The 144,179-nt window shown below is 45.4% G+C and overlaps 2 protein-coding genes and 1 non-coding gene across 8 annotated transcripts; all 3 read right to left on the reverse strand.

Moving 5' to 3' along the window:
* Nucleotides 1-989: 989 nt before the first annotated feature.
* Nucleotides 990-104,556, reverse strand: ARHGEF6 (Rac/Cdc42 guanine nucleotide exchange factor 6). 5 transcript variants are annotated; one of them, XM_058713825.1, is made up of 22 exons: nucleotides 104,136-104,556; nucleotides 103,138-103,221; nucleotides 74,231-74,315; nucleotides 71,503-71,624; nucleotides 69,942-70,143; nucleotides 59,598-59,668; nucleotides 45,671-45,765; nucleotides 42,315-42,410; nucleotides 40,564-40,686; nucleotides 22,547-22,685; nucleotides 19,810-19,869; nucleotides 17,533-17,679; nucleotides 14,677-14,763; nucleotides 13,928-14,006; nucleotides 13,164-13,309; nucleotides 11,915-12,040; nucleotides 10,424-10,444; nucleotides 9,223-9,316; nucleotides 7,867-7,956; nucleotides 5,815-5,914; nucleotides 4,069-4,123; nucleotides 990-3,464 (listed from the first exon to the last, which is right to left on the reverse strand). In XM_058713825.1, exons 1-22 carry the CDS (start codon nucleotides 104,298-104,300, stop codon nucleotides 3,324-3,326), a joined length of 2,328 nt encoding a protein of 775 aa, XP_058569808.1. In that variant the 5' UTR covers nucleotides 104,301-104,556; the 3' UTR covers nucleotides 990-3,323. The 5 variants fall into 5 exon arrangements, with proteins under 5 accessions (XP_058569808.1, XP_058569807.1, XP_058569811.1 ...); XM_058713824.1 differs by lacking the exon at nucleotides 10,424-10,444 and having other exon boundaries at nucleotides 104,136-104,348; XM_058713828.1 differs by lacking the exons at nucleotides 103,138-103,221; nucleotides 104,136-104,556 and adding an exon at nucleotides 95,919-96,130.
* A 28,902-nt stretch (nucleotides 104,557-133,458) lies between these two features.
* RBMX (RNA binding motif protein X-linked) lies at nucleotides 133,459-142,468 on the reverse strand. Of its 2 annotated transcripts, XM_058712388.1 has the most exons (10): nucleotides 142,311-142,468; nucleotides 141,092-141,220; nucleotides 140,793-140,899; nucleotides 140,143-140,314; nucleotides 139,387-139,539; nucleotides 138,933-139,047; nucleotides 138,712-138,837; nucleotides 138,542-138,624; nucleotides 135,666-135,748; nucleotides 133,459-134,739 (listed from the first exon to the last, which is right to left on the reverse strand). In XM_058712388.1, exons 2-9 carry the CDS (start codon nucleotides 141,198-141,200, stop codon nucleotides 135,744-135,746), a joined length of 870 nt encoding a protein of 289 aa, XP_058568371.1. In that variant the 5' UTR covers nucleotides 141,201-141,220; nucleotides 142,311-142,468; the 3' UTR covers nucleotides 133,459-134,739; nucleotides 135,666-135,743. The 2 variants fall into 2 exon arrangements, with proteins under 2 accessions (XP_058568371.1, XP_058568370.1); XM_058712387.1 differs by lacking the exons at nucleotides 133,459-134,739; nucleotides 135,666-135,748 and adding an exon at nucleotides 136,863-137,875.
* LOC131503329 (small nucleolar RNA SNORD61) lies at nucleotides 140,974-141,042 on the reverse strand. Its single transcript, XR_009257419.1, has one exon. It is a non-coding gene; the product is annotated as a small nucleolar RNA SNORD61 (small nucleolar RNA).
* Nucleotides 142,469-144,179: the final 1,711 nt, after the last annotated feature.

Consider the following 144,179-nt stretch of genomic DNA (forward strand, 5'->3'; position numbering starts at 1 on the left):
TCGTGCGCTGCTGGTGGGAATGCAAACGGGTGCAGCCGCTCTGGAAAACGGTAGGGAGGCTCCTCAAAAAATTAAAAATAGAACTGCCTCCGACCCAGCAGTCGCACCACTAGGTATTTCACCAAAGGATACAAAAATGATGATTCAGAGGGGGCACAGGCGCCCCAATGTTTATAGCAGCGCTATTGACAACAGCCAGATGTCCACCAACTGACGAATAGATGAAGAAGATGTGGTATGTATACACGGTGGAATATTACTTGGCGAGCAAAAAGAACGACCGCTTGCCATGTGCAACAACGTGGATGGAACTAGAGGGTATTCTGCAAAGTGAAATTAAGTCCGTCAGAGGAAGACCAGTACCATATGATTTCACTCATATGTGGAATTTGAGAAACACAACAGATGAACATAGGGGAAGGGAAGGAAAAATAAGATAAAAACGGGAAGGGAGGCAAGCCATAAGAGACTCTTAAATACAGAGAAGAAACTGAGGGTTGCTGGAGGGGTATTGGGTGGGGAGATGGGCATGAAGGAGGGCACTTGTCGGAATGAGCACTGGGCGTTACACGTAAGCGATGAATCCCTGGGTTTTACTCCTGAAACCAATGCCACGCCGTATGTTCACTAACTTGGACTTAAATAAAATGAAAAAAAAATTTTTTTAAGGGGGCAGGAACAGATGCATCTGTCTCGAGGGGGAGCAAATATTTTCATCGTGACTGCTGACACCAGCATTCCAACTGTGGGCAAGATAGAGGCTACCACTGGTTGACCAAAGCCCGACACCGGGCGGAAAATGGTGTAGACAGGTCGTAGGCTGGGGCCAGAAGGAGAGGGGCGGAGAGGTTAAGGAAGGTCCCGTCTCATGGCACGAAGTATCTCTGTAAAGTGGGGAGCAAACGTCCCCTGCCCTGAGTGAAGACACGCGGGAGGAAACTGCCACCAGCTGGTGGGGGCGGGGGGAGAAAAGGAAAGAAACACAGGACTTAGTTTATAAAGCACTGTTATTCTTGTTTATTGAAAATGTCCGTTTGAAAAGTCTTCAAAATAAAAACAAGTTAGAAAATCTGAGCTTGTGTCAGAAGGGACGCGACGGAAGAGGAGCTACAAAGCCTCTAAGGGCAGCGGTTTAATTACAGGGTGACAGGAACCCACTTATAGAGTATTGTAAACAACACAACTACGGAGACACTGCTCTCGGGCTAACATGGCTTCGTTTCCTTTATATTATTGTTTAACGTGCGAGTGCGGACATCACTCGGCGTAAGCTTCAGTACCCAGCGTACCGAGGGCCTCTCCTGAGAAGGGCCGGGTTCCAGACACATGCATATGTACACGTCACTTTAAAATAAAGACCTTTCACTATGCTAAGCAATCCTACACCTTATCAACTAAAGGATTTCGCAATCGCAACAATGTTCCCTAGGGGTATAGTTTGTGCCATTCACTGCAAGCCATTGGTTAACCCCAGACGGGGCGGACGCTAAGATCTGTGTGGCTGTTGTTAAGTTTTAGGTGAGGGACGGCACATCTAGACTGCTGGGCTTCCACACAGCTTCCAAAGACGGCCGCCTGGGGTTGGCTGATGGTGGGCGGCGGGAATAGTCCATTTCCCGTGGATGGTGTCATTTCTGCCAGGCGGCAAGCAGTCAACAGCCCCGTACCGTGTAGCTGTGGGAACTTGAGACCCCCCGGTACCAAAAAAGGAAAACGGGCTTAGCAGGCTGGGGGTGTTCAAGCTTCAAGTTTGGTTTCTAGACAACACTTGCAAAACCCACATTTATAGGCACCCGTCAAACGTATCTGGAAGACAACCTTGACCGGTCCATTGGCCCTTTGCCTCTCTTTCCAGTGATTGTCCCCGCCTGCCCAATGGCACCTGTCTTTGGGAGAGAGAGGGGCGGGTTGTGCTGCTCTGTCCCGGAGCCTCATGCCAACGTTCGACTGTGTCGAATTCGGATGGATGCTGCTCTTCTGTGACCCTCTTCTAAACCGGGTTTACGTGGTGCTCATTTTTGAGACACTTACAGAGGCGATCACTTGATTCAAAGGGCAACTTTGGCAAACCGGTTCCAAATACTCAGCTTCACTAGTAACCAGCGCACGACCACTGGAGGGGTCCTTTCTTTCTGGATATACAAACCGGACCAATAGCACATCTCTGCAAATGATGCTTCGAGCCCTACTCGAAGAGGCTGATGAACATACAGCTTCTCACAGCGTATCTGGAGAGCAATACGGGGAATTAAAGCTGTCTACTAGGGCACAATATCTCCTCGATGCAGATCGTTTTGAAGGATGAGAAGTCGCGAGGCGAATACGCAGTGTGGATGAAGGAGCGGCTCACAGTCCGTATTTTTTAAAAGTAAGCAAAGCGCACACTTACTGGTTTACGCACCAGTGGGTATGGTTGGCTTAAAGCACTGGGGAGACATAAACCTTACGCGGGAGGCAGAAGGTTAGGGGAGGAAACCTATCATGCGCTGGGGAAAGATGGCCAGCTCTGCTGCTGAAGGGGAAGATTGTCTAGTGCAATTTGCTAATGGGTCTGGTGCTGGCATGGATGCGTGGGGCTTCTGCCCCGTAGAGTGAAAATGTCAACCCGCACAAAAGAAATAAGGGTGCTACTGTCTTCTTGGCCCTACAGACAACACAGGGCGGTAACAACAACAATAATAATAATAACAATAAAAAGTGTGCATTGAGGGGTGGCACATGATCACCCGGGGAAGGGTGGCTGGGTCATTGGGCAAATGTGCTAGTCTTCCACTCACCCTACCCTAGTCACAGCTCGGGGAGCTTCGCCTTCATTAAATTGGGTACTGAGGGGCTTCCAGATACAAGAAAGCGTTCGAGAAAAAGTCAAGTTCACATTTACTAAGCCACGGCCAGCCACTTTGCTCTGGTAGCCAGCCGCAAAAGAGTGACCCAGGGGTAATGGCTGGTAAAGAGGCACTATGAATTGAAGGCCATCTGAAGACCATTTAAGTCACTTGCCTACACTAGGTTTCCCTTTTCTCATCGGATGGAAAAGACTCTGGGGAGATTTCTACCACCTGTCAGAAGGATCTGTCAGAAGGAAAACAACCAACCAGTAACCAACCAACAAACACTCAAGCAAACAGGGAGACAGAGAGAGAAAGCGAAGGAGAGAGAGAGAGAGAGAGAGAGAGAGAGAGGGAGAGAGAGAGAGAGAGAGGGAGAGAGAGAGACTGACTCCGATACAAAATGAAAACCGAAGAAGTGAGCAAACAGAGCATTTGAAGCTGGACATTTCAAGATGTCCCGAAGGCAACATCTGCCCAGCTGCACAGTGATGGTTATGGAAGGATGGAGATCTTGCTACTGGACTCGGCCCGAATACACTCATCAGTTTGCTTCAACAGCCTCCGGACCAGCTTTTCTAGGTCCCTCCTTGATTTCAATTCTTCTTCCAGGCATTGCTTCATTCTTTTATTTTCCTGTGATGGGAAAAGACTTGTCAATTCCCAAACCAAGTGGCCCCTTCTCAGGGCTCCTCCTGCTTATCCTGTTAGCAGCTTTCACCACTGACTGTACTTTCCTTTCTCGTGCTCCTCTGTCTCACCCTGAGTTTTGTGACAACTTCCCGAGTGTTCTTCCAGTCTCCGTTCTCCCCCCTCCAGTCCATCCTTTACCCCGTCACCAGGCACAGCCAGTCCCCAAACACTGGGAAGAGTGTGCATCATGAAACAGCGGATCACATCTCTAGAGGAGCCCACAACTCAAGATTTATGGTTCTCTTTACACTTATCCACTCACGGATGACTTAGCTTTGTAAAAAAAAGTTCTGTTTACAAATGTCCGAGAGCATGAAAGTTATAACTAAGTTGGGGACCCTTTTGGAAACTGCTAAATAGGTATATGAGCAATCCTGAGAAATTTAAACCCAAGACCACATGGGAAAACCAACAAGACCCACCTTGAAGACACAAGGAAAATAAAAATCCCCACCTCATCACCTTGTCCCTGGACCTCTCCTGAGAACACCTACCAGTGCGTGGTCCTGTTCTATGAGCTGAGAAAATGACTTTTATATTTCATTACCTGTTTCAGTTCTTTGACCTCATCCTTCAAGGCATAAACAGTATCGACAAGACTCCTAGAACATAAAGTTCAGAGTTTAACAGCTGGCACTGAAATACTGTTAAGCAAAACGTAACAATAAAAGCAGCTTTCTAGAAATACAGATCCTGAAAAGCAGTGGACTTTCCAGCTGGTCGGGAGACATAACCGCCAAGAACGGTCCTCGTGGGGCCCTATTTTTGTGGGTGAACAACCATCAGCGCACGTGGTCATTCAAACACGATGTCATTACACCTTTTCTACACTGCCCTCCTCCTTGGCCACTTGCTTCCCAGCTGGGTGAACACAAAAGAAGAGACTAGGGCTCATCAAAAGGTTTCGATTCTTTCTCTGGGGCAGGAATGAACATCACCTAACATACAATGAGGGCCGTCATGAGGTCCTGCCTATCCTACAAGATCTGTGCCATGGCATTGCACTTTTCATCTCTCTGACCCTACATGACCCTACATGACACAAAGTCAGAGGCATTATTTCTGGAGGATTCCGTCTATTCCAAAAGAGAATTAAAGTGCCCTGGCTGAGTCAGAACAGTCACTTCCCGGCTGGCTCTGCTCCTGGACAAGAACTTTGGAGATCCGGGTTCCAGTTCTGATCCTACCACCTACCAGTCCTCCAACCTTGGGTAACCTTGGGTACCTTGGGTAGTTTCTTTCTCCTCCTCTCCTTGTCTTAACTTTCTTCACAGACAGAATGGGGATAATAGTACCTTCCCCAAAAACCTCACAAAGTTATCGTGGGGATTAATACAGCTACAATAATTATAATGACAATGATTATCATCTATTAAGTGATTACCATGTGCTAGCCTTTGTATTTATTTTTCCATTTAACCTCACAACAAACCTTAAAGTAGTACTATCATACCCATTTACACATGAGGAAACTGAGGCACAGAGAGGTAAAGAGGTTTGCACCTAGGCCATACAGCTAACGTGATGCAGAATTTGGACTTGAACCAGGGCTGTCCCCTTGAGCCCAAGTGCTTTACCATTTTGCCACATCACTTCACGTACCAGATGGAAAAACACATCGACAATGTCAAGCACTTTGAAATATGCTGTCCTAGGCAAATTTAGGCCTGACTTCAGAAATGACTCAAGTTTAAACAAACCATTTGGCTGGCCACTTTGTGTTTATTTTATGAGCCCATGGGTACTTAACCTGATTCTCGCCCGTTAGGTCACCCTCACTGCCGTGCAAAGGTAGACCAGGGACATCATCTCCCTGAACCCCAGCTTCCGCGCCTATAGAAGTAGTGAACATAAAGCTTATCTCACTGGGTTTCTGTAGGATTCTAAATAGGTCAAGTGTGTGAAAGTCCAGTGTTTGACTCAGTATGCATGAGAAGCATCCATCTGGGCAGGGAAATTGGTGCTGTGGCCTTCCCCAGCGCCATCTAGATTCATCTAGAGTGCTATTCTTGTGTGCCCTGAAGCACCGTGCCGTATGAGGGAGCTGATCCCAGGGGCAGCCACCAAGCAGAGAGTTCTGCCCGCTTGGCCTCCCTTTCCCCCTTCCCTTTGTTGGCGGGGAGGGGGGGGGAAGCCCTCCCACCGCTCCCAACTGCATGAGAGCAAAGAGGGCTATATTCCCGGAGAAGGACGGACTATCCTTCGGTGCAGGCTTTGCAAGAGACCCACTGCCCTGCCAGAACCTTCTCTCCGGCCCCCAGACAGATCAGAAACAGCAGCCTGCTCTACTCACTTCTCTTCAATGATGGTCTGGCCATTGCTCCTGGTTTCTTCAATGATGAGCTTTTCTTCCTCGGGGAGTAAGACCTGTGGAAGCGAATCTTTGCGAGCACCTACAAACAAGGATTCAGAGAGGGCAGAAAGGGGACAGTTACTGGAGACTATTCTAGGTGTCGGCCCCTTCCACTGTTGTCATCGAGGGGTCTTTGTGGATGGCATGCTGCTGCCTTGCACCCCAGAGAGCAGTCACCCAACATTTGGTGACTACACCTTCCCGACTGAGGAAACGGCCAAATACACCGATTCAGTCTCGAAGCGGGGGGCCGGGGTGGGGAGCGTTCAGTCAGTCAAGGCCATTTTGGTCAAGGGTAGAGCGGGGGTTGGGGATTATCACATCATCTCAAAGATGTGGGCATCCTTAGGGCTCTGCTCAGACTGCCTCGAGGCTCTGGGACAGAAGAGGTGACGGAACAGACAAGGGACCTGGCCAAACAGCTCTCCTGTATGTCCAACCTCCCCCTCACTTCCGGATCCTTCCTTTCAGAGCTCAAGCCCTTAAACTTCAGTCTCCCTGAGCCACTGGCGTCCTCTCTTCAAAGCCTAATTCCTTCAAGTCATGAGTGCTCACTGCCTCCCCTTTGCTGAGGTGGCCCTGTGTCTGCCTTCCACAGGGCCCAGCACTTGGTAGGTGCCTAATAAGGAGACAGCGGACCGACTGACTGATCAGTTAAATGCAGCAGGAAACAACAGCAGTCGTTTCCAAGGAAGCACGACTTCTGGCCGGAGAGGGACAGAGGATGGGAGGTCACCATGATGCTAGACGCTTGCCACGTGTCAGGGGAGGCTGGGCAGGAGGGGCAGAAACGTGACTCTTTAGGCCACAACACCTGCCTGCCCCTGTGACACATCTACAGACACTGTCGACATGAAGAGAGCGGGTTCAGGGAGCAGGTGAGGTCAGGTTTTGCACAAGGGAGGCTTCTTCTGGGGCCTCCCTGTCCCCCTCGCTTTCCTAGTTTTCACGACACACATTGCTTTCCCTTTCCTTTCCTGCCTCCTCGAAACTTGTTCTCAGAGCTGGGCATGCCCAAGGCCACAGCCAGGATTTGTCTGTGAACTAGATGGTGTGACAGTCCTCCCTTCACCGTCAAACGTGTCAAGTTCGACATCAAACGTCTTCCTCCCGCCAGCCTTAGGGACAAGTTACTCCGAAGGCATCGGTCAAGGCAACCCACCAAAGTGATCCCCTCCCCCCCCACACCCAAGTGATTGGGCAGTGGCTGTGTTACGGAGCACTCGTGTCTTAAGCAAATGCAGACAGCAGACACCTCACTTGTGGTCCCCTGAACGCCTATAGTCACGGAAGACTCGTGTCTATGTGACTTGGTTTGGAAAAAAAAAAAAAAAAAAAGCTCAAGGATCAATCAGAAAACATCCGCTTGCTTTCCTTTGGTGCCTGAAAGTTGCTGGGGGGAGGGGTGCGGGGAGGGGGGGATTACCCTCCCCCATTAGCTCCCTGTAAACTGCACACATTCCAAACAGCCCCGGCTAAGCAGCTACATTTCCAGAATTTCAGAGCAACTTTGAAACTTGAGCTTGGTGAAGCACTGTTCGCTTAAATATGCAGCTGATCGGAGATAGTATTGTGACTTCCTTTCCAAATCTGCCCATGAGAAGAGATTAGCATCAGTTCACAGACACAGGAACTCTCTGGGTTCTTTAATTCCTAACTAGTGCTGGTGAAGGCATCTGCGTACTTCAAAGGAGAATGACTTTTTAAAAAACTTCTTTTGTTTTCATTTCTATCACCTCCAGCTTTTTTACTCTTGCGTGTCTCTTTCTCTCCGGGTGAAAAGAAAACACTGCATAAACAAACCGCCGGGCAGCTAAAAGCCCCTTATCGGAAAGATGCAGTTCTGCTCTTCTGCTCGCTGCTCCTCGGCACAAAGTCACCTGCTCTCCACACCCTGCAACCCAGCTGGGCTGCTTTTCTCTTCTTCAAAGAGGTGCCGAGCAGTAAAGAAGAAACAGGGCTCATTAGAGAAAGTGGTTTGGGGGAACCTACTTGAGCCATGGCCTTGTTGAAAGTTTGCGCTGGTGCAGTAGGCTTCGATCACTTTCAGGATCTGAGCATCTTCTTCCAGAGCAGCCGTACCTGTGAGATTTAATTACCAATGAGTTTGCAGAGACATCTACGCCCCTGGACCCTCAGAATCATGCACTGCACTCAACTGCTAGGGACTGGCCTCCCTGACCGGAAAGCTTCCTCCCCCAGTGGCTTTCTTTCCAGAGTTCTTTCCTGAAGAAATGTCCTCATCACTTTGGGGCTTTTGGTTTTAAGTTTATTTTGAGAGAGAGAGAGAGAGAGTGTGTGTGTGTGAGAGAGAGAGAGAGAGAGAGAGAGAGCGAGAGCCGGGAAGGGGCAGAGAGAGAGAGGGGAAGACAGAGTCCTCTCCACGTTGTCAGCACAGAGTCCGACGCGGGGCTCGAACTCATGAACCTCAAGATCACAACCTGAGCTGAAGTCGGACGCTTAACCGACTGAGCCACCCAGGCAGCCCTGGGGCTTTTACTAGACTCTTAGAGGCCGCAAGGACAGCACTAGCCTCAGTTCTCATCCGATATATACCACAACCTGCCTCTCCCTCAAACTTCAAGACTTCCCTTCTCTAGGAAGCTTTCCCCCATAGACCTCACCCGTTTTTCCAACCAGCCAGCAGAGTCATTGATTCCCCCTCCTGCCTCTCCTCCTCCAACTCATTCTTGAAATGACTGGAGGGCGAAACCCTGCTAGCTAGCGGGCGGATGCGCACATCCCGGTGGGGGGTGGGGTGGGGTAGATGCAGAAGCTGGAGTCCAGCAGATCTTTCCAGACTGTATTTTTGGCCAGGACGCACAGATCCGTCACCCCTTGGTGATACATCACTTACTCCTTCATGTGTGTCCCAAAGGACCTCGTTCCCAGCCATGGAGGCAAATACATACATATCCACTGGCTGACCGACTCTGCAGCCTGACTCTGAATCCAGCTGCTTCTATGCAGCAGCTGCCCGATTCCTCGGCTAACTCAGAGAACGTCACTGAGCATTAACCTTCCAGAAGGATTTCAGCCTTCAGGTCTATTTAGTGTATCCTGGTAGAGGAAAATATCTTGGGCATCAGAAACTAAGGGAAAAAATGTATCCGTAGCAAACAGGTCCCTTTAGTGGTTCTCAACCAGGCAGGGCAAAATATTCAAAACGAAATCATACAGGCGGCAGCTGACTCAAAAATCTTAGAGGTGACCAAACCCTTGAATGCATGCATTTTTTCTTCATGAAACAGGGGGTATGGAGGACAAACTGCTCTAATCATCTGCTTTCAAAAAAATCCTTCTGCTAGTTCATCCATAACCGACCTTCCAAAAGTACAAAACACATACTTTTCCGAATCACATACTCCTCCTCCGATGGCTTTCTTTCCGTCTTTCTTTTATGAAGAAACTTCTTCATCGTTTTGGGGCTTTTACTAGACTCCTGTAAGGACAGAGGTTTGTTTAGGAATTAAAATTCTCCCCCCAAGACAAATTAAAAAGAGCAAATGAAATGAAACCGAATGGCTCTCTCTTATTTTGACAGTCCCAAAAGGGCATCAAAGTTTAATAATGTACACAATAAAAAATGGCTCCAAGAAACTCTAAAAGCTTCCATAAAACAGAGGCAGTGACACTGGCCTCTCAATCGCCATAGGGACAGGTGCCGTGTACAGAGAAAATAGTGGGTGTAGATCCTAGGGAAACAACCGCATTCCTAACTTGGTTTATAGTCCTCGCTGATACAGTTTCCAGGGAATCAAGTAACAGTTGTAAATACTAATATGGTACATACTGCTTTTCAAGGAGCTTCAAAGCTTTTAAAATACATTTTCCTTAGTGACAGTCCCACAAAGAAGAATATTAATTTCCATTTGTCAGATGGGAAAATTAAGGGACCAAAAAATTTCCCTGAACTCAGAGAGAAGAGCCAAATGAGGGATGTCCTGATAAATAATTTGGCGTCAGGAGCAATGGGTGTAGACCGAAGCTTAAATATACATACAGAAAGCTGTATTTTTAATTAGCAGATAAAAGAGCCATGGATTACTGAATTTGCTTTTGCCGGATAAGTAACCGGTGCTCATTATCAGGTATCCAAACAAAGAGATGAGAATCTCAGACCCTAGTGACCGTCTTATCCCAATGTTCCATGCAAGGTATATACGTGATGTGTGGGTCATAATTAGTACCTTAAAATATACGGGACAAAACAATTTAATTTCTTCCACTTAGCCACAGCGACCCACTTAGACTTGAAAACGGACATGGAAAACTCACATGTGACAAAAAGGATCGGAAAAAGAGCGTTTACCAAAAAGACACAAGGAAAACAGGCATTTTCAAGGCGTCTAAGACAACATTTTCATGTGGATTTCACAAGAGGCTGCTTTCTGAAGAAAGTACTTACATGTCAGAACTGCATCTTCGTACTTTAGCCACCAATGAGAACAAGGGACAAAACAAGCATAAAGGAAAAGCTTCACTCATCAGAGGTGACAGCACAGCATTATGAGGCCACTGTAAGCCAAAGATATTGTTCTACCCTTACCTTTAAGATATAAGACATCCTCTAAAGTGAATATGTAAAGAAAGAGAAAATGAGCGTGAGAGGTCGATGGTTATAATGATCAAATCCATTTATCAGTAATTCTAAAACAACAGTCAAATGTTAGTGTCATCATCAATTACACAGAACATCATCATGTTTCCCGCATTAGTCTCAGATGCAAAATTGTCATGCGAAAGCCCAAGGAATACAGTTCTGTGCAGAATAACAAATACTGAAAATAACTGAAATACACACTATACGCTAAGAGTATATTAATAGCTCTCTTCTCCCAGCAGAAACAACGTGATCATGCCTTAGTTTTAATGGATTAGTTCTGCGAAGGATTAAGTTAACTGGACCCTTCAAGGCTCACCTGAATTCGAACTTAGGAACTGACAATTACAAAATAGCGATCGTTAAAAAGGGGACCCAGATAACTATGATTTTCCCGGGTCGATTTCCACAGCAAACCTGTGGGACTGTTTCCTGGCCCAATTCTGAACAGAGGTACATAATAAGGATTCAGCTCAAGCATTATTTCTCCTGTCATGCCCAGTTGAAACGATCAAAAATTCCTCCGGTGTCAATACCGCTCTATTTTTACCGCACTCGGAGGCAACAATTAATCGAGACAGTAGCACAGTGTTTGAAATCAAAACAAACTTGAGATTGAGCTAAATCTGTGTTGCGCATCAAAACACACAGTCGATATGGCAATATACGCTGTCTTTGCTCCCTAATTCTAAGATGCGTCTCATAACCACCACGATCTTAAACCTTCAGTCAGGAAGACCTAGTTAAAGAACAGTTACTTATAAATGAGGCTCTTTACTGAAAGCTGAAATGATGATTAACATCTTAGGGAAGCAAAACAAAACAAAACAAAACACCGTTTGGATGGAAAAACTAACACTCCACACAGTTACAGAAGCCAGTGACTGACATTTCCTGACTGTGACTTTCAGGAAAAAAACAGAAAGAACCTTGAAGTCCCCATACTATCCAAATATCCAATGTTGCTTAGAAGCCTCACTTGAAAAGACATTCTTTTCACTAAATTCTTTTCCCTTTCCAACTGCAGCAGAAGGTCCAGACTCTCATAGTTCAGACTTATGGCTTGGTCCCATAAGACTTTCCTGATTTGGCTTTAATAGATCAAAATGATCCAAAATGCAGAACTGGGTCTGCTTGGTCGCAAACTGAACTCCAAGGAAGTGGCTTCTGTTTAAGATGTGTGGACATTATATACAATTATCAGGAAGGGACCGGGGAACCCAGGCAGTGCACATAAACCCTTCTGGATAAATATTTGCACAGGGACAATGGGGAAATGGAAAATTAAGAAATAACAACATCCCCGAGTCTAACGATTCACGACTGACTGACATGTATCACCTAGCATAAATTCTAGCACATCCCCACAGAACTCTTCGGAATAAGCTGTGACATTAGCTTGACAGACACATTTTATACCATATGTAGCAAAATTACCTCTTTATAACCTAGTGCTGCTGATGGTCTAAGTGGAGGTGCGGGTCGTAGACAACTTAAACTCCACGGTTTTATAATCTGAGGAGGCTCCAAGGGTCCTCGGGGCTGTCCGGTAGAGCTAAAAGACTGGGAAAATGTCTGATGAGATGCTGGCGATCTGCCACCTGAACCCGACCTTGTGCCGCACGGCAAGAGAACAATAGTTTCATTGGATCAGCAAAGCCAACCACAGGAAAGGAAAGGTGGGAAAACAAAAGTCCAGATGATGGGGTCTCTAAGGAACAGCACAAAATCGACTCAACATCCTACGGGCCTGTCTTCCCTCTCTCTTCTGGAATTTGATTCACTAAAGTCAGGGGTGGCTTTCCTTCATAAGAGAGGAGAGTGGAGTCAGCACTGGATGGCTTCAGTCGGGTGCTTGGCACTCTATCTGGTGCTGAAATAGGTTATCTCAGCAGAACTGCCTACGACAAACCTTAGCGAAGTGAAGTAACTAACTAGCTAGCAATTGACAAAGCCAAGATTTGACCTCAGATCTGATGCCGGAGCCCTTGTTCTTCCCACCACATCGCACAGTGCCTGAGACTGGAATTTTGGCATCACCGGTTGGAGTGTTAACAGCACTGCAATCTTCGCTCTCACTCAACAAGTACAGTAAAACCTCATCAATTCCAAGTCCAGGAATTCCAAATTCGTGATGACTTGGAAGAAGGCAGCGGCTGCAAGTTTACCCTTGAAGGTTGCCCGGTGAATGTGGTAGCCTAAATGAGATTACGTGGAGATGGTGAAGTACTTGGGCAGGTAAACTATCTGTTTTTTGACTCAGCACACAACGAATAGGAGAATAACGGCTGCTAATTAACCCGTTGGGATGAGCACTGGGTGCTGTATGGAAACCGATCTGACAATAAACTATATGTAATAAAAAAAAGTGAAAAGAAAATAAATCTCGTTTACCGCTAGAACATCTCAGTGGGACTTCTGATTAGACAAAACTTTGCGGGCAGTTGGCGGGAGCTCCTCAACGCCGTCCGACAAAGCCGCACACCTCTACGTAAAACCTTTCATTAATTTGGATGGACCTCCCTCCACAAGTAGTCAGAATTAGTGAGGTTTAACTGTACTTCAAGACCTACGAATATAGACAACCCAAAGACTAAGGGCACGCTCACTGCTTCTTGTAAGTCCTCTGCAGGCAGGTGTGACGAGAGACTCAGTAGTCCCCGGACCGCACAAGTGGACAACTTACGGAATGAGCACCAGAAGAGGACGACGATGTTTTGGATAATGAGCTGCAAGAGGCAGGTCCCCTGATCAGTCTGCACAGCTGCTCCAGCCATTCCTGGAAGTCCTGGCTGTTGTTGCAATGGACCACAGTCCTCTCTACTAGGTTACCTGCATTGCCCCATTGGGAGCATTTGGAGACAAAAGACACGGGGGGCCTTGAGTTCACCTCATTCATAAACACACGTCGAGCAACTAAGGCTGGGGTGTCTGTTTCCATGAGTGTCCACAGCGATGAGATAACCCCTGTTGAAACCCCTGCTGAAGCAAGGCCAACATCCGATCTCGGGCTCCCTACCGGGGAACGAAGGGGGTAAGGCCCGGGGCCACCATCCCAGCGTGAGCTGCTATGCCCTCTCGGTGCAGAGTGGAAATCACGTCACGTGGAAATCACACGGGCCTGGCAAAAGGGACCGTAGGCCAAAAGGTCAGGCCTGGTATTTTGCTCAATTTGTGCCTCTACGTCAGTCCATTCTGTTAGTTCTAACAAGTAGCTCCGATGCAAGAAAAGATTGAAACCAATGGCCACGCCGAGGCTTTTGAGTGGCCAGGAGACTTGGTTCTGTCGCCGGGCCCTAATTATCCCAGAAAATGGAAGACACCTTGCTGTGGCCAGGTAAAACTTGCTCACGGACTTAGAGCAGAAAATAATAGCTTTTACTTACTCGAATCCCACTTCATTCCAAAAAGGATTTCAGGTGGCTACTTGAAAAAGACAAGAGTGCCTACCTGTGATTTCAAATGTGTAGTCATTTCCTTCGATTTCATCTAATCTGGTCACCACGATTCCCGCGACTGGTATTTTTCCCTATCAGAAAAGGAACATTCCCATCAGTTCTGTGGTTGGATGTGCCCCGGCTTATGTCTATTAGATTTTCTGACCCTCTCGGAAATCACTGCTGATTCAGGGCTCGACATATTTCTCTGGCCTGCATGCTTCCCTGCTTTCAAATGTGATCAGACGAGAAAGCCAGGGGGCAATGTGGCTTGTGTTTTGCTAACACATCCTAAACCATACGGTCAGGATTTACAAACAGGCTTACTTGTTTTCTAACACATTTTCCGGAGAATCAGTCAACAGAGTAAAGATTCAAAAAAAATTTTTTTTTCCAGTTTCATGAACATTAGTCATTGCTAGGCCAGCTATAATAGGCAACAGTAACTTATAGCACTCCATATTTGGGGAGCGGACTGAAGGAAGTTTAATTTCCCAACGAGTGGAAGGACTTCTATCGGAACATTCGTAACCTAGCTCACAGCCAGCGCGATGGACGTTCAAGTTAAACTCATTACAGCAATACAAAGGTTTTCCATCTAAGGAACATCTGCTCTTATAAGCTGTATAATTACAACAAAGGGTCAGAACATTCTGCATTTTCTGGCTGGAGCTTTTAGGGCCATAGAACAGATATTGCAACTGGATGAAAACCTGTTTTCATTCTGGGTCCTGCTGTTTGTTTTATATGAAATCTACTGACCTGATAGATAAAGCCACTCATCCGAGGACTTGCGGATAACATTATCAAGACACTTGAAAACAACATGAGGTACCGCTCCTCTTTTTCCTAAAGTGAAATGGAAAATATTAAGTGGAGGACAGAAAGTGGACATTTTGTTTGTTAAGAATTTCTGGAGTCACTGTTGTACATCACAGGGCTTATATAAGGCAACGAAACATGAACAGTGACCTTTTAAAAAAGATACCCAACTTAAAAGCACAAGACTAGTTGAATTCGACTTCGAAGTGAATACAAAGCCACAGTTTATCCCTCTTTTTCCTATACATAACGGTTAAATACAAATAACGTGCCTGTTTCCCAAGTATGTATGCCTGAGCAGTCACACAGTTAATGCCTTCCTACGCAAGCTGTAGGCAAAGCACAAGTCTCTAGGTTCGCAAAATGAAAATGATTTTACTCTGAAAAGTAGCAAAACAGAAGGGGCTTTCGGGTAGGAAAGCCTGAAATAGGAAATGTATTATGCTCTGGCATGTGTGTTAAGATCTTATTCATAAAATTACTTTTAATCAGTAAGAACATGAAAACCATCGTACTCATGTGAAACAAAGAAATAAATACCTTTTGAAAATGGCACCAAGGGAGATTTTACACGCGAGGGCTTCTCTGAACTCTACAAACAGATGCACACGTAGGAGATGCGAAAAAAATTACATCCAGGGGTGCCTGGGTGGCTCAGGTCACGATCTCACGGTTCGTGAGTTCGAGCCCCGCATCGGACTCTGTGCTGACAGCTCAGAGCCTGGAGCCTCCTTCGGATTCTGTGTCTCCCCGTATCTGTCTCCCTGTCTCTGTCTCTGTCTCTCTCTCTCTCTCTTTCAAAAATAAATAAACATTAAAAAAATTTTTTTTAATTACATTCGGCTTACATGTCCAGCCATGTTAGCTCCAATTATCTCCACGCCCTTCTACAGACACTTAATCTCTTCTTCCTCCTTCCAGCAGCGTCGCCTGCTTAATGAGCTTTTCCTCTTTTGCCTTTAACATACGCACATCTCCTGTCCTAACAGGCCTCCCCGGGCCCCTGTGGCACCTTCGATATAATACAGGCCTGCCTTGTTTCCTTGCGGTTCACTTCATTGCGCGTCACAGGTAGTCGTGTTCTTTAACAGACTGAAGGCCTGTGGCATCCCTGCGTGGAGCAGGTCTGTAAGTGCCATGCTTCCAGCAGCATTTGCTTGCTTCATGTCTGTCGCGTCAGGGTAATTGTTGCCATATTTCAAGCTTTTTCATTATTACTGTATTTGTTATGGGGATCTGCGATCAGTGGTTATGACTCACGGAGAGCTCAGACGATGGTTAGCATTTTGTAGCAATAAAGGAATTTTTTACGTTTTGTAGACTACATGGCACTGCACACTTAATAAACCACTGCGCAGCGTAGAGATAGCTTTTATACACACCGAGAGACCGCTCTGGAACCAAACCCCCAGGATCTCCCGAGGTATGTCAGTACCCTGTTTCTCGGTATTTTATGGCCAAATGACTTGCCGCCTTCATTTTTCTCCTCATCGATTCCTCCCTAACTGCAGCCCCACCGCTGTCTCCGAGCCATCAATAACTGCCTTCTAGCAAAATCCGATGGCTTCTTCTTGGTCTCCATACTGCTTGACCTTTGAACCTTCTGCAGCACCCACCAACCTTCCCCAGGGTATCTGCGTCTTAAATGAGATTGCTTATTAACCCAAAGTAATGAATCTCTGACAGAGACCTGCCAGGGAGTATAGGAAGATGTCTGGGGACGGGGAAGGCAATTCTAACAGCCGATAAATCAGGCCAGGTGACATAACCAACCTTCCCCCCTCGCTGGACTGCCCCCTTCCTAAAAGACCTATTCCATCTCAGCCCTCCGTGCTTCTCTCTGGATACTTACTTCCTAGGAAGGCACATCTGTCAGGGACATCTAAATCCCTGCCTCTAACTCTGACCTCCCGCCCACGTTTCTCTACTGTTTTAATGGCCGCCCACAAGACATCTCCCCCTGGAGACCCACGGTCACTTGGACGTTAACAGGTCCAAGATGGTGGCCATCATCTCCTCCAACCCATAGGTCACTGCTTCCTATCGGCTTTCCCTCCTAAATGGGGCTCAGATTTGGCCCTGAAGTTCCATTTTCTGCCCCCACCAGCTTCGTGGGGAAGGGGGGCGGGGTACTGCTCACTTGCCAACCCAGCCGGTCCTTCTGTTTACCTGACGTACGTGGTAGTCAGGTTAAGTATCATAAACACCCCTTTGCTCCCGTTTCCCTACTACTCGAGCCTCTAACAGTTCCCTGTTGCCTGCTGGGTGGATCTGAACGACTCTTGCCTGACGCCCAGCGTTCTCATAACCTGACTCTGTCTCGCTCCACGGCTTTCCCTCTCCCAACACACTTCCTCTGCTCCCGACAGCCCGGCTTCCTCGCCTTCCTGCAGCAAAAGGCCACGCTCCTGTTCTCTCCTGAGAGAAGAATGACCTCTACCTTACGAAATGCTCGCCTTTTCCCTTCGTGGCCCTCCTCCTCGAGTCCCCTCTCCACAGCCTCCTTGCTCTCTCCCTTCTCTGAGCTTCCGTGCAACCCACTGTTGAGGCGCACCATCTACACTGACTACCTGGGTTCGTTTTCTGGCCGCAGCCTGTGTTTTCATCTGTGTTTAAGGCACGGCTCATCGCGTGGTCTCTCCTCCTCTCTCCCACAGCACCTGGCAGAGTGTGGGGCAAAGAAGAGGCGCTCGGTTTCCCGGCACGTTCGAGCCACCTGGCCTGGACGGACGAACGAATCAAAGAAGAACAAGAAGAAAGATGGCAGCAATGGCGTTGAGCTGTGAAACCTCTTACCTCACATGTTCCATACTGCACCATTACTTGTGACATAAACAGAACATTCCCCAAGGTTTTAATACTCTCTCCTTCCCACGCCTGAATAGGTTCAGAAAGTATCTGCAACTCCAGCTGTTTTCTCTTCCTTAGATCTTGGCACTGCCCCTATGGAACCAAAGCAGAACATACTGGAAGGGGAATTCTTGCGAAACAAGAGCAGAGTTAGAGGAAGCTTTGGGCTCTCAGATTTCCACAGCGTCCTGATTCCTCACCACGAATCCCATCACCAGATCCGTTCCTCACAGACAGAGAGACCCACGGCCCTGAAGCTCTAGCCTGGGGCCCCCAGAGGTTTTGCGAAGCAGAGCTACCTTTCGCTGTGCCAAAACGGCGAGACAAAATGGCAGAACGGGCTTGCTTCCCCATCACCGCAGGTATGTGAGGAGACGAGTGGCTGCCTGGGGTCCCTGCTCTAGCTCCTTTCCAGCTCGTCACCAAGCCGTTTTATTTTACTAACACATGCTCAGTTTCCAACCAAGCGACAGCTTAGTAAAGCAAACAAACACAAAATGACTCCAGGGGCTCTGGAAAAAGGGAAAACTAAATTTCTCCTGCTGCAGTGAATCAAATAGACCTTACAACGAAACAGAGGCACTGCCTATACTTTGTTTAGGGACTGGGAGTAGGTTGGTATGGAGAAAAAAATACTACATTAATTCTGTTCCTAAAAGAATTGTAAGAAAGAGATACAACTGAATTTTATGAATGCAAAGTGAAAATACAAACCAGGAAACAAAATGTGGGGTATGAATATTATATCTATCTATCTATCTATCTATCTACATATAGATAGATATAGATCACTGTTTCAGAAAATGTGAAGTCATCTTAGAATGATTTTTAACAGTATTTACACATTTGTTAAAAAATGTAACAGTATTTACTCCAAATTGAATATGAAAATAAGCATATGGTTAGTTATGTTACTGTTTCCAAATAAATGTCACAGTTCCTCGGGGGCTGTGTTTTCTATAAAATCTCTGCTGCCCCTTTCAGCTAAATGGAAACTTGAAGAAATCAGTTCACTGGACACATGTTTCTGAAGCATCTAAAGTGGGAATAAATATACTAGAACCATCAAAGCAAGCTTCACAACATGTACTATGGTCAGAAAGAAATATTGTTGTCAAAAGGAATTTTATATTCAATTTACGTAGGACAAAATAAAAAGGACGCAAATAGTAATAAATGCCATGTAAAACTGCCAAGATTAAACTGTGACCTATGACAACAAAAGGTATTTAATGTAATACCTTACTCTGGACTTCAACTTGCTGTTTACCTGTGGACACATCACGTACTGATCTTTCAACAGCAATAAAAATGAGGTGATGGCGAATGTTGCATCACAACCTTATAGCAAGAACCGACAACTAACCATGGATCCCAATCCCTTGGAATGCTACATTAATGTCTAGAATGGGGGCACCTGGGTGGCTCACTAGGGTAAGCGTCTGACTCTTGGTTTCAGTTCAGGTCATGATCTCACCGTTTGTGGGTTCGAGCCCACACTGACAGCCTGCTTGAGATTCTCTCTCTCTCTCTCTCTCTCTCTCTCTCTCTCTCTCTCTCTCCCTCTCTCTGCACCTCCCCTGCTTGCTTGCTCTCTCTCTCAAAATAAATACATAGACATTAAAAAAAAAAAAAGAAATGTCTAGAATGAAGCTAAACTTAATCAATCACCCAAAGTGATGCTTTGTTTTCTCCTAAAAGGCCACCAAGTGCTTTTACATCAGTGGGTTCAAGAAGACATTAACAATCATGCTCAAGATACAAGATTACAAAACAATTGCATTTTAGTAGGTTTTTTTCCTTTTAGATTTGATGAAGGATTTCTTTTTCATACGCAAAGAGTAAAACTCACGCCCTTTGGCATAAATAGATGAATCCAGCATCGATGGCAATCAGTGAGTGACAAGTTGCACAGACACAAGGTGAACGACACGGGGGTAAAGACAAAGAGACAAAAGGAAACCCCCCACCTACACAACAATGCTTAATGTGGCAGAGACTTCAAATGTGAGTGCTTTATACCCTCAGCCTGGCAACCTTTCATAGGTAAGCATGATTTTTGGAAGACAAAATTAAATGAAACAATCACTGCGATACTGTCGCTAAAGCTTATTGTTTCCACTCTAAAGACCTTTGCATTGGGAAAGAGACGTTACACACAAATCACTCTTTTAGGAACAACGCATACACAACGGAGAATTATAATTTGAGAGCATCACCTACCATGAGAGTTTTGAATGCTACGATTGCTTTCAGAATATCCTGATGATCTGGATGCGTATCCTAGTAAAGGAATACATTGTAAAACAATGTTAAAGGAGAACAGATCAGCGGTCGCCAGGGGTTAGGGGTGGGAGGAGGGTTGCGGCTGCAAAGAGACAGGAAATCCGAGGGGATGATGGAACCGTTCTGTATCCCCGTTGTGGCGGTGGTAACACAAATTTAAAGATTACATCATACAACAGCACTTGAGCCTTTGGAATCTCAGCACCTCCGATTATCAGGCGAGCAAGAAATTAAGACAGCCGGTAACACATCATGGGTTTGGCAACAACATACTAGGTGCGGTTATTGGGGCAAGAGCTCTCGTTTCCCCTTTTGCTGCTATACTTGAGATAAGAAATAACCATTAGTTGGCGGGGGGCATCGTCAGGCCATGTTGTTAATAAGTGACCAGAGGTAGGGAGTTGTGGAAACAGAGGAGCGGTCGGAGAAAAATCAATCCAATCTCATTTCCTAAAATGCCTCCATTTTCTTTCGGCGGGTTCAACATGGCAGACGGGGAAAACAATTCCAAGCTTCATACCGTGTGTTCTTTTGCAAGCGAGGTTCTTACGTATGGTCTGCAATTCCATGGTACTTACAACCCCGAAGAGTGGACAGCTTCAAAAGCTACTTGCAGGGATCCACATCTCCGTAACTGTCCACGAAGGGGAAGGGGTGATGCTTGGGGAAGCTGTATACCTAACATGGGGGGCACATGGGGTGCAGCTGCGTACCTAACCTTGGGGGTATATGTACACCTAACCTTTGGAATTCAGCTGGAATAAATGGAAGGAGAAAATCCGCTGTTCGGCCAGCCTCGGGTCACAAAACGCAGCTGAACAGACCAGGGGTCTGCCCCAAGCCAAGAACTGTACCGCGTGTGTGGAGAAAGGTTGTATTCCATCATAGTTAGATGTATCCTTAGCCAGACTAGCGGAGAGCTGACAAGTTCAGGTTCTATTCTACCATTAGCCAGCAGCCAGGCTAAATGATGAGAAAGCTGGAGAAGGAGTCTCACCGGATGGGGAACTCGGGTGCGTGTTATCTGATGGTGGGAAATGGAAGGCAGCCAAAGGCAGGGAAGCAACAGAAAAGGGAGACAGGAGGGAACACGGGTTCCACTTCAAGGAAGGTCAAGAGAGAGGATCCCGGCAGTGGGGGCATCTGGGGAGTCTTCTCCTCAAACGGAGCGCATATTAGTACCTCAGCCCTGAGCAGTAACAGAAACTGATGCCGCTGCTTTCTGGATTTTTGAGATAAGCCAGGAGGGGCAAACCTCAAACGGTTCGGCAAACTGGTTGAGCTTTTGGAAAGGCATCCAGAGGTCAACACCTTCCCAAGCCCTAACTGAAATTTCACTCCGGCAGGCTTTACTCACTCACGGGCTCCCCGCTGCCTCCAGCTTTCCGGCAGGTCAAATAACCTGAGAATGTGGTTTTGCTCAGAGTACATGCTTTCAATCCTTACAAATGCTGACGAGACCGGCAGTGTGCAACCTTTTTCTTTAAAGATAATCAAGCCCTTTAAAACCTCAAAACCTTTCCCCAGACACAGGAAGAGCCAACTAGGGTAAACGCAGCCTCCCCCAGAGGGCCCTCCTCTCCCACCCACACCACCTCCGGCGCCCATGCTCGATGGCTCAAGGACAATTCTAGAAGCTATCCCTGTTGATTGGTTTTTAAGAAAAGGATTGGGCCTCTCGATGAAATAATATTCAGTTATCAGGCCTCGGTGCAAACCTTAATATTCAAAGAAGATTGTAGCTATGCCACGGCTGGGGCAAGCCAACTACAAGTTTATAAACAAAAATGTGAGGGAACTTTGGTGTAGATCTACGATGCGTAGACAGATAAACTAATATTGGACCCGTCTATGAATCTTTAAGGAAATGCCAGAATCTTCCAGTGTCATCCAGGGTCACAAAGCTGAGTGATCACAGGGCTGTAGAGATATCGACCCCTGTCTAGAGTGAAAGCGGTATTTCTATTTTCTGACGTTTTGCTCTGTGTGTCTCCCACAGTCAGGTTGGTTCATATACCGGAACAACGGAAGATCTTGGTCGATTTTGATTGAACTGCCGTCTACAGATGAAGAAAACCTAAGTCAACCAGTTAGCATGGGCTTGAGAGAAGCGGCTGGACCGAGAAGGGGAACGATCATGAATATTGAGTAGTAAAGGAGGTGGGACCTTTGGTTATAAGATGAATAAATTCTGGGGATCTAATGTGCAGCGTGGTGGTCACAGTTTATACCACTGTGTTGTATACTTGAAATTTACTGAGAGTCTATCCTGAGTGTTCTCATCTTCTCTGTGAGGTGATGGAATTCACTTGCTCTGGGAATCATTTTACAATGTATACATATATTAAACCATCATACTGTAACACTTTAAAACTCACAATGTACAACCTAAATATACACAATTTTTATTTGTCAATCAGACCCCAGTAAAAGTGGGAAGATTAAATAAACTAAGTAAAACTTTAAAAAAAATCTCCAGAAGGGGGAAATAAAGGAATGCTCCCCCCCCTTATTTTGCTGCATAATGAGGAAAACTAGAAGCCCAGGGAAGCGGGAAGATTGAATGAGGTAAAATTTGAAACCCAGGCCTTTTCTGAATTCCTCGGCAAGCTTAGTCTGGAAGGAGACTGGCTGCTTCTTCCAGAGCACAGGCCCATGCGTGGCCTTCCCTTACCTCCATATGGCGTTCCAGCTCTTGCAAGAGAGTAACATACTTTTCCAGTCGCATGAACGGTTTGCTGAGGCTGGTTGTTAAAATGAGGATACCTGGGCTGGACGCACCTTGACTTTCCATAAATTGTTCCAGATCATCGCTAGAAAAAGAACGAACATGGCTTTGCTATTGCTTCATGTTCTATGCAAAGAATTATCAGCCAAGCATCATTTTCCTATATTTTGTACAATATAAAACCAAATAGAAGTTAGTCGCGCTAATCCAAATGCTGTCCCATTCACGTCAGTGCAAGCGGCGGAGGGGCGGACAGAGGGAGACACAGAGTCCAAAGCAGGCTCCAGGCTCGGAGCCGTCAGCACAGAGCCCGACGCGGGGCTCGAACTCACGGACCGTGAGATCATGACCTGAGCCGAAGTTGGACACTCAACCGACTGAGCCACCCAGGCGCCCCAACATACGGTTTTAAAAAGTATTTTCTCAGTCGCCGCAAACATTCAAGTTATCGGCTGGTCAAAGGCGCAGGGTAGCGACTCACCACATGCTCCCTATCACCGGGCACCCACTCATAATGTTCAGAATCAAGTTGAAAATTTGGATAGCTGCGTGTTTGTGTGACTAACCACAAAGTCACGGAGCCTAGGATCTGAAACCAGTGCAGCAGGCGACACAGACAATTCCCATAAGGCAACAACTCGGTTAAAAGAAAAAGGCTATTCATATGTTGTGAACTGTGCCCAGGAAGCTCGTGCTTCTTCTGCTTTTTGCACCGTCTGGATTGTCTCCTTTCTCCCGGCGTGATATTGAGGCCTGGGGCTGAAAGATCATTTTAATATTCATTTATGCAAAATGAAATTAAAGAAGGACACCCACTGCCTACCTGCCAGCCTATTCTGAAACTTCTGCTTATTACTTGGCCCCTTTTACCTCTTTGCTTGCCCGGGCGTAGCCAATCAGTCTCGCGTTTATTCCTTTGCATTCCTGCTGCCACTGTCTTGCTTCGGACCTTTCTTTCATCCCATCTGGTTCACTCCAAGAGCCCAACTGGTCTCCTGGCTTCCGGGCCTTTTTGCTTCCAAGTCGTCCTGCAGACCACGGCTCTAAGCCTCTTCCTTTCTCACTCAAGAACCTCTGCTTGCCTCCAAAACCAAGCCTTAACTTTGTAGACTCCTACTGGTCCCACCAATCTTTCTCATCACCCTCGATCACGAACCTTCTCCTACAAAATGACCTACTTCCTTGTGTTCAAGGAAACTTGGGGAGGGGATGCATGGCAGGTCACCCCTATTAATAGACACCGTCCCTCCTTGGGCTTTTGTGAGTGAGAGAGAAAAGGATGGCGTTTCAGCTGACGTCCCAGGAACATGCCGTGCAGGGAAAACGGGCTGGGAGTCACTGCCTTAACGGAAGCTGGATCGCATGGGAGAGGTCACACCTGACAATCCACACCGAGTACTGTCATCGGTTGTTGCAGTCTGGCCCCCGAAGCCCCTGAGAGGAGAGAAGTACCCTGACCTGCAGTCATAAAACAGGTCTGGTCACCCTGGATCGCTTACCTAGCCTCAGCTGACTCATCTGTACAACAGAGATAAAACCCACTTCCTAGGGGCGCCTGGATGGCTCAGGCGGTTAAGCGCCCGACTTAGGCTCAGGTCATGATCTCATGGTTTGGTTCGTGAGTAACGGTTCGGTTTATGAGTTGGAGCCCCGCATCAGGCTCGCTGCTGTCAGCACAGAGCCCCCTTTGGATCCTCTGTGCCCCCTCTCTCTCTGCTCCTCCCCCGCTAGCCCACGCTCTCTCACTCTCTCTCTCTCTCTCTCTCTCTCTCTCTCTCTCAAAAATAAATAGGGGCGCCTGGGTGGCACAGTCGGTTAAGCGTCCGACTTCAGCCAGGTCACAATCTCGCGGTCCGTGAGTTCGAGCCCCACGTCAGGCTCTGGGCTGATGGCTCGGAGCCTGGAGCCTGTTTCCGATTCTGTGTCTCCCTCTCTCTCTGCCCCTCCCCCGTTCATGCTCTGTCTCTCTCTGTCCCAAAAATAAATAAAAAACGTTGAAAAAAAATTTAAAAAAAAATAAAAATAAATAAACATTTTCAACAAAAAACCAAGGGGGCCTGGGTGGCTCAGTCAGTTCAGCGTCCAACTTTCGGTGTCAGCTCAGGTCATGATCGCACAGTTCGTGAGTTTGAGCTCCGTAGTCGGGCTCTGCGCTGGCAGTGAGGAACGGGCTTGGGATTCTCTCTCGCCCTCTCTCCCTCCGCCCCTCCCCAACTCCCGCTCACGCTCTCTCTCAAAATAAAGAAATAAACTTAAAAAAAAGATAAAAACAAACAAAAAAAACCCTACTTCCTACTAAAATTCTGAAGATTCGGTATTGGGGTTTAGAAGGCTACTGTTTCATGCTAAGATCTTTGCACACATTCATTCTTATTTAATATGGATGCCAACACTTCAAAACAGATGTTATCCTCATTTTACGGATGAGAAACCTGAGATTCAGGAAGAGAGAGTACTCCTAAGTAAGTAGCTAAGTTGGGGTTCATGCCCAGGTCTGAGGTCAAAGCCTCAAGTCTTTCCATGATGCCACACTGCCTCTGTACAGAAAAGTAGTTTGTAAACTTCAGCCTGAAAATGCATCTTTATTACTATTATTACTATGCCAAGGCAAATACCTTGCTAAAATCACATCTTTAAAAACTACCATTAAGCTGTGATTTACAGCTTAATGGAAACTCAATTGATGTGAAGTTTCCAACCAAGAGCACAAAGTGCACAAGGAGGTTTAAAAATTCATTACATAAAAAATATAATTAGGAAAATAACTTGAATTTGGAGAATGCATCTGAGAAGAAATGTAATTTAGAGAAAATCACTTTCCTAATTTCTTTTCAATTTGGTAAACAAGTCTTTCTGTGACTACAGAATTGCCCGCATCCTCAATATTCTAACTCTAATTGATACAGGGGTTACAACAATTAAAAGCAAATGCTAGCATGTACTTTGTTATTACTTTCCGTGCAGCATTCCAACTTCTAGGCTTGCTTAATATTATAAGAGAATTAAATTTTTTTTTCCATTTAACATGAGATCATCGGCTATCAGGAAGAAATGAACATTTGACGAGTGCAACGGAAGAACAAAATGGTCTTAATAAAGCCACTGCCCATTACAATTAATAGGTCCTAAAAGACACATTTTACTTAGCCCGATAAATTTAATGCACAAATTAATATCATTATACAAAAATGAAACACTCAAATATATATTGTGATACCAAAGAACAAGCTGTCTTGAAAATGCAGTTTTTAACTTTATGCAGCCTATTGGAAATGTCAATGGGTTGACTTGTTTTTCAAGCTTAACATGTTCTGTACACGTGATACTATAAAACACAAGCAGTTGTCAAGGTATGGATGCTGTTTTAGACTCAACATATAGTGTACCTCACAGAATGCATGGTGGATGGGGCTCTGGGACATTCTGGGTTGGGCTGGAAAGCTCCAGAAAACTATCTTACCTTATAGTACCTATACAGAGCTTAACCACATCATATAAGAGCGTTTCTACGGAATCTTTGCAGAGATTTCTACTTTGTTTTTTTTTTTTTTAATTTTTTAACGTTTATTTATTTTTGAGACAGGGACAGAGTGTGAGCAGGGGAGGGGCAGAGATAGAGAGGGAGACACAGAATGGAAGCAGGCTCCAGGCTCTCAGCTGTCAGCACAGAGCCCGACGTGGGGCTCGAACCCATGAACCGTGAGAACGTGACCTGAGCCGAAGTCGGATGCTTCACCGACTGAGCCACCCAGGCGCCCCAGAGATTTCTACTTTGAATGATGAGAGGTCTACCTACAGCAGCTGGAAAAGGATCGGAGATCTCCCCTCCACAGCCCCCTCCTTCCCACTCCCCTTTCGTGGAAATCACTCTGTTGGAGGCCCCGGGGTGGGGGTGGGGAGTCTGGCCAGTGAAAGATCCCAGGGATGCCACTCAACTGGGCTGGGTGGATCCCTATTATTCCTTTTTCATTCACCTCATCTCACAGACCAGGCTGTCCGCTTCTTTTTTGTTCCCACCACTTTTTTTTTTCTGACCAGTCTCACTTCACCCCTTCCCCGGTTCCTCAAAGACACAAACAGAACAGAAGCTACTTTCAGAATGTTCCCAACGCTCCTTGTCCCGAAGCAAATACACAACACAGTTCTTTGGGTTTTTCTCAAAGTCTTCTATTGCTGACAACATGGTAAACAGAGGGTGAAAACTCACAAGAGGGAAAGGGCCCAGCGGTGTTTGTCGCTGCAATGGAGACAGAGGTAGGTAGGGTTCAGACCTGTCTTAGCGCTCATTCTCCCATCTCTTTGCTCTCTCTTTAAATCCGGGCCCCTCTCTCTCGTCAAAAGGATGGGAGCCACACCAGAGCGCGGGAGAGAAGTGGGTATTTTTGTAAGGGAGAGGCTAATCCCAGGAAGAAGGAAGAGCTTCAGTAATAAGCCTGAAGGGGAGAGAGAGGGGAAATCCCAAAAGACCTCAACCAGGGGATAACAAAAGACTGGGGCAGCCATTCAAATATATGTAAATATGGGGACACATCAAGGTGGGGGTCTGCCTCTATATCCAAATTCAGATAATACATTACTGCATTTTTCACCAGGTGCTAACACGCCATGAATTTTAAAGCCTTAGACCTCATGGCCCATTGTCAGGCGCATTTCTGGTACGATACTGCCACCTGCAGGCTAAAAGGGAGAAGTTCGACTGACTGGCCTGCCCAGGCTCCAGGGATTTTCCAGCGTCTGACCATCCACAGATTCGGCAGGCAAAGAACAGAAACCCACCAGAGTCCTTATTTCAGCTGACAGCTTCGTCTAAAACAGGATTTTAGACTGAAATTTCTGGAAATTTCATTCAACTACGCCTCGCCTTTACTGTGTCAGCATAAATCGCCACAAAATGCATGTAAAACAGCTGAGATTATGTTAGAACCATGTCTGGGGAAACCCCCCAAGTATTTCAATTTAATTTTCACTCCTTACATGCAAATCAAAGGTTCGATAAAAATTCCGTTCTATGGGACTCCAATGAGTCCTCCATCATTTCAAGGGATAGTATAAAATTCTCAAAAAACATCACCAACCCAAAGGAAGCAAACCGGATATAATCCCCCCCCAAAAGTTGAGAACCTCTAAATTAACTATGTGACAAACTTTAAATCATAATGTTTGAAGGAGTTTCTACGGTTATTCATAAAACTGAATTCCTAATATGGGGAAATGCAGTCAGTAACGTTTTAACACACAGTTACAACAGAAACTTCTCTGAACACTACAGAAGTCTGCTACTTGAGGCACACTGTTTCTGGAATTGCTACTCTCAGGTTAAAAGGAAAAGAATATGTGCTCATAAAAATGGTAAGCTAACATGAGGGGGATCTCTTTTTTCCATGTTTAGTTTATATTTGAGAGAGAGAGAGAGAGAGAGAAAGCAAGCAGGTAGGGGGCAGAGAGAGAGGAAGATACAGAATACGAACCAGGCTCCAGGCTCCAAGCTGCCAGCACAGAGCCTGACACGGGGCTCGAACTCACAAAATGTGAGATCATGACCTGAGCCGAAGTCAGACGCTTAACCAACTGAGCCACCCAGGCGCCCCAGAGGGATCTCTTTTTATTGGTATTAAAAAAAATTGCCCTTTGGGCACCTGGGTGGCTCAGCTGGTTAAGCGTCCAATTCTTGGTTTGGGCTCAGGTCATGATCTCACAGTTCGTGAGTTCAAGCCCAACGTTGGGCTCTCTGCTGTCAGCGCAGAGCCTGCTTTGGATCCTCTGCCCCCCTTTCTCTGCCCCTACCTTGCTCGCACTCTCCCTCTCTCTCTCTCTCAAAAATAAACAAACATATAAAATTTAAAAAAAAAAAAAGAAATTTGCCCTTTTACACACAGGATGTTTATGTATCTGCCACAAGAAAAATGTCTCTGAACCATTTTTTTTTTCTTTATTGAAGATGGGTGGTAAAGTATGAGAGCGTTCCTGGAAATGACAGAAACAAATCCAGGACTGAGGTCCCCTCCAGTGAGGGAGGGAGAAGCAGGAAATACGAGGGAGCACACACACAGAACTCCAGCTGCAGCTATATTTTGTTTTATAAGCTGAATGGTGGCTACCTGGATGGGATTTATTTTATCTCTGGTTTTTGTGTGCTGGAAATATTACACACCTTTTTTCTAAAAAGGAACTAGCAGCAGATGAATAAAGTCGAAATAAGGGGTGGTGACAACTACCTTGGTTTTGCTTTAAATTTGTTTATTTTGAGACAGAGAGAGGTGGGAGGCAGAGAAAGCGGGGGGTGGGGGCGAGAGAATCCCAAACAGGCTCTGTGCAGTCAGCACAGAGCCCAATGTGGGACTCGATCCCATGAACCATATCATGACCTGAGCCGAAATCAAGAGTCGGATGCTCGATGGACTGGGCCAGCCAGGGGGGGCCCGAAGCCAGAGACTTTGGTATACATTACTTCACTTAACCCACAAACCTGCAAGCTGGTGGAAACTATAAAAGCAACCATTTAAGGTCTCTAGAAACTGTCCTAATGGCATAATGATAAGTGAAAAAATATGTATTCGAGAAAACATTCTTATACTCACACAGAACGGGGAGAGTTCATGGCCTCTGAGCCAGGACCTGCTCCCCTCACCTCTCCTTCCTTCCCAACTCAGCCTGACAGAGACCGTAGTGGCCAAGAAGACAGGTGTCCCTCTCCTCTTCGCTTCCAATCCAAGGACACCATATCTCACTAGCATATCTCATGTGCTTCAAAGTTGAACTGAAAAAGCCAATTCCTGGCAAGGGTGGCTGAGAGGCCGGAGGCTTCCTTCTGTGCTCAGCACCCCCACAGACATAGGGAGGGGGCTCTACCCCAGGAGTGGCAGGCTGAAAATACCGGGGCCCCGCACCCTCACCCCCACTCACTGTTGGGCACAAGTTCTGTGCGGGGTGAGGCAAGCAGAGAAGGGCAGAGGCTAGTGCCCTGCCCAGACCACTGGCACAAAGATTATGCCAGGGGAGGAGGGCAGCCTACAAGAACAGAGGGCTCTGGAGCTCTCCCCAAAGGAACTGGTTTTAGTTGAAAAAGAGCGTGGGGAGGGGAGCGGGGCTGGCTCTTGATCTCTGGGTCATGAGTTTGAGCCCCACATTGGACACAGAGCCTACTTTAAAAAGAAGAAAGAAAGAAAGAAAGAAAGAAAGAAAGAAAGAAAGAAAGAAAAGAAAGAAAAAGAAAAGAAAGAAAGAAAGAAAGAAAGAAAGAAAGAAAGAAAGAAAGAAAGAAAGAAAGAAAGAAAGAAAGAAAGAAAGAAAGAAAGAAAGAAAGGGAGAGGAGAAATCCAAGCCTAAAGGCTCTTGCAAAAACAATGAAGATTTTGGTGGTGAGCAAATGAGAGGGCGCTGGCAGCTTTTCTTAATTAAGAGCAAGAATGTAAACCATAGGCCACTGAGGTCACTAGACAGAACCAAGGAAAGAGACAGCTAAGAACGGTCAGAACAAACTTCAAAGACTGGTCTCAAAAACAACCCCTGTGTGAACTTAATTGGATCAGATGACAGATCAATTTACGCCCCCAGGGAATTGTCAGAAACATTAGAGCAATCAGCTGGAAATCAGTGGATCTGGCACTAAATCAGCTGGATGTGGCATTAAATTGGGGTAAACAGCTTAACAGGAAAATCAGGGAGAGATGGCCAAAGAGAACCCCGCTAAAACCACTGTCATTTCGGGGTGACTGTGTGTGCATGACCAAGGCTGTGCCCTCTGAGGCGTGACCTCAGCGGATGCATGCTGTGGGCAAAACAGACCCCACTAAGACAGTCCAGTCAACTCACTAAACAAACAAATAAGCAAACAACAACAACAACAAAAACACCCCCCTCTAAGAGGGGAGAAAAGAATCCGTATCCAGAGTTGCTAAATCTAAAATTACATAAAGTGCCTAGTTTTCAAAAAAAAAAAATATATATATATGTACGACACTGGGGCACCTGGGTGGCTCAGTTAGTTCAGTGTCTGACTTCAGCTCAGGTCACGATCTCGTGGTTCGTGGGTTCAAGCCCCGCGCCGGGCTCTGTGGTGACAGCTCAGAGCCTGGAGCCTGCTTCGGATTCTGTCTCCCTCTCTCTCTGCCCCTCCCCTACTCGTGCTCTGTCTCTCAAAAAATGAATAAACGTTAACAAAAAAAATTTTTTTAATGTAACACACAAAAAAAAAGGAGTCTGTGACCCATACACAGGAGATAAAAAGAGACAACAGAAATTGTGAGAGTGACAAAATGTCAGATTTAACAAAGACTTCAAAGTAGCCATTATAAATGTGTTCTAAGAACAAAATGAAACCATGCTTAAATAATTAAAAGAAGCTATAATGACAATGTCTCATCAAACAGAGAGTATCAGTAAAGAGATAGAAATTATAAAAAAAGAACCAAATGGAAATTCAGGCTATAAAGTACAATCATTGTGGGACGCCTGGGTGGCTCAGTCGGTTAAGCATCCGACGTCAGCTCAGGTCACGATCTCTCAGTTTGTGAGTTCGAGCCCCACACTGGGCTCTGTGCCGACAGCTCGGAGCCTGGAGCCTGCTTCATATTCTGTGTCTCCCACTCTCTCTGTCCCTCCCCCACTTGCACTCTCTCTCTCTGAAAAAAAAAAATAAACATTAAAAAAATTTTTTTAAGTACAGTAACTGAAATTTAAAAATTCACTAGAGGTGCTCAGTGGTAGATCTGAACTGGTAGAAGAAATCAGTGACTTTAATGATAGATTGGTAGAGAATGCAATCTGAGACAACACAAGGGGGTTAAAAGAATAAAGAAAATTGAGGGGCGCCTGGGTGGCTCAATCGGTTGTATCCGACTTTGGCTCAGGTCAGGATCTCGTGGTCTGTGAGTTCGAGCCCCGCGTCGGGCTCTGTGCTGACGGCTCAGAGCCTGGAGCCTGCTTCACATTCTGTGTCTCCCTCTCTCTCTCTGCCCCTCCCCCGCTTGTGCCTGTGTGTGCGTGTGTGTGTGTGTGTGTGTGCGTGTGCGCTCTCTCCCTCTCTCTCTCCCTCTCTCTCAAAAGTAAATACACATTTTTTTCTAAAAAATTAAAATGAAGGGCACCTGGATGGCTCAGTCAGTTAAGCCTCTGACTTTGGCTCAGGTCACGATTTTGTAGTTCGTGAGTTCAAGCCCCACATCTGGCTCTGTGGTGACAGCTCAGAACCTGGAACCTGCTTCGGATTCTGTGTCTCCCTCTCTCTCTGCCCCTCCCCTGCTCTCTTTCTCAAAAATAAATAAACATTTAAAAGAAAAAAAGAAAAATGAACAAGCCTCAGAGAAATGTGGGACATCTTTAAGCACAACAACACGTGCATCATGAGAGTCCCAAAAGAGAGAATGAAGCAGAAAAATATTTGAAGAAATAGTGACTGAAAACTTTCCCAAACTTGAGGAAAATGTTAATCTACACATCCAAGAAATTCAATGAATTCCAAGTAGAAAAAATGCAAAGAGTTCCATATATAAATTATCGTAAAAATGCTGAGAGACAAAAGCAAAGAGAAAATCTTTTTTTTTTTTTTTTTAATTTATTTTTGGGACAGAGAGAGACAGAGCATGAACGGGGGAGGGGAAGAGAGAGAAGGAGACACAGAATCGGAAACAGGCTCCAGGCTCCGAGCCATCAGCCCAGAGCCTGACGCGGAGCTCGAACTCACAGACCGCGAGATCGTGACCTGGCTGAAGTCGGACGCTTAACCGACTGCGCCACCCAGGCGCCCCAAAGAGAAAATCTTAAAAAGAGAAAGAGAAAAACAATTCATGGTGCGCTAGGAAACCTGAATAAGACTAACTGCTAATTTCTCATCAGAATTAATAAGGGCGGGGCGCCTGGGTGGCTCAGTCGGTTAAGCGTCCGACTTCGGCTCAGGTCACGATCTCGAGGTCCGTGGGTTTGAGCCCCGCTTCGGGCTCTGTGCTGACAGCTCAGAGCCTGGAACCTGTTTCAGATTCTGTGTCTCCCTCTCTCTCTGACCCTCCCCTGCTCATGCTCTGTCTCTCCCTGTCTCAAAAATAAATAAACGTTAAAAAAAAAAAAAAGAATTAATAAGGGCAAGGAGGCAGTGAAATGATATACTCAAAGTAAAGAAACAAAACTGCCCACCAAGAATTCTATATCCATCCAAACTATCTTTCAAAAATTTAGGTGGAAAAGGGGCACCTGGGTAGCTCAGTTGTTTAAGCATCTGGCTCTTGATTTTGGCTCAGGTCATGATCTCTCAGTTTGTGGGTTCGAGCCCCACATAGAGCCCTGAGTCAGACTCCATGCTGACAGCACAGTGCCTGCTCAGGATTCTCTCTCTCTCTCTCTCTCTCTCTCAAAATAAATAAATAAACTTAAAACAAAATTTAGGTGGAATGAAAATATCCCCCAATAAACAAAAACTGTAAGAACTCTTTGCTGGAAGACCCACCTTACAAGAAATACTAAAGTTACGTGATAAAATCAAGTAAATCCAGATGTAAACTCAAATCTACCTGTAAGAAGAAGAGAGATGTAAACCGACCTATCATAAAAGACAGTAAAAATACATATGTCTCCTTCTTCTCTTAACTAATGTAAAAACAATTGCATAAAACCTGTAACATATAGAAATGTAATGTATTTTACAACCACAGCACAGTAACTCAAATCCACAGGAAGAAATAAACACATAGTAAACGAGAATGTTAATGTAACTGATGCTATAAATACATCCTTGCCCTCTTTTCTTCTCTCGTTTTCATTATTACACATAAAATAATACTTATAGCAATATACTATTGGGCTTGTAACTTACAGATGTAATATGTATAACAATTGTAGCCCAAAAAGGGAAGAGGAAACAGAGTTATACCAGGAATCACATTCGTATATCTCACTAGAATTAACTTAGTGTGACTTACAAAGGAGATTCTGATAAGATATATATGGAAAGCATCAGAGCAACTACCAAAGAAAGAATTCAAAACAAAACAAAACAAAACAAATCACTGAAGGACTTCTGGTTTCAGCTCTGACATGTAGAGTTTGGAAGGCATCATTACTATTCTCCCAAGTAAAAAACTAATTGAAAAATCGATGACTTTTCTTAGATCTACTAGGAATTGGGATCACAGGGAAACCACCACCCCCAAGTCTGGAAAGACAGGTAAATACAGAGACTTAAAACAGAGATATGTTTCCCTGAAGGACAAACCACTGGCTCCAGTAACTGGCAGAAACATTCAAATGCTAATTTTAAGAGTCTGTTGGGGCCCGGAGCCTGCTTTGGATTCTGTGTCCTCCCCCAACCCCAGCACTCTCTCTGCCTCTCCCCTGCCCATGCTCTGTCTCGCTCTGCGTCTCAAAAATAAATATTAAAAAAAAATTTTTTTTAAAGAGTCTAAGTGTGGACTACCTGGACAGTTAAAAAACCCCCAGCAACTCAGTCTCAGGATCCAAATATTTTTGTGGGTTTTGCATCCAAGAGCCCAAGCAAGTTCTCACGGTAAAGATCAGGGGAAAATCCTCTCGTGTGCTGTTCTTTACACTTAAAAGTTTGTTAAGAGGACAGATCTCATGCTACATGTTTTTTATTATTATTTTTTTTTTGGTCACCATAAAAATAAAAGAGAAAAAAATTAAGTAGAGGAGAAATAAAACTGCCCCAGGCACACAAAAACTGAGGGCAATTATCGCCAATAGACCACCTTTGCAAAAATTGTTAAAACAAGTTCTTCCGAGAGAAGGAAACTTGGATCTACATCCAAAAGGAAGAGTGTTGGGTTGCCTGGGTGGCTCAGTTGGTTAAGCGTCCAACTCTTGATTTTGGCTCAGGTCATGATCTCACAGATTGTGGGATCGAGTCCCACATCGGGCTCTGTGCTGACAATGTGGAGCCTACTTGGGATTCTCCCCGCTCTGTCTCTGCTCTCCCCTGGCTTGTGGGAACACTCTCTTTATCTCTCAAAATAAATAAATTTTATTTTTTTTTTAAATTTTTTTTTTCAACATTTTTTTATTTATTTTTGGGACAGAGAGAGACAGAGCATGAACGGGGGAGGGGCAGAGAGAGAGGGAGACACAGAATCGGAAACAGGCTCCAGGCTCCGAGCCATCAGCCCAGAGCCTGACGCGGGGCTCGAACTCACGGACCGCGAGATCGTGACCTGGCTGAAGTCGGACGCTTAACCGACTGCGCCACCCAGGCGCCCCATAAATAAATAAATTTTAAAAAAAGGAAGAGTGTTAGAGAATAATAAATGCAAGTAAAAGAAAACCTTTTCTTCTTCGGATTCTTCGTGGATCTAATAGATAACTTTTAAAAGTAATAATAGTGACAATATATTAGGTGGTTTTACCTTATGGAAAAATAAAATGAATGAGCACAATGTTATAAGAGATGAGGGAGAATTGAGAATACTCTTTTATAAAGTACCCACACTACCTATGAAATGGTAAAGTGTTATGTGAAAGTGCTGTTAGATTGGTTATAAATGGATATTATAAACTCTAAAGCACTAAAGTTTTTTTAGAAGTATAATATGCTAGGAGAGAAGATAAACTGAAATCATATAAAACATTTAACTAAAATCAGAGAGAAGTCAGTAAAAGCGGGGAGGGGGGGCGGATAGTAAAGAAACAAAGAACAAGTGCAATGAATAGAAAAGTTATAAACATGGTAAACATGAATCTGACTATATCAATAAGCACTTTAAATGTAAATGGTCTAAATACACCAATTAAAAGACAGAGACTGTCAGGGTGGGTTAAACAACAAGACTCAACTGCATATTGTCTACAAGACACAGACAGAATACAAGGAAAAGGATGCAAGAGATATATCATATTAACGGTAATCAGAAAAATAGCTGGCTTCAGGGCACCTGGGTGGCTCAGTCAGTTGAGCATCCGACTTCGGCTCAGGTCATGATCTCTGGGTTTCTGAGTTCGAGCCCCACGTCGGGCTCTGTGCTGACAACTCGGAGCCTGGAGCCTGCTTCCGATTCTGTGTCTCCTCCTCTCTGTCCCTCCCTTGCTCATGTTCTCTCTCTGTTTCTCAATAATAAATAAATGTTAAAAATTTTTTAAAAAATGCTGGATTAGCTATATTAATTTCAGAAAAAGCTGATATCAGAATAAGGGAAATTATCAGGGATAAAGAGGAAGCATTACATAGAAATAAAAGTCAGGGATAAAGAGGAAGCATTACATAGAAATAAAAGGGCCAATCCCCAACAAGACAAAATAATCCTTAACATGAATACACCTAAGAAGGGAACATCAAAATACACAAGGCAAACACTGATAGAATGGACAGGAGAAATAGATAAATCCACTATTATGGTTAGAAACCTCAACATCTCTCTATCAATAAACAGATCCAGCAGATAGAAAATTAGTAAGGATATAGTTGAATTGAACAGCACCATCAATCTAGTGATCTAGTTGACATTTATAGAATACTTCATCTAATCACAGCAAAATATAAATTCTTCTCAGGCTCACATGGAACATTCACCAAGATAGACCCAATTCTGAGACATAAAACACAGTATAACAAATTTATAAGAATAGAAATCAACAAAAGGTGCTGGGACATTAGACATCCACACACAAAAGAATGAAGTTGGACCCCTACCTCATACCACATGAAAAATTAACTCAAAAATAGATTAAACAGGGGCACATAGGTGGCTGAGTCGGTTAAGCATCTGACTCTTGGTTTCAGCTGAGGTCATGACTTCAAGGTTCATGAGTTCAATCCCCACATTGGGCTCTGCACTGACAGCTATGGAGCCTGCTTGGGATTTTCTGTCTCTCTTTCTCTCTCGGCCCCTCCCCTGCTCACTCTCTCTTTCTCAAAATAAATAAATAAACATCTTTTAAAAATAGATTGAAGAGCTAAAGGTAAGAGATAACACTATAAAATTCTTAATCAGGCATAAATCCTCATGACTTGGATTAGGCAATAGTTTTTTTAGATAAACACCAAAAGTGCAAGCAGCAGAAGGCAAATTCGAAATTAAAACTTTTGTGATTCAAAAGACACCATCAAAAAACAAACAAAAAAGGACCCCATCAAGAAAGTGAATAGAAAATCCACAAAGTGGGAGAGAATTTCTGCAAATCGTATATCTAATAAGAGGATATAAAGAAGAATATATAAAGTGTTGCAAGTCAACAATGAAAAGAGGAATAACCCAACTGAAAAATGGGCAAAGGATTTAAAAAAAATTTTTTTTAATGTTTATTTATTTATTTATTTATTTATCATTATTTTTTTTAATGTTTTTTATTTATTTTTGGGACAGAGAGAGACAGAGTATGAACGGGGGAGGGGCAGAGAGAGAGGGAGACACAGAATCCGAAACAGGCTCCAGGCTCCGAGCCATCAGCCCAGAGCCTGACGCGGGGCTCGAACTCACGGACCGCGAGATCGTGACCTGGCTGAAGTCGGACGCTTAACCGACTGCGCCACCCAGGCGCCCCAATGTTTATTTATTTATTTATTTATTTTTTAAAATTTTTTTCAACGTTTTTTATTTATTTTTGGGACAGAGAGAGACAGAGCATGAACGGGGGAGGGGCAGAGAGAGAGGGAGACACAGAATCGGAAACAGGCTCCAGGCTCCGAGCCATGAGCCCAGAGCCTGACGCGGGGCTCGAACTCACGGACCGCGAGATCGTGACCTGGCTGAAGTCGGACGCTTAACCGACTGCGCCACCCAGGCGCCCCTGTTTATTTATTTTTAAGAGAGAGAGACAGAGTGCAAGCAGGGGAGGGGCAGAGAGAGAGGGAGAAAAGGAGGCTCCAGGCTCAGAGCTGTCAGCGCAGAGCCCAATGCGGGGCTTGAACTCACGAACTGTGAGATCATGACCTGAGCCGAAGTCGGAAGCTTAACCGACTGAGCCACCTAGGCGCCCCCAAAATAGGCAAAGGATGGAGGTACCTGGGTGGCTCAGTCGGTTAAGCGTCCGACTTCATCTCAGGTCATGATCTCAGCGTTCATGAGTTTGAGACCCGCATTGGGCTATCTGCTGTCAGCGCAGAACCCACTTCAGATCCTCTGTCTCCCTCTCTCTCTCTGCCCCTCCCCCACTCACTTACGCTTTCCCTCTCTCTCTCTCTCTCTCTCTCTCTCTCTCTCTCTCTCAAAAATAAGTAAACATTAAAAACGAATAAAATAGGCAAAGATCTGAATAGACATTTCCCCCAAAGAAGCTATACAAATGGCCAAAAAGCCCATGAAAGATACTTAACAGCATCCTTCATCAGGGAAATGCAAAGCAAATCACAATGAGATATTACTTCATACCCGTCAGGATGGCTACAATCACAAACGCTGATGATAAAAAATGCCGGGAATGAATATAAATTGGTGCAGCCACCTTGGAAACCAGTCTGACAGCTCCTCTAAAGGTGAAACATAAGTTTTCATATGACCTAGCGATTTCACGCCTGGGTGTCCACCCCAGAGAAATGAAAACATATGTCCACACAAAGACTTGTAGCTAATGTTCATAGAGGCATTATTCACAATCCATATGTCCACCACCTTGAATGGAAGAACAGTATGCTGTATATTGCATATCGTATATTGTATATTGTATGCTGTATATTGTGTATCTAAACAATGGAATCTTTTTTTTTTTTTTTTTTTTTTGGTGATTTAAAAAACAAGGTACTTAGGGGCACCTGGGTGGCTCACTCGGTTGAGTGCCTGACTCTTGATTTTGGCTCAGGTCATGATCTCACGGATCCTGAGATCGAGCCCCGGGTCATTGGGCTCCAACAGGGTGGAGGCGACTTGGGATTCTCTCTCTCCCTCTCTCTCTCTGCACCCCCAACTTGCACGCTCTCTCTCTCTCTCTCTCTCTCAAAAATAAATAAACTTAAAAAATTAAAAATTAACAAATAAAGACCAAAGTGCTAATAAGTGCTACAACATGGATGAACCTGGAAAACATTACGAGAAGGGAAACAAGCCAGACCCAAACGGCCCTGTGCTGTGTGAGTCCACTTAAATGAAATGTCCAGAGTGCCAGCGAGTGCCTGGCGATTAGGATGGGTTTGTTTCGGGAGTGATAAAAATGGTCTCCAATTGATTGTGGGGATGGTTGCACAACTCTGAATATGCTAAGAATAATTTAACTGTATGTGAATTCAAACCCAGTAAGCCTGGTGTATAAAAAAGGAAGTGGTAATGTTTTATTTCTTAAGCTGGGTGGTGTGTACCATGGGTGTTCACTTTATTGCAATTCCTTAAATTTGCATTTAAGTTATTCTTTGTAGGCAAAATATATATCTTAACAAACATATCTGTTTAGAAGTCTGGCAGACCTGGGTTCTAATTCTGGCTCAACCGCTTAACGGCTATGGGTTCTCAGGCAGATTCCTTGACCTTCCAACGTCTTATCTGTAAAGCAGAGACGGTAATAATAGTAATTCCCTCATAGGCTCTTACATCATGTGCCTGGCACACTATCAGTGCTATTATTAGCTAATATTAGCTCTAAGGAGTTGAGCCACTTGCCTAAATAACTCAGATTCACGGCTCCGCTTTCTTTAAACGTCAACTTCCGGGTTTGCTATTCTACAAGAATTCACGACGTTGGTCAGGAAATAAAAACTGACCTTCGAGTAGGACCCACTGAATTCTACCTTAAAAATGTCCTTACTTAACGGCTCTATGAAGTCAACGCTTCTAACAGAGCAGGACAAAACCCAAAATTCCACCACCTCCGAGGGTTGGTGTTGACTAGTGTTCCAGTCTGGCTCCGGGAGTTCAAGTCTGAGCCAGATTGAGAGAAGAATATTCCTTTTGGCCATGAGCAGTCTCTACAACTCCTATCCATTCTGAATCTAGTCTCCAGGTTAAGTCCTGAGAGACTCTGTGTGTTGTACTTGCTACTGTCCCCACCACGTCAGATTTCTAGCACATGATTTCAAAGTTCAAACGGCATCTTTAAACCTATCGTACAGGGGCACCTGAGTGGCTCACTTGGTCAAGCACCTGACTCTTGATCTCGGCTCAGGTCATGATCTCATGGTTCATGGGATCGAGCCCCATGCTGGGTTCTGTGCTGACAGCGCGGAGCCTGCTTGGGATTCTTCCTCTCCCTCTCTTTCTGCCCCTCCCCTCCTCGCTCGTGCGCGCGCTCTCTCTCTCTCTCTCTCCCCCAAAATAAATAAATAAACTTACAAAAAAGAAACCCACCATACAGCGTGCTGGCCCAGATGAATGCATCAGTAAATGTGTCAGGGACAGGGAGCCCGAGGGTCAGGAGGGGTAGGAGAGAGAAGCATTTATCAAGGTCCCTTGCGAGGCCTCTGAAAGGAGATACTATTCTGTTATTCCCCATGAATCTGAAACAATTTCTAATCCTGTACAATTATTATCACAGCCCAATTGCATAAAGTACCTGCCAGGTAGTTCCCACCGCTCGTGCCCTTCCGCCCTCCATGTTAGTAAATATCTGCCTTCCAGTCACAGCGCTGCTTGAGACGTCCCCCACCAGACAAAGGGAAAGTGAAAACGAGATGACCCCTGGCACTTGAGCTGTTTGTCAGCAACTCAGAAAAACCATTCATGGGGGCACCGGAAGACTACACCAAAGGATCCAAGTGGAGTTTTGCTTCAGGAAGGCCTTCCCTGAGCCTCCCCTCCCCCCACACTAAGCTGATACCATGTTGCACAGTCTCACACCATCCTTTTCATTACCCTTTTGTCCTACAACATGTTTATGGTGTTTGATTTCACGTCTGCATTGCTCTCAAGAGTCTATGCTCTGAGGGGAGGGACTTCCTCTTCCTTGCTTACTGCTGTATCCCTGCCAGCCAGGACAGGACCTTGCACATAGCAGCTGCTCAGTCATCAAAAGTTCAGCTGGCGACCTTGGACTTCTAAATGAAGCAGTCCCAGGAAAGGATCTCACTGTAAAGCAGCCTATTTGGGGAAATGGTAACAATTTACCTGTGCTGTGTGAGTACATTGACAGCTGAAGGGTGATTTGCGCAGTAAGCCAGATACATAGATTTAAAATGAGGCATGAGGTTCAGTAGACAGCCTCCTACTTTGTGTTGGTTTTCTGGGAACCTGTAAGTAAAACAGATGAAACACAGAATGTAAAATAATAAACGCAATAAAGGAAGATGGCTCCAATCAAACCTGGCAACGTGCAAACCTTTGGAATTCTTTTGCCAAAATTAAAAGAGAAACTATATTATAATCACTTCCTCCATGAAATGTAAGTTCTTGACCACCAAACACAGCACCAATGCATAAGGTCAGGTACTTACCTGGAATTACGAAGTAGGGTGTTTTGGGTTTTTTTTTTTAAGATATTTATTCAAGGGCGCCTGGCTGGCTCAGTCGTTAAGCATCTGACTTGGCTCGGGTCATGACCGCATGGTTCGTGAGTTCGAGGACCACATCGGGTGAGCTCGAGCTCTGCTTCGGGCGAGCCTGCCTCTCTATCTCTGCCTCTCCTGGGATTCTCTCCTTCTCTGCCTCTCGCTCACTTGTGCCTCTCTCTCTTTCTCGAAAAAGGTATTTATTCAAATTATAATATTCAAGTTTTTGGCCAGGCACACACAAAAATACTGTCGGCTAATTTATATGAAGTTCAAGTACAGACACAACTAATCAACTCCAAAAATGACATATCACAAAAGAGTATTATGTAGTCTTAGTGACCTGGTGGTCCCTAGGCAGGATGGCCTCAAGATTTTTTTAATTAATTTTTTTTAAGTTACAAGCCACCTGTTTTTATTTGTAGAAAAATCAGAAAAGCGCAAGAAAGAAAAAATATTACCCAGAACCCCACCATTCGGGGATTATAATAATTTTGGCATTTTCCTTGGACTTCCTCCTACCTCTTTCTCTATAAAATGGAAAACAAAGATTACAAATCTAGTTTGTGATCTGCTCTTCTCACCTGGTGACTTCTCTTCCCTCATCAACAAGCTGGATCCCTATGCACATTGAGGATGGCTCCACAGGTCTCTTTGGTGTGGGCTCTTACCATCTTCCTTCCTGGATGACCACCCGTGTCCCAGAAAGCTCAAGAAACAGGCAATCCCTCCAGTTTCGCTATAGACGATGAAAGTTGACAACTTCTCCAAGATACACTGCTTGGAAAATGAATCTTGCTACAGAAATATACTGCCTGATGATCATTACAGCCCATTCCATAGTTGAACACTTCAACCATCGAGCTAGCCATCAAATATGTATTGTGGTTCACACAAAGATATACTTTCCTTTCCCCACTTCTTCAAGTTTCAACTGTTAATATAATAGATAAGATCCTGGGTGTGATTTAAAGAGAAGCAGCAGCTTGTGCAACCAAATGAGTCATCTGACTAATTTTCCATTTGCAATGTACAAAAGAAAATATCTAATCAATGTCAAAGGCATCATCCGCGGTCGATCGAGACCGTATTTGGCTCTTACACTGCCCAGGAGCAGTAAAAGCAATACAATTTTTCAGTAAAGTCAGGAACAATTTACCGCACGTAGAGCCCTGATATATACAACTAATGGTTTGGCCCTGTGAATGCCACCACCTAGCGTATTTTCTCTGTACCGGGACCGTTTATCAAAGTTGTAACAAATGAGTAAACATAAAATGCCCTTAATCTAAGACAACAGTTAAAAGGAAAACAAAACACGCCAAGGAAGCGATGTTGCTGGCTATCTTGATGGCAATATGTGACACTCACTTTGAACATTCTTCCAAGGCTTGGCAGAGCGTCTGTTGAAATGAGCATACTTCCTCAAAGTTCCCCAATAAAGATGTAAACTCCACAGTACTCAGACTGGAAAAAAAAAAACATACATAGTTTCAGTGGCTAGAATTTAAGGATGATTCTAGTTATCTATCTCTGGTCCAGCGAGCTGATGATTTGCTAATAACTGGCAAAGGGGACAAGAGAAGCAACCCCTAGATTTTAACTTTCGCTTTTTAATTTACACCAAGTCCGTGTTCTTAAACAACTTGTAAAAGCATCTTTACTCGGGGTGCATGGGTGGCTCAGTTGGTTAAGCGTTGGACTCTTGGTTTCGGCCCAGGTCATGATCCCGCGGTTTCGTGAGTTCAAGCCCAGCGTCGGGCTCTGCCTTGGCAGCATGGAGCCTGCTTGGGATTCTCTCTCTCCCTCTCTTTCTGTGCCCCACCCCCTGACGCTGTCTCTGTCTCTCTCAAAATAAGTAAATAAACTTAAAAAAATAAAAGTGAGGGGCGCCTGGGTGGCGCAGTCGGTTAAGCGTCCGACTTCAGCCAGGTCACGATCTCGCGGTCCGTGAGTTCGAGCCCCACGTCGGGCTCTGGGCTGATGGCTCGGAGCCTGGAGCCTGTTTCCGATTCTGTGTCTCCCTCTCCCTCTGCCCCTCCCCTGTTCATGCTCTGTCTCTCTCTGTCCCAAAAATAAATAAAAAACGTTGAAAAAAAAAATTTAAAAAAAAAAAAAAAAAAAAAAAAAAAAAGAAAGTGAAAGCGTCTTTCCTTGATTTTCTTTTCCTGCAGTAAGAATAATGATCGTCAAGCAAACGAGGGTTTATCAAAGCCATTTAGGCATTTTACAGTGCAACGAGTGAACGAATTACAACTGCATACTATCTAAATATCTTAATAGGCAAAATGCATCGCAACGGGGGATAAACGTAAAGCATTTTGAGTCTTCTAGAGCTGCTGGGAGAGCAATCGAAGGATAGTATATATGCTCGCAGAATGCACAGGGGAAAAAATCACAAAACCCAGTTTCTCCCAATTTGCAATGCTCATAAATCAACGAAAGGAAATGTTTGGGAGAGGAGGTCCAGGAGAAGAAACTACTACTGATTTGTCTGTGGAGTGGAACGGAGCAGATAAAGGCAAACGGAACGGTTTTATCCAGAGCTTCCGCGCTGTGACTTCTGTCCATTCCTCCCCTACCAGACAGTACGTGGTAACAAGAAGCACCAACCACACTCACTCGGTACTTAACACAGAGGCGGGCGTTTCACACATAACGCATCGTAACCTGCCCACAACTTTATGAGGTAGGGACCGTTGCCTCCGTTTTTAATTAATTTTTTAAGTGTTTTTTTTTTTTTAATTTATTTCTGAGACAGAGAGAGACAGAGCATGAGCAGGGGAGGGGCAGAGAGAGAGGGAGACCCAGAATCCGAAGCAGGCTCCAGGCTCGGAGCCGTCAGCCCAGAGCCCGAGGTGGGGCTCGAACTCACGGACTGTGAGATCATGACCTGAGCCGAAGCCGGACGCTTCACCGACTGAGCCGCCCAGGCGCCCCTGTTGCTTCCGTTTTACAGGTCAGGAAACCCAGGCACAGAGAGGTCCAGCAAATCGCCCGGAGTCACAAAGCCAGTGAAGGGTGAAGCCAGAATGCCAATCAAAACGTTCTAGCTCCAGAGTCCATGTTCTTAGACCGTTTGGGGGAGGAGGCTTTTCTGAAGACTTAAAGGCCTTTCTTCTTCATGTATTAATACCAGGGGCGTGTTTCCCAGAGAGTCATTTTTGCTGACAAAGAAAAGGAACACCCAAACAAACGTTACCTGAAACCCCTCGGGCATAGAAAGCTGCCAGCTTCTCTGCCCCCATCGCCCTCCTGAACCACACGCTGGAAAACCCCTATGATGGGGAGTCAAAAGCAAAACCTTCAGCCAGCCAGCTTCCCTTTCCTCTTACTGTTTCCAGCTTGCTAATCAGTCACTCCTTCATTTGAAATCTCACCATCTCCCCTCCCAGGGTCACCGCCTCCGTGTCCTGCCTCTGCCTGTCACCTCCGCGAAACGGAAGGCACATGTTACTGGTGGCAGGAGGCACAGTGGGTCGAGCGTGGCCACTTCCTGGCTGTGTGATGGGTACGGCAGTAAGCCCTTCTGGACTTGAGTTTTCTGTGTTCAATGGAGATGGTGATTTCTTCCCGGGCGCTGGACCCAGTGATTCACTGGGGTTCCTTCCATTCAGCTCAAAGAAGCATGATTCACAGAATTCACTTCGTGCTTTACATAATAATAACAAAGGACACTTTGTTGTTGATCGCGTTTAAGCTCTTACAAAACATAGGACTATAAAATCCTTTCACGCTGGAGTAATATTCCCATAGTGCCGTGGAAAATTCCCAATTGGGAAATTCAGCCAAGCTTTATGCCTTAGCAAACATGATGTGGAAAAAAGGGAGAAAAATCGTGAAATATATGAAACATATTTCCCTGACTGAAGCCCAATACTTTAGGCAGCTGTCCAGCAAAAGTAAACTCTTCCCGAGGAAAAAGAGGAGGTTTTTGTCCCCCATTACATGGGCCAACTGCTACATTTTCTATTTGACTTATAGATCGTAATCTCCAGTAAAGTGTAATCAAGTAAGATATAAACACAAACAAATGCAGTTAGCCACTGTTTAATATGCTATTCTAGAAGCGCGCACACACACACACACACACACACACACACGCACCCAAAATGAGCGGTCGATATTTTTCTTTCACGAAGACTAAGTTTTCAATTCCAGCCTCAGACAGTCACTTCGAAGACCAGAATAAGGTTTGAATGTTTTGTTTAAAAAAACAAAAACAAAACAAAAACATTTTAACATCTCTATCATTCTCTTTTTGCCTGGCTGAAATACAGGCTTGAAGTGCCCTTACGAACATTCACAAAATGCCACACTCTTTCCGCTCTCAGACCGCGGGAAAGAGTTTCTGCCCTGGCAAGAAAAGGTCACGGGGAGCACAAAACTTTCCAGTTTACATGTTTGCTGCATAGAAACACCAGCAGGCCCTCTTGGGGCGAGGCAAAACCGCATGTGTCGCTTTTAGGATGTACACAAGATAAAAATTGTGACAGACAAATGCGGATCCGCTCATTCCTTCCACAGCCCAAAGAGACAGAAAGCCAAGCTCTCCAGCAGCAACATCTTGCGTAATTTCCGTTGCCTTGACCGTGTTTCTTGGCAACCTGTGATCTGTGGAAATTCTTCTAAAGGGCAAAATCAATTATTCAGTGACATAAGAGTAATGACTCGATGCTGACACTATCTTGCTTTATTTAGCAACGGGTTTAAAACGTAAATCTTACTTGTTATTGGCCTGCAGGGGTCTTAAGTAAGTGACAAGTAGAGACTGAAGTTCTTTAGCATAATCCTTTTCAGTGTCCAAAATGTTCTGTAACACCTATGGAGAAACAAAGGTCAGGGTCTTGTATTTGTCAGGACAGTCCCAGCTAAGAAAGAGCTTTTAACCAAATTATGAGGCTAGCACTGTAAGTGAAAAGCACAAAATCTGAATGCCCTTTGTTTCATTCTAGCAAACTATTTTAATGATTATGGTTATATTGCATAAGTCATATGAATACAATTTTTCAAAGTCACCCATAACCGGAGGGGCCTGGCCATTTACACAGTACTGTTGAGAATGCTTTTGTTTGGGTACCAATTTGACAGTAAAATATATTTAATAAAAAAAGAGAGAGAGAGAGAGAGAGAGAATGCTTTTGTGTGCTTAAATCATTGATCCTCGGGAAAGGGCTCAGTTAGCTAACAAAGGATCATTATTCCCATTTTGTGGAGGAGAACGTTGAGACCAGCCACCTTAGAACGCGCAGATTCAATGTCAGGATAATTTAATGAAAATGGACGTCAAATGCCGTCAAATGTCTTTATGTTTTTGGCAAGACCTTTAGGGGACAAAAATCTGAGGCCACGGTGAATTTTTAAGTAGAGTTAAACCTAGTCTTTCAAAAAAGGTAAAAGGTGCTGGGATGAACGATTCAAAGGGAAGAGGAAGCAGGAGTGTGAGGAATTTGGCAAGGGAAACAAAGCCTACCGGTGTTATGAATTAAAACCAAATTAAAATCCTCTGGGCAAAACAACCCACGTACGGTCCACAGTCTCTCTTGCCCCACCAGTGCTAGGGGCCCGGTCCATCCCCCAGCCTCTTCCGGGGGCAGCTCCAACCTTCCCTTCAAGCTCCTCAAGACACGCAAGCTAACATTTTCGTACCTCTTCTCTCCTACCTCCTAATTCATTCAACAAACATGTACCGAACGCCTACTCTGGGCCGAATGCCGCGCGGCCTGCCGGGAGCTTCCACTCCGTTCGCAGGGCCAGACAGCGTGAGGCGTTCTTAGCTGGGATGTGTACTCACAGGACAGTCCATGACGATCTGCCTTCGAAAGGTGGAGTGAGCAAGGCGAGCAGAGGCCCGGGCGACTGTGGGCATTTGGGGGGACACAACCGGACTGGAGGGTGGTCGTCCGGGCTCTGCTCCCGACTGACAGCCTGGCTACAGTTTTAAGGCTTCACCCGCCTCACCTCAGATTGTGACATTTCACCTACCTCAGGGACCGTTGTGAAGAGGCACTGAGACACTGGACAGGTAGGTGCTAAGTGAGCAGGAGACAGTCCCACCAACGTAAGGGGGCAAGAGAAGGTTTCTCCACGGCAGCGCTGTTGACATTTCAGACCAGATAACTGTCCGCTGTGAGGGGACGCCCTGTGCGTTACAGCACGCCTAGCAGCATCCCTGGCCTCTACCCGAGAGATGCTAGACGCCACTAGCCACCCCCTGCTCCAGCCTGGCGATGACACATGTGTCCCGGCATTGTTCAGTGTCACCGAGGGACAATACTGGCCCTAGGTCAGAATCCCTGCTTTAGAGGGAAGCCGCCCACAGGGTGGCTTCTGAAGCGAGGACTGAGGTCACACGGCCTTCTCCTCAGCCACTTCTGTCTCCTTTCAGTTCCTGTCTTCCTCAGAAACCACTGTCGAAAGGTGTTAGTGGAAACAAATCCCGGGGCCTGGAGGTTCCACTGCTCCCTGGAATTAATCCAGTGACGGGCTGGCGATGCTTTCCTCCCCCCCATAGAAAGTTTAGGCACCCCAAAGGAAGTCAGCAACTACCCTGAGATGAACAAAAAAAGAAAACACAACGTAAAAACACTCACGGGATGCCCTTAAGGCAGACGATATGTAGCTATAAATGTCTCTATCGAAAAATAAGCAACAGGACTTCTGGTTTCTGGGCCAGCATTTAAGGAGCTTGGAAGTCATTACTCCAGCCTAACAATCAGCAGACTAGCTGAACTAACTGGGGGAAAAAAAAAAACCCTAACTCTTCTTCTCAGGGAATTGAGGTCACGGGGGACAATGCTACCCCCAGAACTGAAGAGACAGACAAGCGGACACAGAAAATCAAACCTTGCTGGAGCAGAAACCCATGAGCAGAGGCCTCTGCGGAACTCAGCAGCAGGGCAGGAGAATCCGAACTGTGACCGAATTGCTGGGGGGCTCAGCGTAGCCCAGTCTGAGAGTTGAAAACCCCAGGGGGCCCAGTCACGGGACAGCCCACCCATCTTTTGTTTTACCTCCGCTAGCCACCAGGTTGTCTCAGTGAAGTGGGAGGAAAATCTCCGTCCTGCTTCAGAAGGGGGAAAGGAAGGGGAGCCATCTTGAAATACGCCACAGCATTCTGTTCATCCTAACAAGGTCTGCCCTCAAGAGAGAAACTATTTGACCAGAGCTTGATCTATCAGGTTTTTCGTCAGAGCCTAACCCACCTAGGGGAAAGGAAATACCCTATCCCGGTCCCTCTAGCCTTCCTGTCCCACCTAAGGGAGGAAAGCTGCTTGAGAAGCACTGGTGAAGTTCGTAATCCAGAGACATAAACTCACCAAAAGACTGAGACCTAATCACCGGGCTCCAGAATACTGCCCCTGCCCCCTGCGCCATGCCACCGTATTACTAAAGACCTATTTACTGCAGTTCCTTTCAACTAGTACATCATGTTTGGCTCTCAACGAAAAGCAACAAGGCGTACTACAAGGCAAAAAACACAGTTTGAAGACACAGAGAAAACATTAGAACCATGGTCAGATATGGCAGGAATGGTGGAATTAATGAGACTAGGATTTTAATATAACTATGTAACATGCTGTATGAAAGTAGACAACATACAAGAACAGATGGGAACTGTAAGCAGAATGAGAGAAATATTTAGAATAAAAATGAAACGGTAGAGGTCCAAAACACTCTAATAGAAATGAAGAATGCCTTTGGTGGGCTCATTAGTACACTGGCCCACTAAAAAAACAATCTCTGAGGGGCTCAGTCGGTTAAGCGTCTGACTTAGGCTCAGGTCATGATCTCACGGTTCGAGCCCCGTGTCGGGCACTGTGCTGACAGCTCGGAGCCTGGAGCCTGCTTCCGATTCTGTGTCTCCCTCTCTCTCTGCTCCTCCCTGCTCATGGTCTGTCTCTCTCTCAAAAATAAAAAAAAAATTTTTTAATTAAAAAAAGAGTCTCTGAACTTGTGGATATGTCAATACAAGATTTCAAAACTGAAAAGCAAACAGGAAAGAAAAAAAGACTAAAGAAAATGGAACAAGATACCAAAGATGACATATGTTTAATGAGGCTACCAGGAGAAGACAAAGAGAAAGGGACAGAAGAAATACTTGAAACAACAATGACTGAGAATTTTTCCACATTCATGTCAAACACCAAACAACAGATCCAGGAAGCTCAGAAAACACCAAGCAGGCAGATCATATTTAAACTGCAGAAAAAAACAATGATAAAGAAAAAGTCCTGAAAGAAGCCAGGGGGAAGGGTGGGGAGGGTTGGGAACAGCTTACCTAGAGAGGAGCTAAGATAAGAATTATATTCAACTTATCCTCAAAAACTATGCAAGTAAGAGAGGAGTGGAGAGAAATGTTTAAAGTGTTGAGAAAAAAAAAAAATCTCCCCAACTTGGCATTCTGTACCTTGTGAAATTTTCCTCAGGCATATAAAAATTGAGGGAATTTGTTGCCAGTAGACCTGCCTTGCAAGAAATGTTTCCCAAAAGGTTCTTCAGGAAGAAGGAAAATGCTATATAGGTCAGAGACCCAGATCTACATAAAGAAAGAAAGTACGAGAGAAGTAGTAAGTGAAGCATCTGACTATTTCAGCTCAGGTCATGATCCCAGGGTCATGGGATCAACCCCTACGTCAGTCACGCACTGAGTGTGGAACTTGCCTGGGATTCTCTCTCCCTCTGCCCTTCTCCCCATCTCTCTCGTTTGCACTCTCTCTCTCTCTCTCTCTCTCTCTCTCTCTCTCTCTCTCTCTAAAATAAAAAAAAAATGAAATAAAATAAAAACTCGAATTTTTTGTATTCTTTTTTTTTTAATGTTTATTTATTTATTTTGAGGGGGAGGAGGGGACGGGAGAGAGGGAGAGAGAGAAGCCCAAGCAGGCTCTGTGCAGCCATCACACAGCCCTCCGTGGCACTCGAACCCACAAACCACGAGATCATGACCTGAGCTGAAACCAAGAGTGGGTCGCTTAACCGACCGAGCCACCCAGGTGCCCCATCTACTTTTTTTGTATTCTTAATTGATCTAACAGATAACAGTTTGTTCAAAATAGTAACAGGAACAATGTATTCAATTATATATGCTTATCTACAAGCATATATATGATGCCTACGTATGTTTATGTATAAATGAAATGAATGACAGTAATGATGCCAGGGGTGGGAAGGAAGAATTAGGTATACTCTGTTATTATAAGGTGCTTGTGCTACCTGTGAAGCGGTATAGTGCTCTGTGACAATGGACCCGGATTCCTTCTAAATATATATTGCAAACTCTAGGTCGACCACCCAAAAAAGTAAAAAAAAAAAAAAAAATCTATAAAGACACAAACTACCAAAACCGACTCACAAAAGAAATGGAAAATCCAGGAGCGCCTGGGTGGCTCAGTCGGTTAAGGGCCTGACTCTCGATTTAGGCTCAGGCCATGATCTCACAGTCATGAGATTAAGCCCCACATGGAGCTCCGTGCTAGGCGTGAGGCACGCTTAAGATTCTGTCTCCTTCCTCTGCCCCTCCCCTGCCTCAAGAAAAAAAAAAAAGAAATAGAAAATCTGAATACATCTATAACAAGCAAAGCCATTGAATAAAGCATTCGAAACAATTCCCATCATTTAAAGCCCAGGATGAGATGGCCTTACTGGTCAGTTCTCCCAAAAGTTGAAAGAATTTATATCAATCCTTCACAAACTCTTATAATCTTAGAAAAGAACAAAGTACAGGGTACATTTCCCAATTCCAAAACATACTCCAAAACTACAGTGACAAGATAGTTTAGTACTGGCATAGGATAGATACATAAATCAACGGAGTAGTCCAGAAATGAACCCCCGGTCAACTGAGTTTTGACAAGTGTGCGAGACCTTTCAATAGGGAAAGAACAATCTTTTCAGCAAATGGTGCTGGGACCACTGGATGTCTACATGCCAAAGAATCTGCACTCCAACTTTATAACATATACAAAAATTAAGTCAAAATGGACTCAAGAGTTAAAACTACCAAACTCTTAGAAGAAAACAGAGGAGAAAATCTTCACGACTTCAGATTTGACACCAAAAGCACAAGCAACAAGAGAAAAAAAAATACATAAATTGGAATTCATAAAAATTAAAAACTTACGTGTGTCAAAGGACATTATCGAGGACGTGAGAAGACAACCCACAGAATGGGAGAAATATTTACAAGTCGTATATCTGATAAGGATCTAGTATCCAGAATATATAAAGAACTCTTACAACTCAACAGTAAAAATAATTAATTAAAAGTTGGCTAAGGGGGCGCCTGGGTGGCTCAGTCGGTTAAGCTTCCGACTTTGACTCGGGTCATGATCTCACGGTTCGTGAGTTCGAGCCCCGCGTTGGGTTCTGTGCTGACAGCTCAGATTCTGGAACCTGCTTCAGATTCTGTGTCTCCCTCTCTCTCTGCCCTTACCCCGCTTGCACTCGGTCTCTCTATCTCTTAAAAAAATAAACAAACATTAAAAAAAAAAAAAGTTGGCTGAGGATTTGAACAGCCCTAGAGTTACCATATGACCCAGCAGTTCAATTACTAGAGAAATGAAAACCTATGTCCACACAAAAATTTGCACATGAATTTTCACAGAGCGTCATTAATAGTACCCAAAAAGTGGCAATAATCCGAAGGTCCATAAACTGGTGAATGTCTACACAAAACCTCGTGTGTCTATACAGTGGAATATTAGCCGCAAAAAGGAAAGAAGCACTGATATATTCTACAACATGGATGAACCATGAAAATATTATTCTAAGTGAAAGAAGCCAGACACAAAGGAACAAATATTGTCAGCACAGAGCCCGTGTGGGACTTGAACTCACAAACCGTGAGATCACGACCCGAGCCAAAATCAAGCGTCGGACGCTTCCCCCACTGATCCACCCAGGCGCGCCCGTGCAAGTTTAAAACGGTGAGTCTTGTGGTATGGAAATGATACGGCCAAAAAAGCGATTTTAAAGACTCAAAGCACGTATTTCTCATCTGTTAATGGAAACTCTTTCCGTTTTTTTCTCCCTGACCCCACGTCAGTGAAACTGCCTGCCCAGCTGGGCTGGGGTCGCCTGTGGTACCTCAGATAATCGCTTATATAAATGCGCTGCACTCATATTCATTTTGTATTCTTAGAAATGGGGAGAACTACACCAGAATTCAGCAGCACCGTCTTTTATAAGTAAGAGGGAAAACATACGCAGACTGCTTCATTAACAAGATTTATTTGTCTACAGCATTTGTATCAAGGGTGGGAAAAGGCTGGTAGCGTGCCTTCCTGCTAATGTTCAGGAAGGGATGAAATCATCTAATCATCTCCTTTTGTTCACATTTTTCTAAAAAGACCGGGTCTGGATACGAGCCATCTCACATCCTCACCCTCCTTTCGAGCACTGTTGCCTAGAGCTGTGACACTACCCAAATCATCACGTCTGTTGAAAATAAGAAAAACAAAAGAAAAAAAAAATCAAACCGAATCCGCTCACCCGTTGCCCGAAGGAACTTTTTAAATTAGAAACTGCAGGCGTTATTTACCTCGTAAAATGAGGTTTTCATTTTCTTTTTTTACTTTTTTTATCTTATTTTAGAGAGAGCGTGCACTCATGTGCCCCGGGGGAGACAGGAAGAGAGAGAGAGAGGGGAGAGAGAGAGAGAGAGAAAGAGAGAGAGAGAGAGAGAGAGAGAGAGAGAGAGAGAGAGAGAGAGAATCTTAAGCAGGCTCTATGCTCGGAGTGGAGCCGGATGCGGGGCTCAATCCCATGACCCTGGGATCATGACCTGAGCCCCAGTCAAGAGTCGGATGCTCAATTGACGGTGCTCCACAGGCGCCCCATAAAATGTGATTCTTAACACAATTAAACAGCATTGTTTGAATCCGACCTCCCTCTCACCACTGAAACAGCGTTATTGTTTCAACGTCCTTCAAAACGCTATCATCTGGGGCTCCTTTACAAGAAATCAGTAGGATTTTGCAAGAAAGGTGCCAACTGTCCTGCTCCAGTGGCTTTATTTGCCAGGTGAGGCGGCGCACTTTCTAGAAGTCCCACTCTCGCTGGACCCACCAGCCTGGGACACGCAGAAGGCAAAGGTTGAGGGAAGCAGGCGGATATCTCCCGCCGCCTTACAGTGAGCAAAACTGAAACAAATTTCATAGCTAAACATTTCCTCCTTCAGAGCTAAACAGAAAACATATTTTAACTCTTATTGTTGAAAGTTTTGAGGGTGGCTGAATGCTGACTTTACAAAACTAAACTGACAGAGATGATCCACGATTCCTTCACTTAATAATGCAAAAAACAACAACAACAACAAAAACCCAATTGAACGGTAACATGTTAAATAGCGCTGCCCTGGCTGCGGTCTGATGAGGAGAAATGCTCATCAGGGTGGACACTTAGGATTCTTTCTCAAATTCATTTGAGCTTTTATTGCTTTCCTCAATCTCAAAAGACCAACTGATGAACTTCTGAGACTGGTTCTTTATTTTTCAGGCCACAGGGCATGTACTGTAAAGGGATAAAAAGGGAAGCAGACAGAGGAGGCTATGTGTTCCCAAACAGAAGGCCTCAGTGGTGAGTCAGAAAGCAAGGGGTTTGGCAAGCCAAACAGCAGCACAGTTTGATCGAGATGAAATCCATTCAAACTTACTAAAATAGACTGCATCCAGACATTGCCTTTGCCTCCCTGACTCTGTCTTCACAAGGGCGACGGAGTATTCTTTTGCTCAATTAACCTTTGACTAAATTCAGAGCGAGACAGATGGTAAGAAGCCATAGAAAAACAGGTGGCGGCCTTTTATGCCTCTATCCTGGGCTATTGATTTTCCAGTAAAATATATTTCCCACATTTCCTGGAAAGGCTTTAGAGTGAGTTCGTTTTTATAACTCTTCTTTTTTTTTTTTTCCAAAGGGAAAGAGTCATAGAATATGAAGAAATTATTTTAAGAGGCTAAAATGCATAAACAGCCGACCCTTGAACGACACAGCTTTGAACTGCGGGTCCGCTTACTGTAAATGTCTTTTCTGTTCCTTATGATATTTACATTTTTTTTTAAAGTTTATTTATTTTTTAGGGAGAGAGAGAGAGACGGAGTGTGAGCAGGGGAAGGGCAGAGAGAGAGAGGGAGACACAGAATCCCAAGCAGGCTCCAGGCTCCAAGCTGTCGGCCCAGAGCCCGACACAGGGCTCGGACTCCCGAACCGTGAGATCGTGACCTGAGCTGAAGTCGGACGCTTAACTGACTGAGCCACCCAGGAACCCCCTGTTCCTTATGATATTTTAAATAGCATTTTCTTTTCTCTAGCTAACTTCACTGTAAGAAGACAGGATGTAATACATATGACATACAAAATATGTGTTAATCAACTGTTCATGTTAGCGGTAAGGCTTCTGGTTAAGCTCTTGGGGAGTCAAGAGTTCTACATGGATCTTCGGCTGTGCAGGGGGTCAGCGCCCCTAACTCCCGAGTTGTTCAAGGGTCAACCGTATATGGATGAGTAAGACAGGAAATGGGTAGGTAAAAAAAAAAAAAAAAAAAAAGTACAGGGAATGTGGAGAAGGAATAAATGGGCAGATGTAGGGAGTAGTTCAGGCTGGTAGATAAAAAGGGGAAGGTGCACAGAGGATTTTGAGGGCAGTGAAAATACTCTGTGTGATACTATAATGATGGATACAGGCTATTATACATTCGTCCAGACCCACAGAACATACAACACCAAGAGGGAACCCCAATGTAAACGATGGACTTTGGGAGATCACGACGTGTCAGTGTAAACCCTTCGCTTGTCACAAGTGGTCACCGATTCTGGTGGGAGACGCTGTGAGCGGGTGAGGCTGTGCGTGTGTGCGGGTGGGAGGGGTACGTGAGAAATCTCTGTTCCTTCCGCTCGATTTTGCTGTGAACCCCAAACCGCTCTGTAAAATAAAGTCTTAAAAAAGAGGGGGGGGGCGGATAAGCGCTAAAAAGGTAGAGAAAACTCCGGGTGGGAGCAGGTGGGTAGAGAGATGAGTAAGAGGGAAAATGGGGTAAGCAGAAGGTGGGTGGTAAGAGCAGAAATTGCGGGAGGCTTCCTGGGATTTTTATGTGAGGTCACATGTTACACACTCCCCACCTTTCCCACTGCGTACGGGTTCTCCAAGGCATACCCTCTAGGCATCTGCCACAAGTTACAATGAAGTAGAAGAAAGTTAGGAGAAAAATAAATTGTGCTGGCCGCTACCGATTGTACCTTCCTGTTTGGAGGTAGGGAGAGATCATCTCTCCCTCTGCAGACGGATAGATGCTCGCGCCCAGAATCGAAAGTTCGGATCACTGCGTGTGAATACAGCACTCCACCTTCCCGGGGGGCATTTTGACGGGCGAAGAAGACAGTGCAGTCCACTCTATGACCAGGCAGGGAGGGATCGCGGGCGCGCCCACTCTTGCCCGGGGGGATGCGCCCATGTAGCCCCCCTGCCTGAATTCCCTTCCAGCTCTTCTCTGCTTAGCTAAGTCTCGACACGCTTGAATCCCGTCTTCCACTGAACCTTTCCCTTTACTGGTTCTCCAGCTTCAGTTTAGTGAGCAGCAGAATCAGCCGTTTCCTGGGGCGCCTGGGTGGCTCAACCGGTTGGGCATCCGACTTCGGCTCAGGTCATGATCTCACGGTTCGTGGGTTCGAGCCCGGCGTCGGGCTCTGTGCTGACAGCTCGGAGCCTGCTTCGGATTCTGGGTCTCCCTCTCCCTCTGCCCCTCCCCCACTCATGCTCTGTCTCTGTCTGTCTGTCTCTCTCTCAAAAATAAATAAACATGAAAAAAAAGTACTGTTTCCTGAGATCTATGGCCAGAGATTCTGATATACAGCAAGTCCGGTATGGGGCCCGGACGTGTGCACTTTTAACAAGCTCCCCGGGGCCTTCTGAGGCAGGATCCTCCAACCACGTTTTGAGAAGCCCATCTTAGGACACTTTATAACTGCATCATTCTCTGCCACGTGGCTTCCTATCACGTCTGTCCTACGTTCCCAGTGAGACAGACCATGGGCACGAAGAGCTAAGCGCTGCGCACAGATTCAGCCTGATTGCTAAGCCACATAGATCCCTTTTCCTGTTCTTTGTTTTCTCAGTTTTACTGAGGTATGATTGACAAATAAAAAGTGTCTATGCTTGAGGTGTATAACTTGGTATATTTTTGAAAGATTTTATTTTTCAGTGATCTCTACACCCGACAGGGGGCTCGAACCCACAACCCCGAGATCAAGAGTCACACGCTGCTCCGACTGAGCCAGCCAGGGGCCCCTATAACTTGGGCCTTTGATATAGGTATGCAGTGTGCAGTGATCGCCACAGTCAAGCTAATTAACACCAGCCCCTCACATTGTTACCATTTTCCTTTGTTGTTGTTGTTCTTTATTTTTAAATGCCTCCTGGCACGTCACGGCAAGTTATGAAGGGCAGAGAAAGCCAACAAGCAGCATAAGATTATCAGAAAAACAATGGATAGAAAAATGGCATGCTGTTTCTCGGTAGTGAGAGAAGTTTAACAAACGGCAGGGAATTTTGAGAACGCGGAAGGAGCCACGGTCAGGGGCAGCAAAAGCCTCCTCTGGGCTGCCACGGCCCTAAAGGATCCTGAGCACCTATTCCAAGCACCAGGCCAGGAGTGGGCAAGCCTCAGTTAGACACACTGAACGTGGCTCGTGGCACATGCAGGTCTGGGCTGGGTACTCAAAGCCACTTTGGTCACACTGGAGAACTTGCATCAAGGCCCGGGTGGGGCAGAAATCAGCACACAGTCCCCTGGAAACTTGAAAAGGGGGAGACAAGTCCACAGACTTGCAAATTCAAGGAGTCTCTATCCTGCCCAAACTGATCGGATGCGACTGGTTCATTTTACGTGTCAACTTGACTAGGTCACAAGGTACCGAGCTTAACCATTATTTGGGTACGTCTGGGAGGGTGTCTGCAGATGGCATTGGTAGGTTGAGGAAAGCAGACTGCCCACCCCAGCGTGGCTGGGCATCGTCCAATCTTTTGAGGGCCTGGGAAGAACAAAAAGGGAGAAGAAGGGAGAATTTGCTCCCTCTGCCTGACTGCTTGAGCTACAAACATCAGTCTTTTCCGCCCTCAGACTAGAATTTACACCATTGGCTCTCCTGGCCCTCAGGCCTTTGGATAATTGAACTTCCAGGAATCCAGCTACGGGTCTTTACATGCCTTGCCAAAGTCCTATGTATAAGATGTTCACTGCAGAATTGTTTAGAGTGGTAAGGTACGAGAAGCCATGCACATGGCTTTCACATCTCAACTACTGTAAATAATGCTGCACTTAAACATAAGGGTACGTGGATCCCTTCGGGTTAGTTCTTGTATTCTCGGGGTAAATACCCAGTAGTACAACTGCTGGATTGTAAAGTAGTTCTATTTTTAACTCTTTGAGTTAAACACACACACACACACACACACACACCCCATTGGAATATTATTCGGCCATAAAAAAGAATGAAAAGAATGAAACCGAGCCATTTGCAATAACACGGATGGAGTGAGAGAGCATAATGCTGAGAGAAACAAGTCAGTCAGAGAGAGACAAATGGCATACAATTGTATTCATCAAGAAACAAAACACACGTTGGGGCGCCTGGGTGGCGCAGTCGGTTGAGCGTCCGACTTCAGCCAGGTCACGATCTCGCGCTCCGTGAGTTCGAGTCCCGCGTCGGGCTCTGGGCCGACGGCTCGGAGCCTGGAGCCTGTTTCCGATTCTGTGTCTCCCTCTCTCTCTGCCCCTCCCCCGTTCATGCTCTGTCTCTCTCTGTCCCAAAAATAAATAAAAAACGTTGAAAAAAAAATTAAAAAAAAAAAAGAAAAAAAAAAGAAACAAAACACACGAGCAAAGGGGAACAAAATAAAAGAGAGGAAAACCAAGAAACAGACTCTCAACCATAGAGAACAAACTGATGGTTACCAGAGGGGAGGTGGGGGGGGGGGGAACAGTTAAATAGGTGATGGACGTGCACAGTTAAATAGGTGATAGGAGGGCACTTGTTGTGATGAGCACGGCGTACTTTATGAAAGTGTAGAACCACTGTAGTGCACACCTGAAACTAATATAACACTGTATGTTACGTAACGGGATTTTAAATACAAACTTAAAAAAAATAAATAGAATCAGCAGAGGCAGAGACAGCTCCAAAGCCGTGTGATGGCATACTCCAGAGGCAAAGAGAGAAGAAGCTACTGCAACGTTTTCATCCACCATTTGACTGCATACTTTCTTTAAAAATTAAATCACGGTGGGGAGGGGGCGCCTAGGTGGCTCAGTCAGTTAAGCGCCAGACTACGGCTCAGGTCATGATCTCACGGTTTGTGAGTTCGAGCCCTGCATCAGGCTCTGTGCTGATGGCTCGGAGCCTGGAGCCTGCTTCGGATTCTGTGTCTCCCCCTCTCTCTGCCCTCCCGCCGCTCATGCTCTGACTCTCCCTCTCAAAAATCAGTAAACATTAAAAAAAAGTTTTTTTAAATAAAAAAAAATGTAAGAAGAAAAATAGTGACAAGATTGTCCCCTATGATTATTGCCCATGTCCCCTATGAAGCTTCTTCTTGAGTTTTCATACCCATGACCACTCATGTCATCATTATGGAGCAAACTCATGGAAGGGTGCAATTCTGACTTTTGGAACGCTACATATAGAGATGTTGAACAAGATTATCCATGTGCAAAATGAAAGGAGTATGCAGTCCAAATGCACATCCAATATTGGGTGAAAAGTGACACTAAGGAGCACCTGGGTGGCTCAATCGGTTAAGTGTCCGACTCTTGATCTCGGTTCAGGTCACGATCCCACGGTTCGTGAGAACTGTGCTGATGGCGCAGAGCCTGCTCGAGATTGTCTCACTCTCTCTCTCTCTCTCTCTCTCTCTCTCATTCTCCCTCTCTCTCTCTCTCTCTCAAAAGTGACACTATTTCAAACAAGAAAACTTAGAGCTTACAATGATTTGTCCTTTTCATTAGTGATTGGGCCGAGTCTGGAAAGGAGACGTGAAGGAAAGCAGAGGGAAGATTAAGGAGAATAATACAATTTTTTTTTCTCAGATGGGAACTTATTTTGAGTACTGTATCTGTCCTATTTATAGCTAATATATTTTGACATGTCTGTGTTCAAGCCAGAGTCATTCCACGCCTCCTGCTGTGCCAGAGGGCAGTCTTCCCTCCGGGCTCTCCTCAAATACAAGGTTCATAATATTTTGGAGGACACCATAATGGATTGATTAATTCGAAAATAAAATCACAGTATGCGATCACTTAAAACTAATAGCATTAGAGGAACGTGGGAACTCACCTTCTTAATATCTGGTAAGGCTATATCTAACTGCTGGGTTTCCCCATCACGCCTACTTATGAACCAATTTCTCTTTTGGTGCCGTTTAACAGGCCTTGCTCCAAATCTTTGGGCTACCTTGGAATTTTTCAGTACGGTGGATGTAAAACTTCTAGACATCTGTAAGAGGCCTACCAGCAGAAGAGCTCCACGGTAGCACAGCTGACATTAGACCCTTGCGATACTTTACCCAGTCTCCTATGAGCGTCACCTCAATGCATCAGTGGCTCAGCAAGTGAAAAGGTTCCATACAGAGAGTCAAGAAATTTTGTTAGTTCTGATCTGAACACTCACCACAGTATAATAGTTCTTGGTAAGTGGAGTAGTTTCGAATCCTTTGCCAGCCTTGGGGGAGAGGGGTCTCTCTGTGGAATAGACATTTAAATTATGTTAAGATCACACAGATCTAAGATGAACATTTTATAACTGAAGTCAACTCACATACTATAAATTTTGTCAAATGGAAGGGTCAGTGGAAATGTACATTCCCCGACAAGTGACACTCTAATTTTACTAAACTCTAGATGGTCCAAGCTAGGGTTCTTGTCCAGACCCCTTCAATTTCCGAGAAGTTAAGGCCTAGCTAATGAATGGCAGGGCCAGACCAAGAACTTCACTCCATTTGGGCTCGTTTCTTTACTCCAGTCTGCCTCTCCACTCACCTCATTCAAAACAGATAAGCCAAATTAATGCTAACCAAATACACATATTTGTAACTTGAAAGTTACTATACAAGTATAGTATAGATATATATTATAACATAGGTAATAGCAGCCATCCTTTCTTGGGGCTCTCTACTGTGCCAAAAATAAAATAATCAGAATCTCTAACACACTGAAAACGAGCAGAAAATTCTTCTTTCTTTTATGTATCGTTGAGTATCATGACATCGTGCTACAAAATGCTGCCTTTCTTTTACCAAGTTAATCTTACCTATTAAACTCATGACTAAGAGACCCATTCTTTCTTTAAAAAAAAAAAAAATGGGGCGCCTGGGTGGCTCGGTCGGTTGAGCGTCCGACTTCGGCTCAGGTCACGATCTTGCGGTCCGTGAGTTCGAGCCCCGCGTCAGGTTCTGGGCTGATGGCCCAGAGCCTGGAGCCTGCTTCTGATTCTGTGTCTCCCTCTCTCTCTGCCCCTCCCCTGTTCATGCTCTGTCTCTCTCTGTCTCAAAAAAATAAATAAATGTTAAAAAAAAAAATTAAAAAAAAAAAAAACCACCTCAGGAAAATACAAGATGGTGATGATAAATGTTTAACAGTGTCACTAACACTATTGTTCCTCCCCTCATTTTCTCCTTTGTTTCATTTTGTTTTACATTCCATTTTTATCTTGCTATATTATATGCTGCTTTAAACTCTTTCTGAAGCATAGTCGAGTATATATAAGTAACCAATTCATAAGATATCATCACACTTGATTTTTCTTTTTAAAAAATATTTTCTAGTTTTAAATCTATTACATCCCAACCCTAAAAAATGCAAATTATAGAGAAAACATAAAAACCAATGATTAGTCAGAGTTAACCATCATCAAAGTAACATTATAAAGCATGTCTTCTCACTCTTTTTATATATGTATTTGTGAACACACACACATACACACACACACACACACACACACACAGAGGGATCTTTCTTACTTTACTTATGGTTTTGTAATTCTCCTAACAACCTTTTTAAACATTTTTTATTTATTTACTTATTTTTAAGTGTTTTCTATTTATTTTGACAGAGAGAGAGAAAGAGAGAGAGAGCCCCAAGCAGGCTCCGTGCCATCAGCGCAGAGCCCGATGTGGGGCTTGATCCCACCAACTGTGAGATCATGACCTGAGCTGAGATCAAGAGTCGGACGCTTAACCGACCGACCCACCCAGGTACCCCTTTAATCTTATGTTTTTATGTAAGCTCGAACCCCAGTGTGGGGCTCCAACTCATGACCCCAAGGTCAAGAGTCACATGCCCTACTGACTGAGCCAGCCAGGCGCTCCTCTGTAATTCTATCACATTATCGCATGAATATTTTCTCATTTAACCTTGACTTTTAATTATCGTTATATTTAAAATATTATTATATTAAAATAATCCTTTTATTTATTTGGCACTTAATAGCTTTTCAGACATTTTATTTGAGCCTCACGACCCTAGCAGGCAGAGATGATTGCATTTTGCAGAGAAGGTCACTCAGGTCCAGGGAGGTGAAGTTAGTTACCTAAGGGCATGTATGTAGGACATGGCAGGGCCAAGACTGAAGCTCAGGTGTGCCTTGACAAGAGCCTGTGCTCCTAACCAATATGATGTCCAGAGGTAAATCTACCGAGAAGGGCTTGGTCAATGGCATTTGCAGTGATTCCTACTGGCGTTCAGAGAGGCCATCAGTTTGAGCTGGGATGCTCAGAGAAGACCTTGCTGGGCAGAAGGCACTCAATCTAGTCCTGGAGGGTGGTGAGAATTCCAACCAGGAGAGAAAACAGTAGAGAACTTTCTGGGCAGGGAAGATTCCAGAAGCACAGTTGTAGACATGGCAATGCTCAAGGCAGGACTGTTCCTGTGCCAATCAATTGTCCAGCTGGGCCTTGCTGGGTAGGGTGAAAGCAAGGCAAAAAGGCAGCCCTCTGGGCCAACTGTGTCACGTCCGAGTGATGACAAGTGGGGTACAGCCAGTTGCTGGAAGCTTCACGCCATTTCAAGATCCTCCTGGATCTACCTGGTGGCTTCACAAGATTGTAAGTGGCAGAGCCAGGACTTGAAATCAAGTATTGTACCAAGCCGGCTGTGCTTCCCAGGCACCACTGTTGGACTCTTAGACTTACTTCAAATTGACAGTTACCAAATTCTTTCAGTGTTTAGGAGGCCAGTTTCCTATAACGTAGTGATAATGGTTCTACTTAGAACTCATAGCCGAGAGCACCTGGGTGGCTCAGTCGGTTCAGCACCTGACTCTTGGTTTCAGCTCAGGTCATGATCTCCCAGTTCGTCAGTTCGAGCTCCACACTGGTCTCCGTGCTGATGGTGCGGAACCTACCTGGGATCCCCTCTCTCTCCCTCTATCTCTGCCCCTCCCCTGCTCGCTCGCTCTCAAAATCAATCAATCAATCAATCAATCAATCAACCTAAAAACAGTTTTTTCTAAAAGAACGCACAATCGTTTTGTGCGACTGTAACGTAAGCCAGTCTTGATAAAAATGAAACTTTCTAGAGATACCGGCAAGATAGGGTCAGCTTTCAAAAGCCAGGCTGAACGGGAGGGTAAACAGTAATGGAGAGCCTGCCAAGATGGAGAAGCAGGAAGGAAAGGCCACAGGAATGGGTGATTGCAATGGAAACAAAATGTTAACTATGCAGAGTAGGACGGAGAAACATGAACTGAAAAGAAAGGACTGGCTGCATGGAGGTTCCTGGGTGGCTGAACAGGATGCAAAAAAACAGCTGGTGCTTTAAATAAGATCAATACCATTGTCAAACCTCTAGCAGGATTGACAGAGGCCAAAAGAAGACACAAATTACCAATATCAGGAGTGAAACAGGGGCTGTCACTACCTATCAAAAAGATGACAGGGGCACCTGGGTGGTTCAGTCGGTTTACGATCCGACTCTTGATTTCAGCTCAGGGCATGATCCCTGAGTCATGGGATCGAGCCCCGGCGGGCTCTAGGCTGCTCATGGAGCCTGCTTAAGATTCTCCTTCTCTCTCTCTCTCTCTCTCTCTCTCTCTCTCTGCCCCTCTCCCCTACTCGCACTCTCTTTAAACAAAAAAAAAAGATGATAAAGCAATACTCTGAGCAACTCTACACATATTAACTTGATAATTAGATGTGAAACGAACCAACTCTTTGGAAAATAAAAACTACCATAACTCACCCAGTATGAACTAGACCATTTGAACAGACTTATAACTATTAGGGAAATTGAATTTCTAAACTTTAAACTCCAGAAAAAGAAATCTCCAGGCCTATATGGTTTCACTGGAGCATGCTATCACACGTTTAAGGAAGAAGCAATACCAATTCTTCACAATCTCTTAGAGAAAATAAGAGGAGGGATAACCTTCCAACTCATTTTATGAAGTCACTATCACACAGACACCAAAGCCAGACAAAGATAGTATAAAAAAATGACAACTGCAGACCAATAGCCCTCATGAATATAGATGCAAAAAACCTTAACAAAATATTAGCAAATAAAATTCCGCAAGATTTTTAAAGCATTATAGACCATGGAATCCATCCCCATGGATGCCAGGTTGGTTAAACATTCAAAAATGAATCAATGCAACCCACAATATTAACAGTCTACAAAGAAAAATCGCATGATAATACCCATCAGTGCAGAAAAAGCACCTGAGAAAACTCAACAATCCCTCAAGGGGAAGAAACTCCCACCTCCTATCCCCCCCGAAATAGGAATAAAGTGGAACTCCTTCAACTCAATACAGACTATCTACCAAACACCTGCAGCTGGCGTAGACATACATGGCACAAGATGTAAGGCTGAGCGTGGTCCCCCTGAGATCAGGAACAAGGCAAGGTGGTCTCTCTCACCACCTCTTATTCAATTCAGTTCAGCTCAATTCAATTCAATTCAATTCAACTCAATCACTGACATCAACCAACGTCATGAAGAATTCAAATGGGTTACTTGGCATAAGATAACTCCAACAACAGCACTATCCCACAGATAAAGCCATAAGAGACCCTCCTAATCCTGATATAAAGAGCCTTTTCCAATTAACGCTTGGTTCTCCCCCCCCCCACCCCCGCCGCTGCTGTACAGATTCCTATTGCCTGTTGGTGGCGATGGGACAAAAAGAAATCTAGTGACAATGGGTTTCTCTGGATATGAAACATCTATGTGACATACCCAGGGGATTACAACAGGAAGTCTAAATATAAAGCTCAATCTTACTTTTGGTTTACAATCAGCAGGAAGAGTCATTTCTCAAGCTGCCTTAATACAAATTTAATTAGCCAGCCACCTCATCTCCTCATCTGATAACTATATTTACCTGCTGATAAAAAGTCTTAGAAGGATTTAATGACCCTTTAATGGAACCAGTTGCAGAAAACAGAATTTGCTTAAAATATCTGTTCTGATCATACTTGTTTCAATACTTCCTTGGCATGGACATTTTTCCAGGAAAATTTTAATGCAAAGTCCTTAGCTTTTCTCTAAGACAAAAACGAAAAAAAGATACAATTTATGGTGTTACTGATGTATTGGCAGGAATTTTTTTTTCATGCATAAATAACATGTTAATTTACAGGTCACCACTGATTTTTAAATAAAGGACTGAAAATTGTTACCAATGGTTAATTTTCTTATTTATAAGGTATCTGACTCAAACAAAGGAGCAAAGGCCCTTAATATATCCTCTGATGCTTATATAATGCCTAATTGATTCGTACATATATTTTTCATGAAATAAAATCTTTGAGAAAATGTTTTTGTTCAAAAGGGTTTATTTTTCTCGTGCAACAAGAAAACGAGAGGTACGCAAGCAGGACTGGGAACAATGGCTCCATAATGTCACCACCGTCCAGGTCCCATCATTCTTGGTGAGAGGCCTTTATTATCACGGTCACCAAATCCTACCCTACCTTCAGCCTCAATCTCATGTTGAAAGGAGTCTCGTGTGTACGTGTGCGTGCACGAGATACTCAAACATTCTACTTCCTCACTTCCTACGGTAGTAGACTGGTGGCTTCACAGGTCCTCTGAAACCAGTCTCCTCCTGATGGGGGGGAAGAAGCTGTCCCCAGGGCCTTGACCATAATTATCTTCTAGACAAAAGTTACAGTGGAATCTCAAATTTAACATGTCACTCCCCAAGGGCAACTTTACCAGAGCACAAAGTGCTCCTGTCCACAGCAGGCTCAAGGGAAGAAAAGCGGGCACAGCCCTCCCACGGCACCAAAATCTGCAGGGTGGGGGTTTGCACAGGGCCAGGGTTGCTTTGTTCCGTTTTGAAGACAATACAGAGGCACATGGAATACCAGCCTGAATGAGAAGTACCCCAGGCTACCACGAATGAAGGTCAGAATCACCGACTATTCAAGTGACCTCAGCGTTACCCACTTGACCCAAGAGTAAATGGAGATCACAGGAGTTCTTGACTTCCATGCCTGATTCAACCTCCCAAACGACCCAAGAGTTTGTGTGGCCGTGGGGTTTAAAACTCTAAATGGATGGTTTCATTTCAACGAAAGACGCATTTAATCTAGGAGTCATTTTTTTCAAACTCCTTACAGACAAATCTTCCCTAAGCTTATACATCAGTATGAACTTCACGAAAAGAAATAAAACATTGCGGGGTGCCTGGGTGGCTCAGTCGGGTAAGCATCCGACTTCGGCTCAGGTCATGATCTCGCGGTTCGTGAGTTCGAGCCCTGTGTCGGGCTCTGTGTTGACAGTTCGGAGCCCGGAGCCTGCTTCAGATTCTGTGTCTCCCCTTCTCTCTGACCCTCCCATGCTCACGCTCTGTCTCTCTGTCTCTCAATAAGTAAACATTAAAAAAAAAATTTTTTTAAAGAAAGAAAATGTTGACAGGTGTATTTTCTACACCAAACATAAAATAGCACAACACTGAACTTAACGTGTCCCTCGGCAGCATCCTAAATAGGTTCCGGCCAACTTGCCACCCTGTGGAGGCAGCGAGGGGTGGTATGGGCAAGAATTCGGGTCAACAAAGACTCATTACCTCCTTCCCAACAAGACATTTTCATTACACCGAACTGATCTCCACCACCCCAAGCTCCCTCTGCTCAGTCCTACCACAGATCCTCTGTGGCTTTGGTCCTCCCTGACCAATCACTATGGCTTGGATTGTCCTCCCCTCTCATCTGGACCTATCCACAGCCTACATGTCTCAAGCCCTACCTCCTCCACGAAGCCACTTCCAACCTCTCCAGCCACAGCACACTCTCTGTCCGCTGATAATCTGCTATGTATTTTTACGCTTTATCATCTACCACTTTACGGCGTCAGTTGTCAGTTTCATCTCCGGCTATTAGCTCTGCCCCGGACTCCAAATCAATAATGACAGCTACCTGCTGGAAATCTTCAGAACGATGACTCTCTGGTGCCTCCACTCAACATGTCCAAAGCAACTCATCATCTTCAGTGAGATCTCCCCGTCACTAGACTATAAACATGAGGACAAAACTCATGTCTTAGGTTTCTCTGCCTCACCAGTGCCGGGACAGAGCCTGATATCCCAGTCATGGCAAAGAAACCTTCGCTGGCTGGCTGGGTGCATGACTCCACATGCCCTTAAGGAGCTCACCCTCAAGCTGGACCCCTAGACTTGGAATTATCTTCACCTCCTCCCTTCTGCTCATCACAAATCATCAGCAAATTTTCCTGATTGTTTTTTAACAGTATCTACTGCATCCGCCCACTTTTTCCGCTCCACTATCACAAAAGCAGCCCGCACGGCTCTCTGGATTGCCAAGATCTCAGCAAGAGTCTCTACTGGCTTCCCCACATCCTCGTTGGTTACCCCTACCACTTCTCTGCCATCCAGCCCCCACTTGACCACCAGAAACAGCTTTCGAAACCACATACTGTCCCCTACTATCCCCTACTTTGTGCTGACACCCTTCTTTATATAGCTCCAGCCGAAGCCCCACTCCTCTTTACGTGCCTTACCCTCAACCCAAATCACCCTACCACCCACTCCACATCTTCCTACCTCCATGCTTTAACTTACGAATGCCCTCTAACCTTCTACCTGTCAGAAGCGTCTTTTCATCCTTCAAGGCCCGATTCAAGTGCTCCCCCCTCCCGCCGAGGTTATTGTTCATAGAATCTTTTTTTTTTTTTTTTTTTTGCCTGCACCAATAGCATCTTGTCTAGACTTAGAGCTTTGTCTGCGTTACTTATCCCGTGCTACCCTGTTACAGTTGTCTATGTACACACCTATCTTGACCACTAGACTGTAAGGTCATTAGAGGCAGGGTCCCCGAGGACAGACTATTATAGCCCCACCACCACCACTACCAAGTATCTAACTGATGCTCAGTGAACAAGCTGAACAGAATATAATGACCTGCCCCACGGTGTCCATTCATTTTACAGATACTTAGAGAGCCTAAACAAAACAGAACATCTCTGCCCTCATGGTGCTTACATTCTCGTGGGAATATACAGATGGTAAGTGAAGTAAATAAGCACACGTACACTGTGTTAGGTGGAGAGAAATGGTTAACAAAAAATGGTTAACAAAAAATAGAGCAGGGAAGGGGGAGAGGGGCAATGGGGATAGGGTTCAATTTTCTTGGGTGACCAGGGAAGGCCCTACTGCAAAGCGGACAAGTAAGCAGAGACCCGAAGGAGGTGAGGGAACCAGGCATGTTAAACATGTCCCTGGTATACATCCAGGGAGCGTCTTAGGCAGAGGATCAGTAAGTGAGGTAGGTGCCCATTTGGCACAGGAAACCGGGAGCCAGTGTGGCTGAAGTGGAATGAGTGAGGGGGAGAAAGGTCAGAGAGGAGGTCAGAGGGGCAACAGGAAGCTGAATCCTGGAGGACCTTGTAGGCTAGTGAGATGACCTTGGCTTTTACTCTTTTTGAGATGGGGAGCCATTACCCAAGTTCCACTTTGAAAGAATCACTCTGGCTGCTGAGTTTAAATTCGGCTTAATTTAAGTAGCAGGCTTCCTGGCCCCAGCTGTCCAGACCTATCCTTGATGGCTGGGTAAGATGCTTCAAAGGGTTACCTAGGTGCTCAAATCAGAGCCAGAGATTGCCACATGAGTCCTTAACTGAGCTCCAAACCAAAGAGAGTACAGAACAAACCCTAAGGGAAGGGTCCAAAGCCCAGAACAAACAGCCCAGGGCAGTCCACAATGCAGCAGCCAGACTGTGCTACAAGGCATCTCAGCGAGGGACAGGATGATGAAGGCATGCTGTCTGTCCACTTCCGGTGTCCTCTCGACAATGCTTGGACAATGCCTTGGGGAATCCCCAGGCAAGGCGGCAAGACCTGTGGCTTTCAATCTGGGGGATGAAGACACTGAATCGACGAACAAAGCTAGAGTGAATCTGGAAAGGTAGAGACCGTAACAACCAGACCAAAGCAACTGAAAGATGTAGCGAGGGGTAAAAATCAGCTGTGAGAATCATCAAAACCAAGGAAATTCCAAGAAGGCCTGTGAAAATATTTCAGGGATCAACAGAAACATCTCAATTCCCAGTAATAAAGAAAAAGCTAAGGGGCACCTGGTTGGCTCTGTCGGTAGAGCATGCAAGTCTTGACCTTGGGGTTGTAAGTGCGTGCCCAATGTGGCGTGTAGACATTACTCAAAAATAAAATCTTCTAAAAAATGCTAAGAAGTCTACACATACATATATAACTATAAGTCTTTTAGTAAACATTTATTCCATTAAGGGAGGTGCCCCCTGCCTTAAACCAACACACGACACAGAAAAGCGTGCAAGCCAGACTTTCTCTTAAATGCGTTCGGGAAAAGCTCCTAAGAGGGGTTATGTGGGGGAGGATGCAAAGGAGAGAGGAATTTGTATCGCCTATATTATACATCTTTGTAATTTTTTAACTTATTTACAATGAGCCTATGATTATATTAGCCGATGGTATTACTTTTGAGTCATTAAAAAAGCAACGAAGACGTCTACAAAAGAAAAAGCGCACTGAGCAGCTAACCACTCAAAGGAGCCCTTGGGTAAATATTTTGGGGAAGTGAAGAGATATAACAATGTGAATAACCGAACACTACTTTATCTGTATTGTGACATATTTTTATATATCAGGGTTTTTTTGGTGATATAGGCAGGGCCTCCTTGCTTAAATAACAAAAGGCAAGGAAGTGACCTAAGAAAGTTCTAGAAAGACTACTGAAGAATTCTTAGATTTCATTCTCCCGATATTATTACAAAGGAGGATAAGCAGTTAGCAGTACGTAAGAGTTAAGGGCAATTTTATTCAGAATCAAAGCAGCCAGACGGCTTCCTGCAGCCCTATGATTGTTATTTCTCGAACACATGTCTGAGGCATTTAGACTTAGGTCTGCTTAAAGAGCTTAGGGCTAAAAAAAGGAAGTTAGCACATGGCCTCTCTTATTATTCTTTTCTACCATGGTGATTCTTAGAGTGGCAGGAAGGGGACATAGTTAAGGTGGAACAGTTGTCTGAGCTTTGAATTCTTTAGCTTTTTTAGGTTTTTGCTGTCTTGATGTAATCGAAATGCAACTTCGTTTCAAAATATCGAATCACTGATTTTTCCTAGTTCCCTCCTACCCCAATTGTCGGCTTATAAATGCAAATACAAACAGTTTCTGTTGACCAATTAAAACTACAAGATTGTCAGTAGGGGGGCGCCTGGATGGCTCAGTCGGTTAAGCGTCCTACTTCGGCTCCGGTCATGATCTCATGGTTTGTGAGTTCGAGCCCCACATCAGGCTCTGTGCTGACAGCTCCGAGCCTGGAGCCTGCTTCGGATTCTGTGTCTCCCTCTCTCTCTGCCCCTACCCCACTCACGCTCTGTCTCTCTCTCTCTCTCAAAACTGAATAAACGGTAAAAAAAATAAATAAATAAAAAATAAAAAAAAAAAAAAGATTGTCAGTAGGAATACAAGAGAGTACATGAGTCACGTTCCAAAAGGCTTTTGAAAGATCCACTTACCACTGGACTTAATTTCTCGGACATAATTACTAGGGAACCAGCCTGTTCTGCCATTTAATGTGCCTTCCCACCAGCCTCCTTCTTCAACTCTGGTGACATAAATGATGTCCCCTTTACAAACTGACAGTTCATCTTCATTAGTCTGCTTAAAGTTGAATCTTGCCTTTACTATCAACTGGTGGCCTCCATTTTCCATCATCTCCTAGGGAAATAAAAGCCACACCAGATTAAGCACCCATCTACATGGGGCAGGGGCACAAATGACATGAATTGGGGCAAATAACGTGGGATGCGCAAGGACGGAACCCCAGGTCCACAGCCGTCTTGAGTCTTTAACTTAGGAGTGGGGCTGGGGTGGGGGAGGGTAATAAACGGCGCAGAAGTGCATGCAACCTTTTGTGTTTACGAGAATGTGTATTTTGAAGGGGGCCATAGCTTTCATTCCCCTCTCCCCTCACCAGTTGCCTAAAGATACTTGCTAAATGCGCCAGGAAACAAAGTAGAGTGATAAACTATTCCACCCTGCCTCTCCCCAACACCCAGACACGGTCTTACATAATCATAGGGCCAAGATTAAGTACTAATCTACACATAAAATCTGCCTCCCACCTCTCAATGGCTAAGAATATCTTAAATTGGCTGATTTAGTCATATGCAAACATCAAATATCCCGTAGATACCTAAGGCGGAGTTGTTAACCTGTCACGGGCCCCTTTGAGAAGCTGATGCGCACAGGGATCTTTACCTAAACCACCCGTAAGTTCCCGCACAGGAGGTTTGCACACAATTTGAGAGGGTCCAAGGGGGCGCGGAGGAACCGTAGTGTTCATCAGCTCCCCAACGGGAGCCGGGAGCTGTGATCTCAAAAGGTAAAGCGTAGTGTTCATCAGCTCCCCAAAGGAAGCCGTGATCTCAAAAGGTTAAGCGCTTTGGAAGTAATTAAAGTGCTTTGGAAGTAATAGCTCCTGATGGCTTAAAGCAAGTGGGTGGCTTTTGACGAGGAATAAAGGTCTCCAAAGAGCCAGCCGAGGATGAGGCGGTTCCTCCCAAATAAAAGCTCCTATTAAGACCAAATGCAGAGCTAACTGGGCTACCCCACGAGGGGAGTTCATCATCACAGGCTCAATAGGAAGGCACAGAGAAAAAGCAAATGACAGTAACGATGATGATGGCAAGTAATGCATATTGATTGTCCGTTATGTGCCAGGCACTATCTGGTTCTCCTAATAAGCCAGAGGTAGAGGAAATGCCAGCAAGCTGCCATCAGGAAGCCGTTCTAACGACTTCCATTTGCACGGCATTCTCCGCTAAACAAGTCACTCGGTCCCAGGAAGGGAAAGAACTCTGGGACTTCGGCCCCGATTTTCTGACCCTCTGCCCCACATGCCTTTGATGCGCGCCAGCGGGCCAGCCCGAACTGGCGCTGGGTTTAAAGTAGTTTCACCGGCGACGCCCCAAACGCACAGGACGGCTATCTCGCCACACGGGGAGATGAAACCAGGATATCGATTTCATTTGACAGACTGTGAAACAGGCAAGGGGAATTGGCTTCTATACTTACCACTGCCTTTGACTGCCTCTGCAGCCCTGGAGCTGTGCTAACAACTGCTCCCTGTGGGCTTGTCTGAGAACTATTAGCACTAAGAGAAGAGGAACGTCCACATGGTCTTTCTGATAGCTGATCTGTGAAAAGAGGAAAAGGCAAGATAAAGGGAGCCACTCATGTCAGAAGCACGTCTAGAACATAACACAATCTTTCACGGGACATTAGCACGGGCGCCCTGGCCGTAATCCTCACGGTTACCATTCGGAACGTGCCAAGTGAATTTCCTCCCCCCGCCTCCCATTTTGGTGGCCAACTTCTTCATAGCCTTACTGGCCATCGCTGTCCAGTAGAATGAAAAACAGCGACAGAGCCACATTTTCTCTTAACCCATTTCCCTACGACTCTCCCCTCTTGAACCGGTTGAGACAGTACGCCCTGTTATCCAAGGCAGAACTATATTGGGTACCAAACAGCTGTTTGTGGCTCTTATTACTTTGAAATATTTCAAACTTCTCTCTTTGTGTTTTGGCCCTTAACTGGGTGGTTCTTGTCTTCCTCATATGCGGTAACATGTGTAGCGTATGTAATGTAAATTCTCACAGAAACTGGGGGTGCGGCGGTGGCGGGGGGCGGTGGGCGAGGCGAAGGAGAATCGGAGACAGAGTGTGTCTGGGAAAGATGCGATCTTCAAAAATTACACTCGAGAATCTTCTCTTCCTTGAAACCTTGTGAAATTCGATCAGACCAGCGCTGAGCTGGGTGTTTTCCGTATGCTGGCTTCTCGACAAATTCAAATGAGGGCTTTTTTCCTCTCCGTTTATTTTTAAAAGACATAAACTGCAAAAGTCTAAAGCCCAAACATTCCCTAGGCGACAAGCTCAGTATCCAAGTAATTTCCTTGATGCTGTGGGTTTTAACTTTCACCTCCTTGTATTTTATAAATATCCGCGGCAAGGGAAGAGACTATAAAACTTGCTAGCGGAGTTTGGCAAAGGAACGTATAATTTGGATGGCATAATGCTAGAATGATACGATCCTCCCTGCCTAGCACTGGCTAGTTGTCATATGTCTTAAATATAGTTACTCGAATTATCTGTACTTCTGCTATACGCCTTTGCGATAGCTCAAAAGCCTCCTTTTTTTTTTTCCCAAATAGCAAAAGAACAACTCTAGAGAAGTATTTTTACATTTATTGCTATTATGTACAGCTCTTTTGACTAAAACTATAATTACTTGATAGCTTCCTAGATGCTCCATTCTATCTGGCACTCGACTATATTGTCTGCTCTCGTGCGCTAATTGTTTCACGTGGGTAAGTTGAGTCTCCCTAAATAGATGGTAATTTTCTCAGGGGCGGGGACCATATCTTACACTTCCTTTGTAGCACCTGGCGGTGCTGGGCACACAGCCTGTGGACTCTCCGACAGTCTGAGCACCAAGACCTATGTCTGGGGGGCGGTCAGTCCGATGTGGGTTTGAACCCCAGCTCTGCCACTTACTTCCCGGTTGGGCAACTGTGGGCCGGACTTCCCTTATCTGCAATACGGACCTAATAATAATACCTACCCCCAGGGTCATTTCAAAGAGGAGACCACCGATGATTCTTAGAATTGCTTAGACCCATGGTGAGGGCTCAGTGCATCTCAACTATGCTTATTCCCACCCAGCTGTACGAAAGATGCTGTCTCACAGGAGTAAGGTTGTACGCCAAGGCTATGGGGCATTTTCTTCACATTTGCTAGGATTTATAGTTAATGCCTCCAATGTGGTGGGTATTAAACATTTAAATAAAAAATATTCTTTTCACTCACTACGACCCTGAGGTTTCGTTTCCAGTGCAAGGTTACTGACAACTTCTTTTTTCTTTTTAAAGTATGTGGATTTCTTTTTTTTTTAATGTTTATTTGATTTATTTTTTGAGAGAGAGATTGACAGAGTGTGAGCAGGGGAGAGGCAGAGAGACAGAGGAAGACACAGAATCCGAAGCAGGCTCCAGGCTCTGAGCTGTCAGCACAGAGCCTGACACGGGGCTCGAGCCCACGAACGGTGAGATCATGACCTGAGCTGAAGTCGGGCGCTCTACTGACTGAGCCACCCAGGCGCCCCACTGACAACTTCTTTTACGTGGACAGACACATACAAAAATCTATGAGAAAAACATGGCTCTAATGGGGAAGTAACTGCTATCTTCTGTAAACTTTATGAAAAGGGGAACTCATCTTTTCCTTTTCATTTTCTGTCTTGTTGTTCTCAGTTGCGTATTCTGTAGCTTTGGACGAAATAGTTCCTTGGTTCTTATCATTATATGAAGGCCATTACAATAACATCTGTGATAGATGTGTTTAAATCCTAAACTCTGAACAATTAAAAGGGGTGCCTGGGCGGTGCAGTCGGTTAAGCGTCAGACTCTTGGTTTCAGCTCAGGTCATGATCTCACGGTTCATGGGTTCGAGCCCTGCATGGGGCTCAGTGCTGGCAGTGCAGAGCCTGCTTGGGATTCTCTCTCTCTCTCCCTCTCTCTCTGCCCCTACCCTGCTCACTATCTATCCACCCCACCTCAAAATAAATAAGTAAACATTTAAAAAAAAAAAAAAGCATTTGACACCCACTGGGGTTGACTTGCAGGGAGGGGAGAGATGTGCACCGATCGAACAATCGTGGCCAAAGTTGGCTCCTAGGGGAATGAGACGCCCGTGGATCCAAATGTGTCACGCACGACTCACAAATGGCAAACCCAGCTCACCTTCTGTTGCTTTGTTGACAGCTAAAAGCGTGCTCAGAACCTTGGAGAAATTGACCCCTGCATAAAGGTCATCAGGATCAAACACCTATGAGAAAGGAAATTGAAACTGTCAGATGCCGTCAAGTGTTCAACTCAGCAAACCAACCTATCGAAAAGGCCACTCCCTCCAGCTCTCAGGAGAAAACGATGTAAAAGCCAAGAGCCAAACCTCCGTAGAGCCTTGCGAGAAGTGAAAGCGGCAGCTGAGCCGCCTAATGACATGTGGCAGGGCCCTCGGTGAGTCAGAGCGAAGCAGTGCTGGGAAATGAGAGCCGAGCCAAGAAGCTGAGCCCATCAGCAGACGCGCGCTCCGGCCCTGAGCGTGTCAATGCTCGGCCCCATTACCGGAGCCCCGTAGGCACCTGTTACAGTTCGTGCCCGCCACCTACACAATGCCCTTCCAGCCCACGAAGAAGTTGCTGGAGCCCTTCTGACACGTTGCCACCTGCACAGTTCAATCGCTGGACTCAGGAGGGCCACTGGGGCATGCTGTCTCTTCCTCTGCTGTCCTCCCTGCTGCCACCCACCGGGTCCCAACGGCCTGGGATTCCCAACTCCGTGGTCACTCAAACTTTTCCAGGTGGGTCTTTTGCTCCCAGCCTTGGTTCCTGGTTTCTGCCGTTTGACCTCGCCCCTCTCAGCTCATCGTCGTGGATTTGAACCTGTGCCGGCTCTTCCTGGCCTCAGGTGACTTTTCCAGACGTGACCTCTGGCCTTCCTAGTACTCCGCAAGTGTCAGCAACAAAACATGAAATAAATACGATATTTCACTTCGCCTTCGTTCCGGTATGCCACCGTCCCTGGTGAAGACTCCTATCGGTTGTTGTCTTAAATACAAATTAATTGTTGATTTGTAAATGTCTTCAATGTATTAAAATGCACATAGAATTCTTCTAGTCTCATATATGAATATTTGAAGCTAGCAATATTCTCAAACACAGGCACAATCTATTCATCTGCCAGCCAGCCCACAATGTAGATATACATATCTATAGGTAACCAGATGCCCAGGTTCTGGATGCAAGTTCACCTTCTAAAAGCATTTCATTCTTTGGGGCGCCCTGGTGACTCAGTCGGTTAAGCCTCCGACTTCGGCTCAGGTCACGATCTCACAGCTCATGAGTTCGAGCCCTGCATCCGGCTCTGTGCTGACAGCTCAGAGCCTGGAGCCCGCTTCAGGTTCTGTGTCTCCCCCTCTCTCTGCCCCTCCCCTGCTCGCACCCTGTCTCTCTCTCTCTCTCTCTCATTCTCTCAAAAAATAAACATTAAAAAAATTAAAAATAAAATAAATAAAATCATTTCATTCCAGGAGGGCTAGAAGTCTGAATCTTCTTTTCCCAGATGCAGTGACAGGAATAAAATGTACCTTTTCATGTGGGCTGTCCCATTAGACGGAGCCATGTGTTTCATTCTTAATCTGCGTGTTTTCTGAAAGCCATGTCAAGGCACAATTTTATCTTCTTTGTGTACATATTCTCCAAGACCTAAACTCTGTCTCTAGAATGAAAGCACATAGTATCCATTTTTTTCGGGGGGGGAGGGCGTCAATATAGATAATATATGGAAATGTGAACCTATAAAAGTCTGTGTATTCTGGGATTGACAATGATACTGTTCATTTAACCAATGGATGTTTCGCATTCAAACTTAATATGACTGAAGAGCCCAATCACATCTAAAAATGACGCACTAGGGACGCCTGCGGGCTCAGTCGGTTGAGCGTCTGAGTCTTGATTTCGGCTCAGGTCGTGATCTCACGGTTCGTGAGGTCGGGCTCCGTGCTGGCTGTGGATCCTGCTTGAGTTTCTCTCTCTCCCTCTCTCTCTGCCCCTCCCCTGCTCATGCTCTCTCTCTAAAAAAAAAAAAAAAAAAAAAAAAAAAAAAAAAAAAATGACACACTCATTCTACTTTTAGTAAAGGGGTAATCCCAATATTACTAAAGAGTCAAATGACAGTACAATCCAAATATGTCTCTGAATCCCACAATATGAAATTCAAAATTGTCCAGGAATAAAGGGGTAGGCACTCTGTTTTAGTCTGCCAAAGCCTGGGTGAACAAGATACAACAGACCCTGGAGAGCGTATCTAGTATCCCAGAGGATTCCAGATTCACTGAATCTCCCTTAGAGCACATCGGTGGGGAAGTCTTAAGGGCACGGGTGCCACGATGGTAACCAAGCCAAAAGGTCATTTGTTTTTAGCCTCTAATTCCTAACGGGAGCGTGAATACGTGTGCGCGTGTGGATGCGGGTGCTGGGGAGGTGTGGTGGGGATGAGCAGCCTAAAATAAAAACCACGAGTAAATATTAGTAGGATGAGACGTGAGAGCAACAGCTGTGAGAAAAACGTCCCCCCTTTCCTTTTCTGTTGCTCCCTGATCCAGGTGAATTGACTGCCTACGTGCGGCAGATACTGGCCCACATCAGGGGCCCGTACCCGTACAAGGGCACTTGACTGAGATTAAGACAAATAACCCGATCAGAAAATGAAACACGCATCCACAAGAGTCACCGCCTGTGCTTGTGGGAAGCTGCCGGGACTATACAGGGTTTCCTTTTTAGAAAACCCCCATATGCTAGAGTTTACCCACGGACACTGTTTTTCTCCCTGCAAGCCTATTCTGTAGCAGCAGCAACTACACAGGAAGGAGCTGGAAGAGGCCTCTAGGGAGTAGCAGAGACAGCAGAGCCTAAGAGTTATGATTTCAGAGCAGTTGGAAGATTAAATATAGCCAGGAACACCCTCCACCGCACCACACCCTTCCAAACCTCAAACTGCATGCTATTAAAAATTCCGCCCCAGACTTTTCTTCCGCGCACCGAGATGGGTCCCTTACTAAAATGGAAACACTGGGAGGGAGCCTAACGCTTTCAGCTGTTAGCAGTCTTGTAGACCTTAATGGAAATGACAGGCATGAGACCAAGTTTAGAGCTGATGGTGTGGAAAACGTAAAGACATTAGCGCCCAACTTGGGAAAAAGCGAGGGAGAACGGCCGGATGACGTGGAGAGGGTAGGGGAGCAGGAGGAGAACGGGACTGCAGTACGGGGCCGTTTGCCTGGGAGCGATCCCAACCATTTACACACACAAAATGGAGAGCCAATTCCCCTTTTCTGTCCGCAGAGCCCCGGGGCTTGTTAAAGGAAACGCACATTTGCACATTTGCGGCGTTGGTGCTTTTCCGACGGGAAGCCGTGATGTTACTACTCCCCGTCTGCTACTCCGCGTGAGCCCGAGTCCCGGATTAGCTGAACTTGCTCTATACCATTTGGGTCCAGAAATTAGCTGGTTAGTCGCAGTTGGGTCTGTGAAGGTCGGATGAACGGCAGGATTCCTTCCCTCCATCTACCACGACTGTGATGCAGACAAGAAAGGGCAGCTTCTGGAACTACGAGATGCTTTCAAGGTCCCGCCTCCTGCAACGGGGAGGGGTGGGGGGGCGAGGTTCAAGGACAACAACGACGGACGTTTACTCTACTCTGGGTAAGCAACAGGGGAGACCGAGATTAAACCTCATGAAAGATGTTTTTTTAAGTGCCGTTGACCCTTGAACAACACAGGTTTGAAATGTGCGGGTCCACTTACACATGGGCTTTTTTCGATAAATACAGTACAGTACTGTAAAAGTACCTGCTCTTCCTTATGAGTTCTTTTTTTTTTTTTTAATGTTTATTTATTTTTGAAAGAGACCAAGAGAGAGCAGTCGGGGGAGGGGCAGAGAGGGAAGGAGACCGAGGATCCAAAGCGGGCTCTGCGCAGCAAGCACCGAGCCAGATGCGGGGCTTGAACTCATGAACCGTGAGATCATGACCTGAGGCGAAGTCGGAGGCTCCACCGCTGAGCCACCCACGGGCCCCTCTTCCTTATGACTTGGTAACAACATTCTCTAGCTTACTTCATTGTAAGAATGCAGTATATAATACATCTAACATGCAAACTGTGTGTTAATGGGCTGTTGATGTTATCAGTAAGGCTTCGGGTCAATGTACATAAGGTCAATTTACATAAGGCCCAATACTACATCAGCGGCTGAAATCAGACAAGGCATTTAATTTTTTTATTTTTTTATTTTTTTTAACGTTTATTTATTTTTGAGACAGAGAGAGACAGAGCATGAACGGGGGAGGGGCAGAGAGAGGGAGACACAGAATCGGAAACAGGCTCTAGGCTCCGAGCCATCAGCCCAGAGCCCGACGCGTGGCTCGAACTCACGGACCGCGAGATCGTGACCTGAGCTGAAGTCGGACGCTTAACTGACTGAGCCACCCAGGCGCCCCAAGGCATTTAATTTTTAAACGTTTCCTCGCATTTTTCCATTTCGGATATCCACAATGACCGCACAATTTCTTTTCTGTCCACTAAACACCAGGTGTTAATTCTGGACTGTTGGGCATCTGGCAGTATAAACCACGCAGACATGTAATATTTTCATGGTTTTACAAGTAGACCCTTTGGGGACAGTTTTCACTTTCAATCTGCATGCCGTTCGATGATGTTTTCCCTAAATCGACCAGCGCAAGGAAGCACATGAGAAGAAAATCTCCAAGCCCCCCTCCCCCCTCCCCGCCGCTCTATTCCCTCACTAATCTTACAGGTACACTGTACTGATTTACTGAGCCCTTGCGACACGCCGACACCGTGCCTGGAGATATTTATATGTCTCCATTCACTGCACACGATTCTCCCAGCAAGCCCGAAACGTGGGCACGTTTATTTCCCCCATTTTACAGATGAGCAGACTGAGACTCAGAGCGGTTGCGTCACCGAGCAAGAGAGTGATGGAACCAATGCAGATACACGAGAGAGAGCTCTGGGGGACATCTGAGCCCTGTCTGCATACTTCCCACTGTCACGAGGCACTAGAAAGAAGAGGAAGAAATCTGTGGGTTTGTACCCAAAAAGAAATCCCTGCCTGCTGTCAACACAAGTTCGTTACAACCGCTACGATGACTAATTCAACTAATCGTGGCAAGGAGAAAATGTCCCACAGGACCAGACTGTCTCCGCAGGGGCTGTGCCACATTCCCGTGCTGGCCTTCTCCTTTCAAGCCCCGACCCGGTAGGCACCGGCTCATGTTTGCCGGAAGCAGGGAAGGGCTGCACTGAGCCACTCGCTATGTGTTCATCTGGTTCCACCTTGTGAGCCGCTGTCCATATTTGTGAGGTGTTGCTTCGGCGGGGGTTCAGCCCGGGGTTACAGGGCAAACCTAAACTACTCCTTGGCACCTCGCTCTAACCACCTGACATAACCAGTGACAGCTCCAGCCACGTCCTCGTTAAGAGAAGAAGCCACACCGTAGAACAGGGTGTCGGAACAGGGTAACGTCTCCAATGTCATGAGGCTTCAGTACCCCTCAATCGACTTCCATTTAAAGTTAATTTAGGGGGCGCCTGGGCGGCTCAGTCGGTGGAGCGTCTGACTCTTGGTTTCGGCTCAGGTCACGATCTCACGGTTTGGGGGTTCGAGCCCCACATCCGTCAGTGCAGAACCTGCTTGGGATTCTCTCTCTCTCCCTCTCTGCCCCTCCCCTGCTCATGCTCGCGTGCTCTCTCTCAAAATAAAGAAATAAACTTTAAAAAAAAATGAAGTTCATTTAGGGTCTGGAGTGATCCCAATAGGCTCCGTCACTCAACTGTTAAAACCTAATCAATTAAAAAGCAAGTGATTCAGTGGAACCACATGGACACAGCTTCTGTTTCGGGCCCGTTAAAAAAAAAAAAAAAACAGACTCCAAATGTTTTAAGAACATTCCATCTCTCCCTTGTTCCTACTGGGTAAAATCTGAAATGCACTTAGCCCATCTTGAATCACAGCCTCCAGTTCTCACAGCTGAGCATGCTGCCTCTGTTGACCCCTGAACTTTGGAGGAAATGTCATTACGTGGTGCAACAGAGCAAAGCAAATCCGAGCTGCTTAGTCATATCTCACGGGGTGGCACTGCTCCTGGCTCTGTGAACCCGGGATGCTTCCGCGCGGCTCCTCCTGAAAGCACTCACGAAGTCAGCAACAATGCCACTTTTCTGCGGCTCTGTTTCCCACGAGGGATGTGAGTGACGTCTTTCACCAAACCAGCACAGCGAAAGGCTCGCCGGCCCATGATCTGAATAGGGGACTCTCAGAGGCAGCACCTAGGCCGTGTCCCCAAGGTCCAGAATCTGCTCTTCAATTCTCATGGCTCTGGAGAATGGACTCATGCGAACCAAGTTCGCCCAAGGCCAATGCATAACCCCAAAAGGCCAACTTGCATAGTTCTTCTAAAAGAAATAAACCATTAAGCAGATTGGATACTGCCATTTTATGGCCAGCGTATCACTCTCTCCCGAGAGAGAAATCCGCATGATAAGCCAAATCAGAAATAGAAATTTGTTGGGTAGTACAGCATCTAAGCAGAGGGGTTCTGGGTGATCACAGGCTAATGTCACTACTACCTGTTTACAAGTGGACTTGTTCAAACTGTCATTAAAAAAAGAAATGACCGATTTGGGGCACCTGGGTGGCTCAGTCGGTTCAGCGTCCAACTCTTGATTTGGGCTTGGGTCATGATCTCACGGTTAATAGGCCCGAATCCCCTATCAGCCTCTGTGCTGCCTGCTTCGGATTCTGTGTCTCCCTCTCTCTCTGCCCCTCCCCGGCTCACTCTCTGTCTCTCTCTCAAAATAAATAAAACTAAAACTGTTAAAAAATAAAAAATAAAAGACGCCCTACTTATAAATTCTGGCTCTAGCTTTGACCATCTATGTCCTTGCGTCTCTGTGGATTTGTATGGCGTCGTTCTCCAGAACTAATATGGGCTTCTCGATTGCCTGGACCTTAGAGAGTTCAGAGCCAGGAAGTTCCGCTGCATAGAGCTCCTGTGACAGGAGCGAAGACCTGAGTGTGACCCCCTCGTTGCTCACGTCTCGTCACAACATCACCAAATCCTGATGGCCGCTTCAGAATCGCCAACACCTCATGGCCTCCAATCTTCCTTGTTAGCACTCCTCCAGGGGAAAAGACCCTTTTGCTCCCCAACAGGGAGTTATCATCAATCGACGACTAAGTGTTCGGGAAGGAGGGGGATGACTGAGGAATGATCTAGGCATCTTGGCCGGGATGGTCACAGGATTAAGAAGAGAAAGAGACAATAGAGGGCTTTGGATAATTGCCCCAAGAAGAGAGTAGGCATCAGCGGAAGGGAAAGATGAAATCTCTCTTGTTAACAGGGCTTGCCAAGCCGAGGACAGGAAGCAGGGTGCCCAGAACCAGCTGCTGTTCAGCCAGACGCCATCGCGGCCCGCCCCGCCACCCCTCCTGCACTCCCGTCACCAGAGCCTTTGCAGGAGCCACACTGGCTGCCGCTTCTGAGGGGCGGGGCGGACGGGTGATTCCTCAGCTGCTAGAAACATCTGGGTGCCAGACCTGGGGGTGTCCTCCCCAAGCTCCTCACCCCCACCCCTCCGGAGAAGGGGACTTATTTCCTAGCGTTCCAAATTGGAATGCGGAACACATTTTCCCAGAGACATAGGGTGAATTCTATAGTTCGGCCGCATTTACTAAACAGGCTGTTGTGGGCCAGCCAGAAAACATAATCCCTGAGTAGAACCTGGTTTCTAGGGGGAAAAAAAAAATGTCTTCCGGGTTCCTAACAATAACTTGCAAATCAACCTTCGGAAAAGAGCCCGCTTTACGGTGAAGAATGCCTGGACGTGTGGTCCCAGACGAGCGTCCACATCCTTCATACTTTCTCCCTGTCCTCACACGTCAAGGATGAACGATGACTCTAGACACCCCGAGCACTATCCCTGTTTCCGCGCTGCCCATAACAAGAGAATCGAGGGATACAACAGGAAGGTGAGAATAGCCTCAGAAAGTCTAACGGTCGACCAGTCCTGGCTGTTAGGCGGGCCAGGCAGTTGAGGAGGAGACGCACATGTGAAGACAGGGCTTCCGCAGCCCCAGCTGGCCTAGGAGTCCGCTCGGGTTCAGGGTGGGAGCCCTGCAGCCCAGCAGAATCAATGGCTTCACCACGAGTCCCAGGCACCGGAGACACTGGCGTCAAATGAACCCCACACGGAGATTAGGCAGGGAGGAGCACCGCGGAGAAAGGAACCGCGGTGCGGTGGCTTTACACGCCCTGGCCTGCTCATCCGCCGCCTTCCCCCAAAGTCCCACATCCACTTACCCTCGGGCTTCCGTCTTCTGAACTGCCACAGCCTTCCGGTCCGTACGGACGCTGTACAGTTCAGCCCTCAACCATCTACCGCTGTAACATTCTCTGTTTATTCGGTGGGCGTTAAGATCAGGTCTGCGTTTCCAACTAGAAGGCGGGCTCTTGGGAGTCCAAACTGCCCCACAGACGCGGCCCGGTATCCAACGCATGTGAGACGCTCGATAAGGGATCATTCATCGGCCGATCGACAGGGAGTGCTGGCAGAGAAACTTAAACACAAACGATGCCTCGAATGTGAGCCCCATGAAGCCAGGGCTTAAAAAAACGTTTTCACTTCCGTATCCTCGGGGTCTAGAAGAGTGCCTGTCACGCAGCAGGCGCTTAATACGTATTTGATGAATTCACAAGGGTTGAGAAGCTCTTGCCAATCGATGATTAGTCCTAACTGAAGAAACAGCATTGCCGAAATTACGGTAAAGTTAAAAAAAAAAAAAAAAAAAAGCATACGATTAAATATAAAAAGTCAGGGGGCACCGAGGGGGACTCAGTCGGTTAAGCGTCCGACTTCGGCTCAGGTCACGATCTCACGGTTCGTGGGTTCAAGCCCCGCGTTGGGCTCTGTGCTGACAGCTCGGAGCCAGGAGCCTGCTTCGGATTCTGTGTCTCCCTCTCTCTCTGCCCCTTCATTGCTTGCACACTGTCTCTCTCTGCGGCTCAAAAATGCATAAATGTTGACAAAAATTTTTTTTAAAAAAAAAAGACAGATGATTGTATTGAGGAGGGCACCTTTTGGGATGAGCACTTGGTGTTGTATGGAAACCAATTTGACAATAAATTTAATATATTGAAAAAAAATAAAAAATAAAAAAAATAAAAAGACAGATGATTAAGGAAGAAAATCTCAACTCTCACGTGACTTGCCAGGAAACACCTATCGGCTAAAATAACATACACCCGTATCTGTCTGCAAAATTAGGCCCTGCGACTGTGAGGTGACCTACGTACTTCAAATTCCATGCTTGTGGATTTCACTGAGTTTCTGTGCCCAGTCTGGGCAAAGTCTGCAACGGCTGGCCTGTCCCAGTACCGGTGCCTTTTGGTCTCCCCACAAAGCACCAGGACCTACGAATCAGACAGCAAGGAAGCACCAAAGAGCTGAGGGGTTTTACCGCTTTGCTGGCCATTGGCTCTATCGTTTGAACTGTTTCATTGTCAATGGCTTAAATGACAAACACCATAAGCCACACTCACCTGTTTCACACCTCGCTCTAAAACGGGCTCTGCCAAAGGAACTCAGGAGAAGCAAGAAGGGGTGACAGATTGAAAGCCTCCAATCCACATGCCTGAAGACCCCCTTCCACCAGCTCATCAGGGTAGGAAGGATGTTGTGCCAAAGTGATTACCGTCTTCTTCGTTGAGAGATCACCCCCCACAACATCCTTGGCAAAGACTTTTGGCACCCCCCCGCTCACGGCCACATGCGAGTCACATTTTCAAAAGTAGGTCCTTTCAGAGATGCCCCATCAATGCCCTAACAGACGTCAATCAGTTAATTTTCCTCCACCCGATCCCAAGCAAGATGTCCACGTGGGATACAATCCACGCACGGCAAGGTGGGTGTTTGCGAGCTCTCATAGCAGACACATGATGGAATGGTGCTTTCCAAGGACACCCGGGTCTCTCAGCCTGACGGAACCCCGCCTGCAAGTGCCATTTCATCTCAAGCCCGTCATTTCTCACCGTGGTCTCCTCGTTTGCCCCAGAATTCTTCACGTTCTTCACCGTGCCTCTCTCTGACAGGTGCACGTCTCCTGATGGAAAACTTCCCTCACCCATTTGGTCTGGTTTGGTTTTCTTTTTAGTTTATTCATTTTGAGAGAGAGAGAGAGAGAGAGAGACAGCAAGTGACCCGCTATTTCAAGACCTGAGTCAAAGTCGGACGCTGAAGTGACTGAGCCACCCAGGCGCCCCTCCTCAACCATTTGAATCCCCCTTGTCCTTGGGGGCCCAAACAACATCACTCCCTTCCACAGGGTCTGCCCCAAACACGGCACCTCAGGCTACAATGGGCTTCTTCTTCTGAACTCTGTATTATGTTCTAGACCCTGGAATCACTAAGCCGGATACCTCGAGGTATCGCTGTTAAATGCGGCGAGTTCCCACAATGCCAGGCATAGCACCCACCCTAGAGACAGTGAACAAGTACTTGCTGATCATTAGTCTTTGCTTTTCCACCTAAAAGCTAAACAGGTATTTCTTCCACCAGAAAGACCTGCCCTTTTGGTATGCCTTCCCCCGAAGGAAAGACAGAGAAAAGGTCTTTTTTTTTTTTTTTCTGGCAGAACTTGATAAATCGGGGCTTATTTATTTTCCATCGCTTGGCAAAACAGATTCTTCTCCTTGAAGACGGTGATTCAGAGAAGGGAAGAACGTTGAAGAAAGCGAAGGTATCGCCTGGGATCACATTCGAGAATCAAAGTTACTGAGTCCTAATGTGTGCAAACGTCACGTCTTGAAAACCCAATGAAATCAAGAGAGTTTGGGTAACGTAAGAAATAAGAGGTGAGCGGAGGACTGGAAAAGCAGAAAATGTCTTCCCTTCGACATTATGGGACCTAACTCGCATACCATTAACTGTCTTTTCTTTTTTTCTTTTTAATTTTTGAAAACCACGAAACAGGTAGTCCAGCTTGGCAGAAAGAAGTTGAGTAGATACTGTATTAGAAGAGACTCAGCTTTCTCCTTACCCTTACTTACACTCACTAAAGAGTCATTTCTCCGAATAAAAGTCAACTCATGATATTTTACATACAGACTCTTAGATACACAAGCTATCTAAAATAAACTTTAAAAACACGCATCCGGTCATTCTCCATTGGACAAATACTTACTGAGCCCCTGGGAGACGCCAGGCACTAAGGGAGACATTTGTTGTAGGATGAAAACAAAAAGGATAGTATGTAAAAATGTAGCAAATAAAGAAGCCACCCATGCATGGGCTCACCAACCACGAAACCATGGTTTTCCATCCTGTTGTCTTTCCTGAAAAGTAATTTTTCGATCCCAAATCAAAATTTTCCCCAATCCATAACACATTCCCAAACACCAGCATGTCTTCAAGGAATGCTATCACAACACTTGTGCCCCCAAAGAAGTGGTTACATTTCTTTTGTTGGTAAAATACTGGCTGGCAGACGCTTCTCACAAATTATTGGTAAATATCCTGTTTGCTGGAGACCTAGCCATGAAGAATAGACGAAGGGGCACCTGTGTGGCTCAGTCAGTTAAACGTCCGCCTTGGGCTCAGGTCATGATCTCCCGGTGCATGAGTTCAAGCCCCACATCGGGCTCTGTGCTGACAGCTTGGAGCCTGGAGACTGCTTCGGATTCTGTGTCTCCCTCTCTCTCTGTCCCTTCCCCGCTCATGCTCTGTCTGTCTGTCTCTCTCTCTCTCTCTCTCTCTCTCAAAAATAAACATTTTTTAAAAATAGACGAATTAGGGGCGCCTGGGTGGCGCAGTCGGTTAAGCGTCCGACTTCAGCCAGGTCACGATCTCGCGGTCCGTGAGTTCGAGCCCCGCGTCAGGCTCTGGGCTGATGGCTCGGAGCCTGGAGCCTGTTTCCGATTCTGTGTCTCCCTCTCTCTCTGCCCCTCCCCCGTTCATGCTCTGTCTCTCTCTGTCCCAAAAATAAATAAAAAAACGTTGAAAAAAAAAATTTAAAAAAAAAAAAAAATAGACGAATTACAAGATGAAATGTTCAGGCCTGCTTCTCAGGCTGGGCTCTTCATAAAAGATGCTAAGAGCTTAACACCTTAAACATGCCTTGTAAAATGATGTCCTCACTTCCAAGGGTAGAGAAACGTGTCTGCTATTGTCCAGGGTGAGACAAGCCCTTAATAACCGTGTCACTCACTGCTTTGCAAAGTGCTGTTTCCACCTTTCCCTTAATTTAATCCTTCCTTTTCCCTGTTGCCCTTTTCAATCCCTCAACTGATACGGCTGATCTCTGTAATAATATTCAAGTTCCCAAGAAAGTATAAAGCTGGGATTTGACTCTATTTGTCTAAGCAGAACTTAATTAGGAAGGTAGATCTTCTGCCAGAAGGCAAATAGAAATGATGGGTGGCTCTATGTTCTCTCGGATGAGCCAGCTCTCTGAACCCACACACCCCTCTGTGTGATGGGGTCCAGTTCGCCGGGGTCTGCCTGAGCCCAGAGCTAAGCAGACAGATGTCGGGTGCCCTAAGTCTTTCTTCCAGATGAAATGCAGATATGGAGCAGCTTCTGAACTGGGTGGACATCTATCCCCTCTAAAAAGCGGGTAAGCAGAGGCCCTGAAAAACTAGCAAGTGCCCTCACCCTTCTTCATTTGCAATTCAAAGGCCAGACCTTGGGCATCTTTTCCCTAGGAACTCCAAAGTCATCACCCTCACACTGATCCCTGGGGGCTCCCGCTACGGGATAACATATGACCAGAGTAGGAGGGGGCTGGAGTAGGGGATAGCTGGCCTACATTGTGTGGTTTTAGTAAAGAGCTATATTGTGTTCTGTTGCCCCCCGAAACAGCCTGGATTACAATCAACGTTAAAACCAAATTAGAGGGGCGCCTGGGCGGCTCAGTCGGTTGAGTGTCCAACTCTTGATTTTGGTCAATTCATGATTCCAGGGAGTGGGATCAAGTCCTTCCTGTCCACAGGGTCTCAGCGTGAAGCCTGCTTGAGATTCTCTCTCTCTCTCTCTCTCTCTCTCTCTCTCCCCCTCTGCCCCTCCCCTACTTGTACTCTCTCTTTCTAAAATAAAAAAAAAATTTTTTTTGAGTGAGATTTAAAACAAGATAACTTGTATATCTCCCAGCAGAAAGATCCAATTGATCAAATTTTCTAACAAAACACATTCCCTTTGGTATTATCAATATATATTCAACCCAGGGGCGCCTGGGTGGCTCAGTCGGCTGAGCATCAGACCTCGGCTCAGGTCATGATCTCACAGCTGGAGTTCAAGCCCCGCATCGGGCTCTGTGCTGACAGCTCAGAGCCTGGAGCCTGCTTTGGATACTGTCTCCCTCTCTCTCTGCCCCTCTCCCACTCATGCCATGTCTCTCTCTGTCTCTCAAAAATAAACATTTTTTAAAAATTTTTAAAAAAATATATATATATTCAACCCAATTCAGAAATGACATGCTTCCTTTTTAAGTACTGCCTACCGTGGTTTTTTGTATAGAGGCAATTGGTTTTGATTTCCCCCCTCAACTATGCCCAATTCATCAGTTTTATTACTTATTTCCCAGGGGCAAGGGAAAATGTTTTTTGTCAGTCATCACCAAACATAGAAAGCCATTTGTCGAATTGTTTAACTAAAACAACAAGCAAAAAACAAAAACAAAACAAGCATCTTGCTCTGGAGTGTATTTTTATTTTTTTAAACCTTTTTTAAAAATTATTATATTTTATTTTATTTTTGAGACAGAGAGAGACAGAGCGGGAGCAGGGGAGGGGCAGAGAGAGAGAGGGAGACACGGAATCCAAAGCAGGCTCCAGGCTCCGAGCTGTCGGCACGGAGCCCGACGCGGGGCTCGAACTCACAGACTGTGAGATCAGGACCTGAGCTGAAGTCGGACGCTTAACCGACTGAGCTACCCCGGCGCCCCTGGAGTGTATTTTTAAGTTTCAAGCTACTGTAATTAAGAAATGAATATGTTGGTCTTAAAAGACACAAAAGTTAAACTATCTCCTCCAGGTAATCAACGCGAGAAACTGAAAATATTCCTTTTTCACGTTCTTCTAGCTCATGCCTAGACTAGAAAAGAGTGAAAAGCATTCCTGATTTTTTCGATTCCAAGAGGAATCCATCCAAATGGTTTCTATTCCTCGCACACAAAATGGCGGCTGAGGAAGTTCCTGTGGTCAACAACTGAATAATTCGTAGTCTCCGAAGAATTCGGTGGTTTTGTCTTCTCCAGGTCCTCCTTGGAATGAGAGCCCCACACACATTTCTAGTCCTGAGTTCTTACAAAGGAAACCATATACGAATTGTCTTCAGCAGTTAAAACTTGGCCACGCTAAGCATCGAGAACAACAGTAAGACAACCAGCCAGAGACCTTAATGTGAACTTTCATAACCAGTTCATAAAACTCTTAAGATTGCACATAAGTTGACAGAAATGACAGTTAACGTTTCCAACCTCTGCTCCGGGGATATCACTGAGCCACGATATCACAGAAATTTCAACCGTCTTCATGTAGCCTTCCGAATAAAATACGTAAACAAATTAAATAGGACATAGGAATAATTTTAAACACACTTCAACACACTCTCATCTAAATTCAAATTGTTTTCTGTGATGTGAGGCACAGAGAGTTTCAAGTACAAGTGAAAAGAAGAAGCACTTCAATTAGTGAATGAACGATATTAATAACGGGCAAAGGACTGATGTCTGCTGGTAAAGACAAGGAGGGCTGCCACTATTCATCCATAGTTTCCAGAAAATGCTCAACTTTGTTTTGCCTTCAGAAGAGGGCTGTTAAGTATTAGAAAATATGTGGAGATTTTACCATCAACTTTACTTTTAAAAAATGTTCTTTTCCAGGGGCGTCTGGCTGGTTCAGTCAGTTAAGCATCTGACTTTTGGTTTGGGCTCAGGTCAGAATCTTGCAGTTTGTGGGTAGGAGCCCCACATCGTGCTCTGTGCTGACAGTGCAGAGCCTGCTTGGTACTCTCTCTCTCTCTACCTCTCTCTCAAAATAAATTTAAAAAAAAACCTTTAAAAAAGGTTTTTTTCCCAAAATCATGCGGTCTCTGTCCAATAAATCATGGAACTAAGGAACAAGATGGCTGGATTTTGTTTTCCTGTTTTAAGGTTCCTCCCTGTTTAAATTCTCAAAGTAACTGGTGTAAAAGCTCAGAAATCTGGGAGAAGCTATCATTTTACAGAGGCCACAGTCTACCCCTGCCTGTGTCCCAGTTGGGTTTTTTGTTTGTTTGTTTTTACTTTTTTTTTTAAGTTTATTTATTTTGAGAGAGAGAGAGAGAGAGAGAGAGAGACAGCATGAGCAGGGAAGGGGCAGATAGAGAGAGAGAGGGAGAGAGAGAATCCCAAGAAGGTTCCACGATGTCAGCGCAGAGCCCAATGCGGGGTTTGATACCAAGAACTGTGAGATCATAACCTGAGCTGAAATCGAGATTTGGAAGCTTAACCGACTGAGCCACCCGGGCGCCCCTGTATCCGAGTTGTTTTTAATGTTAAGATTTCAAAAGAAGATCTTCTCTCTAAAGCATGACTCACTTCTTAATAGACTTTGCTTAACACAGCTAAAGACTTAAGCAAAAAAAAATTTTTTTGATAACGCGATGTTATCATTTGCAAATAATCGTCTACTGGGGGGGGGGTTGCCTGACCCCACGCCAAAAGGCCCCGGGTGGTTATGTATTTGGGGGTCTGCTCTTTTTAGAGTTTTCCTGGCTCCTTCCCTGACGCACTGTTGACTTCATTGCCTCCATGTGGTACATGGACGTGAACTCTCTCTACCCCTACCGGTACGTCTAGTCCCCAGCAACACCCCCCCTTCTCCCTTTATCACGACCTTCTATCCAGATGCTGTTCCCCAGTTTACAAAGTGCTTCCACAAACCTTATCTCATCTAATCTAATTTTCTATTTCTAATCCGTTTAGGGATGAGCAACCAGATGACCCATAATGCCAACGAGCTCAGTTAGATAAGTAAAAGTCATCAGGCTCCGAGTGAGATCCTGAAGCAGTCTCCCAGGAATAGAGTGCGTAAGCCTTAAGGCAACGATGCGGTATCTCTCTGCAGCCCAGACTTTCCCTCACCGTTCAGTCATTCTACTGATCACTCACTTCATAAACAGTTCCTGAGTACCTGCTACGCATACCTGTTAAACTGAGGGCTGGGATTATGAGAATGATCAAACGCAGGTTCCTGCCTTCGAGAAGCACCAAGACTAGGAGAGAGATCAACGTGTCCACAGTTCCCCATAGTGAGAATGGCCCATCAGCATTAAGACAGCTTGGCACAGGGGCGCCTGGGTGGCTCAGTCCGTTAAGCATCTGACTCTTGGTTTCAGCTTAGGCCGTGATCTCACAGTGGGTGAGTTCGAGCCCCAGGTCAGGTTCTGAGCTCTCAGGGCAGAGCCTGCTTGCGATTCTCTGTCTCCCTCTCCCTCTGTCTCTCTTCCCCTCACCCATTTGCGCTCTTCTCTCTGTCAAATAAATAAACATTTTTTTGAGTTAAAAAAAAGATAGCTTGGCACAAAGGATTACGAGAACGGGAATGATAGTTCCCCAATCCAGCAGAGAAGATTTTCCAGAAGCTCTCAAGCTGCGGAAGAAGCTTGGCATGTCTTTCTTTACGGTTCTCAGCTGGGTGACGGACCCTGGAAGTTGCTAGACTACTGAACTCTAGATACACCACGGAAATGGTTCTCAAATCTGACTGCACATTAGAACGACTAGGGGGACCTCTCGAAACAAAATAATTACAAGACACGGTGCCTTTGGGAAACTGTCGGGCAGTACCTACTCAAGCTGAACATATACCTACCCGATGACCCAGCTGTGCCATCCGTAGGTACAAACCCCACAGAAACGCGTACCAGAAGACATGCCCGAGGCCAGCACTGTCACAGCAACCAAAACCTGGAAACCACCATCAACAGGTGAACGGATAAACAAACCATGGGACGTCCACATGATGGGACAGTACCAGCAATGAAAAGAACGAGCCACTAGTATCCATAACATGGGTGACTTGTACAAATGTTACCCTGAGTGAAAGAAACCTTATATAAACGAGTACATGCTGTATAATTCCACTCATATAATGTGCCAAAGCAGAAAAAAAAAAAAGTGTATCTATTGTCTTAGAAGTCAGGGCCGTGGGGCCCACTGGTGAGGGGTGGTGACTGGGAAGGGGCACTGAAGGTGGTTTCTGGGTGCTGATCATGTTGTGTTTCTTTTTTTTTTAATTTTTTTTATGTTTATTTATTTTCGAGAGAGAGAGAGAGTCAGAAGGTGAGTGGGGGGAGGGGCAGAGAGAGAGGGGGACACTGAATCCGAAGCAGGCTCCAGGCTCCGAGCTGTCAGCACAGAGCCCCGAGGTGGGGCTCGAACCCACGGACTGCGAGATCATGATGTGAGCTGAAGTCGGACGCCTAACCCACTGAGCCACCCAGGCGCCCCAATGTTGTGTTTCTTAATTGGTGTGCTGATTATACGGATGTGTTCAATTCGTAAAGATTCGTCAAACTGTATACTTAGGATTTGTGCAGTTTCCTGAACTCCTGTAATATTTCAATACCAAATTTATTTATTTATTTATTTATTTATTTATTTATTTATTTGCTTTTTAAATTTTTTTTTAATGTTTATTTTTGAGACAGAGCATGAACAGGGGAGGGTCAGAGAGAGAGGGAGACACAGAATCGGAAGCAGGCTCCAGGCTCTGAGCTGTCAGCACAGAGCCCGACGCGGGGCTCGAACTCACAGACCGTGAGATCATGACCTGAGCCGAAGTCGGACGCTTAACCGACCGAGCCACCCAGGCGCCCCTTCAATACGAAATTTATTTAAACGTTAAAAAAAAAGAAGAAGAAGAAATACCTAGGCCTGGGCCTCACCACAGGCCAATTAAGCTCAGCGGGGGGGGGGGGGGGGGTTGGGGGGACCACAATGTCTGTATTTTGTAGAAGCACCCAGGTGGCTCTGATGTCCGGCCATATCTGAAAGCCAAGCAGCTTGGTGTTCCTATATTTATCAATAGCTCCTTTGTGGGGACAGCCTCGCACATGGCAAAGGGAATGAGCCCTGGAGTAAGGCCCATCAGCAGCGCCGTTCTGATTGGCGCATTTGCCCGGATCATCCCCAAACCTCAGTTTCCTCCACTGTGTAATGGGCACAACACCACTTCCCTGCCAGGACTGTCGGGAGGATTAAACAAGGTAATATGCCTAAAGTACCTAGCACAGTACCTAGAACACAGTAGGTGCTTGAGAAGCGGTAGGCACTCCACTCCTTTTCCCCCTTTGCATCTTAAGTTCCTAAGCACGGTGATGAGCGGGCCGCTGTAAAGGAACCAAATTCACGCTCTCCAATTTCTCCTCCTGAATGAGTTTCTTTGTAAAGACTGAAGTAATATTATACTTGGACTGATGATGTCAAACAAATATCGGACATTTCTGGGCCCTGGTTTGCTGACTTTATTCAGCACCTGCTGTCCCCAAAGATGCATGGGGAGGACAAAGACAGCAGATAAATACAACCACAGACCCTCCTTTGGAAAGCTTTACTCCTGTCCTCACCCTTAAGCACAGCGCCAGCCCTGTGTGAGCAAAGACAAGGCCAAGATGTGAGTTGGCAGAAAGAATCGAAAAAATGAGTAGCTCAGAAGACATACCATCCATGAAATGTGCCAAATGAAACACTTTTGTATAAAAGTGTTTTAGGGGTGCCTGGGTGGCTCAGTCAGTTAAGCATCTGACTCTTGGTTTCGGCTCAGGTCATGATCTCACGGTTCGTGGGTTCGAGCCCCGCACCAGGCTCTGCGCAGACAGCATGGAGCCTGCCTGAGAGTCTCTCTCTCTCTCTCTCTCTCTCTCTCTCTCTCTCTCTCTCTCGCTGCCCCTCTTCTGCTCTCTCTGCCTCTCAAAATAAATAAACTTAAAAAATTTTTTTTTTAGCTTTAAAATGTCCTCTATTAGTAAAAACAAACCAAACAAACTCCTGGGTAGAGAGCAGAAGATCTATATTGGAGCTTTAACGCTACCACGGGTAAGCTGTCTGTATGACTTCGGTGAACTAACTTTTCCGTTTCTCTGGCAAACGAAAAGTAATGCCACCTCTCCTACACGCTTTTACAAGGGCACGGCGAGTTTCAGATAAGGTTAAGTACAAGACATTCTGAAAAATTAAGCAGCAGAGAAACCCAAGCTGAGAATCCAAGCTGCAAATTTCACTTTGTTCCAAACTCCAATCACCAACCACCACCACCCCCGGAAACTGAGAACTCTCTGATATGAACTGCTCCAAGCACACACCCAGAGCCTGGAGCCGGCTTATGTAAGAGTGAACTGCGGTACCGCCTGGCATGGAGCATAATACTTTGCTTCAGAGAAATCCTTGGAAATGCCTCAGCTGAAGTACAAGGGCAGGCCCTGGCCTTACGTTTTGGAGAGAGGTGCCCTCAGTCACAGAACACCAGGACCGTGGCTGGAGCAAATGATGTCATCCCAGCTCCCCTTACCGTGGTCAATGTCAAAATTAAGATAGGAAGTTCAAGGACAAATTGTGGGCTTTCCAGGCAAATAGAAGTTAGAAAGGCAGTTTGCACCTTAGGATCTTGCAGTTTAAACTGTTAATACTTTGCAGAACCTCAACCGAAATCTACCCGTTTCGGTGATGGTTTTTAGGTTACATAAAGCTTTTTATTCACAAAAAGCTAAGTAGCCGCATAGACAAATATATTCCCATATTCTATTTTTATTCCCGCTACACGTTAAGAAAAGAAAAACAAATCATGTGAGTCACCCCTATAGCCCCAAACAATAACAAACCAAAAAATGAAAACAAGGTTTTTGAAGAGACGGAGATAAACTTGAGGGCTCTCCACTCGAGAGCTAAGAAACGAAATAGCTCAAATACCTGTTGGGTTCCTAAATGACTTGAAAATGAAAACTCGAAATTAACTACGGGCACGTTGGTACACCTTGTAGAGTACAGCCACAAACCCTTCCTGCGACAGACCTGTGTACTCGACGCCAAAGATATCCCCAAACGTGCGGATGCCCGGGACTGAGGGGGTGGGGAGGGGGGAGGCATCAAATTAGTATCGAAAATAGTGCTGTTGACTCCCGCCCTGGTTGGGCGGGGGGGGGGGGGGGGGGGCGGGAAGAAGGACTCCTGTCCGCTGCAAACCCGGCGGCCAGAGCCGGACAACTCGCCCCTAAGTTTGGCGCGTCCTCGCTCCGCGCCCTCGGCCCCCCGCCCCCCACTCCCGGCCCCCGGGATCCCAGGGCACCACCAGGCCCTGGCCCGGCACCGACCCCACGGCCGGGGCTGCGAGCCACGGCAGGGGGAGGAAGGGCGGCTCCTCTGCAACCCCGGTCCTGCGGCACCACCCAGGCCCTCGCGCTCTCCCCTTCCCCTGACCCCTAGCCCCCAAGCAGGTCACCTGGCTCGGCCGCTGCCCGCTGCTCCTCCCGCTGCTCGCTCGCTCGCTCCGGCCGCGCCGCCGCCGCCGCCGCCGCCGCCTCCTGGAAGCGGCTCGCCCTCGCGAGTCACGGGGCCGGCGAGCGGGCGGGCGAGCCCGTGCCAAGGCTGCGGGAACCGCGCGCCCCGGCCGGAGCTGGGACCCTGCGCTGAGCGCGGCCGCCACCCGGGCGAAACTGGAGAGCTGGGGCTCGGCTCGCCCGGGCGGGGAGGGGCGGCTGCAACTTTGCTCCCGAACGCGGGCGAGGAGGGGGCGCCCGTCTCCAAACTCCGTGCCGCGCCCGCCACCTCTCCGGCCGAAGGCTTTTCTTTATGCCTTTTTTTTTTTTTTTTTTTAAGATCTAAAGGGAAGCCAGATTCTCGCCCTCAAGTTCTTGCTTCCAGGGCCGTGCGGCTCGGCGGGCGGAGGAGCGCGGCGCCGAGCGGGGTGCGGGAGACGCTCCCGCCGGGTGCGCTGGCGGCGAGCCGGGCCGGGGCGCGCGGGGCGGCGGGGCGGGCGGGAGCGGCTTCCCGGGGACCCCGCTCGGCCGCCGCGCGCTGGCCCCTCCGGCCCGGAGCCGGAGCCGGGCAGGGAGAGCGGCCTGGAGGGACCGGGCCGGCGGCGGGGAACCGGTGACCCGGACCTGGATCGCCGAAGTAGGAACTGGAAGTGACAGCGGCAGGGCAGAGCAGCAGCCGCCGCCGCCGCCGCCGCCGCCGCCGCCGCCGCCGCCGCCGCCGCCGCCCGGGTAGCCGTGGCAGCGGCAGAAGCCGCGGCGAAGCGGCGGCAGCATGCGCAGTGTGGCCGCCGCCTGCTCCGGCCGAGCCCGGGGCCCGCTGGCGCCCGGCCTGCCGCGGGCCACCGCCGGGGCCTCGGGCGGGAGTCCCGGCCTCCCGGACGCGCCCTTCCCGGTGGCCTTGCTTCCTCCTGCACCCCCGGACCCGACCAGGAACCCCCCCACCCCCACCACCCAGCGCCGTGCGGAGCCGCTGAGACCGCCAGAAAGGAAGCGCTCTCCGGCGGCCCTCGGCATCCGTCCCTTCCCCAACTCTCCTGGATGCCCTTCCCGGGCTCTCTGATAACGGGACCCAAGTCGAATGGTCCCTCCGGGAGAGCCTCACCACGTTCGTGGGGGGGGGTGGGGGGGGGTATTTACCGCCTTCCTCGAAGTCTTTTTACAGAAAGACAATGCAGTCGGTAAAAGATGAGGCTGGCCAGAGCCCTGTCAGTTCCTGTAACTCATGGAAATTCCATTAGGAGTGTCAGATTTGCTCAACAGACCAAAAAAGAAAAACTTACCAAAATCCTCCTTAGTCTTCCCACTGGCACAAACTGAGCAGCTAAATATACAAAGCTTTGCCGGGCAGAAACTCCTGGAATTGGGCCAGTTAAAAACAGAGTGTCCAACAGTTAGACGTTACCAGTCCCTACTCTAGTCTCCTCTTTCACAGATGAGTCAACCGAGGCCTAGGGGAGGGGACTCTGACTTCACAGCGGTGGCAGACTGGGGCTTGAGGGAGGGTCTGATACCCATTACAGCTATTGGTTAGTCGCGTGACCTCATGCCTCACTCCTCCAAGATGGTTTTGCTCTCCTAGAGCTGGAGCGCTCTTAGGGGAGAGCCAGCCTTGACTCTTGGTCATCAGTGGACCTGCCTGCCTTCCAGAATTGCCTCCCTGCAGAGCAGCCCCTGGGAAATGGCAAATCGTCCATCCCACAGGCCCCACTTTGGGGACGGCACCCAGGCTGTTCCAGTGACAAGGCAGATGGAGTGACTCAGGGAGACAGGAGGCAGTGAGGGGGTGGGGGCAAGGAAAAACCATACTGATACCAGCTGGTACTGGAAAGAGAAGGAGAGAGAGAAGAAAGAAGGGAGGGAGAGAGAAAGAGAGAGAGAAAGACGCACTAAGTGAGCCACATATACATTCAATGAAATCCCTCATGAACAAAACATCTCTTTATAAAAGTAGGCTTGGGGGCGCCTGGCTGGCTCACTCAGTGGAGCGTGCAACTCTTGATCGCAGGGTCGTGAGCTCCAGCCCCACGTTGGGCGTGGAGCCTACTTAAAAAAAATAAAAAATAAATAAAAGTGGAGTTGGCCCAGGAGCAAAATAGCAGATAGCAGGGTAAACCTGGCGATGGGTTAGTAGTAAGGTGGGCAGGGGACAAAGCAGGAGTACGGGAGGCGGGGGGGATGAGGCCAGGAGGAGATTACAGAGGCCGCAGCCAGAACAGCCCAGAGAGGTATCAATCACTCAGGCCACTCTCAAATGATTGGAACAACTGTATCTGTCCCTACACCTCCCAAGTTCAAAGGCAGAGTGAAAATAAAACTACCATCGCTAGAATAGTGTTGTCAAAGGACTTCCTGGTCGCATTAGTGACACTCTACCTAGACATCAGGGTTTTTCCATGCGCTCTAGAACATTTTTTCTTGAGGCCTGAGTGTCCTCCCTGCCTTCTCCATTTCTATAAAAAAGATCTAGTTGGTTCACAGGAAAGGAAATACAAATGGACCATAAAAGGGTCAAAAGATGCCCCAACTCACCAGGAATCATGAAATTCAAATTACAGCAGTAAATCAAATACCATTTTCACCCAACATTTGAGCAAACATTGAAGATAAATAATACCCAGTGCTGCCAGGGACATGAGGAAGAAGGCACTTCCTACTCTACTGGTGAGGGTATAACTTCACAGGGCGTTTTTATAGGGATTTGAGAACAGCTATCAAATTTGACACAGTAATTCCATTTCTATGAAGAAAGACGTTTCAAGAATAATCACAGATGTACACAAATCTATCTCTATGTGCACATACTACAACATGACCCACTGGGATTTATCCCAGCAATGCAAGATGGAACTAACATATGAAAATCAATCAGAGTAATACAACATATCAATATAATAAACCAACGGTCACCTTAACAGATACAGAAAAAGCATTTGACAAAATCTGGCACCGTTTCATGACAAAACAAAAGACAAAACAAAAAACAAAACTCAAAAAAACTCAAAAAACTAAGAATAGAAGGGGAACTCCTTCAACCTGATACAGGGCATCGATGAAAAACCCACAGCTAACATCCTACTTAATGATGAAAGACTGAAAGCTTCCCTCTAAGATTAAGAACAACACCAGGCTGTCCACTTTAATCACTTCTATTCAACATTGTTCTGAAGGTTCTAACCAGGCAAATTAGGCAAGAAAATGAAGTAAAAGGCATCCAGATTGGTAAAGGAGGAAGTAAAACTATCTGTGTGCGCAGATGACATAATCTTGTACAGGAAAACCACAAGGAATCCAAAAAACTATTCAAACTAATAAATAAGTTACACAAAGTTGAAGGATACAAGATCGATATGCAAAAGCCAATTGCATTTCTACACGCTTGCAGTGAGCAATCCAAATATGAAATTAAGAAAACAATTCCATTTACAACAGCATCAAAAGGAATCAAATACTTTGGAATAGATTGGACCACGGAGGTACAACACGTGCACACTAGAAACTACAGAACAATGTTGAATGACATGTTAAAAAGCCCAAATAAGTGGAAAGACATCCTGTGTCCATGGATTGCAAGACTTAATATTGTTAATGTGGCAATACTCCCAAAGCCATCTACAGATTGTACACAATCCCTATCAAAATGCCAGCTGGGTTGTTGGGTTTTTTTGGGTTTTTGTTTTGTTTTGTTTTGTTTTTCACAAATGGACAGGCTGATCCTAAAATCCATATGGGCACACAAGGGATCCAGAATAGCCAAAATGATTTGGAAAATGGAGAACAAATTTGGAAGGCTCATGCTGATTTGAAAACTTACTACACAGCTACATTAATCGAGTGGGGGAAGGAATGGTCTTTTCAACAAATAGTGTTTCAGAGAATATGGTTGGACCCCTACCTCACACCATATACAAAAAGTAACTCAAAACGAATCGAAGACCTAAAGGAAAGAGCTTAAACTATAACACTCTTAGAAGAAAACATAAGGGTAAATCTTTACGATCTCGCATCAGGCAATGATTTTTTAGATACGACACCCAAAACACAAGCAACAACAACAAAATAGATCAATTTGACTTCATCGAATTTTTTAGAGAATCTTTTCTTTAATGTTTATTTATTTATTTTGAGGGGCGGGGAGGGAGGGCCAGAGAGAGAGGGAGAGAGAATCCCAAGCAGGTTCTGTGCAGGCCTGAACTCAAAAACCATGACGTCATGACCTGAGCAAAAATCAAGAGTCAGACACTTAACTGACTGAGCCCATCCAGGCGCCCCTGACTTCATCAAACTTAAAAAACTTGTGTGTTTCAAAAGATACCATCGGGGTGCCTGGCTGGCTCAGTTGGAAGACCCTGCGCGCCTGGATCTCAGGGTCATGAGTTTAAGCCCAACGTTGGGATGGAGAGTCCTTAAATAAATAAAACTTGAAAAAACAGATACTATCAAAGTCAGGAGGTGCTTCAGCGAGTGCTTTGTTTTTTAGATGTCTCAGCAAACCTCCCTGACCACTTACTAGCTGTGCGATCTTCTAGACACCCTCGGACACTACCGCCATATGAGCACACAAAGACGGAGGTCCCTTGGAGAGGCCTGCTGGACCCCTAGAGATTCAGAAGGCAGCAACTCTTTTTTTTTTTTAACATTTATTTATTTTTGAGACAGAGAGAGAGAGAGCATGAACAGGGGAGGGTCAGAGAGAGAGGGAGACACAGAATCTGAAACAGGCTCCAGGCTCTGAGCTGTCAGCACAGAGCCCGACGCGGGGCTTGAACCCACGGACCACGAGATCGTGACCTGAGCCGAAGTCGGCCGCTTAACCGACTGAGCCACCCAGGCGCCCTTGGAAGGCAGCAACTCTTTAATGGGGCCACCATACCCCACAGCCAGCACTCGAACTGTCATTCTGCTGTATCTCTGGCTTCATTTTTCTGCATTTCCCAGCTGACCATTTCAAACTGGCACTCTCTCTTTCGATAAATAATAATGTGTTCTGGGCAACAGTCAAGCCCTACTCTCCTTGCGTTTTGTACATTAACAGCTTTATGGCATTAATCAAAATCTATTAAGTATGTCCTATACTAGGCACTGTTGCTAGGTAAGGTAGGCCTGAGAGATACTGTAGCTGAAGCGACGAGAGATGCAAACAACTTAAATGTCCGTGGATGGATGGATGGATAAAAAAGATGTGGTATACATACACAATCAAGTATTATTCAGCCACGACAAAAGGAGCGTATCTTGCCACCTGTGACAACACGGATGGCCCCTGGGCACATTACGCTAAGTTAGAGAAGTCACAGAAAGACAAGTAGTGTGTGACCTCACTTACATGTGGAATCTAAAAAAGTCAAACTCGAAAAACTGGGAGTAAAATGGTAGTTACCACGGGATGAAAAGCGATATGGTTTAAGGCACGAACTTGGGGTGCCTGGGTGGCTCAGTCGGTTAAGCGTCCGACTTCAGCTCAGGTCATGATCTCCCGGTTCGTGGGTTCGAGCCCCGCGTCGGGCTCTGTGCCGACCGCTCGGAGCCTGGAGCCTGCTTCGGATTCTTTCTCTCTCTGTCTGTCCCCCCCCATCTGTCTCTCAAAATAAAATAAATAAGCATTTAAAAAAAAAGAAAGATTTGTATCCGAAGTGGGTGAAAATATTTTAAGCATTGGTACTTACAGGAGTAAGCTTTATTTATCAGAAAAATCCACTTTTGTGAAACGACTCATTCTCCAATAATGCCGGCTAGACCCAGGAGGTGTTTCTGTATCATCTAGTATTCTTAGAACTGCAAAGCAGCTCAGGATACCTTCTGGCAGCTTCATAGTGCAGAAATCATTGGCAACCTCACCGTGTTTTTATTTGTCAAATAAAAAAGAAAATACCATGATCTGTTCCGTAGAAGACATTATTCTATAAGATACATACAGTCGTCCCAGGCTCCACTTACCTCAAAAACCGTACACACACACGTGCCCGTGCATACACACGCAGCTAAAATTGGGCAACAGGGACACCTGGAACAAGATATTCTGAGACAAGCGTAGCCTGATGCTGTGGCTAGCTTTAGGAAAAAATCCTGAAGCAAGCCAAGTTTTATCAGGGGCAAAGCGACTTGCATTACTACTAATAATGATAGCTAACACTTGGAGGATAGTTACTATGTACGAGGCACTCTTCTGGGGACATGAATTCATTGGCATCTTACACTGATCCTATGAGATGTGTGCTGCTATCCTTCCCATTTTACAGGTGGGGAGACTAAGGCGTAGTCAAGTAGCATGCCCAAAGCCACAAAACTACTAGTAAGAAGAGAACTGAGATTTGGACCCAAGCAATCCAGCATCGGAGGGCATGATCAACCCACTACTAATAATTCTCCACAAATAACACTGCTAATACATGTCTATACTTCTTATGTCCCTGGTTCTCTGCTGAGGACTGTACATACATTATCTCACAGATCTTTTTCAGGTTGGAGCTCTTAGTTCTAAATTATTATGTAGTATCTCATTTAATCCTTAAAACAGCCCCATGAAGTAGTAATTATTGTGTCCGTTGTACAGATCAAAATCCTGAGGCACATACCCAAAGGGGGGAAAAGCACAAATTCAAAAAGATATGCACCCATATGTTTATTGCAGCATTATTTACAATAGTTAAGATATGGAAGCCACCCAAGTGTCCACTGATAGAAGAATGGACACAGAGGTGTATATGAACCATTAAAAAAAGAATGGGGGTGCCTGGGTGGCTCAGTGGCTCAGTCAGTTAAATGCTCGACTCTTGATTTTTGGCTCAGGTAATGATCTCAGGGTTCATGAGTTCAAGCCCCACTTCGGCTGGTTGGGAGTCTCTCCCTCTCTCTCTGCCCCTCCCCTGCTCGTGCTCTCTCTCTCTCTCCCTCTCAAAATAAACATTTTATTAAAAAAAAAAAAGAACGAAATCTTGCCATTTGTGACAACACGGATGGACCCAGAGGGCATTATGCTAAGTGAAATAAGTGAAGACAAAGAAAGACCATTATCATATTATTTCAGTGATAACGTGGAATCTAAGAAACAAAACAAAGCAGAAACCGACAAATACAGAGAACAAACCGGTGGTTGCCAGAAGGAAGGGGCAGCCCAGGGGGGCTGGGTAAAATAGGTGAAGGCAGTTCAGAGGCACAAACTTCCAGTTATAAAATAAGTAAGTCACGAGGATGGAAAGTACAGCATGGGGAATATAGTCAATAATGAGATAGTAACGTTGTATGGTGTCGAACAGTAGCTATACTTATAGTGATGAGCGCTGTGTAATACACAGAATTGGCAAATCACCATGTTGTACGCCTGAAACAAATACAATATGATATGGCAACTGTACTTCCATTTTCAAAACTACAATCTTTTTTAAATGAATGTATAAGACTTCAGCATCATTTGAATGTACTATAATTTATTTATTTGACTACTCCCCTATTGCTAGATACTGACGTTGTTTCCCTGGTTTTTGCTTCTGCACATAAAGACGTGATACACACATGCACGCGCACACACACACACACACACACGTTGAGGAACAGAAAAGTTAAGTAATTCAACACTCAGGCAAAGTATCACCTCCTTTCCAGCAACGCCCCCATATGTACTGTAAGGATCCATATAACATAACATAATGCGATGTAATTTCATATACAATTTCTACCACAGGCCCACGTTTTCTCAGCTTTCCAAGGCTTCTGTTCTAAAGGGTTAATGGGAGGGGCGCCCGGGTGGCTGGGTCGGTTTAAGGGACCGACTTTTGATTTTGTCTCAGGTCATGATCTCACGGTTCATGGGATCAAGCCCCAAGCTGGGCTCTGTGCTGAGCAGGAAGCCTGCTTTGGGATTCTCTCTCCCTTTCTCTCTGTCCCTCCCCCACTCACACTCTTTCTCCCTCTCTCAAAATAAATAAACATTTTTTTAAATGCCCTTAAAGTGTTAATGGGAAAAAGTGACAATATACTTTCCTCTCTTCCCAGCTCAGGGGGATTATGGTCAAGGCTTGGATGCTGTATTAAAAGATAATCATATTCCGGGGTGCCGGGGTGGCTCAGTCGGCTGAGCGTCCTACTCTTGATTTCGGCTCCAGGCATGATCTCACGGTTCGTGAGTTCGAGCCCCGCGCTGTCAGCACAGAGCCTGCTTGGGATTCCCTGTCCCTCTCTCTGCCCCTCCTCTCCTCTCTCTCAGAATAAATAAATAAACTTGAAAAAAAAACACCCTATTTAAAAAAAAAAAAAAAAAAAAAAATATATATATATATATATATATATATATATATATATATATATATCACATTCTGAGTTTTAGATTTTGTTTTCTTTTGCTTTGGAACTGGTTTCTGGAAAAGACAGACTGACGAGCCACCACTGGAGACCACCAATCTTAACCACGGTTTCCCTAAAGCGCTACCTCTGTTCAAGAGTCAAAGTCAACCAAGCGCTTTTAGTACAACAGCATCTTCCTTAGCAGGGCCTGGGCGGGCTTACCTCCACCTGAAGGCTTGCACATCCTTTCAGGAAGTCACTGATGTTGTTGAGGCAGTCAGCTTCGGTTTGCGGCTCCAAACAGAACTAGAGAAACACAGTCAAGTGTCACTTGGATGCTGGCATCCCATGCCAAGCACGCCACATTCCTCATTTGCTGATAATCAGAGAGGTAGGCTTTTTAAGGCAGGGGCAACACCGCTGTCAATCCAGGAAGAGAACTAACCACCGGAGGAAGTGATGTAAAAGTCTAAACGGTCGGTCCCGTTTCAAATGTCACTAAACCTCTAGTCCCAAACCATCTATCTCTGCGTGCAAACTTTTTCTTCGCCTTCTGCCAAAGTGTGGCGATAGCGAATTAGATCCAGGCTGTTTTCTGAGCTTGGTTCTTGCTTTTAATCTAAAATTATACTTTCCCCTTGGCCGTTTGCAACATTTGGTCATAGTTCTGTATGTTTTACCACCATGTCAGCACTGGTTTTCAAGTTTCAGAAAACTTCTGAGTCAATCAGTTGGCTCACTAAAAATGCAAACTGGTTCAAGGAGGCAAAAGAAGTCACGTTACGCTCACGGTCATGTTCCCTGCCAACCTAAAGAAAGTGACAGGAGGACTTGACCTCTAAACTCACTTAAAGTGCCTACTTTAGAAATTAGCCATCCTCGTGATCATGGGTTCCCAACATTAAAACTTTTGGAGTTTAGAAGAGAGTAAGGTTAGTTTCGCTTTGAACGCATGTTGCCTTCAAAACCTGTATTTGGTTTCTATTGTTTTACCAAAGCTTTCCTGACATTTTGGATTGTTTCTCCCGGTTGCTAAATAGCCTCTGTTTCAATGGATATTTTCTTTCTTTGAGAAAGTAGATCAAAGTAGAAAAACAACAAGACAGAATGCCAAACTCTTAGCGATTAAAAGTAGGAGAGTCCCCGGCAATAGAACACCTCCAGAGTTACATTATTACCGCTCTCTGGCGGTAAGCAATGCCAAAGAGCCTTTCTCTTACCTTTTCTAGAGAGCCAGGCCTAAGTCTGTTGATCAGTTTGCACAGCACTACCCCATTTTTCAGCGAAGACTTCAAGAACTCCTCCGGATCACAGATGGTCTTTTTGGGGGAATCTAAAACCCCCAAGGATATAAGCCATGTCACGAGTTGCTCTTCTGGATTCATTGCTGAGGACTGTCTGCTCTGAACAGCTCTCTGGGGCAGCTGCAAAGACTAAAGCCACATCCGCGATTGCATCTGCTATTGTCTTCCGTTTTTATGAGTTCTCTGCTGGTGCTTGCAGAGCAAAGCATTTAAACAACTTTTCTTAGATAACGGGGGAGCCCACTCAACTTATGGGATCTTAAAGCCACAGAGATCACACGTAAAAGATGTAGAAATCGAATGCATAAAAATCCTGGAGAACGCTGGGCTTCTTTTTCAAAACCTGCAAAACAAATTCACTAGGATTAAAAAGAAGAAGAAACGCACGCAAACACCGCCCCTTCCCCCCCCCCCAAAAAAAAAACCCACAGTGCAAGAAGCTGTAAGGGAAGGAAGTGAAGGAGAGAGTAGGAAGCAAGTGCTCTCAGAAAACAGAAAGGACCTTGGAAATGAGACACCCAAGGGCCAGTCTGGGAGAACACTGTCAATAAATAGTCTAGCCCCGGTGAAAATCTGGCCTCTGTCAGGAGGAAGATGCCAACTGGCTCTGAGGTCAGACAGATCTGAGCCTCGTGGGGAAGGTAAGCTGAGAAAACGTGCCAAGTGAATGAAGATTGTGCCTGCTGTCAGCCATCACGGTGTATACGCAGAAGCTAGAAGAATGGCATTTTACTTTGCAGCCAAAAAAGCTATGTTTAGGGAAATAGGCTAAGGATAACATCTGACATCCTGTTTACTTGCATTCTTTAGCAATTCCTTTTCTGGACCTGGTTCCACTACACAATCCAGCTGCAGTACCCTTAGCAAAGGCTCAGACACAGTCCCATAAGTGGGCCCAAAACACTTGAAAACAGAACTTTGGAGAACAAAAGAGCCCTTGTCCTCTGTCTATACTACAGTCTGGAAAGTGCACGCTTCCCCCAACAAGAAACACTTTGCATTAAAAATCCTGCTCTGAGAAGAGAAAAAAAAAACTGGTCTATAACAGATCTTGTTACCCTCAAACATTGTCACCACCAGTTGAAATAGTCATAGAATTGGGAAACTTACGATAAGGCCTGTGTGAAGAGCATAGTATTTTTTTTTTATATATTAAACATAACTTATCGTCACATTGGTTTCCAGACAACACCCAGTGCTCATCCCAACGGGTGCCCTCCTCCATGCCCATCACCCACCTTCCCCTCGCCCCCACCCCCCATCTAGCACAGCCTTAAACTAGCCAATGCACGGTACTCCCCATCAGTCACCACCCCTCCTCACACAGAGGATCTTCCTAAGCTTCCGAATCCTTCTCAGCACAGCTTTAGACATCTACCACCAAATAACCAGCTTAGATGAGCTGCAAAACTTCCCCTTCTTGCCCTGTCCTAACACTTAACCACGCTTTACTATTATTACTTTTTGATACGTCTCCCCCACCAGAACGTGACCTCCCTAGAGCAGAGAGAGGTCTTGTCCGTCTGGTTTAACACCGTTCTCAGCAGCGCCAGGGGCACAGTAGATGTTCCAAAATGAATGAATGAATGAATGAATGTGCACATAGGTCTTAAGACAAACATGTTTTTTTTTTCCTGGCCAATGATTTTTACTTTTGAGATATAATTGACACATAATAAATCGCACATATTTAAGATGTACGATATAATGAATTTTGACATATGTATATACCTGTGATAGAACCACACACATACAGACTCACACAATCCAGATAAAACTTTCCATCACCCTCAGATGTGGCCTTTGTGCCCTTTCAATCCCCTCTTCCCCCCCTTCCCTTCCCATCTGCTTTCAGTCCCTGTACATTAGTTTGCATTTTCTGGAATCACATATAAATGGAAGCATACAGTATGGTACTTCCTTTTTTTGTTGTTAAGTATATTTATTTATTTATTTATTTATTTTGTGAGAGAGAGAGAGAGAGAGAGTGAGTGAGGGGCGGAGAGAGAGAATCCCAAGCAGGCTCCACGCTGTCAGCACACAGAGCCTGATGTGGGGCCTGATCCCACAACCACTAGATCATGACCTGGGCTGAAATCGGAAGTTGGACGCTCAACCGGCTGACCCACCCAGGCACCCCTGTGGTACTTCCTTTTACCTGGCTTCTTTCACTCAGCAGTATCATTTTCAGATTCATTCATGTTGTTTTGTCTAATAATAGTTTTAAAAGAAGGATTTGGCCTCCAGATGTTTGATCTGATGTAATTATACTTAGAAGCAAAATACGTAGTCAATCAAAAGTTTTTTTTTTAATTTTTTTTTTAACGTTTATTTATTTTTGAGAAGAGAGAGACAGAGCATGAGTGGGGGAGGAGAGAGAAAGAGGGAGACACAGAATCCGAAATGGGTCCCAGGCTCCGAGTTGTCAGCACAGAGCCCGACGCGGGGCTCGAACCCACGGACCGCGAGATCATGACCCGAGCCGAAGTCGGACGCTTGACCGACTGAGCCACCCAGGTGCCCCCCATCAAAGGTTTTAAGTGACGGGGTGCCTGGGTGGCTCAGTCGGTTAAGTGTCTGACCCTTGGTATTGGCTCGGGTCATGATCTCACGGTCCGTGAGTTCGAGCCCCACGTCAGGCTCTGTGCTGACATCTCAGAGCCCGGAGCCTGCTTCGGATTCTGTGTCTCCCTCTCTCTCTCTCTGCCTCTCCCCCACTTGTGCTGTCTCAAAAATGAATAAACGTTAAAAAAAAATTTTTTTTTTAAAAGATCTGCAGGAAGTAAGGTCAGTGTTAACATCTGCTGGGTACCAGTTATACTGTTTACTTTTACACGTTTGAAACGTTCATAATTGATGTTTAAATTTTTGGACCTACCTGGGCACTTCAAAAACAGAGTTGGGAGCCATAGTCCCCAGTACCCTGCTTAAGAAGATCTGCCCTAAGTCACCGGAATCTAAATTACTAAACACCCCACTTGATTCCGACACAGGTACACCAAGGTCACACTTGGAGACACAAGTGGGTTTATAACCTTCCACTCTACCCCAATTTCCACCAACACCTGGGTCACAACCACCCGGTTCCTTGACTTTCCCTACTTGCGATTGATGGGTTACCTCCAGCCCTTCTGTGAAAACGGACCTGGGCCTTTACATCATTTTTACTTTGCCAGCTGGCACAAGAGGAAGTTTTATCGGTAGCGGTAGCCGGTGATAGACATTGCAGAAGAAGGGGTTTTACTTCCTGTTTCCTGTGTGTTCGCTCCACAGGCTCTTGCCGGGTTTCCAGCTTTCCGAGTGCTCCCCTTCTGCATCCGAGTGCTCCCCTTCTATGACACTGGCTCCCTCCAGTGCACAGTGGGGAGCAGGTTCTCCTGGCAGCCAATTTGGGGGGGGGGGGCGGTTTCTAAAGCAAGGTGCCTTTGGTGAGACACCTCCCCCATGAATAGGAAACAAGCACCGTAAAGGGCACATTTTCAGCAAGTTCTAGAGGGCAGATGTCCAGCAAGTTCCATCGACTCAGCCCCATGGCAGCTTCTATAACAAGGCCTGGATTTCGGCTGCATTTTTTTCGAGTTCCCTTTACTTCTTACTAGCCAATCCCTCATTACTCCAATCCCCTATTACTGTTCACAGTCCTGTTCAAAGCTTGCTGTGGTTTCTCTGTCCTGATTGGACCCAGACTGACACGCCTCTTCACCTTCAATGAACACTCTTCCGTGTTAGCCAACCGCTTGTACTTTGTCATCACAGATTTCTCCGCTTCCTAAATCGTGAATTCAAACATCACCTGTCTCTAACCACAACCTACCATCTTTCCAGCTGCTTGTTTGGTTTCTCCCACTACAACTAGCCCTTAACCTTGTAGGGATCTTCAAAGCACCGTTTTCCAAAATGATTATACCATTTCAATAATCAGGGTCTGATTTCCCATTGCTCCATATCACAGCTAATACTTGATATTTCCGACGTTTTTTTATGTTTGTGGCTGTGAAATTTACTTTTCTATGATTACTAATAAGGTTAAAGCATTTTATCATATGTTGATTGATAATATTTCCTCTTCTGTCAAATACTTGCTCATTGCCATCATCCACTTTTCTACTGGGTTGTCTGTTATTACTGTCTTGTAAAAGTTTGTTATACATAATGGATACTAAACCAATGCTAGTTATATGTGTTTGTACATAGCTTCTTCTTTTTTAAGTTTATTTATTTATTTTGAGAGAGAAAGAGAGAGAGTGGGGAAGGGGCAGAGAGAGGGAGACAGAATCCCAAGGAGGCCCCGTTCTATCAGCGCAGAGCCTGACATGGGGTTCGAACCCACGAACCGTGAGATCATGACCTGAGCTGAAGTCGGACGCTCAACCCTCTGAGCCACCCAGGCGCCCCCGTGTATATCTTCCTGTACTCTTGTCTTTCTTCGCGGTGTAACATGTGGTGTATTTTAGGAAACAGAAGTTCTTGATTTTTAAAAATAAGATACTTTATCTCAGTCTCGGGTGAAATAAATCCAGAATTGGGCAGCCCAAGGCCAGCATGCAGCTTCATAGTCACCAGAGACCCAAGACTCTGCTCTCTCACTACCTCACCATCCTTAACTTCCCACCTCATAGTTCAAAACGACTGTTTATGTGAACGTGGACTAGGCAATGATTTCTTAGATATCAGACCAAGGCCACAAGCAACAAAAGAAAAGATAAGTTGGGTCTTCATTAAAATTGAAAATATTGTGCTTCAAAGGACACCATCAAGAAAGTGAAAAGACAACTCCAGATTGAGAGAAAACGTTTGCAATCATATATCTCATTAGGGACTTGTATGCAGAATATATAAAGAACGCTTATAACTCAATAATAAAAAGACAAATAACTAAAAATAGGCAAATTATCTGAATAAACGTTTCTCCAAAAGAGATACACGAACAGCTAATAAGCTCAAGAAAAGATGCTCAAAATCATTAGCATTCAGCGAAATGCAAATCAAAACTGCAGTGAGGGGCACCTGGGTGGCTCAGTCGGTTCAGCATCGGACTCTTGGTTTCGGTTCGGGTCATGATCTCACGGTTCCTGAGTTCCAGCCCCACCTTGGGTGAGCTCAAGTCCCGCTTCAGGCTCCTCGCTGACAGCTTGGTACCTGGGTAGGATTCTCTCTCACTCCCTCTCTCTCTGTCCCTCGCTCACTCATGACCTCTCTCTCTCAAAAATAAATACATAAATAAATTAATTAATTTTTAAAACCCCCCAATGACATTGAACTTCATACCCATTAGGATAGCCATAATCAAAAAGACAGATCGTGGGGCACCTGGCTGGCTCAGTCAGAAGAGCATGCGACTCTTGATCTCGGGGTCATAAGTTCGAGCCCCACGCTGGGTGTAAAGATTACTAAAAAGAAAAATTTGGGGGGCACCTGAGTGGTTCAGTTAAGCTGCGGACTCTTGATTTCAGCTCAGGTCACGATCTCGAGGTTCATGGGATCCAGCCCCACGTCCGGCTCCCTGCTGGCAGTGCACGGAGCCTGCTTCTGATTCTCTCTGTCCCTCTCTCTCTGCCCCTCCCCCACTCATGCTCCCTCTCTCTCAATAATAAATGAATAACCATAAACAATGTTTTAAAAGGAACCCCAAACACGTGAAGTTTAAAACAAATTTTTTTTTAATTAAAAAAAAACAAACAAAAAACCTGAAACGATAGGCGTGCCTGAGTGGCTCAGTTGGTTAAGTGTCCAACTCTTGATTTCAGCTCAGGTCATGACCCCGTGGTTCATGAGATCAAGCCCCACGTCGGGCTCCGTGCTGACAGTGTGGAGCCTGCTTGGGGTTCTCTCTCTCCCCCTCTCTCTGCCCCTCCCTTGCTTGTGCTCTCTTTTTCTCGAAATGAATAAATAAACTCAAAAAAATAAAAAATAAAATTTAAAAACCTGAATCGACAGACAATAACTCGTGTTGGTAAGGATGTGGAGAAATTAGAACCCTCATACATTGTTGGTGGGAATGTCAAATAGCCGAGCTGCTGTGGTAAACAGTTTTGCAGTGCCTCACAATGTTGACACGGTCACACTATGACCCAGCAACTCCTCTCTGAGAAAAATAAAAACGTGTGTGCGCCTACGAACTTGTACACAAATAATCACAGCAAAAAGTTTAAACAACCCAAATATCCATCACTTGATGAATGGATAAGTAACGTTACAATCAAATATTACTCGTGACAATGAATGAATAAGCCTCGAAAACATTGTACTAACTGCCAGGAGACAGATACAAAAGGTCACACATTGTGTGATTCCGCTTATACGGAATGGTCAGTATAGGCAAGTCCGAATGGACAGAAAGTAGGACAGCAGTTGCCCGGGACTGGGGTGGGGGGTGGAGGGGAAATTGGGAGTGACTGCTAAGGGATATGAGGGTTTCTTTGGGGAAGCGGTGAGGAAAATGTTAATGTTGTAAACTCGATTTGGTGATGGTTGCACAACTCTGAATATGCTGGAAGCCATTAAACTGTATGCTTAGAATAAGTGAGTTATATACTCTCTGAATTATGTCTCAATAAAGCTGTTATTTTTTAAATTTTTTTAATGTTTATTTATTCATTTTGAGAGAGAGAAAGAGCACGAGCAGGGGAGGTGCAGAGAGAGAGAGAGAGAGAGAGAGAGAGAGAGAGAGAATCCCAAGCTGTCAGCGTGGAGCCTGATGTGGGGCTTGAACTCACGAATGGTGAGATCATGACCTGAGCCAAAATCAAGAGTGAGATGCTCAACTGACTGAGCCACCAGGCGGCCCCAAAGCATTATTTTTTATTTTTTTAAGTTTACTTATTTATTTTGAAAGAGAGAGAGAACACACACGAGCAAGCAGGGGAGGGGCAGAGAGAGAGAGAAAGAGAGAGAGAATCCCAAGCAGCCTCCGTGCTCACAGCAACTCAGGGCTCAGTCTCACAAACCGTGAGATCATGACCTGAGCCGAAACCAAAAATCGGACGCTTAACCAACTGAGCTGCTCAGGTGCCCCAAAGCTATTATTTTTTTAAAGGCAATTGTGAGTTAAAAAAAAAAAATAGGCTGCTTGAACTCCAACCATGTCTGCATTTCAGCCACCAGGAAGAAAGAAGGGGAAATTAAAACGATACACACACACACACACACACACACACACACACACCATTTACTAGGAAAAATTTATAACATACTGAAAAATTGAAAGAATAGTATGATGACCTCCTTTGTACCCAGCATCCAAATTTAATAATTAGTAACATTCTGCCATATTTCACTTGCCTCCATAGGTGCAGTGGCTATATTTTTAAAAATAAACTATGTGCAAGCACACCGAAGGCATCATATCACTTCAGCCTCTCCTAAAATTAAGGGCATTTTCAATGTAACCAAAGGTCTATTATCACAACGAAGAAAATTAACAGTTCACGAATGCCTTCTAATTTTCAGTCCATATTAAGATTTCTCCACGTGTCCCAAAAAATGTCTTTTAGAGATTTTTTTTTCCCCCAAAGCAGCATCCAATCAATTTGCCCTTCTTTGGGGTCGTAGTACTGAATTCATTTTGAGGCAAAACAATCTGAGTGACCCTCGGGGTCTTCATCCTTTGTTTCCCTTCTCTTGGGGACCAACGTTCTGCACTGCTTGTTGTCTCAGTATTTCGAAAGAGCTCATTCATATACTTTGTCCAGTTTACTAGTTGTTTATGTTAGGGGGAAAAGTCCATACCACAAAATCTTTTACGGGTAGAAGCAGACATTGGCTTAGTCTACTTTTTTTGCAATATGTATTTATTTTTGAGAGAGCGCAAGTGGGGAAAGGAGAGAAGGAGGGGAACAGAAGATCCAAAGCCGGGTCTGTGCTCAGCACAAATCCCGACGTGGGGCTCGAACTCACGAACCGCGAGATCGTGATCTGAGCTGAGGACGGATGCTCAACCGACTGAGCCACCCGGTGCCCGAAGTCTACTTTTAATTATTCTTCTACAGCATGCGACAAATGAGACCCAATACAGTTCATTGTTGTTACGAGGGCTCTTTAGATAGTCAGAATATTGACCTTTTGGTATATATGTTTTAAATTTCGGCTCACGTCATGATCTCACAGTTCATGGGTTCGAGCCCCACGTCAGGCTCCGCGCTGTCTCTGCACTGGCAGCGCAGAGCCTGCTCGCGATCCTCTCTCTCTCCCTCTCTCTCTGCCCCTTCCCTGCTCGCTGTCTGCCTCAAAAATATATATATATTTAAAAATAAAAAAAAACAATCTCTCTCAACACTCAACAGTTAAAAAGAATCCAATAGAAAATGGGCAAAAGACACACACAGATATTTCATGAAATAGAATACATAGGTGATAAATAAACACATGGAAAGATGATCAGTATCATTGGGCAATGAAAATTAAAACCACAGTCAGAGATCACTGCACACATATCAGAAGAGCTAGAATAAAAAACATTGACAACACCAAATGCTGCCGAGGATGCAGAGAAACTAGATCCTAACTCATACGTTGCCGGCGGGAAGGTAAAATGTTATGACCGCTCCAGAAAGTAGTTTGCAGTTTTTCAATGAACTAGACAGGTTATTGCCATACAACCCAGCAATTGCACCCTCGGGCATTATCTAGGGATATCAGATCTGACTTCTGCACTTTGTATCTGTAGATGCCAGCTTTCTGTTGGTCTGTTAATTCAATGTTTGGCTTTTCTGCATCAACCTTCCAATCAAACCAGTTAACGAAACATTCCTGTTTTAGATTTAGAGCTTGAGTATGTATGTAGACGCATACCGGCCACGTCTACTTTGCTGTGATCAAGAATTACTGGGGCGCCTGGGTGGCGCAGTCGGTTAAGCGTCCGACTTCAGCCAGGTCACGATCTCGCGGTCCGTGAGTTCGAGCCCCGCGTCGGGCTCTGGGCTGATGGCTCGGAGCCTGGAGCCTGTTTCCGATTCTGTGTCTCCCTCTCTCTCTGCCCCTCCCCCGTTCATGCTCTGTCTCTCTCTGTCCCAAAAATAAATTAAAAAAAAAAAAAAAAGAATTACTAAGAAAGACGGCCCCGCTTGTACTGTGCCAATAATCAGATTGCTGGATTTATAAACCCAGATCGTGTCCATACCAAGAGCGCAGAAGGAAAAGGCAGTGTAACAACGCTCGTCTTCTTAGTAAATATGATTTAAAAAAAAAATTTTTTTTAATGTTTGTTTATTTTTTGAGAGAGAGTGACAGAGACACAGAATCCGAAGCAGGCTCCAGGCTCTGAGCTGTGAGCACAGAACCCGATGCGGGGCTCGAACCCACAGACCGTGAGATCATGACCTGAGCCGAAGTCAGACGCTTAACCGACTGAGCCACCCAGGCACCCCAGTAAATGTTATATGGGTGATCAGCAGCATTTGAAAGTGTCCCTTTCAGGGGTGCCTGGCTGGCTCAGTCAGAAAAGCGTGCAACTCTTGAGCTCGGGGTCGAGGGTTCAGGCCCCACGCTGGGTGTACAGATTACTTAAAAATAAAACCTTAGGGGCGCCTGGGTGGCTTCGGCGTCTGACTCTTGATTTCGGCTCAGGTCACAATCCCATGGTTCGAAGCACGAGCTCCACGCCGGGCTCTGCGCTGACAGTGCGGAGCCTGCTTGGGATTCCCTCTCTGTCTCTGTCTCCCTCTCTCTCAAAACAAATAAATAAACTTAAAAATTAAATTAAATTAAAAAAAAAAAAGAAAAAGACAATGCACAGACCCGCCAAAAAACTAAGTTCAAAGGGAGCGCCCCTGCTTGCTTCCAGGGGCCACTTTAATTTTTAATAAGTCTCTAGGTCATTTTAACCTGGTAGATTGCTGAAGCTTGGCCAAGGAATTTGATGCATTTGATCTGCGTATCTAGAGGACTGAGGCTTACAGGAACCTGCAAACGTCAGCAAACGTAATTCCTGGACAACAAGAGAAATAAAATGACGTCCTCTGTCCCACTCAATACGCTGCAGGATCCCCAAAGTGGGAGTTACGTGCATTAAAAGAGCCTTTCCCACTGTCTGCAACATCAGCTTTTCAAGTGGGAAAAAATTCAGGCCACCTAAAGGCCATACATACCATAATGAGAAAAAATCTCTTACCTTCTGCAAGCATTAGTTCCATGAAATCCAACTGCCACCAGGCTCCTGGTAAATCTGGTTAGGGAGATCTTTCTGGGCTTAGCTTGGGAGTGGCCTGGAAAGAATTCTGCTGATAGGGCTGCCTGGGTGGCTCAGTCAGTTAAGTGTCTGACTCTTGGTTTTGATTCAGGTCATGATCTCACAGCTCTTGAGTTCGAGCCCCACGTCGGGCTCTGTGCTGACAGCTCGGAGCCTGGAGCCTGCTTCAGATTCTGTGTCTCCCGCTCTCTGTGCCCCTCCCCTGCTTGCTCTCTCTCTCTCTCTCTCTCTCTCTCTCTCAAAATAAACAAACATTAAATTTAACAAAATTATTTTAATATTTTTAATATGTATTTATTTTTGAGAGAGACAGAGACAGAATGCGAGTGGGTTAGGGGCAGACAGAGAGGGAGACACAGAATCCAAAGCAGGCTCCAGGCCCCGAGCTGTCAGCACAGAGCCCGACGCGGGGCTCGAACTCAAGAGCCGCGAGATCATGACCTGAGCCGACGTCGGACGCTCAACCGACCAAGCCACCCAGGCTCCCCTTAACAAAATTATTTTTAAAAGAAGTGTCGTCAGGTAATTCCCATAGCCCAGTCAAATTCAGCTTCTTTCTCAATCCGTTTGCCCCTTTCCCTTGGTGAAGTACATGATTTATTTTGCCCATTTTTTTTTTTTAAGTTAACACAAGTTTCTTCCTGTAGGAAGTTATCCACGAGATGTTGTTTTCTGTGAGATATGCTTTCGCTCAACAAAGTAAAAATGCTCTATTTTTTTTTTCAGTCGCGCTGTTGCACGACCGACACCAAAGGCAGATCTGGTATTAGTAGATTTTATAGGTCGATTCTAAGTCCAGAACTAAAAATGGCAGCTGTAGTGTAACTAACTGGTATTAACTTGTCGGCCTTGCGCAGGTTTAATTCCAGACCAAACATGAGTTTCCGGGCCGTATGTTAGGTCATCGCAGCAGAGGAGGCCTTAAGCGGGCTGCTTTTAGCCACAGCACCTTACCCATTGGTAAATATTATTACATCTGCATTTGGAACAAGAACATCATATAAATCAGGTCAGAGTTTTCAAAATTTGGACGCCTCAAAGCTGGGAGAGAGCTGGCAGCTTCAGTTGTCCAGAAGTCTCTTCAGATTCTAGGCACCACACAAGGAGGTCTGGTGGATTATCATGCAATTGTTGCATCCGAGGTTTTACACACTCTGCCAAGCCTGGAATCCACTGTCTACGGTATTGTGCTGGTCTCAAAATTGTCTAAGTTTTTTTTCTTTTAGGAGGCTGTTTGAGCTACAAAACAGGTGGCCTCCTAGACTGTCACACTCTGTGGCTTACGGCTGACAACAGACGCCTTAAATATTCCACCTCAGATAAGCAATACTGAGACTTGTCTAGTGAGGCCTTTTGCCCTTGTAAAGCAAAGAAGGAGAACCAAGCCAATGCATCAACCAGTTTTCCATTGTTCTTTGGCTTCTAAGGCTGCCAGCAAACCATCTACATTTTGAAAATTGTAGATCCCTCCTAGTGGAACAAATTTCTCTAAGTTTTCCTGTCAATGATGAGAAAAAACAGTAGGGAGTCTCAAAACCCTTGAGGAATTCTTTGTCATAAATCCCAGACTCCCCCATAAGCAAAAGCAAACAAGATTTCGGATCCACCTGCTACTGGAACAGAAAGAGGAAGGAAGGGAAGGAGGAAGGAAAGAAAGAAGGGAGGGAGGGAGGGAGGGAAGAAGGGAGGCAGGAAGGAAGGAAGGGAGGGAGACAGGGAAGAAGGAAGGAAGGAATGGAGGGAGGGAGGGAGGGAGGGAGGAAGGAAGGCAGGAAGGGAGGGAGGCAGGGAAGAAGGAAGGAAGGGAGGGAGGGAGGGATGTGAGCCAGGACTGTAGGCCTGACCCACAGGTATATAATGAGATGACTCATAAAACATTGTGTCCTAGGGGCAAGATATAAGAACAGCCAACAAGGGTATTGCTTTATACACGTATAAATATATATAAATATATTTATTTAATAAAAATTAGATAAGCAGATGTCTGAGGTGGCTATAGTTGAATGTTTGTGTCCCCCTCAAAATCCGTATGTTGAAACCTAATCCCCAATGTGAGGGTGTTTGGAGGGAGGGCCTTATAAAAGAAGCCCAGAGAGCTCCTTCGCCCCTGCTGTCGTGTGAAGTTAGAGTGAAAAGATGGCTGCCTGTGAACCAGGAAGCAGATTCACAACAGACAATGAATCTGCCATCACCTTGATCTTGGATTTCCCAGCCTCCAGAACCATGAGAAATAAATGTTTAGTTTATAAGCCACCCGGTCTCTCGTGTTTTGTTCCAGACGCCCAAACAGACTAAAACAGAAGTCAACTGCCCCAATGGGAAGTCACACCCCCATTCCGGAACTAAGCCAGTTTGCAGACCCCAGAACCCATAAAGTAAAGGAGAGGCCAGGTTCCCACGAGGAAGCACGGTACGACATGACAAATACATCGGTAGCGATTTCCCCTGTCCTTCTCCAAAAGCATCTGTGACCATTTACTCAGCCAGGGAAAGGGGAATATGCACAGAACTCTTGAGGTCTCCTGGAACCAGGAAGTGAAGGAGACACTGATACTGAGCCCAAAGTGGGTAGAGAGAGGGTTTACAGTGGTCAGGTAATAATAAGGAGGATAAGGAGTATTGGCTCAGGTCTCACAGTAGGTCCAGTAGTCATTTACGTGGCTCCCAGATGAATAATGGATGAATATATTAGCAGTTACCAGAATCCTTATATATCAGCTCATTGATCTACAGATTAAGAGCTATCATAATAGGAAAGGTCCTGTGGAAGCCCCCGAAACCTTTCCCCTCACAAAAAGTCCCCCAATGACCAAGAGAGTAAATAAAAACCAGTATCACATCCCTGGGCAGGGGTGGCAGGAATGGCAAAAATTAGTGTCACCCTCAAAACATACAATGATGCAAGAGTCACGGTCCCCATCACATCCCCATTTTATCAGTCTGGCATCTGCCCGATAACAGTCCCAGTAATGGGGCGCCTGGGGGGCTCAGGTGGTTGAGTGTCCAACTCTTGATTTCGGCTCAGGTCATGACCTCAGGGTCGTGAGATCAAGCCCCGTGTAGGGCTCAGTGCTGGGCTGGGTGTGGAGCCTGCTTAGGATTCTCTCTCTCCCTCTTCCTCTCTCTCTCTCTCTCAAAAAAAAAAATAATAATAATAATACTCCCAATTACATTTACTGAGCTGGATATGGTATCTTTACTAGAGCAGATTAACACAGCCTCTGGCAAGTGGCAGGTGGCTACAGATTTGGGAAAATATACTCTTTCATACCCACCAGGAAGAAAAATCAAAAACAGTTTCCAATTGCATGGAACAGACACCAATATATATTCACAATCTTACCCCAGGGCTATGTAATTTCTCCTGTTCTCTCTCATAATAAAGCACAAAGGTACCTGAGCCATCTGGATATTTCACAGAACACCATAATGATCCCTCAGATTGATGGTATCATGTTAATTCGATCTGATGAGTAAAAAGCAAAAGTACTCTAGACAGAGATAAACCCCACAAAGATTCAGGCAGGGATAAGCCACATGAGTGAAGTTTTTAGAGATCTAGGGTCTAGGGAAAGCTGAGGCATTTGCTCCAAAGCGATTTTGAACTTTGAATCTCCTACCTCTAAGAAAGAATATAAAAGTGGATCTCTTCGGGTCTGGAAGCAGCACGTTCCAATGCTTGGGAACACTGCACCGGTCCGTTTCGTGAGCGGCGTAGAAGGCAACTTGTTTGGAACGAGGCTCAGAGCAAGAAAGGGCTCTGTAGCAAGTTCAAGCTGTAGTAAATGCAAACCTGCCACTTTGGTCATATGATCCAGAAAGTTCCATAATACTTGAGGTATCTGGGGGGTGGGGGTTATGTTTATGTATTTATTTTTTTCAGTAATCTCTACACCCAAAGTGGGGCTTGAACTCAAGAGTTGCATGCTCTTCTGACTGAGCCAACCCGGTGCCCCAAAAGGTATCTGTGGCTTAAAAAAATGCTGACAGGGGCACCTGGGTGGCTGAGTCGGTTAAGCGTCCCACTTCAGCTCAGGTCATGATCTCCCGGTTCGTGAGTTCAAGCCCCGCGTCGGGCTCTGGGCGGACATCTCGGAGCCTGGAGCCTGCTTCGGATTCTGTGTCTCCCTCTCTCTCTCTGCCCCTCCCCTGCTCATGCTCGGTCTCTCTCTGTCTCAAAAATAAATAAAACATTTAAAACGCTTAAAAATAAATAAATAAATAAATAAATAGATAGATAGATAGATAGATAGATAAATACTGGCAAGCCCAAAAAGGAGCAGGGCAGTGCAGATCCTCAGGGTTCTGGAGCAAGGCCAGGCCATCCAGAAGCAGAGAACTATGTATCATTTGAAAAGGAGCTCCTGACATGCCAAGGGCCCTGGTAGAGATCTGAGCACCGACCTTGGGACATCAAGTGACATCATGTTCCCAGAACTGCCCATCACGAGCTGGGTTCTGTGAGATCTACCCAGTTTGGACAGACCCAACAGCAATCCACTGGCAGATAAAGTGATACATGTAGCAGGATTAGGCTCAAGCAGGCCCAGGGGACACAAGCAAGCTGCAGGAGCAGGTGGTCCAGACACCTATGTCACCTGCCACTGTCGTGCTGGTACCTCTCCCTCGACTCACACCTAGGGGCATACGGACCGTCTGACGTAAAAAGGAAAGGGCTCAAACTTGGCTCATGGTTGGGTAGGCTCAGTTTGGGCACAGGCTGAAGATGTGCACCCCACCCCCCTCCCCATGGCCACACTCGAGGATTTCTACGAAAGACACGAGCAGAGCTTTCGGTGGTATCCTTGGTCATCCACTTTGTGCGGAAGAAGCGTCCTGGGGTTACAACACGTATTGGTTCATGGCCACAGGGAATGGTTAGCTTGGTTGGTCGGGGGCTTCAAAGGGAAAGATGGGAAGATTGGGGTCAGGGAGGTCTGAGGAAGAGGCATACGGGTGGACTTAGGGGAATGGGCACAACGTGACGGGTTTTGTCTTTTCACGTTAACACCCACCAGAGAGCAGAAGAAGCACTAAATGGCCAGGGAGACATGATGGCCTGGCCGGTTGGTATCGGCCACAGCGGCAGAGATAGAGGCTACGCACGGGCCCAACAGCACTGTCTTCCTCTTACAGGGCTCATCTGCACATGGCCGCGGCCAAATATCTGACCTTCCAGCAACAGAGACCAACACTAAGTCCCCAAAATGGCACCATCCCTTGAGGATAGCAACGAGTTGCTTGGTCCCAAGATGATTATATTTGACCCCATCCCGTTGGAAAGGTCAGTGGTTCCTTCCGACAGAGACTGACCCGTGTGCCAAGTATGGACTTGCCTTACCTGCCCACAAAGAAGGCTTCAGCTGGCACCACTATCTACGGGTTCGCAGAACATCTGATCTATCAACATACACCAAATTTCTAGTCCTCCACTCACAATTCAGCATGTCGGTCCTCCTCCCGTGGCGGGGGCGGGCGGGGAGTAAGTGAGGGGCACAGAAGCTTGGAGTGTTACCTCAGTAGATGTCCCTCAACCTGAAAACTGGGGGAATACGTGACCCGCCTTGTCCCAGGGTGGGTTTCCCAGCAGCAGATGCTGAGATGAGAATTCCCGTACATGCAATTAATTTAAAGACGTGCTCCCAGGAGAACCTGATACGAGAATGGAGGAAGCAGAACAAGAAAGGGGAAGAAGCTAAACACGTGGGTAATTTCTGGCAGCATCTTGCGGAAGGTTGTCGCTTCGGCATGATCCGATAGGGGAGCTCTGAGTGTCAACTCTGCCTTGCCTGAGAGTTTGTCTCTGCTTGAGCCAAAGGAACCGAGCTTTCCTACCCGCACATCAGTCAGTCATCGGGTAAAGACTGTCCACGGCTTGCAGGTGGGGAGGAAGAGGGGTGTGCAAGGGTGAATGTGAACTCACGCGCACTATCAGCCCTCTGCGTGCACGAGCCAAGCAGCTCCAGCGGGCCTCACAGACACCCCCACAAGTGTGTCTTTACCTGGGCATCCCTTAGCCCCGTCCAGCTGACACATAAAATGAACCATCACAGGTACCCTGTGGGTTGGAGCAATTAGCACTTACCTTCTAAGTTCTCAAACGTAGGAGCGTCCGGTTGTTCCTGACACTCCCTTTTGTATCCTTTCAGGGTCTGGAGATTCCGTAGTGATTTTCCTGTTTGGCTCCCGATATTGGTAGTTGTGTCTTCTCTTGTGATCAGTCAAACTTGTTAGAGATTTATCGAGGTTATTGATTTTTTAGAAGAATCATGTCTAAAATCACTTATTTCTCTACTGCTTTCCCTTTTTCAGTGTCAGTGATTTCTGTTCAGATTTTTATTAGCTCCTTCCTTCTTGTTTCTTTGGTTTCATTTTGCTTTCTGTTTTCTGGTTGCTTAAAGAAGGAAACTTAGGTTATGGATTTGGGAACTTTCCTCTTTCCTAACGTAAACAGCATTTAGTGTTAAAAAGTTCCCTTTCATGGGATTGTAGAATGGTTGTAGCCACTGGGGAAAAGAATTTTGTATTAACTCAAAATGGTAAAAAAACTAGTTACTATATGACCAGATACTATATGATCTGGGTGTCTATACCCAGGAGAACCGAAAAATGTTCACACAAAAAGCGGCACAGGAATATTCACAGCCGCATTATTCATGATAACCAAAAAAGGCGCAAACTACTCAAACGTCCACCAGTTGTTGAATGGATAAACGAAATGTGTTATATCCAAACAATATAACTATTAGTTGATTCATAAAAGGAACGAAGCACTGGGGCGTCTGGGTGGCTCAGTTGGCTGAGGGTCCGACTCTTGATTTTGGCTCAGGTCATGATCCCGGGGTTATGGGATGGAGTCCCACATCCGGCTCCACACTGAGTGCTTGAGACCTTCTCTCTCCCCCACTTTGTGCCCCTCTCCCCCCACTCACTCTCTCCTTCTCTAAAATCAAAAGGAACGAAGCACTAACACAGGCTACAACAGGGATGAACTTTGGAAACATGTTAAGTGAAAGAACCCAGTCACAAAAAGCCACATATCGTAAGATTTCATTTACATGCAAGAATACGCAAACCCATAGAAACAGAAAGCAGATTATTTATTTCTAGGGGCAGGGAGGAACAGAAGGAATGGGAAGTAACTGCAAACAGTTACAGGGTTTCTTTTTGGGGTGATGAAAATAAATTAGTGGTGATGGTTGCACAACCCTGAATATACTCAAAACCACGGAACTGTAAAGGATAAATTATATCTCAATGAGGCTAGTATATAAAAAACATTTCCCCTCCAGCACCGCTTTACATGAGTCCCACATATTTTGATATGTTGGATTTTCATTTTCATTTAATTCTATGTATTTTAAAATTTTCCTTTGAGACTGTCTCTTTGATCCACGGATTGTATAACAGGGCCAAAGTTTTATTTCCAAATGTTCATTGATTTCCCTGCTGCATTTCTGTTGCTGATTTTTTTTAAAGTTTATTTATTTTGAGACAGAGGGAGAGAGAACACGTGCAAGTAGGGGAGGGGCAGAGAGAGAGGAAGAGAGTCGAGAACCCCAAGCAGACTCCGCACTGCCAGTGTGGAGTCGGATGCGGGGCTTGAACCCACAAACCGTGAGATCATGACCTGAGTCGAAACCAAGAGTCAGACGCTCAACTGACGAAGCCACCCAGGCACCCCTCTGTTACTGATTGCTAATTTGGTTCCATTACAGTTAGAGAACGTACTCAATGTGGTAGGCAGAACAATGGCTCCCCACAAAGATGCCCATGCCTTGATCCTCAGCCCCTGTGAATATGTTAGGTTACATGGAAAAGAGCTAAGGCTGCAGATGGAATTAAAGTTCCTAATTAGTTTACATAAAATTGGGAGAGAATTCTAGATCATCCACATAGGCCCAATCTAACCACATGAGTCCTTAAAAATAGAAGTGGGGAGCCGAAAAGGTCAGAGGGATGCAAGACGATGAGGACTCAACCTCCCTTTACTGACTGAAGATGAAGGGGGATATAAACCAAAAAACAAAATGAGTAGCCTCTGGAAGCTGGAAACTTGCCTCAGTTTACAGCCTGCAAGTAACATGGACGTCAGTTCTATAAACCCACAAGGAAATAAAATCTGCCAACAAGCCAAATGAGCAAGGAAAGGGATCTTCCTGGTTGTGTCATTATCGTTTGTCCAGTTGTACAATTGTTTACGGTGGGAAAGTAGGTTTCGGACCAATTACTCCATCATCATCACAAGTGGAAGTTGCTTAGTTTACTCTTCTGTGTGCTATATTTCAATGTTATTAATGTTTTTAAAAAGTTAAAGGAAGATTAGTACAACATACAGCTAGAACCACCAAGGGGGCTTACCCCTCAAAAATAAAGGTTTAGGTCATACCACCAAGTAAATAGCACCCTTAACAGAGGTAAAAGGGAATATAAAGTGGATCTTTTAAAAAAAATGTTTAATGTTTACTTATTTTTGAGAGAGAGAGAGACAGAGACAGAGACAGAGTGAGCAGGGGAGGGGCAGAGACAGAGGGAGACACAGAGTCCAAAGCAGGCTGCAGGCTCTGAGCTGTCAGCACAAAGCCCCATGAGGGGCTCGAACTCATGAACGGCGAGATCATGACCTGAGCCGAAGTTGGATGCTCGACGGACTGAGCCACCCAGGTGCCCCAAAATGGATCTTTTAGAAGGAACATTATACATACCAATATGGTCTTGTGACCAGTTACCAAAGCAAGTGTTGTAGATTACAATCGAATTTTGCCCCCTGCTCTGTAACATTCTTGTTTCCTCCCAGTACTTTACATAGAATATTTGGAGATAGGGGTGCCTGACTGGCTCAGTCGGTGGAGCATGCGACTCTGGATCTTGGGGTTGTGAGTTTGAGCCCCACGTTGGATGTACAGATTATTTAAAAATAAAATCTTTAGGGGCGCCTGGGTGGCTCAGTCAGTTAAGCATCCGACTTGACTTCGGCTCGGGTCATGATCTCACGGTCCGTGAGTTTGAGCCCCGGGTCGGGCTCTGGGCTGACGGCTCGGAGCCTAGAGCCTGCTTCCGATTCTGTGTCTCCCTCTCTCTCAGCCCCTCCCCCGTTCATGCTCTGCCTCTCTCTGTCTCAAAAATAAATAAACGTTAAAAAAAAATTTTTTTTTAAATAAAATCTTTAAGGGGCACCAGGGTGGCTCAGTCAGTTAAGCATCCAACTCTTGACTTTGGTTCAGGCCATGATCTTATGGTTTGTGGGTTCGAGCCCCGCATCGGGCTCTGTGCTGACAGCACGGAGTCTGCTTGGGATTCTCTCTCTCTGCTCTCCGCCCCTCCCCCGTTCATGCTCACTCTCTCTCTCCCTCTCTCAAAATAAATAAAACTTAAAAAATAATAAATAAAACATAAAATCTTTAAAAAGGAAGAATGTTTGGAGATAAATTTAACACGTTTAGTACATATATTAGAGAATATGAGATCGGTGCCCAGAGATTCCGCACTTAGGAGCTGAATGTAATTATTCACAAACTTTGGGGTCTTTCTTTGGGGTGGCCGTGAAGCAGTACATTCGCGGATATATGTGAAATAAAGTGTGGTAGGCAGATACGTTTCTGGAAGAATTGGTCTGAGGAGTAAAGTATATTCATTCACCTGACACACATTTGTTGACCTCCTACTGTGCCAGGCACTTTTTTAGGTTTTGGGGGAGACATCAATAAACCAAACAGGTGAAGTTCTCTGATCTCATGGAGATTATATTCTAACAGGGGAAGACAGAAAAGAAACAATGGATATAGTAAGCAGGTAAATTATATGGTACGTATGAAAGGAATAAGCATTACTGGGGGGAGGGACGAGAGCAGGGGAAGAGTTCAGGCATGCTGGGAGTGGGGTGAGACGGGACGGACAGATGGAGTATTAAATAGGACAGTCAAGGTAGGCCTCATGGAGGGCATGGGTGAGATGTGAACACAGACTTGAGGGAGGGAAAGGAGGGAGTCAAATGAACACCTAGGATAGGTAGTGGGTCAGAAGCCCAATCAGGCCCTCCAGGGGCGAGGGGGGGCTGGGAAAGTAACACGTAAGACTAAAATCAAGGTGTGGGCTGGGGTGTTCTCTGGAGCTTCTGGGGGAAGAATCTGCTTTCAAGCTCACTTAGGCTGATGGCAGAATTTAGTTCCTTCCCTTTGTTGGCTGACAGCCTGGAGCTGCTCTCAGTTTCTAGAGGCTACCTTTATTCCTTGACACGCAGCCCTCTTTCCATTTGTGAGCAAGAACACATGAAATCCTTCTCATGCTCTAATCTCTGACTTCCTCTTGGGGCAACCTGGGTGGCTCAGTCGGTTAAGGATCTGACTTCGGCTCAGGTCATGATCTCACGGTTTGGGAGTTTGAGCCCACGTCAGGCTCTGTGCTGACAGCTCAGAGTCTGGAGCCTGCTTCCGATTCTGTGTCTCCTTCTCTCTCTACCCCTCCCCTGCTTGTGCTCTCTCAAAAATAAAGAAATGTAAACAAGAATTTTGAAAACAATATCTGACTTCCTCTTTTGCTACCAGAGACCATCCTTGTTCTTAAAGAGCTCCCATAATTACAATGGGCCTACCCAGATAATCTCCCTTCTGATTAACTCAAAGTCAAGTGATTAGTAACCTTAATTATATCTGCAAAATCCTTTACCTTTCTTCTAATTTGTTTTTTTGTTTTTGTTTTTGTTTTTTTAGTAATCTCTATCCCTAACATGGGACTTGAACTCATAACCCCAAGATGGAGAGTCGCATACTCTTCCAACTGAGCCAGCCAGGTGCCCCTCCCTTTTATCTTCTACATAATACTATCATGACTAGGACATATCCTATCCACAGCCCCGAGGATTAGGGAGAGAAATCCGGGGAGCCACTTTGGAATTCTGCCTACCAGAGACACAAAAAGAAGTAGAAAACCTGAAAAGACCTGTATCTACTCAAGAAATTAAATCTAAAACAACAAAAATTAATAAACAAAAAGCACAATCAGACCTATAAATACAGAGAACAAACTGATGGCTGCCCGAGGGGAGGGAGTGAGAAGCTGGGCAAAATGGGTGAAGGGGAGTGGGAGGTACAGGCTTCCAGTTATGGAATGAATGACTCATGGGAATAAAGGGTACAGCATAAGGAGTATAGTCAATGATACTGTAACAGCAATACCTTCACCTGTGGTAAACATAGCATAATATATAAACTTGTACAACCACTAAGTTATGCACCTGAAACTAATGTAACACTGTGGGTCAACTACACTCAAATAAATGTAATTTTTAAAAATAATTTAAAATTTGGGGCGCCTGGGTGGCTTAGTCAGTTAAGCGTCCGACTTTGACTCAGGTCATGATCTCATGGTTCTTGAGTTCAAGCCCCGCGTAGGGCTCTGTGCTGACAGCTCAGAGCCTGGAGCCTGCTTCCCATTCTGTGTCTCCCTCTCTCTCTGCTCCTCCCCTGCTCACACGCTGTCTCTCTCTCAAAAACAAATAAAGATTAAAAAAAAGTATAAAAAAATGTTTAAATAAATTTGCAGGGGCGCCTGGGTGGCTCAGTCGGTTAAGCAGCCGACTTCGGCTCAGGTCATGATCTCGCGGTCCGTGAGTTCAAGCCCCGCATCGGGCTCTGTGCTGACAGCTCAGAGCCTGGAGCCTGTTTCAGATTCTGTATCTCCCTCTCTCTGACCCTCCCCCGTTCATGCTTTGTCTCTGTCTGTCTCAAAAATAAATAAACGTTAAAAAAAAATTTTTTTAAATAAATAAATTTGCAATAAAAGAACACTCTTCCCACAGAAAGAATTCCAGGCCCAGAAGATTTCATTCATGACTTCTATCAGACATTTAAGAAAAAGACAATACCAATCCTAAACACGCTCTTTCAGAAAACAGAGGAGGCATTTTTTTAATTCATTTTATGAGGCCAGCATTACCCTTCATACCAATTATTGATTTATTGCCTCTCAGCTCCAAATTCACTTTTTGCCTGCTCTGTGAAAATGAATCTGAACCCTTTAAATATTTTCCTTTTGTCAGCTGGCATAACATTATGTACAAGGAAAACTTGTTTCCTATTACTTACTACTCTCAATAACTCTGGCCACCAAATGTGGGTTTTTCCCCCACATTGACCCATTGTCTGACAACAGCTGGGTGGCCTACAATTCAATTCTATCTGGAGTTAGCATCAGATTCTACAAGTGAAGGGTTCAGTCCCACAAGGCTGCCCTACTCTAGATGCCAATCACAAGTGTGTCTATAGATAAGTTGCTAGAACGGCTCACAGAACTCAGGAAGAGCTTTACTATTTACTCATGTGTTATAAAGGATACGACTCAGGAACAGCCAAACTGAAGGGATGCATAAGGCCAGGGACGAAGAAGGGACTGGAAAAACATCCATGCCCTCTGGCAGGGCACGCCCCCTCCCTAGCAACTGCGTGGGTTCACCAGCCAGGAGGCTCTCCAAATTGATGGTTTCCTTAGGAAGGTAGGACTGGTAAAATCATTGGCCACTGGTGATTGGCTCATCCTCTTCCCAAGGTCAAGGGGGTGGGGCTGAAAGTTCCAAACCTCCACAATCACGTGGTCAGTTCCTCTGACAACCAGCCCCACCCCTCTTAGGGACTTTCCAAAAGCAAATTTAACAGAATGCCTAAGTGGCTCAGTTTGGTTAAAGGCCTGGCTTGGTTTTAGCTCAGGTCATGATCTCATGGTTCATGGGTTTAAGCCCTGTGTCGGGCTCCATGCTGATGGTATGGAACCTGCTTGGGATTCTCTTTCTGTGCCCCTCCCCTGCTCAATCTCTCTCTCTAAATACACTTTAAAAAGAAAAAAAAGTAAGTTTAACAAACTTGGGTGTGGTTGAAAGGGGCTTTTTAGGAATAAACAAAAGGCATTCTCTTCTCCTTTATCACTATGGAGCTATTTCAGGAACTGGGGACAAAATCCAAGTAGAACAAAAGATGAACCTCTACCTTTATCACTGCAGAGTTGAAAGACCAAAAGAGGCCTTTTTTGTTTGTTTTAAAATTTATCTCTTTTGAAAGAGAGAAGGTGCAAGTGGGGAAGGGGCAAAGAAAGAGGGAGAGGGTCCGAAGCAGGGATCAAACTCATGAACTGCGAGATCATGAACTAAGTCTTGACACAACCAACTGAGCCACCCAGGCACCCCCAAAAGATGTATTTCTTAATGTATCACAATGCATTAGGTTTTGTCGGTAAAGGCCATTAAAGAGACACTTGTAGGAAGAAAAAGGGTTTTTGCTTCTCTGTTCAGGTATGCTTCCTTGGAAGGCTCTTACAGGAAGGATGTGCTTCTCCAGCTTGGGCAACTCCTCAGGTCTGGCTCCTGCAGTGAGGGTGGGTTTCTCCAGCCTCAGGCCCTTAACTGTGCTCAGAGCCTGTCCAGGGTCCGGGTCCTGCAGTATTCAAGTCGCAGTGGCTTCCCCAGAAAGCCTCCCAGGCAGTTTTAGAGCCAGGTACCTCTGGTGAGACTGGAGAACCACCTTCTCCAGTACCCTGGAAAATCATTCTGGTAAGTTCTGTAGGTTGGGGGCAGGGGGAGGGACCCCCATTCCATAGGCCACAGCCATGCCTCTCCAACATGGTGTAGAGATTGGCCCTGGGGTGCTGGCAGGACTCTTCCTTTATCACTGCTCTTGGCAGGAGTGGGGGGGGGGGAGGTTCCTGCAGTACTCACTCCATCTCAGCCTTAGGAGTAGCGGTTATCATGTATACTATATGTTGTTGCATGTTCTATTATATCGGTATTCTTAAGAGCTGTTTTGTTAGTAATCCCTGATTTTCCTCTCCATGTTAAACTTTCTATAAACCTTCCCTGTTCAAACTACTGTGTGGCTTCTGATTGGACCTAAACATATACTGCATTAACCTAGCGATAGACCCTGGAGTGGCAACTGGAAATGGACCCGGCAAAAACAGGATTTGGGGGACTGGTCTGTTCATGCCTTTGGGCTTTATTGCAGTTTCGGCCACACGGGAAATGGGATGCTAGTAACCCATGCAGGCAGGAAGGAGCATCACGATGAACTAGTAAGAAGTGCCAACCGAACCACGTGCTGCGAGCACCCAAATGCTTGCTGCTTAACCCTTATACCAGTAAGATGACCAGAAAGACCGTAACGTTGGGTGGAGTCTTTGGAGTTCACGTGAAAGCTTCCGAAGAAGCAATTACAAGCCCAAGTCCGGTAACTCTCAGCTCAAGTCAGTCTGGGAATCAAAGAGCTTCCGTAACTAGGGTCAAATCTCAGCCTGCTCTAGGCAGCCAGGTATACACTACAACCCAGGAAGGAATAGCTTGCACACCAAACTGGCAAGTGGATAGACAAACTATGGGGGATGCACACCATTAAATACTATACTTAGAAGCAGCGGACACGATGGATGCTGGGTACATGTCCAAAACACGGTGATGAGAAGTTACGAAAGGATATTTAAATACCGTAGCGCTTAAGTCAATTAAAAATACATGCATATAAAACATCGATATCCATTAAATGCATTAGATGCTTCCCACTGGGGAGGGGCAGATGGTGAATGGGAGTAGGAATGGGAATAAATGTGAAAATAAAATGAGAAGGGCCCTGTATGGATTAATCACCATAGTGCCCCCCAAAAAAACAGACGACTAGTACTCAGAAAAAAAAAGGAAGAACCTTGGCTTATAATAGGGACTTCCAGTCCTTGACAAGATTCTACCATAAGGTGCTGGGCTCCCTCCCCCAAATCCAGCCCGGATGAGGACACACAACAGGAAAATTGACAGATGATGATGAAGTCTACCACTTAGGCGGCATTTTCTATGTGCCCGGCACTATTGACTCATTTAATCCTCGCGCTAGGAGAGGGATACTATGAGCTTCACTTTACAGGTGAGAACAAGTACAGAGAGGTTCAATAAATTGCCTGAGGCCACACAAACGGTAATGCTCGGAGTTCCAAGTCCAATTCTAGATAGTCTAGATAAAAGTGAGAAACACCTAGAGACTGGAGAAGGTAAGTCTCCAGCAGGGATGGAGGTCAGGAGAGCGTGGCCTAAAATAGAACAGAGGCAGGCACCACAGCGAGGCCAGAGAAGAAATTTCTAACTGTGCCTTTCTTCTCCCCCAACATTACTCTGGAAAGATCATTCTCCTCCCCATCACCATGGAAAGACAAAGAACAGCGCTTCCAAGCCACCTGGAGATGGGTTACATCAAGGCGGCACTGAAGCCGCTGCCGTGGGGGGCAGACCTCGTGTGCAAGCACGGGGCCAATCACCACACACCCGTACGGCGAAACCCCAACCTTATGTATTAAACCAGTAAATACCCCCTAGGCCCTCAAGGTAGGAACTTGGCCAAGATTTCCTTGAGGTATCTGACTAGCCCAAGAGCAAAGCCCTAAAGGCGCTGGCCTCAGAGGTTCCCCAACGAACAGCCCCACAGTGAAGCTCAGCTCAGCGCTGAAAAGCCCCCGGAGCTTCCAACTTCATCCCCGACCCCTTATAGTCAGGAGCACAAAACCAAAAACCTCCATTTGTTTAAGAAAGCCTCGAACAGGGGCACCTGGGTGGCTCGGTCAGTTGAGCTTCCAACTCTTGATTTCAGCTCAGGTCATGATCTCAGGGTCCTGAAAATGAGCCCCACGTTGGGCTGAGCGTGGAGCCTGCTTGGGATTCTCTCGCCCTCTCTCTGCCCCTCCCTTGCTCGCTCTTGCAAAATAAACATTAATAACAGAAAACCTCTAACATAAGATGGTTTGAAGTAAAAAAACAAAAACAAAAACTCAGCAACAATAACTTCAAGGAAGAAAAACATCCTACACACACACAGAAAAAAGAATTTATCTTTAGTCAGCTTACGATACATAGTGACAAAAATTAAGATCAGACACGTTACTAAAAAACACATAGTAATGGGGCCAGTGTATACACTGTTCCTACAAAGACAGAGGCAGTAATCCAATGGAAAAGTAGTCTTTTCAACACACATTAGAATAAATGGTATTCCTGGGGCACCTGGGGAGCCTGGGTGACTCAGTCGGTTAAGCATCGGACTTCGGCTCAGGTCATGATCTCGTGGTTTGTGAGTTTAAGCCCCGCGTGGGGCTCTGTGCTGACAGCTCAGAGCCTGGAGCCTGCTTCGGATTCTGTGTCTCCCTCTCATTCTGCCCCTCCCCCTCGCTCGCTCTCTCAAAAATAAATAAATATTAAAAAAAATAATAATTAAGATTAAATGGTATTCCTATTTTTTAATTTCAACTCTTGCCTCCCCAAAGGAAAAAGAAACCCAACTCAAAATGAATTATACACCTAACAAAGTTAAAACTACCAGACTGTAAAACATATGCACCAACGTTCATCTCTTCGTTTTGACAAATGCACCAAAACGATGTAAGATATTGAAATTAGGGCAGCCTGACTGCCGGATATATAGGAGCTCTACCCTATCTTTGCAACTTTTCTGTAAATTTTAAATGATCCCAAAATAAAGTTCATTTTTTTAAAAAAGCGCTCAGCATTAGTCATCAGGGAAATGCAAATTAAAATCTCAATGTTATACCACCTCGCCCACCCACTAAAATGGGTAAGAGGAAATAGACCAACAGCGGCAAATGCTGGAAAAGCAACGAGAACGCTCAAGAATTGCTAGGAGGGCATCAAATGGTACTCTGGGAACACTATTCAGCAGTTTAAAAATTAAACATATATAGTCCACTGTATTACTCATCAATCCCTCTCCAAAATTTATCCAAAAGAAACGAAACTATATGCTGAAGACTTACACATTACTCACGGCAACATTATTCCTAACAGTCCAAAGCTAGAACTCCAGATGTCCATCAACAGAACAGGTAAACTATATATACAATGGGGTTCTCTGCACCAAAAAGGAATTCATACAAACTACATGGAGGAATCTCAAAAACATGCTGAAAGCGACTAGACACAAAAAGTACATGGCGGAAGGATTTAACTTCTATGCAGTCCTAAATATGCAAATATATCGTACAATAGAAACCAGATTAATGCTGTTTCTCTGGGCAAGGGAGAGGAGATACTGACTGGTAAGGGACACGCAAAAACTTCCTGGACTGGAAAATATTGCATCTTGATGAATGGGTAAAGTCTTTTTCAAGACTGAACACAAGATCTGTGTGCATTTCACGGTAAATTATAGATTTTTAAATACAAACGGTACTCCTTCATCAGGGATATACAAATTTAAACAAGATGAAATGTACCCACCAGGATGGCTACATTTAAAAGCACCAAATACAGGGGCACCTGGGTGGCTGTCAGTTCAGCATCCGACTTCCGCTCAGATCACGATCACACGGTTCATGGGTTTGAGCCCTGTGTCCAGCTCTGTGCTGACAGCTCTGGAGCCTGGAGCCTGGAGGCTGCTTTGGATTGTCTCCCTTTCTCTCTCTGCCCCTTCCCCACTCGTGCTCTCTCAAAAATAAACAAATGTTAAAAAAAAAATCTTAAAAAAAGGGGCACCAAATATGGATACGGGCAATGTCGATGGCAAGTAAAACAAGTTTGGGAAAACATCTGGCAATTCCCTATGAAAGGAAGTATCTACCCTACAATCCAGCAATTCCACATTGAAGTGTTTTCCATCTCCTTGTGTACAGACTTAAATATTAGAATGTTCACAGCAACTTGTTTTCACCTCATTGTGTACACAGACTTAAATGTTAGAACATTCACAGCAACTTCATTACTAGCCAAGAGCTGAAAAAGGCCCAGATCTCCATCAACAGGCAAACTGTACCATGCTTCTTCTACTTGGCAATAAAAAGGGAACAAACTGATACACTTGCAGAATCTTAAAGCATTTTGTTTAAAAAAAAAGTCAAGAAAAGCTTTACGCAAGGTTCCACTTTTATGATTGCATTTATTCTAGAACAGACAAAACTAGTCTCCATCTTTGAGGAATGATGGCAATTGTCTGCAAGTCACAAGGGAACTTGGCCTGGGTGATAGCAACGTTCTCCATCTTGATAGTGTGGACTTTTGCTAAATTACACATACTTAAAACAATCCAAATTAAAATTTTAAAACTCCTCTTCAAAATCTGTAAATATTGAGGTCACTGTTTTTTAGGGCAGCACACAGATGTGTGCAACTTAACAATTGATGGGAAGGACTAGTTCCTCTAGAAGTGGTGTGGAGCTAATCTATTTACAGGTCAATACTTAGGGCTTTTTCTGCCATCCTAATGCTCAACTAACATTACTTTCCCACGCAATGATTTCTGTAACTGACTATATAACCCAAATCCACATTTTAGGTGCAGATGAATTTAAGGGGGACCCAGAAAACAGAGACTGCCCCAGTGGTCTGGACCATGTCTCAAATCTAAATGTCAGATGTCTAAATGCATGCACAGAAAACCTAAAATATCAAACAATCCAACTTAGCTTTACCTCCCCCTTTACCCTAGAAAATAGGACCTTGTAGCCAGCCAATCGTGCCTTTCCACACCTCGAAATACTCTATGAAACTCACTCATGCCCCAAACCCCACTGGGAGCAGTGCCTGTTTGAGGTACTACACTCCAAACCATGGGTGGCCTTCCTTTGAATAAAGGACACAGGTGAACAGTGCAGGAGTCAGAAATACACAGAACAGTAGACAAAAACAGAGAAAGCGGTCAATACAGAAGCGCGTTAATCAAATGGCGCTGTGTTTAAGAACATCGCTGAAGATCCCCATTGGGATTCGCTACCAAACTGAGCCGATGGACCAGTGCCTCCCCCCCAGGAGTTAAGCAGTAAAAACCAGAGTATACCTTCTAGTCTTTTAGCTTCTAGTTCTTTGGTGTCACTGCCTGTGTAGGAGTAGAGATTAAATGGGCTCACCTCATTTACCTTGATGCCTACACCTGAAGCTCACTCCCCTAATAAAAGCAGCCTAGTCACAGAAGAGGCCACCTCGGGGACTATGTTCCAAGGCAACCGCTCAAGATGGACACAAGGAGGTCATATGGAAAAGCCTAAATTCCTTATTACAAAAGAATAAAGAACCCAGGGGCCACAACATATGCATGTTAAGTTTTATTGTTTCAAATACAAAACATTCCAAAAAGAGAAAAGTGATCTAGGATATCTAAGTTCTGTATTCAACTACCAGTTCAACAAAACATTTTATCATTGTTTCTTTTACAACCAGTATAAAGCCAGAAGACTCAAGATGGATTCTTTTCCCAATGGGAGAATTAAGTCTGCTGGGTCAGTAAACTATGTGCCAACAGCTGAATGGTCATTTGGGTATGCTTAATTTCGACTTCATATTAATGATCACTATGTTTAATTTCTATGTTCTACACTATTTTCCAGATACCTAAATAAAATCTCCAGAGCCCAAGTCATCAGAAGCATAATCCCACGTACTTTACATCATAGGATTGAGGAAGACAGCTATGTGTCAAAAGCTATTTAAATTTGGTCAATACCCTCATGGTCTGGGATTAGAAAAGCCTGTCCGAAGAGGGTTAGAATTTTGGGGTTATTTCCCACAATGACAAAGATCAAAGATGATAGCACTGATTTTATGATGAAGAAAAAAAATCCTAGGAGTTGAGTTGGTTTTTCTAACCCAACTACTCAAATCTGTTTCCTTTGGAAACATTAGCTTTTTTATACTACCAGCTCTGGTCTCCAACACAATTGGTTTGTTTCCAAGACAGGTGGTGGGGGTAAAAGCAGGCTTACCAAACAATACAGTTAAAAAAAAAAAAAAAAAAAAAAAAAAAAAAAAAGCCAAGTGGCCCAATTTTGTTTCCAGTTTTTAAAGTGTGCTTTCAATCATTTTAGCTGTTTCCAGTTACTCTAAGTTTCCAGACACTACTCCCTTGGTTTTCTGACTAAACCCCACTTCGGGATAAACTGCACCAAAATGTTCCACTTGCTGAAAAAAAATCAAAGTTTACTGGATAAAGAGTTACCACTTATGCCTTTCATTTTTCTACTTCAACTTTCTGACAGTAGTCATCAGCCAGTTCTAAACTGCAGAGTCGTCCCCCAGGACTTTAACAGAATGAAAGCCAAACTTGTCAAATCCACATGAAGAACCACAAGAACTTCCTACCTCCACTTACCAATTTCCTTAAATGCTCCCCTTTATCTGGCCAATTACTTTTTTGAGGTAACTACCACTCCCTAGTTAAGAGTGCTAATCAACACTGGTGCCTTCCTTCCTCAGATCCACAGGAACCCTCGAAGGCAAAAACTCTATTGCCTGCACCAAACCAATTCTGAGGAGTACTGCTTATGCAACTGTTGTGCCTTATCGACAATCAGCATTCTTCTGCTTCAACAACTCTGTAAAATGAAAAGCATGTGATCAGGTCACAAGATATTGTTTTATACTGGAAATTACTCCCCTCTTACCCATTCTCTAAACACATACTTTGTAACTGGCAACATTTCCTTTAAGCTGCAAGCTCCAAGATGCAACTGTAAATACTAATTCCTTTATCACTTTGGGAATATTAAAACCATGTCACCACTATGCCGGTAACATTACTCGTAAGTGGAACTTAGAAGCAGCTGCATCTGTTCTCCCTTTAGACCATTTGTACTGTGGCTGAGGCGGCACGAATAAAAAGGGCGTCCTCTTACAAAATTCACGGGACCAAGTTTGAACCTCATGCAAGTGAAGTCTGCGCACCTACCGAAACACTAACTGTACAGCTCCAGTCAACAACTGCTTAAGGAGACTAGATCAGCAAGCTTTGTAATACTCAGAAGTAACTAACACAGGGCATGAAGAGGTACCAACTTCCAGTCGTAAATAACATAAAAAGTACAGCACAACATGGGGGGGGGAGGGGAGCTAAGGGGCACCTGATTGGCTCAGTTAAGCATCTGGACTTTGGCTCAGGTCATGAGCTCATGGTTTGAGATCGAGCCCCCATGTCTGGCTCTGCGCTGAGAGCGCGGAGGCTGCTTGGGATTCTCCCTCTGCACACACGCTTGCTTGCAAACTTTAAAAAAAAAAAAAAAAAAAAAAAGCTAAGATCACTTGACTGAGCCACTGAAGGCAACCTACCTGTTTAACCTCACCCTCCATTCTAATGGATAACTTAACGCGCCAGGTGTAAAATACATTACAGCACTTAACTTTATCCTCCTCACCCACGTTAGGTTATCCTACCCCGTAGGGAGAACTTACAAATATCACAGCTATGCAAACAGGCAAAGCTACATAATTTGTACCTATAAAGGCCATGGCTTTTGAAACTTACCTTAGCATTTGATTTCTCTTGCTGTGAGGTTTATGTAGTGTGAATAAATCAGCACTCCAACCATAAGGACCAAAATCCTCAACCTGTAAAAATTAAATAGGTAAACTAGTTATCTCTCTTAAAGGAAATTCTTCAAAACTTGCCTACAACTGCTCTTTTCCAGAAAGAAAAGGCAAGTTCAGACTTGCAGCTTAACGTATTTCATGTTCTACTAATTCTCTTAAGTGGTGGAAGATTCACTGGCTTGGGATGGACTGGAATGGCTTAAAATGGTTAAGTCGCATGGCTTATGGATTCTCATTCTGTTCCAATGGTGCACTGCCATGTTAAATCCATAAGTTGAACGGACAAAACTTATTTGAAGGAATAAGTGCATTGTAAGGATTTTTAGTTGGAGGTCTTCAAGTTTACTATATTCAAGAGCATCTTTTTCAACTTCATGGCTGGACCTGGGTCATGCTGCCTCAGGTTTTGCTTTTTAAAGACCACTTTGCAATAGATTTTCTCCATACAGTGTAGTTCCATAGAACTAAAAACAAGTCAGGCATCCAACTAAATGTCAAGTTTGCAATGGCTTACAGGGGCAAGAGTGGGACCCCAAACTTAAGCCATTTCCTATATTGATTAAAAGGCTATTTTGAAAAATGTTAAAACATACGAAGCATGTTTAAAGGTCTTCATCAAAAATACTTTAAAAAAAAAAAAAAAGGCACCCCCTCCCAAGCCCCAGATCGCTATTGGTAAACAACAGCTGTATTATTAAGGCCTTTAAGTGTCACACATGCTTTAAAAAAAAAAAAAAATCCATGTGTTGAATTTGGAGAACTTCTAATATGCTATCGAACACTTTGCTTTTCCAAAAGTTTTTTTTTAATCTAGAAAGCATTTCCATTGCCATGAGGTACAGTATGTCTCACTGTACTAGGAGGAAGGTAAGTGTTCAATCTCGACTTAGACGGAAAAACTAGTTTGCTTTGCTTACCATCTTTGCTGTTTCACAGGCATTTGATGCTTTAAATCTGATGTGGAATGCTGATAGATTCACTTTTTAGAAGTCATAAGCCTTTGAGAAGTTGGAGATAACTTCATTGCTTATCTATTTTCTCCTTTGCAATCAAGCTGTTCCTTAAAAGTGAGACACTACAGAGTTGCAAAAATTTGAAACAGTAAGAGCAAGCACCGTTTGCAGCTTCATGGTTGGTTTTGGCCAAACTTTTTATTTAGTATTCTGTAGTTGCTTAACACACACTTAAATGGTCTTATTGGGGGAGGGGAAAGGGGAGGTTCTTGTAGATTCCCAAGGAAATGTCAGAAAGGCAAAATATGGCCAGCATTATCCATTTGCTTTTTTGGATTTACTGGGTGAACAGTACTTTCCTTACATAAAAGCATCTGATCTCAGGTCTTTCATACTGAGAACATGGAGATTTCAGTTTGAAGACACTCTGAAATCCTAAGAGTAGCATATCCCGACCACCCTCTAATAGCTAGCTTGTTTGTATAGGCAGAAGAATTCCACCTCTCCATTTTAGATGGCTAGATGTTTGTGGAAGGTCCTAGAATTGCTTGCCTCATTTACTGGGAAAAATCAAGATATAGGAAGTGACCTTTAGGGACACTTTTACTTGGAAAATTACAACACTAGTACACAAGTCAAGTCTTAAACACATTTAACATTTGCTTACTGAAAGCAATGTCATAAAGTCAAATAAGATTAACAGATTTTACTTTTTTCCCTCACAAGAACATAAAAATTATGGAAGGGGAACTTAACAGGAAATTTAAAAAAGGTAACACAATTTTTCCTTTTAGTAGTCCTTGGGTAGTTATGACAGAAAAGGTTCCACTGTTTTGTTTGTTTCTTTGAACAGGGATTTTGGTCCAAAGTTTTGTTTGCTTTTAATATCTGCTTCTGCCTCCCCCTCTATCAGATCGGCTTCCTCCACGGCCACCACCTCTTGGTGCTCCGCGGCTTGAACTGCTGTAGGAATCACGTGGAGGAGGGTACCCCCTTTCCATAGAAGGGGGAAGCCCTCTTTCTTGTCTGCCAACCCGATCACGACCACTTGAGTAGAGATCACTTCGGCTGCTTGAGTAACTGTCTCGACTTCCACCATATCCGTCACGTGAGCTGCTGTAATCATCATAGCGACTGCTTCCACCATAAGATGGCGGGGGCCCTCGTGTAGGTGGAGCACTACGTGAGTTACCTGCAGGGTCAATGGTCAGGTAATATGGCAACACTATAAATTGTATATATACAACATTTAAATCTGAATTTACAGAATTCTTGTATTAAACGTTTACTTTCTTAACTGGAAGGTTTTAAACTCTGCCATTGCTGGCCATTAACAGGGATTTGCTCATCTGCTGAGATACGGAAATGGATGGGTTTTAATGTTTGTTTGCAAAGACTGAAGACGGTGTGTATTTCAAGAGGATATTCCAGACAGCTTGTTATTTTAGAGAAGACACTCAGACACTTTCCAGTGATAAGTTGCAATTTTGAACTGTAGACTTTCCTTCATATTGCAATGGTAAACATTTGATCTTGTTAATAAAATTTTTAAATTGTATTTTCACTGTTGGGGGAAAACACATAAGGCTGCCAATTTAAGCAAGCAAAATCCCCTCCAAAGCAAGCAAACAGCCTCAAAAAAAAAAAAAAAAAAAAAAAAAAAAAAAAAAAAAAAAAAAAAAAACTTAGAAAAAACAAAAGCCCCTCACAAAACTAGGAAAAGCCCAGCTGATAAAGTTACCCCTTAAAAGCAAGCAAATATCCCTTAAAAAGCAAGCACCACACAGCCTAATAAAGTGGCTCATGAACCTAAAAACTCAAGCTGGTGATACTCGAAGACCCTCAACCAGTATCTTACCATAACTCTCATATGAATCTCTGTAGGAGCCTCCACTCGGATGATCTGAATAGTCACGATCACGACCATAGCCATCTCTATCACTGAAGAGAAAAACTCGTAAGCCACAGGGTAGCAATATTCAGAGCAATTTTATTTACAAGCTGTCGCAGGCTGCAGCATCACTTTACCTATAGCCTCTTGATGGGTAGTCATCACGTGAACTGGAATGACCATAGTCACGGTAAGTATAATCCCTCGGGGGTGGTGCGTAATCTCTTGTATCACGAGAACTTGGGTAATCTCTGCTTGAATAGCTACAAAAACAAAAATTAACTCGGTTCACACTTTTGGCAAGTTCTCCCTTCAACTTAAATTATGGAGACAAACTACACTTTTTTTTGTCTGTTACCTGTCTTTAGTAGAATATCCGTCATCTCTTGGGGACAAATAAACATCTCTACGAGAGGGCAGGGGTTCCCTTCGAGGTGGGCCTCCATAACTGTCTCTTCCACGTGACACAGGAGCTTAAGACAAAATAACCATTTTTAGAAATACATCCAAAGTAGGAAGCTTCGGTGAATGTGAATTTCCATCCAGATAACGAAAGCAGAGCAGTTCACTCAGATAGGACAGACAGTATGGAACTCAAAGAGTTTCTTCCCTAAAACCCCCTTGTTCACAACTCAAGTCTTTTCAGTGCATGTTAACTTCATGTACCTACATCACCCCTAGTCCACGAGTCACTTTCATAAGCATCTTTTATATTGAAGATTTTTATTTTAAACCATCATTTTTTAAATCCCTTGTCAACCGTGTGCAGGTCATGGTGGCAGAATGGATTGTTCTATAAATCCAGCATTTACCTCTTCCTCCCATCCCACTGCTGCTGCGAACTGGTCCTGAAGGGGCTGATCTTTTAGGAGGAGGGCCGCCACTTCTTGGTGGAGGTCCTCTTTTTACTGGAAGTGGTCCCCTGGAAGAACTCATGTTAAAATTCATGGAATAACCACCATCATCTACATTAAAATAAAAAAGAAAAACCTGTTAATCATTGTAATAATCAGTAGGAAGCTGTACAAGTTCTTTTTTGCTCTATCAAGAATGACCATTTTCTGTTCAGTTGGGGAATCTTGTTTTCGTTTTCACTTCTACAAGACTACTAAGCAGAAGGGAGTCTATCTAGACTAACCAAAAAACGGTAGTCTTTAAATTGCTTCAAAGAAAAAACAAATGGTTTCATTTTTATATACTTAAAATGAAGGCCTACACCAAAATTTTTCTGTGAAGTCTTCTGCAATTCCCCCCCCCCCCCCACAAACTACCTAGTTCTGGTGCCCATTTTCATATTTAAATTAGCTCTATGCCCAATGTGGGGCTCAAACTCACAACCCCAGAGATCTGGGGCTTTGAGCCAGCTAGCTACCCCATCCACTATTTTTTTGAACACAAACTTATAATGACTTCTAGGTCTCTTAAGTCTCATGGACTTCGATATATGCATCAAGTGTTCTCAGTATCAGGTGGAGTCTTTACACAAGGACTTAACCAACGCACACACTGGCGTGAGGTCTGCAGTTCCCAACTTCCACACCAAGCCTGAGGCAGACCCAAGTCATTACCCATGTGCCCTCCACGTGAGGGAGGTCCCCTGGTTCCTCCACTTCCTCCTCTTCCGCCCCTAAGACCTCTTGGGGGGCCTCTGCTTCTTGGGGGTGGAGGTGGTCCACGTCTGCCACTTTCAAATGACGGTTTAGTGGCTTGTTCTACCTTGATGGCTTTTCCATCTAAGGACTAAATAACATCAAAATGTAATTCCATCAACATTTAAAGAAAACCTGCAGATCCCTTCACTAGGCAACGTGACGCCAACGCACCCTTCAAAATAAAGTTTGTAGGTAAATTTTGCTCGATAAAAATACAGGGTCGTTTTTCCATTGGAACTTTTTGAGAATGCTACGGAGGAGTTGAACCCAAACATAAGGTCCATTGCACTACTGGTCAATAAAACATAAAAGGCCAGTCAAGTTGTTAACAAACTGATAACCGAAAAGCCAAGTTTTCAAGTAGAGAGCAGAGTCATGCAACATTCTGAACTGAGACACTTTTGGAGCATAATCCCTAACTTTGCAAATTGTGAATTCACAAATGGCTAAGATCAGCTGCCTCTAGAAAGGTATACACTCAAACACAACTCAAGAGCTACCCTCGACCAGATTTCAAGAACACGGCCAGTTTATGCACTAGAAACGGGATCACTGTGCCATCTCACCTTTCCGTTCATGTCTCTGGCTGCATCCTTAGCATCTGCTGGGCTTTCAAAGGTGACAAAAGCAAATCCTCTCGATTTGTTGGTTTCACGATCTTTCATCAACAGAACTAAAAAACAGTTTGGGGGGGGGGAAGCGTTACTCTAGTTCAAATGAAATAACCAAAGCTAGTCTATAAAATGCAAGCTCAGAACTTCTTAGAGGACAAAACGTATCATGTCAGACGATCAACGTAATCAAATTCATCACAGCTTACATTTTTAATTATTCACAGCTCCGCGTATGCCTTCAGAGAACTCACCTTCCACTATTCGTCCATATTTGCCAAATACGGCTTCAAGGGCTTTTTCATTTGTTTCTGTATTGAGGCCACCAATGAAAAGCTTTCCTGGGCGATCTGCTTCAACCATTTTTTCCCCCTGGTGAGAGTCTGTTGAAAAAGAACAGTATTACCTCCCTAGAAAAAGTTCAAGCTTATGGGACACATGTATTTATTGGCACATCTGTTATACTATAAAATCATCATTCCTTAAAAACTGAAGGCACCAAAAGCATTCTCTTCTTCCAAGCGTCAGCAGGAAACCAATTTAAGTAGTTTAGTGATAGCGCAGTTTGCATTAGACCAGTTAAAAGGCCCAAGTTAACTTATGCCTCCATCCTTAAACCACCTTGGCAATTTTAATCAACTACTCAACGTTTGAAAAAGCAGTTCTAGTTTTAATCCTACATGTGTTGCCTTTTAAGGATTCAACGATCACATCCAAATTACCCTGATGTTTTTAAGCGTGTAGCCTCATTCAAGGTCACAGGCCAGTCGGAGGACCTCTTCCAAGAACTTTGTCTTTCCTCGTTAGGATTCCCCAGTAAACCTAAGCAGAAATCTCAAGTTTGAGCCAAGTTATACCTCCCCTTCTCCACCAGCCCCTGCCCCGCCGAAAAGGTTTAAAAATAAAAAAGGTTTCGGCATCGTTTCATAATAACGGAAGGTGGAAGCGCGCATCGTATCACTCAGCACTCCATGACTGCAGCAGAATCCAATTAAAACCCGTCATTAAAAAGCGCGTGGAAAACACAAAATGGCGACACTTGGATTCAACCCAGAAAAGCCTACACCGGCCAGGGGAGTAACTTTCGCTATCGGCAGTGGCTGGGAAAATCCGTAGGGCTTCCTCTCCAAGGCCGCCAATGAACAAGGACCCGCGTAAAAGTGCACGTGCCCGTCCGTGGCGCCAGCGCCATCCCAATGCAGGTACCGCGGTGGCGCGGTCGGCCCTCGTCCCGTTCCCACCCCGGCCTCCGCCGCCACCCCCGCGGGCGACAGCCAAACTTTCTCGAGAGGCACCCGGCCGAACGGAGCCCCCACGTCCGTTTTCCCCGGACACGCTCAGCCTTATCGAAATAGGTCGGCACCTCTCGGTTCTTAAAATGGCGCCCGCCACCCCCATCTCCGGGAAGATGATCCCAAGTTCTAACGTGGCAGGAACGTAGGCGCAACGGGCGAAGGGCAGGGGAACACGTACCGGAGGGGTGACGACGGTTCCAAGCTCCTACGAGCTCGCCGGCAGGGGCTTCGTAGCAGCCCAGCACGAGGGAGGGCCGCTGGCTCCGAGAACGGAAGAGGGAAGCCGCTAGCACTACTGCGCAACGAGGGCGAACAAAGGAGACAGCAAACTTTATACTGCCCGGGAACGAGGCTGAAGGACCCGGATGGAAACCGAGCTTAGAATTTGAAACGCTAAGGGAGGGGGAGCGGTTCCCAGCCTCCCCATTGGCTGTCTTCGCTGTCATTCGCTCTTCGCTCCTCCCCTTTCCCTGGGCCCCTCCGCGTTTGGGCCGGCGCCCGTTTCTAACCGTTTCCCCAGCCCCCACCCGTGCTCCACGAACCCGCGTTTTTGCTTTCCGCTAAAATGGTTCACGGGCTGCCTTTGATACCGAGCTGAAATTTATTGCGTGTTCTAGGGGGCCGGGCACGGGGCTAAACTTTACAACCATTAACTCGTTTAATTCTCAGAACAACGTGATGAAGGTAGATACTCCTAACTATGCTGATTTTACATAAATGGGAAACAAAGAAGTTTAGATAATAAAATAGATCTTCCCCAAATATCTGCAACAAGAATTGCCGGTGAATGGGGACAATTCTGAGAAATAAATGTCACTTGGGGAAAAAGAAGTACAAAACGGCAGACTGATCGTTCCTTCATGTAGAACAATTACTGAACACCCACTAATAAATGGCAGGCTCTGGGCTTGGCTGTCAGCATACAACCCAGAACAAGCGAGACAAGGGCAAGGCACTTACTTCAAAGGTGAAGCTCCCAAATTTGGCAGATAAAAATACAGGATGCCCAGTTAAGTTTGAATTTCAGAGAATTTTTTTCAGTATGCGTATATCCCAAAATCATATACCAAAAACTTCTTCGAGGTGTATCTTTAATTCAAGTTTAACCGGGCATTGTGTATTTTAACTGCGGTAGTCTCGTGGTGGGGGGTTACAGAAATTAAAATTGTTCTAATTTATTTGAAAACGAAAAAAATCTGAATACAATTAACAAAACAGTTACCTATTGTGGTGTGGGGCCAAGGAGGAAGCAAACTAGGTGCTTTGGTGGACAATATATGGGAGACCAAATTTGATATTAGATGTCACATCAGATCTGAATGGAGAAAAGAAACCAGCCATGGGAAAGCTTTTCAAGAAGAGCAAGCAGTTAAGTGCAAACTGGAAGAAAAGAGCGTGCACCAGCAAGGGACAGAAAGAGATCCAGGGTGATAGGAATTGAAGGGGCATAAAGAGAGAGCCGGGTTAGAGGTAGGCAGAATCTTCGAACCCATTAAGATCGCAGGAGGTTTGAGTGCAGAAGAAGGGGCCCCACTGGGGGCGTGCAAACAGACCTTGAGAGAGAGCACGGGGACTTGAATTAGGGTGCTAGCAGTGGAGAGAGGGAGGCAGGTGTGTGTAGCAGGTAGCATAGAATTTGTTAAAGAATCAGATGGAAAGGGGGTGGAATTGAGGTGACTGAAGTCACTACGGATGACTAGGTATCTGGCATAAATGGGGGTGGCCACTTACCAAAATGGTTGCAGACGAGCAAGTTTGGGCTGGGGAGGGGGGGTGGGGGGGGTGGAGAAAGCTGACGTCCAGAGTAAAGATCAGGGCTAAATTGTCGCTTTACAAATGATAATACAAGCCATCCGAATGAATGAGACCACCAAAGAAGAGAACAATGGGAAAAGAAGGCCCAAGATCACACAGTATTAACTATAAAATACATACTGTATATGGAGAGAAATAATTGTAGAGGCTGAAATGTCACTAGTTCATCTTGGTGGGGGTAGGGTCTGTTGACAATTGTGACTTGACTTCTTCCCAGTTACAATTACTCTGC

Source organism: Neofelis nebulosa, chromosome X (genome assembly GCF_028018385.1).
Source record: "Neofelis nebulosa isolate mNeoNeb1 chromosome X, mNeoNeb1.pri, whole genome shotgun sequence".
NCBI lineage: Eukaryota > Metazoa > Chordata > Mammalia > Carnivora > Felidae > Neofelis > Neofelis nebulosa.

What these genes read in the sequence shown, in the direction of transcription:
- ARHGEF6 (XM_058713825.1), bottom strand. Translation starts at nt 104,300, where the DNA reads ATGAATCCAGAAGAGCAACTCGTGACATGGCTTATATCCTTGGGGGTT. An exon ending in TGAGTGGCTTTATCTATCAG is followed by an intron (nt 14,007 to 14,676) that starts GTCAGTAGATTT and finishes CTTTTCTGATAG; the next exon opens with GGAAAAATACCAGTCGCGGG. An exon ending in TCAACAAGGCCATGGCTCAA is followed by an intron (nt 5,915 to 7,866) that starts GTAGGTTCCCCC and finishes CCTTGTTTGTAG; the next exon opens with GTGCTCGCAAAGATTCGCTT.
- RBMX (XM_058712387.1), bottom strand. Translation starts at nt 141,200, where the DNA reads ATGGTTGAAGCAGATCGCCCAGGAAAGCTTTTCATTGGTGGCCTCAAT. An exon ending in CAGTGGGATGGGAGGAAGAG is followed by an intron (nt 139,048 to 139,386) that starts GTAAATGCTGGA and finishes TTTTGTCTTAAG; the next exon opens with CTCCTGTGTCACGTGGAAGA. An exon ending in AGATTCATATGAGAGTTATG is followed by an intron (nt 137,876 to 138,541) that starts GTAAGATACTGG and finishes TTGACCCTGCAG; the next exon opens with GTAACTCACGTAGTGCTCCA.